This window comes from Coptis chinensis, chromosome 6 (assembly GCF_015680905.1).
Source record: "Coptis chinensis isolate HL-2020 chromosome 6, ASM1568090v1, whole genome shotgun sequence".
Classification (NCBI taxonomy): domain Eukaryota; kingdom Viridiplantae; phylum Streptophyta; class Magnoliopsida; order Ranunculales; family Ranunculaceae; genus Coptis; species Coptis chinensis.
Genome location: NC_141461.1, coordinates 41,658,725 through 41,802,903, shown reverse-complemented (window position 1 = coordinate 41,802,903; position 144,179 = coordinate 41,658,725).

The following is a 144,179-nucleotide window of genomic DNA, read 5'->3' as shown; positions in this document are numbered from 1 at the left end:
CAGGGTTAAAACTACAGTTTTGGGCTCTTATCAAAATACCCCCAAACAGCATTTTGCTTGTCCTCAAGCAAAGATGAGAAATTAGAATAAGTGACCAAAAATGGAGTTTTATCTACTCTCGTTTCGCTGAGTGCTATTGCATTGACCATATGCAACAAGGCCTTAAACCACTAGGAATTCCCTAGTGGATGAGTTATAGCCTCGTGAGAGTTTTCCAGTGAAGGTACTCACAAACTTCAACTATACTACATAACTACAACGACTAAGAAATAAAACTATTGTTTCCTTATTCATGTCCCAACTATCTATACATCTCACTAGCAACTGAATAAGAATAACTAAGTCAAAACCCTAAGCTAATACATGCATAATAATCAATCATCTATGATACAAATATAAATACTACGAGTAATACTATGAAATGCCTAGCGTGTTAGTTTTTGAAACTTCGAATAAGCGCCCTTAAGTAGGTCCTCACATAAATGTCAAGACAAAAACCACTCTGATTTTTCCGCTCAAGTTTTGCTACTCCAGTGTGCAGTGGGCACACTTTACCTTACAATCTCAATGACAAACAAGGAAGCCGGAGTCGATCAAACACATCTGCCACTTACTATCACACTAACCTAATCCTAATTGAGCTAGAGGTCTTTATTAGGTGTTGCGGGGATTAGGAAATGGTTTAAGAAGGAAGGAAATGGATATTCAAAAGGACAAGTCTGAGATAATAGAGTCTTCATATTATGTAACTTAGAGAAAATCTTGTTATTTTCTTTTGCTTCTATACTTTGTTTCCATCCTTAGCCATATTTTTCTTTTTCTTTTCTTTGGCTTTTGACTCCCTTTTATTCTATTTTTTGGAGTTTTGATTTATTTCTATTTTTTTTAATTTTTTTTTTCTTTTCCTTGGATGGAAACTTCTTTTCTTTTTCTGAAGCAACTACTAATTTCTGTTTACACAGGTTTTTCTCTTCTTCTTTCTTCACTCATTCTATTCTCAGACTTATTCTATATTGGGTAAGTTGAATTTTTTATTTTGTTTTGTTTTGTAATAGGGTAAGGATTTGTGGGTTATGAAAGGCTAAAGAAAGGCTCAGAGGGGCGACTAGCGAAAATAATTCATAGGTTTGAATTTCTGGCTATATCGATCCAAAGAGGGCCTAAATTCTCGCTTAGGATATGCCATAGTGATCAAGCAAGTGGACGTGTGATTTCTTTATCCGGATTTTACTTCTCCCTTGTGTCATTTCTCAAATGTTTTGCTCATATAAGGCTTTAGGCTATATTCTCACAGGATTTGTAGAATAAGTACTCTAGCCTAGATTTCAGAAACTTACTGCTAACAATCATAGATATTCATGTAATATATTTATAGATAGCTGCAAAGATTATTACCTACATATTAACCTAAGTTTCTAACAATTATTCTGATGCAAAAGCTACATTGAGACTTCTAGATTGTTAAGAGCATAGAGAAAGAAAACAATACCAATATTCCTAAGTGTATAGCATAAACTTATTTATTTATATTTTTGAAATTTTTGAAACTTTAACTAGAAAACAAATGCATATTATACATATCTATATCCTAACAGATGCCTTAATTACACATGTTTCTATTCCCCCAAAAAACAAGAATCATGCTTTGTCCTCAAAGTATTGTAAATAAAGAGGGTAGGAAAAATACCATTGAAACGTGTGAAATTCAGAACATCCGCAAAAACAAAGTTTAGAACGTACTAATATAGGAAATAAAAACGCGACGAACTCTATAAAGAGTTCCACCCATTATGGGGTTAACCGAATTAAATTGCTTGGGACATAAGCGCACACTAACAAAACTAAAAACTTACCTTATATCCGGCAAGCATCCTCTTCCTCGTTAGTGAGGCGAGGTTCCTTCTTCGCGATCCCCGCCAAATCCATTGTAATTTGCCAAGCTTGCCGCCAGTTATCATCTACTAATGCTAACCTGTTAAGTGTTATCATGTCTGATGGGATGTACGGGGCAACCAAATGAGGATGTACCTGCCATCCCGGCCAAGTCATTATTCACAACGAGCGAACCACCCGATTGGTGGGTCTCATGACTTCAACCCTTTTCCAATCTGTGAATTGTGCACGTATCACAGGTAAACAACTCCGCGTGATGCGTCTTTTACTAACACAGGCATAAGAAGATACTTACGCCTCATGGTTTGGGCTCTCTTAAGACTAGTGACTAATACTCGGGAATGTCATATCGGGCGACGCCCCCCACCTAAAGCGAGGAAAATGTCACCGCCCGCATACTATTTGCAGAAATGAACTACCATTCCCCCAAAATATTTATCAGGATGAATAACATGGTGGTGCCTACATTTAGGGAAAGGCTACCAAGGGCAATGCTATATCGCCCCTGGTCCATTACTCAAAATACCCCTCCCCCAGAATACTCATGGAAATATGTATAATCATAAAGATATGCATTATCGGTCATATATGCCCATGTGTGAACAGGATCAGGTATTGGTAATCTTGAAACTAAAGCGACCACATTTTTATCGAATTGATGTGCCGTGTCTTTGACTACGACGGAGAATTCTTGTTCTCCATCCTGATTACAATAGAATTTAACATGGTCGTAGAAATAAGCAGTAAGCTGTGGTGAATATGAATCGTCATCACTTACCAGTAGATGACGCCATCCTAACTGCAGGATCCTATGTCGGAACCAATGTCCATAGGTCTCGGTGCCCAACACATCTTCGAAAGACTGTTCAGGTATGACTATAGGAGATGTCATCTTAACTACTCTTTGAACAGTTCCAAAAATCCTCGGATGACCCTCGAAAATTGGAATTTCCCGCGTTAGCGTAAGGCGGGCGCGCTGGCTCACATAAGGAGCCGCCAAGCTCGTGTGTTAATGCTTTTATAGTGTTTTGGGCGCGGGTCGCGCTCTGACAAAATTTCGTGAAAATGTAGAGGGCACAGGCGCGCTCGTAAGTGCTGAAACCGGGGTTTAGAGCAAAAAGAAAGAAAAACTTGGAGTGGAAGGTGCGGGATGATGGTGGGGTGTAGTGTGGTTTGTTAGTGTAGAAAGAAAGGAGTTTAAATAGGTTCTGAGCTACCAAAACGAATCGGGAAGTTCCCAAATTGTTTGAAGGCAATTTCCAGAAATAGAAAAATTCCAAACCCGAAAACGGAAACAAACCATTTCCATGATTTTCTATAAATCCTGGTATCTTTCATACTTGATTTAGAATAGTAACTTCTAAACTCTCCTAGATTTTATGCTACCACCACACAAATCATAGATATGCCGATATCGGCCAAATTATCAACCTTTCCTCCAATACAACTTTACAGCAGATGATCATATAACGACTTATGCTCGGTATAAATATTTCCACCCCCAAACAAGTTCCGGAAGGTGGGATTAATGATAAAACAAGCAGTACTCGAAAATAACCAATTATATTAAAAAATAAAATTTAAATCCAAACAACATTAAATAAACACATTACTATTTAAATTTAACTACTAAATTAAAATCCAACTAATAAAACAAAATTATGAAATAACAAATAACACAACCCGATGGTGAACACCTAGTTACGTGATGATGATGGGCCCCGGATGGAGATTGGCTTGAACCATCGTCGCTGGCGGCGACGCTCATGCACTGTCGGACTCGGCTGAAACAGAGTCCTCCACGGGGTGGCATGCGTCGTAGCACCTCTATTCGAACAAGTGTTGGGCTTCCATCTCGCATCGAAAATCGCGATCTTCGGGTTTGTTGATCTTTGGTGGATAGTCTCCATGTTAGACAAGATATCGTCCGTAAAACCTTCGAGCATTTCAAATCTCCTCCGAAGGTTCCCTTGCTTCTTTGAACTACAATCTATCTATCTCGGATATTTCCACAAATACCATAAACGCACCGCAAGGCAGTTTGAAACACTTGCATCGTTCTAAATTAGAATTACAATTATCTAATGCATCTTCATCCGGACATGTTATATCTTCCCTTTCATCCTCGACTCAACCATTTTTTTTCTTCATGACAACGCCAAGTCTCTTGGATGCAATCCAGATAGATACTTGCATTAGAATGCAATTTGATCTTAATAGGAGCAGATCTTGCGACAGACTCTAAAGGAGAGCATGATCTTAGTGATCAATACGGAAGAGGCGCTAAGCTCTTCCCCACTCCTCGAATCACATTAAACATTAAATCAAGGATGCAGAAATTATACTTATTTGTTTGCAAAATCCAGAGAACGTCACATACATTGCAAGGGCCGATATCAATCGACTTTGTCTTTCCCGGGCGTTCCTACCAATCCAATCGAGCTACAGACCGGTTGATTGGTTCTCGAGATGGATGGCGGACGAATGAGATGTCGGATTGTATTCACCCTCGGGGCGGTATCCTTCATCAAAGCGGGAACTCCGGATAATTGATTTCCTGAATTGTCGCTACCGAGGTTGCTTTCAAAGCGTAATTCCTAACAGTTCGGCCAACAACTGTCACCGTTATTTCCTCCTCGTTCCTCCTAACTTTATGAAAATCCTATCCCTTCCAATTCTCGCTTTTATAAAACTGTTCTACCAAATCATAGTGATAGAACTCCTCGGTCGAAAGTACCACAGTCCGTTCAATGCCTCTTAATCATCTCCGCGTCGTAAAATGGCGCTAAACTGGAAAGCAAACGCGTGCTCGGCAAAATTCTCGTCGTAAGCGCCATTGAAGTTTCTTAGACAAGTAATGGTTTTGTAGGCGTGGGGGATCTGCGAAAGTGTGAAGAAAAACTACTAAAAACACGGTGGTGGCGGTGGTTACTTGAACTGGTGGCTGTTTTTTCAGAGTTGGGGTGGTTGTGGTAATGGTTTAGAGAAGATTTAAGTGGGCTTTGATTATCTTGGTGTGGGTGTAGTTAGGTTTCCTTCTCTCTCTTTTTTTTTTTTTTTTTTTTTTTTATTTTGGTTTTCAAAGTTTGATTTAACTTGTAACCGGCGGGATTGAAAGGGAAACACTGTGCGTGTGGTTTGGGAAGGAAGGAGACGCACAGTCGTGCGTGCGGTTTGGGCCCAAGCCCAATTTGAATTCCGAAATTTTCCGATTTTTTGCGCAATTTCAAATTTAATTTGCCGCTTCGTTACTGGCCCGATTTTGGCGAATGAGTTATGGAAATGATCAGTAGAGAATTTCCAATCCAATGATCCATAAAACACTCAATTCCAACCATGGGTGATGTATAAGAGGGTGGAAGAACGCCTCGTAGTGCGTGTGTGACGTAAGTTATGCGAACGAAGGAATTCTAGGTTTAGATTACGTCAACCCAATTGAACTACAAGTAATGGGCCTAAGCAACACCAATGGAAAGTTCGAGCAATCCCGATGGAAAGATCGACTGCCCACCCCCAAACAAATTTTTAAACACAAAATTTGTTTAAAACGTGGGTCGTTTAAAGTCAGATTCCCAAGACTTGTTGGATTGCTATTTCTATGATTTTAGAATTTTTATTTTTATTTTTTTTTATTTTTATTTTTTATTAGTTTATTATAAGAAACACGAAAAACAATAAATACATAATTCACCTCATAGAGGAACATGACTAAAAAACCGAGAAAACATGCAAAAGTGGAAAACGTGAATTATGTTAACCGTAGACTTAGGATCCGGTACTTACAGCCACACACTCCATAGGGAGGGCCCGGTTACCTGAATGGTGCACTTACCACTATATGGGAGTGAAAGGAAGTACACCAAATGACAAGGTCAGTCCTCATAGACAGGGTCCTGTAAAAGGACTTCCTCTACATCGAGGACGTAAGTTAAGTGAAAATGTTTTAACCGTTGACCATTAACTTGAAAGGTACTGTTGTCATTTGGATTTACCAAGGTGATTGCCCGTAAGGGGTGACTTCAAGAAACGAAAGGGGCGGACCAACGGGTTTTAGTTTTCTTGGGAAAATATGTAGGCGGGAGTTGTAAAGCAAGACCTTTTGACCGACCACAAACTCTTTTGGCCATCGATATGCTTATCATGAACATGTTTCATGTTAGCTTTATAATCCTTCGAGATCGTATGAATCGCCACGGTTTCTTCAAGCTCATTCAATTGCAACTTGCGTTTGACACCTGCCTCATCAATATTGAAGTTAAGGCTTTTATAGCCTACGAGAGCACGGTGCTCTAATTCAACGGGCAAATGACATGGTTTCCCAAATACAAGTCTAAAGGGAGACATACCTATAGGAGTTTTGAAAGCAGTTCTATAATGCATAAGGCATCCGATAGGCGCTTTGACCCGATCTTTCCTATCGGGGTTTCACAGTTGTTTCTAAAATCTTTTTGATTTCCCTATTAGAAACTTCTACTTGTCCGCTAGTTTGTGGATGATAAAGAGTTGCTACTTTGTGTGTAACTCCATACTTTTTCACTAGGGATGCAACAACTCTCATTGCAAAAAATGTGTTCCACCATCACTAATGATGGCTTTGAATGCCAAACCGATAGAAAATATATTCTTTAATAAAAATACAACGGTCTTATGGTCATTGCTACGGCAAGCTAGGGCCTCTATCCATTTAGACCGTAGTCCACGGCAACTAGAATATAAATGAAACCGTGGGAAACCGGGAAAGGACCCATGAAATCAATGCCCCAAACGTCAAAAATTTATACTATCAAGATTGGATTTAATGGCATCATATTACGCCGTGATTAAGCCCAAGTTGTTGTAAATCGAATACACGCCTTGCAATGCACTTGGGCATCCTTAAAAGGGTAGGCCAATAAAATCCACATTGAAGAACTTTAGCGGCTGTTTTCATCCCACTAAAATGGCCACCACACTCTCTCGTCATGGCGAGCGATAGAACTTCATTGTATTCCCACCGGGAATACAACGGCGAAATAATCGATCCGCACAATACTTAAAAAGATAGGGCTCATCCCAAAGAGTATAACTTAACTCGCCAAGAACTTCTTACGTTCATTTCTTGACCAATTATAAGGCATAACATCAGCCGCTAAATAATTTACAATGTCGGATACCATGGCTGAAAAATGGCATCTGGATGCTCATCGGGAAAAGAGTCCGGTATGGACTCGAGAATCGATCGATCGTCGTTTGTGAGTTTAGATAGGTGGTCGGCAACTACGTTTTCGACCCTCTTTTGTCCTTTTTATTTCTAATGTGAACTCTTGCGGGAGAAGGATCCATCGGATTAATCTCGCTTAGCATCCTTCTTCGCAAGAAGGTACTTAAAAGAAGTGCATGGTGCCGTGTAAACTAAGGTTTTAGAACCAACCAAATAAGGATGAAACTTATCTAAAGCATAAATGACGGCTAAGAATTCTTTTTCGGTAGTTGAATAATTCCGTTGAGCATCGTTTAATGTTTTACTAGCATAATAAATAACAGTGGACTTATTATCTAGTTTTTGTCCCAAGACTGCACCAACTGCATAGTCACTAGCATCACACATGAGTTCGAAAGGTTTAGACCAATCGGGAGGCTATATAATTGGTGCAGAGGTTAGGGCGGCTTTTAAAGTTTCAAAAGCCTGCTTACAGTTAAAATTAAAATCAAAGATTGCATCTTTCAAAAGCAGATTAGTTAAAGGCCTAGCTATTTTCAAGAAGTCTTTAATAAATCGCCTATAAAAACCTGCATGGCCTAGAAAGGCTCTAATATCACGGACAGTCCGTGGTTTAGGTAGAGTCGCTATCTTATCTAGTTTGGCCTTATCTACTTTGATGCCATCACTAGATACAATGTGACCTAGTACTATGCCCTTTTTCATCATGAAATGACACTTTTCCCAATTTAAAACGAGGCTCTTTTCTTCACACCGTGTCAAAACTTTAGACAGGTTAGACAAACAGTCTGTGAAGGAATCTCCATAGATAGAAAAATCATCCATGAAAACTTCCATAAAGCGCTCTACCATGTCACTAAATATATGAAGCATACACCGTTGGAAGGTTCGGGGAGCATTACAAAGGCCAAAAGGCATTCGTTTATAGGCATACGTTCCAAAGGACATGTGAAGGTAGTCTTTTCTTGGTCATCAATATCAATAATAATCTGAAAATAGCCCGACGAGTAGCCATCCGTAAAACAATAAAAAGCATGACCAGCTAGGCGCTCGAGCATTTGATCTATAAAAGGTAAGGGGAAAGTGATCCTTTCGTGTCATAGCATTTAACCATCTCAGAATCAATACGATCCTCCATTTCATAGGACCTTGTGTGACAACATAGTCACCCTTCCCATTTCGTACCATGGTAACTCCCGATTTCTTATGAACTACATGAATGGGGCTTACCCATTCGCTATCAGAGATTGGGTATATGATACCCGCATCGAGTAATCGTAAGACTTCTTCCCTAACCACCTCTTTCATGGCAGGGTTCAAGTGGCGAGGGTTCGCGAGAAGTCTTCGCGTTATCCTCAAATGGATCGATGAGTGCAAACATTAGGGTCAATTCCCTTAATGTCGGCTAGGGACCAACCAATCGCAGACCGATGTTCCCTAATCCCCCGGATTAAACGTGTCTCTTCATTCTTAGATAACAGAGAAGATATAATTACCGGATGACTACCATCCGGATCAAGTTGAATATATTTTAACTCTGGTGGAAGGGGTTTAAACACTGGGGTGGAAGGAAAATCAATAGATGTTTCATCGGGGTCCTCATTTTGCATAATGAATACTTGCTTAGGTAGCAAGTCTTCATACTCAATATAATGGAGCAACCCGAAGTGTCTACAATTGGTGTGGACTCAAGGATGGTGTTGACTTCCTCTAAGTAGGAGTCATTTACAAAATCTGAAGTTCCAAAAGAAAGGAATTTGTACATATTGTTTTCAGGAAACGTGTTGTTAAAATAATTTTGAGCTAAGCTCTCGATCATGCTAACCTCCCCATCTATAGAATTTAATCGGTAATTGTTTCATCATTTTAAAACATTTACCTCAACCGTAAGATGGCCAAAAGATAAGGACATCTTACCATCGCGGCAATTTATAAGTGCGTTGGCGGTTGCTAAGAAGAAAATACCCTAAGATGATCGGTACAGAGTCGTTGGCGACTTACATATCGAGGATAACAAAATCACCGGGATAGTAAAAATCACGAACCTTAACAAACCACGTTTTCCACTACACCCTTAGGATACTTAATTGACTCGGTCCGCTAATTGCAACGTTATTTTTGTAGGTTGCATTTCCTGTAGACCTATTTGTTTATACAAGTAATACGGAGTAAATTAACACTTCGCCCCGTGTCTAATAAAGCGGTCGTCGTGTGGGAATCTCCTAAGGTGCATTTTACGATGGGGCGACTAGGGTCCTTGTAATTAACGATTCCATTATTTTTCGGATAAAGTTGGGAATTGTTGGTTAAAAAGGCGTCTTTAGGTATGTTGGTCTTACGCCTAGTAGTGCCTGACTCTTTAAGAAACTTAAGCGTGGTTAGGGAGCTTTTTAATAGCTTCGAGAAAAGGAAGGTTTATCGTTAGATTCTTGAAAATGTTCCTAATCTCCTCAAAGTTTGTATCCCCTGGTTAGCATGGCTAACCGAGGGAATGGTGGTTTTGCTCTATATTTAGCGTATGGCTCGACTTGATGTGTTACCTTGGCTTTCTGTTTCTTAGTTTGTTGTTTAACCGGGTACCTCTACGGTGGTAGGGTCTTGATTTCTACTTGATATCTAGTTCGATATCCGGTGTAGGAGTATCTTGATGGGGTAACTATAGGCATAGTTACTTTGTATCAACCACTCTTCCGAGGCCGGAGAGTGGTGATGGCATTTAGGTCACCTACTATTGTCGTTTCCGTACTAGTATTACCGTTTACCTCAAAGGCTGTGTTTGTTGTTTTAGGGTTGGGTATGGCTTGTCCTGGAAACACGCCTTTTGGTTGGGCTTTCTCTTGGGCTAACTGTTGTATGCCCTGATTTAAAGGCGTCGATACGATCCGGTTGTGTAGGTGTAGTAGTCACAGGTGGTGCGACTGGAACTATCTCACGTTGATTATTAATGGGTGGGTTGTGATAGTTACTATTGTTAACCGGAACGATACCTCTATTGGTATTATAACTATTATAATTATTCTGACCTTGTGCTACACCTTGTTGTGGTTGGGCTTGGTTGTTATAATTATTATAATTTCCTTGACCTTGTCCCTGTCCTTGCCTAGGTGGAGGTTGATTATAGTTGTTTGCTTGCCTAACATTTTGGTTATTAAACCCTGGAGGTGTAACTTGTTGATTGTTTCGCCAACTAAAGTTGGGATGTTGTCTCCATGGGGCATTAGGAATAGGATAGTTATTAATAGAGCAAACTTTATCTTGCTCTAATTGTTTGTTGTTCATAGGCTTAGGACAATAGAGTCGGGGTGCTTTCGGGGACTCAAACAGAAATTACATGGGTTGGAGTTTACATTCATGACGGGATAGGCTTTTGTTGAATAGAAATAGCCTCTACCTTTTAGTTAGAGATTCGATTAAATTTTTAAGTTACGGATCGGGTTTCATCTCAAACATACCGTGCCTTAATGTTGAAGAAGAACTAGCAGAGGCGGGGGATATCATCACTCCCCCAATTGTTATTAGCGTTTAGTTTGTTCTTCTAAAAATTTGTAAGCCTCCGAGGCTCCTTTACTTAGGAAACTACCCCCATTCATTATGTCAAGGACTTATGGTGATGTTGAAGTCCTTTGAAAAAGGCACGAACTAACGTATCTTTTGCTAGATTATGGTGTGGACACTCTATAAGCAGATCGGTGAAACGATTCCAAGCCTCAGAAAATGATTCATGAGGGTTATGTCGGAAGAAATGAATCTTGGAAAGCATCTCATCCGTCTTTAGGGGTGGTTAAAAATGTTCCATAAATAGCTGAACAAGTTTAGCCCACGAGTCCACAGAGTTAGGCGCTTGGGAAGTTAACCAAGAGGCTGCCTTATCGGCTAAGGTGAAGGGAAATACCCTCAGTTTAATTTGTTCCGCACCAACCGTAGGATGATGGAATATTGTAAGGACTTGTTCAATCCCCACGCGATGTGTTGGTAAGGTTTTCATGGCCTAAACCATGGAAAACGGGTAACAAATTAAATATGTTTGGGGATTCAAAATCCCCATCGGTCTGCTAGAAACGATGCAAGATTTAGGGCTATCGCTCGAGACTTTGTAAAAGTCGGAGAGAGGAGTCTCTCTTTCTTCACCATTGTGTCGGGTGTGGTTGGTGGAATAGTAGTTAGAGGTGTAGTGATTGGTATACTCAATAGATTTGTTTGTTGACGTTGGCGGTTAATTACGTTCGGGTGTTTTCCTCCACCCGGACCTTAATCTCATGCAAGTCTAAGTCTAAACACGACAACAATCCAAACAATCTTGATATATTAGTATGAACCTCTAACGGAGATCGAGGTATGGAAGAAAGGAATACGATAAGCGTCCTTGCTTCGCTTATGAATAAGCGTCTTGTTTATCGTGTTCAGGTGTAAATAACAAGTTAGAACACTGAAAAACTTAAAAATCGAAGTTTGAAACAAACTGTTGAAATCCCGGATTTTTGGCTTAGAGGCGTAAGATGCTCACATAGAAGCGCTCGCTCCTTTGTTCCAGTGACTTAGCGCGTGGAGTGGGTATGATGGCGGTCGCTTCGTGGTCCCATGAATCGATAACTTAGCCGGTCGGCGCTCGGTCCGAGGGCGGTCAGGTCGCTGTGTTCCGACTATAGAGTATGAGTGCGCTCTTATAAGCGCTCGTGGTCGCTTCCGAGTGTAATTTTGTCGCGGAATTTTTTTGACGCTGAAACGGATAACCACAGTATGAATCAAACAAGGGTGGGTGGGTTTAATGAGACTTAAAAAAGGACTAATTCTATTATGAAAACAATGCTAAAGTGCAACTAAGATGGCAGCGGCGCCATTTGATAAAGATAAAATTGAATAGCTTACCTACGAAATAAACGATGAAACTCAAAACGTAAGTAAACTAAAACTATTTATGATCCTATATGCTTATCAAAGATTTCTACTCTCAATCCAATGAGATATAGTGGAGTAGAGTGTTCGTTCCACTCCTAGTGCTCTAGCATGGAATTGTTTTCTAATCTAATTAGTCGTTTTTAAGTCTAATGAGAGCTTTACGAAGGTGTGTTATACTACGATACCTATATGAAATTGATTATGTTGAATCTAACTACGAATGCTATGGAAATATGATTATTTTGAATCTAGATAAAGGATTAGAGGGGAATTGAATCCACCTCGAATCCAACTTAATAGCCTAGCATAGATTCTTGTATCTCGATTCTTACGTTCTTACGGCAAGAAATTCGAGTTCTAATCCCTAGTGTTCATGACATTTCTACCGAGTACTAACTAGCATGTGAGGTCGTCCACCCATTCTCATGGCGAATCACGACCTTCTAGATTGGAATAGATTCTACAATGCTTCTACACTATACCACTAAGTTTTCATCAAGGCTTCATCAACCCCTCTAATGGAGGTTTTAGCCTTGAATCATTCCGCAATCATTCCCATATGAATCTAAACTAAACATATTATCAAGATTCGAAATTTACTAATCTAAACTAAACGATAATTAAATTCTATATAACAACTAAGAAATGGTAACCAACAATAATTAAAACTAGATCTAATAGATTGAAATAACACAATTCGAAATTGATAAAATAACTATTTTATTTATCTAATCAATCAAGAACAATGATTCAAGGACTTAATCTAAAACAAGAATTGAAAATGGAACTAAAACTTAATTTAATTAAATAAACTAGAACTAGAATTATCTATATTGTTTTAGGTCTAACTAGCTACCATTAACAAAGAGCTAAGCTTTGGTTTTTATATGTCCAGATCCAAAAATCGTGCATGGGCTTGGAGCCATGTTTTGGGCCAGAGAATCAGGCCCAAAACCCAATATTTTCAGTCCAAAAAGGCCTCTTCAGCTGCATTTGGCTTCAATAGACTTTTCGTGCACTTTTGCTCCTCTGATTGGGTCAAGGCTTGGACCATTGGAAAGCTCTTTCCGAGCCGGTTGTTTTGACATAAGGTAGGCCCCATTCGGAGGTCTGAGTCCAAAGATACGGCCATCGGAAGTTCTGTGACTTGTGTCTTTGTTTTACGCCCGTGTTGACTTTTCAGCTTTTGACCGGGCTTTAGGAAGGCTTTGTCTTCTTGAATCTAGGCCTTTAATCACGGAACTCCTTAGTAACCGAGCTTTGCTCTTTTATCTCGCTAAAGTGGCACATTTCTGCACATAATGGACTTTGAAACCTGAAATGCAATAAAACACGTAATCAGTGTTAACTCTTAATTATTACTCACATAATTGGTCTAAAAGTATGACTGTTACAGGGTTAAAACTACAGTTTTGGGCTCTTATCAAACCAACTCTTAATTATTACTCACATAATTGGTCTAAAAGTATGTGTCATTCTGAGGTTAAAACTACAGTTTTGGGCTCTTATCAAACCCACCCCAAAAACAAAGATTTTGCTTGTCCTCAAGCAAAGATGAGAAATTAGAATAAGTGACCAAAAATGGAGTTCTAACTACTCTCGTTTACTGAGTGCGATTGCATTGACCATATGCAACAAGGCGCTTAAACCACTAGGAATTCCCTAGTGGACGAAGTTATAGCCTCGTGAGAGTTTTCCAGTGAAGGTACTCACAAACTTCATCTATACTACAACGACTAAGAAATAAAACTATTGTTTCCTTATTCATGCTCCAAATTATCTATACCTCTCATTAGCAATGTATATAGAGTAATCAAGTTGAAACCTAAGCTAATATATGCATAATAATCAATCATCTACAATAAACATATATGCAAAACCTTGTTATTTTCTTTTGCTTCTATACTTTGTTTCCATCCTTAGCCATATTTTTTTCCTTTTTCTTTACTTTGGCTTTTGACTCTCTTTTATTATTTTTTTTTTTTGGAGTTGTTATTTTATTTCTATTTCTATTTTTCTTTTCTTTGGATGGAAACTTCTTTTCTTTATTTTCTGAAGCAATTAACTAACTTTTGTTTTACCACGGGGTTTTTCTTCTTCTTTCTTTCTTCCTCATTATTCTCGGACTTATCTTAATTGGGTAGGTTGAATATTATTTTTTATTTTTTATTTTGTAACAGGGTAAAGGATTTGTGGTTTATGAAAGGCTAAAGAAAGGCTCGTGAGGGGCTTAACTAGCGGAAAATAATTCATAGGTTTGAATTTCTGGCTATATCGATCCAAAGGGGCCTAAATTCTCGCTTAGGATATGGTTTAGTGATCAAGCAAGTGGGACGTGTGATATCTCTATCCGGTTTTACTTCTCCCTTTGTGTTATTTCTCAAATGTTTATTCATATAAGGCTTTTAGGCTATATTCTCACAGGATTTGTAGAATAAGTACTCTAGCCTAGATTTTAGAAACTTACTACTAATAATCATCGATACTCATGTAATATATTTATAAATAGATGCAAAGATTATTACCTACATATTAACCTATGTTTCTAAAAATTATTACGATGCAAAAAGCTCATTGAGATTTCTAGATTGTTAAGAGCATAGAAGGAAAAACAATACCACTATTCCTAAGTGTATAGCATGAACTTATTTATTTATATTTTTGAATTTTTAAAATTTTAACTAGAAAACAAATGCATATTAACTCTATCTATATTCTAACAGATGCCTTAATTACACGTGTTTCTATGCCCCCCCCAAACAAGAAGCATGCGTTGTCCTCAAAGCATTTAAATAAAGAGGGTAGGAAAAATACCATTGAAACGCGTGAAATTAAGGGATATCTGCAAAACAAACTTAGAACGTACTAATATAGGAAATAAAAACTGACGCAACTCTATACGAGTTCTACCCATTATGGGGTTAACAAGAATGAAATTGCTTGGGACATAAGCAGACACTAACTAGAATGACCAGGCATCCCGCCATTTATCATCTATTATTGCTAACCTATTTAGAGCCACTTGGTCTGATGGGGTGTAGGGTTCAACCTGATGAGGTTGTATCCTCCACCCTTGGCAAGTCATTGCACGGAAGGATCAAATAATACTATTGGTGGGTCGCGTCAGGTGTGCGACCGTAATCCAATCCGTGAAACGTGTACAAAAAAGCAGGAAAGAAACATAGCATAATCGGAAACTAGAACGGGCATAAGAAGGAACTTATGCCTCATGCTATGGGATCGAGCTAAACTAGACATCAAGGTTCGGGAAGGTCATGACACATCGTCCGAGTGGCTAAAGCAAGGAAAAACGCGCAAGTGGCATCATTCACAGAGGAAAACGCCATTCCCCCTAAAATGTTTAGCATGATCCAAAACATAACAGTTCCTATGTTCATGGACGAGGCTACCAAAAGCGACGTTATAGTCCCCTTGGTCCTCGATCACGGAAAATGCCTGCGCCGTTTAACTCATGCAAGAACTTCGCAAGTGTAGACATACATATTATCTACCCAATAGCACCATGGGTCTTGTATTTCAGCGGGCATAGCAAGTCCAAGAACAAATGCTAGCAAGAACACGGTAATTTCCATTGGTTCATTATCAATGTTGATGGAGAACACTTGTTCTCCATCCGGTCTTTCAAAGAAAATGCGGTTATCATAAAAATAAGATGCTAGTGTTGGAGAATAAAGTGCATCGGTCTTACCATAAAGCGGCTCCAGGCCAACGTATGTGATCGCCTCTCAAAAAACCAAGCACCATAAGTAGTGGTTTGGAACAAATCTTGAAAAGACTATTCGGTATCAATGTTGGAGATGTCATCTCAAACTTACGCCTGGAATAGGCTGCGAATGATCCGGATACTTCCCGCAGAAAACCTGGAAATTTTTACGTCCACGGAAGTCGGTAGCGAGGGCTCTAAATAGTTAAAGAATTTCCATTGTTTTGGCGCTGGTCGCGCTCGGCTTAAAAGCGAGTCGCTTTCGACAAAAATTCAGAAAAAATATCACGGCGCCGAGTCGCGCTGTAGAAGCGAAAAGGCTCGGAGTTAGTGAAACTTCGGAAAATGAGCGAAACGTGGGGAATCGTGGAGAGTGAAAGGTGAGTGATGGAGTTTAGGTGTAGTGTGAGTTGTGAGTGTAGAATGTATGAAGTTTATATAGGTTTTAAGTTGCTAAAACGGATCGGAAGTTGCCAAAACTAATTCGGCGCAGTTTTTCGAATCCTAAAATTTCCAAACCCGAAAACGGAAACAACTCATTATCTTGATTCTAATTCAAACCTAGTATCTTTTAGGTTGAATTTATGATAGAATCTACCTATTTAATCTAGATTTCATCCTACCCTTATACTTATTCTGGATATGCCTAATCGGCCATATTTTCACCTTGACTCATAATAAATTCTAACACGAGGGTTATATAAAAATCATCTTTGGAATAGATAAAACCACCCCAAAACAATTTGGGAAGGTGGGATCAATATGAGACAACCACGATAATAAAATAACCGCATTATATTAAAATTTTCATTCGAGTACATTTCACTACAAAATTCAAATTACGGAAATAAAACTTACATTAAAATAAATAACAATAATGAAACAGCAAATAAACATAAAAACATCAAACGATGCTATCCCTAACTACTTTGGTACTGGTAGCGGAGGGCACACGGTCCGGAGATCGCTCACTGGGCTCTGATGGGCGGCACCATTAGATCGCCGGCGACGACGCTCGTGCCTCGATGGTGTGTCCTCAGAAGGAGAGTCCCCGTGAGGTGGGAATCGTGTAAGCATCTCTTCCCAAAACTGGCGCTGAGCTTCTAGCTCGGCCCTCATCTATTCCCACCTCTCATCCTCTCTCGTATGCGGATCTCGGTTATGATGCATCGTTGCACGCGAGTCCGAGGTCTTCGCAGATGGTGTTGAGCGAACGCATGCCACGATGAATCACAGCCATGCGTTCTGCGTCTGACCAACACCTCTCCAAGGCATCCGCATCAAAACAAGTCAAATCCTCCTCATCCTCCGAGGCATTCTGATTTCCCCCAGCCTCCTCGGCATTCTGATCTCCACCATCCTCTTCTTCTTCTTCTCTATCCTCAGCCAACCTCCAAACTCGTTGGACACACTCCTTATAGATGCGAGGGTTACGGTGTAGGGTGATGTAAGTCCTATCAGTCGCCTGAGCTGCTCTCAACTTCAACATGATCTTGGTTATCAACACAGGGAGAGGGGCAACAGACTTCCCTACTCCCCTAATCATGCTAAGTAAAAACTCCAAGATCTGCAAACTCATACTTCTGCTCTGGAGTATCCATAAGATGTGGAGGCAGTCGGCCGATGTCGCGACCTTCCTTCCTTCCCTAGGGCGTTCCGACCCGATCCATTTTTCTGCGGCCGGCTCGTTGGTCCTAAGGGAAGCCTGACAAACACAATGCGACCTCGCATTGTAGTTCCCTTCAGTAACTATCTCGTTCATCAATGGCTCTACCCCATTATGTTGGGACTCCTGCAACGTGACATCCAAATGGATTCTAGGCGGGATGCCTAGAATCTCAGCCAACAACCGGTCGTCACTTCCTTCCTCCTCTTCGCCACCACAACAAAAATCCTCGTCCCTTCCAACTCCCTCGTATTGTAGAACAGTCGGACTAAGTCCTCATGGTAATAGGCTTCAGTCGAGGACCACAAGCTATTCCAGTCTCGACTGATCATTTTAAATCACCGTAAAAGCGGTCGCGAAGTGGTCGCTGTAAAAGCTTGCTCGGCAAAATTCGGCGTTGTTGAGCCATTGGTGTTTGGAATGTAGTGGGGTTTTAAATGGGATGTGGTGGTGGGTTGTTAATCGACCAACCCAGCAAACAAACGGTGGTGGTGGTGGAGTGGTGGTGCGGCAACAACAAAATTTGGAATTTCGGTGGTTTTGCTTATTTAATTTGGTGGAGGTGGTGGTAGGTAGGCTTTTTTATCGATTTGGGTTGGGTATTGATTGTGGGCTGGGTTAATTTTTAGTTTTTTATTTTTTTTATTTTTATTTTTTATTTTTGTTTTAAGCTTTGGGTGTTAATGGCGGATTGTGGAGATGATCGCTAATTTGTTGGTGAAAGGTAAGGGCGCTGGTGGCTATTCGGTGGTAGCGGGTTGGGCTGAAGCCAAATCGAAATTTGTGATTTTTTTCGATTTTTCACGAAACTTCAAATCAAAATTGCCGCTTCGTTACCGATCTGATTTTTGCGAATGAGTTATGGAAATGATCAGGAGAGAATTTCCAATCCAATGATCCATAAAACACTCTATTCCGACCATGGATGACATATAAGATAGTGGAAAATGCCTCGAAGTGCGTGCATGACGTACGTTATGTGAACAATTGGACTCTAAAATCATGGATTATGTCAACCCGAATCGTAATACAATTAAACGGCCTAAGCAACTGTAATGGGACATAAACATTCTAGGACGGAAACACGAACACCCCACCCCCAAACAAATTTTTTACAACGGAGCTTAGAAAATTTGTTTTTAGCAGTGGGTCTTTTAAAGTCAGATTCCCGAGACTTCCTATATTACTATGTTTATTCTTTAATATATATATATATATATATATATATATATATATATATATATATATTATTTTTAATTTTAAAAAAAAAAATAATAAACAAGAAGGACATAATTCACCCCATAGAGAAACATGACTCAAAAATCCGAGAAAACATGCAAGAGTGGAAAACGTGAATTATGTTTAAATGTGGACTTAGGATCCGGTACTTACAGCCACACACTCCGTAGGAGGGGCCCGTTACCTTAATGGTGCACTCACCAATATATGGAAATGAAAGGAAATGCACCAAACACAAAAGTTGAGTGGTTTATAGTCGGATACTCGAGACTTATCTAAACATATGTATGAACATGCAATTTATCATATATCAACAACCCGAAATAGTTGTGGATCATTCCATAAATAAATATCACAGAAAACATATCCAAAACAATCAAGCACCAAGATTTCCTATGGCCTTGAACCTAGTAAAATGAAAGCGAAGTCGGATAACCCTATTACTTAACCTAGCATGCACCTTTTTTCATTTTTTGAACGAGAGGGTGTCCTAGTGAATAAGTGTGGAAGAGTGAATGGTTGTGGAGAATATGGTGGATATGGGTAAGTTGTAAAAGGAAAGCATGGAAAAAATGAGGATGTGGGTTTAGCACAAAACTCATTCATAGTGTAGGTAGGGAATTTCTCAAAGTCTGAAAATGAAGGTGTCACACACTTTTTTGTCTTACAAGTATTTGTTTACTAGGTAGATTTAAAAAATTATGAAGCACAGAAGAAACAACAGGATCGAGTGCAAACTCGAGATTCCTTTGAAAGGGTGGAAGGAGGGGAGATGAGGTGGATGTTGTGGAAAGTAGTTCTTGATAGGGTGAATTATCACCTCTAAGAAACTCATCGTGAATTGCTCATCTAGATTGGTCATATCCTAGTTACTATGATAGTCCTCTACATCTTTGAGAAAGTCATCTATCTCATCCTCATCCGTAATATGTGTATCGACTAGTGTAGGGATGGAAATGTTGGAGTCTGAACTTCCAAAGGAAAGAAATTTAGGCATATGATTATCCGGGGAGCGTGTTGTTGAAATAATCTCGAGCAAAGCTCGATCATGCTAACCTCTCCATCCATAGGCGAATCGGGTAACTGTGTCTTTGTTTTAAAACATTGACTTCAACACAAGATGGTCCAAAAGACATGGACATTGAACCATCAGCGGCAATTAATGAGCGCGTTGGTAGTTGCCGAGGAAAGGGCGCCCTAAGATGATCGGAGACCAGTCGTTAACGACTTCGTAATGAGGATGACAAAATCAGCGGATAGTAAAATCCTGAATTTTTACGAGAACATTTTCGGCGACACCCTTAGGATACTTAATAGACCGATCGGCTAATTACAGCGTCATTTTAGTGGGTTGCATCTCGTCTAGACCTATTTGTCTATACAAATAAAAGCGGGGAGTAAGTTAACGTTAGCCCCCAAGTCTAATAACGCTGATGCGTTATAATAAGAATCTCCTAAGGTGTTTATTGCGCATGGGGCGACCGAGGTCCTTGTACTTAATAATTCCATTATGTTCAGATAAAGTTGGGAATTGTTCTATTAAAAAGGCGTCTTTTGGTATATTGGTCTTACGCCTAGTAGTACACAATTCCTTAAGAAACTTAGCATGGTGTGGTAGCTTTTTATAGCTTCGAGGAAGGGAAGGTTTATAGTTAGATTCTTGAAAACATCCCTAATCTCCTCATAATTTGTATCCCTAGTTAACCACGGCTAATTTTTGTGGAAACGCGGCGGTTTCTGTTTATATTTAGCAATGGTATCACTGGATGCTTAACCGTGGCTTCTACGTTTCTTAGGTTGTGTTGTAATCTGGTACCTCTACTGGGTAGTAGGCTCTTTAGTTTCTATTTGGTATCTAGTAAAATAGCGGGTAAATGTAGGGTAACTATAGGCATAGTTACTTTGTTATCAACCACTCTCCCGGAGCAGTGGTGATGGCCTTTAGCTCACCTACATTTTCATATTCATTACTAGTATTATCGGTTACCTCAAAGGCTGTATTTGTTGTTTTAGTATTAGGTATTGCGTGACACGGAAACACACCTTTAGGTTGGGCTTTATCTTGAGCCAAGCTGTTGGGTTAAATTATTAACGGATTGTAGAAGTTGTTGGTTAGATTGAGCCATGGTTTGGAAAAGTTTTAGCTCACTTGTATGAAGGTGTCAAGGCGATCCGATTGTGTGGGTGTAGTAGTCCGCGGGTGGTGTGATTGGAACTATTTCAATTGAATTATTTATGGGTGGATTTTGATAGTTATTATTTACGGGAGCGATACCTCTATTAGCATTATAATTATTATAACTACCTTGACTTTGTGCTTGACCTTGTCGAGGTTGCACTTGGTTGTTATAATTATTGAAATTCCCCGACCACATCCTTGTGTCGTAGTGGGGCTTGGTTAAAAGGCGTGTGTAGGCCTAACATATTGATTATTGTACCCTTGAGGTGTGGCGTGTTGGTTATTTCTCCAACCGAAGTTGGGATTTTGTCTCAAGGGCGTTAGGTTCACTATTAATAGAACAAGCCTGTTCATAGGCTATAGGACGATTAAAGTCGGGATGCTTTCGGGGCTCCAACAGAAACTACATGGATTTGAATTTACATTCATGATGGGGATAGGCTTTTGTTGAGCAGAAATGGCCTCTACCTTTTAGTGAGTGATTGATTAGAGTTTTAAGCTCGGGATCGTGTTTAATTTCAAACATACCGGCCTTAATAATCTGTATTAGAAGAACTAGCGGAGGCGATGGATATCATCACTACCCCAGTTGTTATTTAAGCTTAGTTTGATCCTCTAAAATTTATAAGCCTCCAGAGGCTCTTTTGTTAAGAAACTATCCCCATTCATTATGTCTAGGACTTCTTTATGGTGGTGTAGAAATCCTTTGAAAAGGCCGCGAACTAACGTGTCTTTTGCTAAGTTATGATGTGGACACTCTATAAGGAGATCGGTGAAAAGCGATTCGAGCCTCACGAAAATGATTCATGAGGATTTTGTCGAAAAGAAATGAATCTTGGAAAGCATCTCTCGTCCGTCTTTAGGGGTGGGTAAAAATGTTCCATAAACAATTTGAACAAGTTTAGCCCATGAGTCCACGAAATTAGAGCGTTTGGGGCGAATTAACCAAAGGCAGCCCTTATCGGGCTAAGGTGAAAGGAAATACCACGAGTTTAATTTGTTCCGCACCAACCGTAGGATGGTGGAATGTTGTTAGGACTTGTTCAATCCTACGCGTGTGCTGATAAGGTTTTTCATGGTCTAATCCATGAAAAATGGGTAACAAATTAAAATATTTGGGGGATTCGAAATCCCCATTTGGGTCTACTAGAGCGATGCAAGATTTGGGGCTATCGCTCAAGGCTTTGTAGAAGTCGAGAGAGAGTCTCTTCTTCGTCGGGCATTGTGTCGGTGATGATGTGTGTGAAATAGTAGCTAGAGGTGTAGTGGGTGGTATACTAGATAGACTTGTTTGTTGGCGTTGTTGTGTAATTACGTTACGTGTTTTTGTTCGGCCCGGACCTTAATCTCATACAAGGCTAAAACCAAACTTAGCTAAACACATCAACACTCCAAACAATTCGATATACTAGTATAAAACTCTAACAGGAGATCGCGAGGTGTGGAAGAAAGGAATACCTGATTCGTCCTTGCTTCGCTTATGAATAACGTCTTGTTTACGCGTGTTCAAGTGTATATAATGAGGTTAGAACAACTAAAAAATTTGAAAAAATCAAAGTTCGAGTCAAAAGCTGTAGAATTCGGAAAAATTAACAAAGGCGCTGGTGCGCTTTCATAGAAGCGTGGCGATGCGCTCGGGTAATTTTCAAATTACAGTGTTTTTTAGAGTCGGTCGCTCCACATAGGGGCGGTCGCTCAACGTTCAGTTATAGAGCGCGTGTCGCTCATACGCCGCGCTGGCGCTGGTGTAATTTCTCGCTGAAATTTTTCAACGATGAAAAGGAATGCCACAGTGTGAATCAAACACGGGTGGGTGGGTGAAATGGGACTTTTAAGAAAAGTACTTACACTACGAAAACAATGCGAAAGTGCAACTAAGATGGCGGCGTTTTGATAGTAGTATAGTGGTGAGTATTCCCTTTGTCATCTGGACCGGGTTCGATCCGGCGAATGGCGCCATTTGATAAAGATAAAATTGAATAGCTTACCTACGAAATGAACGATGAAACTCAAAACGTAAGTAAACTAAAACTATATATTTATGATCCTATATGCTTATCAAAGATTTTTCTACTCTCAATCCAATGAGATATAGTGGAGTAGAGTGTTCGTTCCACTCCTAGTGCTCTAGCATGGAATTGTTTTCTAATCTAATTAGTCGTTTTAAGTCTAATGAGAGCTTTTACTGAAGGTGTGTTATACTTCACGATACCTATATGAAATTGATTATGTTGAATCTAACTTCTGAATCTATGGAAATATGATTGTTTTGAATCTAGATAAAGGATTAGAGGGAATTGAATCCACCTCGAATCCAACTTAATAGCCTAGCATAGATTCTTGTATCTCGATTCTTACGTTCTTCACGGCAAGAAATTCGAGTTCTAATCCCTAGTGTTCATGGCATTTCTACCGAGTACTAACTAGCATGTGAGGTCGTCCACCCATTCTCATGGCGAATCCATCGACCTTCTAGATTGGAATAGATTCTACAATGCTTCTACACTATACCACTAAGTTTTCATCAAGGCTTCATCAACCCCTCTAATGGAGGTTTTAGCCTTGAATCATTCCGCCAAGAAATCATTCCCATATGAATCTAAACTAAACATATTATCAAGATTAAAATTTACTAATCTAAACTAAACGATAATTAAATTCTAATTAACAACTAAGAAATGGTAACCAACAATAATTAAAACTAGATCTAATAGATTGAAATAACACACATTCAAATTGATAAAATAACTATTTTATTTATCTAATCAATCAAGAACAATGATTCAAGGACTTAATCTAAAACAAGAATTGAAAATGGAACTAAAACTTAATTTAATTAATTAAACTAGATCTAGAATTATCTATATTGTTTTAGGTCTAACTAGCTACCATTAACAAAGAGCTAAGCTTTGGTTTTATATGTCCGGATCCAAAAATCGTGCATGGGCTTGGATCCATGTTTTGGGGCGAGAATCGGGCCCCAAACCCAATATTTTCATCGAAAAAAGGCCTCTTGACTGCAGTTGGCTTCAACAGACTTTTCGTCCATTTTTGCTCCTCTGATTGGGTCAAGGCTTGGACCATTGGAAATCTCTTTCGAGCGGTTGTTTTGACATAAGGTAGGCCCCATTCCGAGGTCCGAGTCCAAAGATACGACCATCGAAGTTCTCACGACTTGTTATTATTTACGCCCGTGTTGACTTTTCAGCTTTTGACCGGGCTTTAGGAAGGCTTTGTCTTCTTGAATCTAGGCCTTTAATCACGGAACTCCTTAGTAACCGAGCTTTGCTATTTTATCTCACTAAAGTGGCACATTTATGCACATAATGGACTTTGAAACCTGAAATGTAATAAAACACGTAATCAGTGTTAACTCTTAATTATTACTCACATAATTGGTCTAAAAGTATGACTGTTACAGGGTTAAAACTACAGTTTTGGGCTCTTATCAAGTACAAAGCTCCCCCGTGGGACTTTACTTTCATAGGACCACATAAGTCAGTGTGAACTAGCTCAAGGACATTGTCTTTCCTGTGAGACGGGAATCTTTGGAAAGACACCCTGTGTTGCTTTCCTACCAAATAGTGAGTACATCTATTTAAATGCGTACCTTTTATGTTTGGCAAGACCTTTTGCTTAGCAAGAAATTCCATGCCTTTTTCTCCCATATGGCATAGTCTCTTATGCCATAGCTCGGAGGAAGCTTCTTCTTCTGCCGTACTTACTTCTGCTTTACACAAACTAGCCTGTGTCTTGTAAAGAGAGCAAGTTTTCTTCCCTTTGGCTGCTACAATAGAACCTCTGCTTAGTTTCCATACCCTGTTACCAAACGAGTTTAGAAAGCCATCATCATCTAACTTCCTAGTGGAAATTAGGTTTAGCCGAATGTCAAGGACATGTCTTATATCCTTGAGTGTCAAGGTGTAGCCGACATTGGTTTCTACATGAACATCCCCAATGCTTACAATCTTCGAGACGCCACTGTTACCCATTTTTACCTCACCAAATTCACCACAGCTGTAGGTAGTGAAGAATCCCTTGTGCGGTGTGACGTGATATGATGCTCCTGTATCTATCACCCACTCTATATCTTGGTATGAGGTACTAAGGCAACACACACTACATTCTGACATAATTCCCACTAGACCATCATCAATTAGTGCGGTAGTATCTCTGCTTGTGTTTCTATTCCTCTTTACCATGTCTTCATGTACACCGTTATTCTTCTCATCTCTCTTTAGTGTTCTGCACTCATACCTGAAGTGACCCTTGGTGGTACAATAGTAACATTGTCTCTCTGCCTTAGGAGTTCTAGTTTCACCCTTAGATTTGCTTCTGTCATCACCTCTGGAATGAGATGGTTTTATGCTCTTATCTCTCCCCCGTTTCTCTGTGACAAGGATATCTGAGTGAGAGGAGCTGCTTCTTGAACCCTTTCTTATCTCCTCATTCAACAATGCCCCAGTAGCCATTTCCATGGAAATAACTCCATACTTAGCGGCTCCGTTAAGAGAAATTGCTAACGTCTCTCAATTGTCGGGTAGAGAGTTTAATAGGAACAAAGCCTCAACTTCGTCTCCCATATCAGTCTTCATCAAGTGCAACTGATTGATGGTATTCTGTACTTCATTAAGATGCTCAGACATTGAAGAACCTTCTTTGTACTTCGTGTTAGCAAACTTCTTAATGAGCAATACTTTGTTTCCGGCCGACTTCCTCTCATAGAGGTCTTCGAGTTTCTTCCATAACCCAAAAGCGGTAGTCTCTTGGGATACATGGTGGAAGACACTATCGTCAGTCCACTGTCAAATGTACCTAATTGCTTTTCTGTCAAGCTTGCTCCACTTAGCCACAGCAATCGCTTCCGGTTTTTCTCCTTCATTTTCAATGGGTTGTGCCAAGTCCTTGCAATAGAGCAAGTCTTCCATCTTTGCTTTCCAAATATTGTAGTTAGCTCTATTCAGACTAGTCATGAGAGTGTATATAGAATGGTCCATCTCTACAAGCTATTTCAACTCAAACCTCCTCTCGGGAATTTTATCAAACGCCTTCCGGGCAAGGTTTGGATAACAACCTAGGTTAATCTAACCTAGCTCTGATATCACTTGTTGGGGACAACAATATCAATCGATCCCCACTACACAGATAACTTGTGATATGAACACACTACTACTCCAGACAAAATCTAAACTTTCACTACAACTAACCTAGCAAGCTCAACTCTCTAAACAACCACAAACAAGTAATAATAATGCAAAGAAAATAAAGCATACCACAACACAAGATGTAATGTGGTTCGGCCAATGATGCCTACTTCCACAAGAGCTAATCCTTTTATAAGTGTGGAAAGGAAGATTACAATCACTCCTCTCAAGTCTCTCCACCTTACTAGATCACTCCTCTATCCTTACAAGATTTTTTGGATGCAAGGGTTCTCTCTCAATTTTGATCTTTTTCAAAATTGGGTTTCTATTTCGTGACCTCGGTTTTCCAAAACCTTACTTCTTGTTTTTATAGTAACCCACAATTTTGCGGTTATTGTAGAAATATAAGTTTGCAAATATAGACACGAACGCGCTCTCGGCAAGGCAAAATCGAGCGCGCGCGCCCTTTGATTTTTCCTCAAACCAAAAGTCTAGTAATTGCACGAGGAGTACCAAAACGAGAAAATATATTATATTTTAAAAAGTTAACTACGACTTTATGATCATTCGTTTTACATGGCACCGCCTCAACCCACTTAGAAACATAGTCTACGGCAACAAGGATGTAAAGATAACCAAAGGAAGGAGGGAAAGGACCCATGAAGTCTATACCCCATACATCAAAAAGCTCCACAACTAAAATAGGGGAAAGAGGCATCATGTTCCTATGGGAAATATTACTGTGACGGCGGCGTATCCACAATTCAAACAAAACTCATGTGCATCCCTAAATAGAGTAGGCCAATAAAAACCACACTGCAAAACCTTCGCAGCCGTCTTTTTAGGACCAAAGTGACCACCACATGCATGGTCATGGCAAAAAGAGAGAATACTATGAAACTCACTCTCAGAGACACATCTCCTAACAATCTGGTCAGGGCATGACTTAAACAAGTATGGATCATCCCAGAAAAAATTCCTAACCTCAGCAAGAAACTTAGATTTATCCTGTTGTCTCCAATGAGAGGGAAATTGTTTCGTTACAAGATAATTAACAATATCCGCATACCAAGGCGATTGTGATATAACAAAAAGTTGCTCATCAGGAAAAGATTCATTTACAGGCAAAATATCAGTAGAAGATTCTACTATAAGTCTAGACAAGTGGTCAACCGCACGTTCTCCGCACCCTTCTTATCCCTAATCTCTATATCAAACTCTTGCAACAAGAGTACCCAAATAATCAAACGCTTTTAGCGTCCTTCTTAGTAAGGAGATATTTCAAAGCCGAATGATCGGTAAAAACACGACAACCTTAGACCCATGAGGTAAGACCTAAATTTGTCTAAAGCAAACACAACAGCTAACAACTCTTTCTCAGTTGTAGTGTAGTTCATCTGTGCATCATTAAGGGTTCGACTAGCATAATAAATAACATGGGGCAACTTGTCAAACCGTTGACCTAAAACAGCCCCAACTGCATAGTCAGACGCATCACACATTAACTCAAAAGGCTCACCTCCAATCGGAGGTCAGATGATAGAGGTAGTCAATAAATGCTTAAGCTTCTCAAAAGCTTTCAAACAATCGTCATCAAAGACAAAAGCGACGTCCTTACCAAGTAAATTGCATAAGGGACGAGAAATCTTGCTAAAGTCTTTAATGAAACGCCTATAAAAACCAGCATGACCTAAGAATGACCTAATATCTTTCACAGTCTTAGGTGGTGGAAGGCCATAAATGACATCAACCTTGGCCTTATCGACCTCAATTCCTTTACTAGAAACAATATGACCAAGAACAATACCCTGTTGAACCATAAAATGACACTTCTCCCAATTCAACACAAGATTCTTCTCCTTGCACCTAATTAACACTAATTCTAAACGTGCAAACCTTCATCAAAAAGAATCCCCAAACACGTAGAAGTCATCCATAAACACCTCAAGAAACCTTTCTACCATATCAGAAAAAATACTAAGCATGCATCGCTGGAAGGTACCAGGTGCATTACATAATCCAAAAGGCATACGACGATAGGCAAAAGTTCCAAAAGGACAAGTAAAAGTAGTCTTTTCTTGATCCTCAGGGATAATACATATTTGGTAATAACCGGAATAACCATCAAGAAAACAATAGTATTTATGACCGGCTAACCTCTCGAGCATCTGGTCAATAAACGGAAGAGGAAAGTGATCTTTCCTAGTGGCCAAATTCAACTTCACGATAGTCAATGCAAAAACGCCATCCAAAGAGTCATGCGGGTGGGCACTAACTTCGCCGCCGCGATTCTTAACTACGTAAGCCCGGACTTTTAGGGACAACCTGAACAGGACTCACCCATTTACTATCGGAAATGGGATAAATGATACCCGCATCTAACAACTTGAGAACCTCGGCTCTCACTACCTCTTTCATGTTAGGATTAAGCCGTCTCTGAAACTCACGGGTTGGTTTAGCATCCTTCTCAAGATGAATATGATGCATACAATCGGTTGGGCTTATACCATTAATATCGACAATATTCCACCCTAAAGTCGCTCTATGCTCTTTAAGAACCCTAATCAATTTACCTTCTTGTTCATTATCTAGATTAGAAGCAATAATAACCGCAAAGAATCATCGGTCCCAAAAAACATACTTAAGAGTATCGGGTAATGGTTTCAACTCTAGCTTAGGAGGACTCTCTATAGAAGAGACCGGGTAGACTTCGGATGGAGTCGGATGCTCTATTGTGGGCTCTCCACTTATCGGTTTTAAAATTGGGGTTGCATCCAAAGAACGATTAACTTCTAAAATTACATCATCCACATCACAACCACTACCAAAATTAGTTAAACAAGACTCAAGAGGGTCATTAGAATAACTCTCCAAGAAAGTCTCGTGAACTATACTATCAATAAGATTAACGCGTCCCCAAAATCATCGTTCGGGGAGGTTCTTGACCCACATTAAATACATTAAGTTCTGTAGTCATATTACCAAAAGAAAGTTTTAACACTCCATTCTGACGATTAATGATAGCATTAGAAGTGGCTAAAAGGGACGACCTAAAATGACCGAATATGGTGTTTAGGATCTTGAGCAGGTTGTGTATCCGGAACAACAAAGTCAACGGGGAAATAAAATTTATCAACCTGAATCAAAACATCCTCAACAACACCACGTGGAATCCTAATAGACCTATCCGAATTGAAGAGTAATTGATGTAGGTTTCAACTTACCAAGACCAAGCAGAATAAACCTGAATAAGGCAACAAATTAACGCTAGCTCCTAAATCAAGTAATGCTTTCTCAATCATATGATCACCAATAACACAAGAAATAGTAGGGCATCCCGGATCTCTAAACTTAGGTGGAGTTTGGTTTTGGATAATAGAACTTCACTTGCTTTCGATTTAGGAAAGCTTTCTTGTGCACATTCAACTTACGTTTTGTGTACACAAATCTTTAAGAAACTTGGCATAGGAAGGAACTTGTTTTATAGCATCAAGTAACGGAATATTTATTTGAACTGTTTTAAACATTTCCATTATTTCATTAAGATTAGAACCTTTCTTAGCGGAATCAAACGTTGGGGAAAAGGAGCTTTAGGTATATAAGATGGCAGGTTAGTCTCCACAGCAGTGGGAGGTTCTATACCCTTACTAGAAGTATTATGACTATTAGATTCACTCACCTCACCTTCCTCCTTCTCACACTCTATAGGATCGAGATCGACCTCGGCGTCCTTAGACATCTCAACCTTATTATCAACACGTTTTCCACTCCTAAGAACGGTGATAGCCTTGGCTTGCTCCCCCGAGCCCCGGTTTAAGTTAGAGCTTATTTCCAACCCACTCCTCGGATTAGCTCTTGGTTGACTAGGAAACCTACCCTTGTCTCTCTCATTCAAAGTATTAGCAATTTGACCTATGGTGATTTCAATCTTCCTAATGGCTTGAGCATTATCCCGAGTAGCCGTTTGACCGGCTTTGCATAAACTGCTGATGCGTTGTGTCACGAATTTCATGGTGTTTTGTGTTAATTGAGCAATGGCCTCTTCTATAGGTGAAAGTTTAGGTGGTTGAGGTGCATCTTTTGGTAATCTTGGGTTTGAGTTAACCACGGGGCCTCCCCGATGTATACCTTTAGACCAAGACAAATTGGGATGGTTCGCCATCCGGGGTTATACGTGTTAGAAAAAGGATTATTGCCCGGCTTTTGGTATGAATTAAAAGCATTGACTTGTGCATTTACCCCGGGGCAATTATCTATAACGGATCAAGACTTTCACACAACGTAACACCCGGGGACTTCAACATTGGCTCTTTGGAGCTAGAGACTTTGTCTCTTTTCTAGCCTCGAGAGCTTCAACTCTTCTAATTAAAGCGGCCATCCAAGCGTTAGGTGTCGAATTCCTTGTCAACACACGAACAAACCCTTACGTGTAGTAGTACTACTAGCCACCTTCTTAGGCTCCGACTAGTTTCCCCATTCTTTGGACCTTCTCGAGACTTCTTCTAAAAAGGTCCACGCTTCTTCTGATCTTATCACGAAATCTCCAAGACTCATGGTCTTAATCATAGCCTTAGAATTAATTAAATCGAGACCCTCATAGAGAATCGCACTAGCCTACCGCTCTCTAGGCGTGGTTAGGACACCTTTGCAAAGAGCATGTCCTTAAACCTCTCTATACACTTCCATAATGACTCTCCATCAGTTTGGCAAAAAGATGACAAGTCTTTTCTAAAAGCAGTTGCCTTATGATTAGGGAAAAAGTTCTTTAAAAACACAATGCATAACTTTTCCCATCCCGTTATGGAATTCGATGGGAGAGTGTGAAACCAACTCTTGGCTTTTTCTTTAAGAGAAAATGGGAACAATTTTAATTTTATAGCTTCGTCACTAAATTGTTGAAGCTTAATAGTCCCACAAATATCCTCAAATTCCCTCACATGAAGATATGGGTCTTCCTCTTCCGTTCCCCTAAACTTAGGAAGGAGCCCCAAAGAGATTGGGCTTCAACTCAAAGTGATTAGCATTGGTTGCGGGGGAACGATGCAAGATGGTCGGGTTGTCCTAGTAGGATATATATATTCCTTAATAGATCTAGGTACTTGGGCAACCACGTTATTGTTATTACCACTCCATGTCGGCAAAAATTGGTGTATTGCCAACAAAAGTTTGGTATACCTCTAATTGGGATGCACCTTCTCTAAGGAGAGTCGCGTTCAATCTCGAGGATCAAACGGTGTAACGGTGTGTTATCGGACCGAGTTACTACCATAAACTACTTCTAAAACCTAAGACTCTAATAAAAGATCACGGACAATTCACACAAACAATACCAAACAAAAATTACAACCCGTTGAATTTTAAAACTTGTTTAATATATATTTGCTCCTAAACCCAAATCACACGATTCCCGTTCTTGTGCAAAAGCACCGTCACTCGATCCACGCGTAAAAAGGTTTTCCTAGTGAGCGGGCTAAAACTGTCCCTAATGCAAGATGCCTAAAGCTGGTCAATGATTTAACCTTCCTAAATGCAAGAAACAATAAAACAAGCACGACCCACGAAACAAACAAAATTCAATCCCACGAAGGAAAAAGACGTACCTCCGGCGTGAGCCTTCGAGGGCTACTTGCGACGCCGGGTGATGACAGCAAGCACTTCACAACGTCCACAACAAAGTCACGACTATCCCTTGTAAGAAGAAATCTATGCTTAATTATCTGCAAAAATAACTGAAATTAGATACGTAAACTATGAAATAATATAACTACGACTAAACTTAAACTACGAATCACGATAAATAAAACTTTAAAACTCAATTGTACTACTACAATCCCGGCGTGGCGTAAAAACTTGACAGGAAATTAACCAAAATAAATAAACGGGCTAATTAAACCCTATTTGAATTATACTAATACTCGCAAGCGCACGAGGTCTATCGTAATAGGTGCGCAAGAACGAGGTCGATCCCACAGGGATTGCTATTTAGGAACAATTGAATACTAAAATATTACTTATCCTAATTCGAACTATATTGGTTTATGAAGTATTGATTAACTAATAACTAGTCCTATTTAACTTAATTATGAAAACTATAAAACTTATATTAAATTATCAATGGAGAGACAACTAAGGCATTCGAATCCACCCTAGACCGTTGTAAGTATCCTAATTCAATTAATTCAAAGTTCTCTTTTAATTACAAGTAGCACGAGGGAAAGGAATCCCTAGCTTTCTCGAAGATGTGAACGTTGAGCTCTTATATAAATCTATATATTGGTTTGATCGAATTTCAACAAACGAGAATATAAACTCCTAGCAAAAATCGTCTTCTTACAGTACGACTTCTCACAAGTTTACGTAAACGATAAAAACGATGCTTTGATAAGAACGGAATATGTATCTAACGATTAACTATTCAAGTCATGCAAGATATAATTAATGAAAGTATACCACTAATATCAATACGAAAACGATCAATGAATCTTTAACTTCCGAAAACGAAAATCACTTAAACAAGATAAAACCTACGCCAAGTCTAGGGCTTCCTCTAAGCCCTAGCTTATAGTTTAGCTACACATAATAACTGGAACCATAAAACGGAAGAAATAAAACTCCTTAACAGATCCATAGCCTGCTGTGAAGTCCTCTCTTGTTGCTCCTTGGTTCCAACAAATGCGTGCTTTCGTAGCACCGACCAAGAGCCTCTCAAAACTAGCTTGTGTCGCACCCACTTTCAGCCAAGAGACGCACCCTTTGTTCATTTGCTGTCGCGTTCCTCTCTTTATCCCAGAAGAAAGCCTTCTTTCCCGGTTATGTGGTCTCTCTCTGCTGTTGCCTCTTTCCCAAAGAAAGAAACGCAGAAGCTAGAGACTTTGGTACTCATTTTACACACCGAGCATTTGAATCTTTAATGAAAAAGTACTCTATTACTCATAAGCTTGCTACCCCATATCATCCTCAAACTAGTGGCCAAGTTGAAGTATCTAATAGGAGATTAAGCGAATTTTAGAAAAGACGTGCGACGACCGTAAGGATTGGTCTCAACGCCTTAATGATTCTCTTTGGGCTTATAGAACCGCTTATAAGACTCCTATTGGTATGTCCCCTTATAGGCTTGTGTTTGGAAAGGCATGTCATTTGCCTGTAGAATTGGAACATCGTGCTTTTTGGGCCATTAAAACGTTTAACCGATATGCGTAAGGCTGGTTCACAACGTAAACTTCAGTTGAATGGGTTAGGCGAAGTTAAGGAATGAGGCATATGAGAATGCCAAGATTTACAAAGAGCGGACTAAGATTTTTCATGATAAATCTATTCTTCGAAAGACTTTTGAACCTAATAAAAAAGTCTTGCTATATAATTCTCGTTTGCGTCTTTTTCCTGGTAAGTTACGTTCTAGGTGGACTGGTCCCTTCATTGTTAAAACCTGTTTTTCCTCATGGTGCTTGTTGAGATAGAAGATCCTACGGATGGTCGTGTGTTTAAGGTAAATGGTCAACGTTTGAAACCATACCTTGACGGTTTGGCCGGGCGGGGATGTGGAAGAGGTAAGTCCGCTTGATCCTATTTATCATGACCGAGTATCCTGCTTGGCTGATAAGCCCACATAGCACTTGTCGGTTATTGTGAAGCATTCCTCTGCTAGAGACGTTAATCTGTAAGCGCTTGTGGGGGAGGCAACCCATGTTTTTAGTATTGTAAAAAAAAAACAACTCGAGCGCCATTGCACGTGGGAGCGCGACCGCACCTAGCCTTTGTCGAGAGAATTTTACACCGAAGGCCAGCGCGCGCATGATGACGAAGCGCTTCGACTTCCAACAACCTGGAACCAAGATTACATTGGCGTGCCAGCGCTTCAAATGGAAGCGACCAGCGCTTCAAAACACTCAGAAATCTAAAATCACCGAAGCGCCCAGCGCCCAGTATGGAAGCGACCAGCATACGACCTCCATGGACACGAAATTTTCCAGTTTTCTGAGGACTGGTCAGGTCGAACACCACCGAACTGTTAAGACAACCAAACGAGTTCAAAGGAATGTGGATGGAGCAATGAATATGGCCATAATAGTTGGGAATTTATTTTCCATTTTATTGTTCGCATTTGCTTATTATATATGCATGTTTTATTTTTGAGTCATGTGTACCTTTCGCATACCTCATACATTCCACTTTAGCACCTTTTCTCCGTGTTTTGGAGACGTGTAACTCTATGGAATGAGATATGTGCCACGCAGTTAGTCGTCATAGTAAATTGGTTCCTTTTCTATTTTATCGATATTATATCTTTAGTGAGGTACTAATTTCTACGGTGACTCGAGTTTTATTTTTTCGTTCATGGAGCTATTGGTGACTTCTTTCCTTATTCTTTTACTTGTCCATGTTATTACTTCTTTCCTTATTACTTTTTTGAATTAAGCATATCTCACAACATTGAGGACAATGTCCTAACTAAGTTTGGGGTGGGAACAAAATGTTTTGTTTAGCGAAAAAATAAAACTTAGGTATACTATGCAATGAGGGGGTAGTGGTATTGTTTCCTTTTCTATGATGATTATAGTCTAGAAATCTCGATTAGCATTAGAATTAAAGAGTAGTTATTAAGAAACTTAGTTTAAGATATAGGTAATAGTCTCTGCATCTTTTCATAAATATCTTGCATGAACGTTATATTTGTACTTGGCGGTAGATTTTCGAGACCTAGGTTAGAGTGCTTAATTTTACATATCCGTGAGAATCTAGCCTAAAAGCCTCATATGAGTTGATATCCGAGTCTGATGACACAAGGGAGAAGTTAATTCCGAAAGGTAGAAAACACACGCCCACTTGCTTGATCACCATACCATATCCTAAAAGAGAATTTAGGCAATCTTTGGATCGATATAGCCGTAAATTCAAACCTAAAGAATATTTTTTCCGCTAGTCGCCCCTTCGAGCCTTTTATTAGCCTTTTCATAAACCGCGAATTCCTTACCCTATATATAAAAAAATATATATATAAAAAAAAAAAAAAAAGCCTACCCATTTGATAAGTTTGAGAAATAGGATGAAATGAAGAAAAGAAATGAGAAAGACACTGGAAAATCAATAATTTGTTAGTTGCTTCAAAAGAAAAATAAAGAAAAGAAAGTTTCCATCCAAAGAAAAAGAAAAATAGAAATAAAATAAAAAGTTAGAACTCCAAAATAGAATCAAAGGAGTCAAAAGCCAAAACAAAGGGCTAAGGGATGGAAACAAAGTGTAGAAGCAAAGTAAGAACAAAACTTTCTCTAGTTACTGAATTTGAAGACCTTATTTTTCTCGGACTTGTCTATTTTGTTTATCCATTCCATTTATTCTTAAACTATCACCTAAGCCATACATAACACCTAATAAAGACCTTTAGCTCAATTAGGAATAGGTTGGTGTGATAGTAAGTGGCGACGGGTTTGATCGACCTCGGCTCCTTTGGATGTCATTGAGATTGAGAGGAAAAGTGTGCTCACCGCACACTGGAGTAAGCGAAACCTGAGCGGAAAAATCAGAGTATTTTTGTCTTGACATATTTGTGAGGACCTACTTAGGACGCTTATTCAAGTTTCGAACCGGACACAAATCTTGCATTTCATAGTTTTGTTCATTGCATGTATGTTTATTTGTAGATGATTTGATTATTACACATATGTTAACTTAGGTTTTAAAATGAGTATTCTTTATGCCTTGCTAGTGAGAAATATGAATATCTGAGATAAATTAAGGAAACATTACTATTATTTCTTAGTCATTATAGTATAGATGAAGTTTGGGAGTACCTTCTCTGAAAACTCTCACGAGACTAAACTCGTCCACTAGGGTAAACCTAGGGGTTTAAAAGGCTTGTTGCACATGCTAAGTGTAATCGTGATTCCTACGAAAATGAGTTAGGATTTTTAATTTTTATTATTAATTAGTTTAGATTTAGTTATGCTCGAGGACTAGCAAAATGTAAGTTTGGGGGTATTAAAACTTGACAGGAAATTAACCAGCCTAAATAAACAGGCTAATTAAACCCTATTTGAATTATACTAATACTCGCAAGCGCACGAGGTCTATCGTAATAGGTGCGCAAGAACGAGGTCGATCCCACAGGGATTGCTATTTAGGAACAATTGAATACTAAAATATTACTTATCCTAATTCGAACTATATTGGTTTATGAAGTATTGATTAACTAATAACTAGTCCTATTTAACTTAATTATGAAAACTATAAAACTTATATTAAATTATCAATGGAGAGACAACTAAGGCATTGAATCCACCCTAGACCGCTTTGGTATCCTAATTCAATTAATTCAAAGTTCTCTTTTAATTACAAGTAGCACGAGGGAAAGGAATCCCTAGCTTTCTCGAAGATGTGAACGTTGAGCTCTTATATAAATCTATATATTGGTTTGATCGAATTTCAACAAACGAGAATATAAACTCCTAGCAAAAATCGTCTTCTTACAGTACGACTTCTCACAAGTTTACGTAAACGATAAAAACGATGCTTTGATAAGAACGGAATATGTATCTAACGATTAACTATTCAAGTCATGCAAGATATAATTAATGAAAGTATACCACTAATATCAATACGAAAACGATCAATGAATCTTTAACTTCCGAGAACAGTAAATCACTTAAACAGTATAAACCTACGCAAGTCTAGGGCTTCCTCTAAGCCCTAGCTTATAGTTTAGCTACACATAATAACTGGAACCATAAAACAGAAGAAATAAAACTCCCTTAACAGATCCATAGCCTGCTGTGAAGTCCTCTCTTGTTGCTCCTTGGTTCCAACAGTCGTGCTCGTAGCACCAGCCAAGAGCCTCTCAAAACTGCTGTGTCCGCACCCACTTTCAGCCAAGAGACGCACGCCCTTGTTCACTGCTGTCGCGTTCCTCTCTTTATCCCAGCCAAGAACGCCTTCTTTCCCGCTGTGTGGTCTCTCTCCTGCTGCTGTTGCCTCTTTCCCAGCCAAGAAACGCACCTTCCTGTGCTGTTTTTCTTTGGTGCGTTTTTCTCCTTTAAGCCTCTATTCTCTGGCTTTTGTTCTGCCTTTTTCCTTTCAGCCGAGAGAGCCTTTCACTGCTGTCGCCCCCTCCTTTTATCCGCGAGAATCCTCCTCAAAAAGGAAACTCCTTTGGTTCGGGTCTGGAATCGGCAGTTTTGGTTCTCTTTGGAAAGTTTCTGTTTTTGGGTTTTATCTTTCCTATTCGCCGGAATGAATGGAGAAGGAAACTAAAGATTTTCTCCTTCAGTGGTAGCGATGTGGGCTTTTAATCTCTTGGTTCGAATTTGTAAAGTTTGAATGGAGGGAAAGTTTCTGTGTCTGTTCGTGAGAGATGAAGATGGAAACTAAGGTCTGATTCGGTGCTCTTGGTTGGACATGAACCGGTATGGCCATTAGTTGGTTTTGGGACTTTAGTCTAATACGGGTTGGTTTGCAATTCTTGGGCCTGAACCTAACTTTGGCCCATAAGCTAACAAATATAATCCACGCCTTGGCTCATGATAAATCTTTAAAGTAAGGTTCCACCTTTTGTTGGTCACATGCCCACTGAACTAGATCAACGTACACACACTAATATCTTCGAATCTCGACAGTTTCAACACTTTTAATCAAGTTATTCTAATTCCTGAAAAATCACCGAAAATATACTAACTTAATAAAACAAACAAAATAAACGGACTAACTAATATAAAATTGGCCGTAAATAATGTAACATTTACATGCTTATCATCTAGTAACTTTGTTTTGTGAGAGGCTGAAAAAAAACTATCTTCTTTTTCATGAAAAGGGTGCCGGCGCGCCTTGAGCAAGGCCAATTTGAGCGCGTGCGCGCTCAAATCTCTTCACATGAACAGTACTGCTTTCTCTCCTCTTCCTCATTCTCATGTGAGGGATAACTCCAACACTAAGATGGATTTGGTTAAATGCGTGATTACTCATTAACTTGAATTTAGCACTAACAGATAGGATTGTGAAACTTATCTCTACACATTGTTTCACCAAACATGATCGTGTTGCAGTACAAAGTTATTTAATAAATTAAAAGAGGAAACACAACTTTACTCTTGGCTGACAATCTCACATTCAGATGGGATAGTGTCATATTTCTTCTATTTGTTTCAAACATATGATAATTAGGATCAATCATATTCCAGTACGTAGAAACTGCACATTACAAACATCTTGGTTCATTTCAGAATCTTCTATGGAGTTGGGAAACAATCTCTATAAGAAGCCCAATAGAGCTTTAACATGTATTAGTTTGATTCAATGGAACATCCAGTTTTTTCCAATAAAGAAAATCTCTAGAGCTCTTAATATGGTTCCACAGATATTGCCTATAAGACTATAACCATACCTACTCTATTTAGTTAGCTAGATTAGCCTACATTATTAATTATGATTTATTATTTTGACTAATAGTATTCCAAGGTCGGATTAAAAAATTATTAATTTGTCAATATCTAAGACGCCAATTGCTCCATATCATCATTTATATAAACACACATGCCACACCATATAATCAAATTGACATTCATTCACAGATGATCAAAAACTAAGAATCCATGAAAATAACAATGAAGAATCCAGTAGATTAATTAATTTTCAAGTAGAGTAACCATAATGAGAATACAATCTGCTGCTGAACCATCAAGGGGCGCACGCCCTCCTCACATGCTAGACTAACAGAGTCGGTTTCCTATTTCCTTGTATTAGAAGTCTCCTATTCTAACCATGTCCGGTTACCGATTTGGGAACTCTAACCCTAGATGTAATCTCTATATATATCAATGATAATTCATCGTCTTCTCTCAATTCAGAGAACACACACCCAAACTCAATAACCTAGCCTCTTTAATTTCACATGGTATCGGAGCGAACTCAAGATCCGTAAACAATGTCTTCATCTCCTTCTATTGAATCAAACACTAGTACTTCATCCAAAACTCTCCAATACCAACTTCAATCGTTCTCTCTTTTCATCAACAGTTGGCGTCTTGACCAACCCAATGAATACTGTTGTGCACAAATGCAGAAGCTAACAACAACAAGAAGATCAACCACAAAGGTGTGATCTCTCTTCTAAGACAAAGTTTCAACAAATACTCAAGCAACAACCCAATCATTACACAAGCATAAACAAGTATAAACTAGTGTAGTGAATATGTAAAGAACACTCACACATAAGACGAGGATATATCGTGGTTCGGCAAAGTGCCCCCGTCCACATGGCGTTTTCAATGATTTATTAGATAAAACAAGATAGAGGATTACAAAGAGGAGCTCTCACTTTTTCACTAAGAATCAACTCTCACACTCACAAAGAATGTTCTCTCTCAAATCTCTCTTTTAGTTCTAGGTTAAGTTTTCTCAACTTTCTCACAAAGAAAAAAATTGGTTAAGTCAAAATCCAAACTCATTTTCTTTTATAGTGGTCCAAAATTTTAGTGTAAAATCAAAATCTTGATTTACTAGAGAAATTTCAGAACCAGTTGTGTAGAGGCAAGAGCGCATGCGCCCTTTGGGCAAGGCATATTGGAGCTAGCGCGCGCCCTTTTCTTAACCAACTTCCAGTACTGTTGTTTCACGAAAAGAGAAAAAGAAACTAAATTATTTTCTTAGGCAAGGGGGCATGCACCCCTTGGGCAAGATATATTGGAGCGCGTGCGCACCTTCTCTTCTTCACACAAACAATACTAAAATAGCCAAAACAACAAATACAATGGAACCGCAAACTAATCATCCTCATACATCCACCATTCAGACAATCTTACAGTTGTTTTGGTGACTCCTCTTCTTGATGGCGACAACTATGGAACATGAATTAGAGCCATGACCATGATGCTAAGAGCCAAGAATAAACTAGGTTTTGTTGATGGCACTATAGAGCAACCTATGGATCCATAAGAATTTCAGCAATGGGTAAGATGTAATGACCTTGTTAGCTCCTAGATCATTAACTCCATCAAGAACTACCTTTGTGGTAGTATACTTTATGCACTCAATGCAAGAGAGATTTGGCTAGATTTAAAGGAGCGTTTTACTCAAACAAACGCCCCGAAGATTTTTCAACTCAAATAGTCGGTTGCTTTAAAACAAGAAGATATGTCTATCTCTACATATTTCACGAAGTTGAAGACTATTTGGGATGAATTAAGTTCTCTTAGAAATATCCCAACTTGCACATGCGGACATGGTGATCTTAACACTTTTCAGTGTTTTTAGAAATTTACTTACTACGTGCTAAAACTCAATAATTCCTTACTCACTGTTTTTCTTTTAGAATGCCAATCTAGTTCGAGTAGGGATTTCGTTCCAACTTCTAAGACAAGAATCTAAATGATCACAACTGAAATCTACACCTTCACTACAACAGAAAGGCTCAATTGCAACGCCATCTGGTGTCACTACAAGTACGAAAAAGCGCTGCCAATGATCAATGGCAACGCCAATGTGGGCGTCACAAAGGCGCTGCAAAAAATTGGGTCACAAAAGCTAAATGAAGACGCAACAATTGGCGTCGCAAAAGCTTGAAGGTTATTGCAACGCCTTATCCCATTGCTATTACTTTATTAGCGTTGCTAAAGTATTTTGCCAAACTAAAATGATTTTTAAAATATTTAAACTATTTGCAGCGATTGGCGTTGCAAAATGTTCTTTTTAGTTTTGCTAAGCGTTGCAAAAGGGTTACTTTTAGTTGCACCCTCGGCGTCACAAAAGAAGCAAAGCATTAGCTACGGTGTCTTTTTGTCACAAAAGGTTTAAACCATTAGTTTGCTGCGGGCGTTTCAAAAGTGTGTTTTTAGTTGCCCCCTAGGTCTTTGTCGCAAAAAGGTTTAAACCATTAATTTTGCGCCAAAGGCGTTGCCAAAAGTGTGTTTTTAGCTACCCTCGCTAGTGGTTTTAGCCGCACCAAATGTATGTGTTGGTAATTGTGTAAACACATTTGCAAAGACCCTAATTCTTTTACAACGAGCTTCGGCATTGCAAATGGGTTTACTCATATATATAATAGGTATTACGATTATTTTGAATCATTTCAATTTATATAAACCTTCTTAATACAATTTATGATTAAACTAAAAACACCGATCAGATGTATTCATTCACAATAAATTATAGCAAAATATATTTTATTAATTAAGATCATCCAAAATCATTATTTGAGCATCCATACAATTAGTCTCTTCCAATATACTGAATTACAAAATCTTCAAAGCCATCAACTAAATAATATTAGTTCTTCAAAAAATAAGATTTTGGCCAAATTTCCATAATCTGCCGATTCGAACAACATCCACCCAAGTTTTCTTTATCAATATACCGCTAACCAATCACCCAATCTCGATAAAAACAACAAATTGGAAAAGAAAAGAGACATTAGTAAGTATAATTATCCAAATTAAAAAGAAGATTGAACCAAAAAATGCAAGTAATCAATGCATGGGAAATATTTTTATGGTCAACAAACATGGGGTCCCATTGGATATAGGACATGCTTGTGAGACATACATTATCAGTTGTACTTTGTTGTTGCTTCCTTCCAAAGCAGCTGCAAGTACTACTTTTAGATATATATATATATGAGAGAAAAAAAAAACCAAAGATCACATAATGGAGCTACCCACTTTGTAATATCTCTTGGCGAAAACCCAAGTTGAATATAATATGGTCCACAAAAAAAAGTGCATTACACTTAAAAAAAAAAGTTAACCCAACATCCTCATAACCTAAAAGGAATAAGTCCCACGTAATCTAGTAAAAATATCCAATACACCTACTGCAATGGAAACAGATGGCAAGGCATTGCATTATGGCCTTGAACAGTAAAAGAAAACGAAAAGATAGGAAAAAAATGGTTTAGTGAATTTTCCATCGAAGAAAAAAATATAAGCTTCAAAGGAAAGCGCCAAAAAACCATTCTCTAAAAATAACTGGGAGAAAAATGGTAAACATGGAAAACCTTCCCAGGCTAGAATACATGAGTGAAACTGTTTCAAGCTACAACTCAAATGACATTAAGCCTTGCTTGTTGCAGTTGCACCTCATAACTAAGAACACTGTGGCCAACAAAGTTGCTTTTTTGCTTTAATGGTGGCAAATAAGGGGTGATTAAGTTCTTAGGGGTATTTTCGTAATTTAACCCAAAATTATGGAAAAACAGAAAAATACACACGATTTTAGAGGTTTTGCAGGAGCAAACCTTAACTCTCCAACTAAGGTTTATGAGGAAGAAGATATTTCATCTGATGAGGATGATATAGAGAATTATGTGAGGCTGAATTATGGGGAAGGATATTTGGAAAAACTCAGAAGACATCATTGTGAAAAGGAAAAGAAGCTAGAAACTCTAGCCTCCAAATCGGGTCTTGTTCATGAAGAAAAACAAATTCGAAATATGGAAGGTGAGGTTTCGTGTGTCAACAGAAGGAACAAGATCATGATATGGACGTGGATTCGAATGAAAACAAGGTCAAGATCCGGAAGTGGTGTCGGATCTACAAAAAGAAGCTAACCAAGTAGGTACTCGAATAAGCGATCTATGGAATTGGATGCTAGCAAGGAAGGACATCGATCGAATATGTCCGAGAAAAACTCTTGGATGTATTAGGAGGGGCAACAATGAAGATATACCGAGGGTTTATCAACAACAAAACTGTGGAAGAGCTAATACAAGCGCAAAAGGACTTGTTGGTGGTCTCCGGGCTACAACCATGAAGGCTTAATGCTATCGCGATGCTTGAAGGATGTGAAGAAACAACGGCCACCGGACTGATGGGCTCCTCGTCATCGATTCAAGCAAAGGCAAAAAGAACAAATAAAGGAGGATGCATCGAATCCGCATATAAAGAAGAGTTCATGGGCTGAGATCATTGGCAATAAAGGCGTGGAGTGGCCGATGAACTCTCATATATTCCTCCCGCGATTGTGAATGGTAAACAAGTAATACACGCGGAACGACTCTCAATTTTCAGAGGTCAATAAAAGGTTTGAAAACCTTGTTGTTGGTTCGTTTGTTGGCAAAAGGTTGAATTTTAACTTCGTCAAGGAAACAGTAAGCCGTACGTGGAGAGTTAAAAACTTTGTGATGAAACCTTATGGAGATAATATGTTCACATTCAAATTTCAGAATGATAATGACAGGAAAGAAGCACTAGATATTGGATCGTTTCATATAGCTAGCCACCTGTTTGTAGTGAGGCCATGGAAGCTCTTTGCGGAGGCAGAAACACGTGAACTCAAAACCATTCCTATCTGGGTTGTAGTAAAAGGGTTGCCAATGGAAATGTGGAACAAAAAAGGTTTCAGCCAAGTAGGAAGTGCTATCGGAGTACCAATGTTCACTGATCGGCTAATAGAGAATATGTCGAGGACATCTTATGCGAGACTTTGTGTAGAGATTGATACCAAGTGCCCGTATCCAGCTGATATACCTGTCATCTTGGACCAGAGGAGAGCGTACAAAGTCTCCTTTGAATACAACTGGAAGCCCCCGAGATGTATGTGTTGTGAAGTCTTTGGCCACACTGATCACAGTTGTCCAAAAAAAAAGGGAGGAAGACAGTACTACAAAGGTATGGATACAGAAACCTCAAACTGAAGCTGAGCAACAAGTTGATTCACGAGAAATACAGACACTAAAAGGAAAGGAAGTGGTCAATGAGGTACATGAAGTTCACAATATTGATGAAACTGGTTGGTAGACACCTAGTAAGAAACATCGATGTAAGAGTCGAAACTCAAGGGTAGATGCGGCACTAGAAGAATGCATGTTTGGTGGGAAAAGAGTTCTGAAATAAAGATCGGAGAGCAATCAACAAGAGGAAGATGATGACACAAAGTGAGTTGCAAAGCGAGGCGATTATAATGGGGAGAACTCAACAAAAGAAAGGAATGGGAGATAAGGAAAGATGATGAGGCGAAAACGAGAAAAAGGAATGAATAGAATGGAAAAAAAGAAAAGCTATCACGGGTTAGAACCAAAAAGAGTACCGTTATTAAACAAGGGCACGAGCCTATGAAGGGAGGGAGTCAAACAATACAACAGGTAAAAATACTGAATGAGAGGAAAGATAAAAGCAAGACTATAGGCAGATGCTCGAGCACTCCTGAAAACGAGTGGGACTTACAAAAAGGAGTGGTAGAAACTGCAGATGACATGAGGCAAAGGGTACTATTGCAGCAAGGGGAAAACAGAGTCAACCTTTCGACTATACCATCATCACAACAAGATGATGGAACAGGAACAAAGAGAGACACAACACAGCCAGTGCATCAAGGAATATCATCAAAAAGTGGGAAGGTTAGTAAAAACAGAAAAGAAACGACCCCAGCCTTCTAGACACTACCTAAATGATAAAGGTTGATTGCTGGATAATGAGGGAACTTCACAAAGCTGGTAAGAAAGCTGATATTAAAGAAAATGAGGAGGAAGCACTACATCAGTGGAACGGACTTGCTAGAGAAAAGAGGCAAACAGGAGTGCTGATGACATGTTCAGCAACAATATTACATGAGTGGTGTCACAAAACGGGAGCCACTACCTGCAAAGGGAGAGCTCGTGGGCTTAGTCGACATAAGTGGCAAAGTGGTGATTTGTCTCGGGTAGTCTGCTGGGAAAAGAGTTAACATCAGAAGAGGGAAACTGCGGAATGTCAATATTTCGAGTTAACATCAGAAGAGGGAAACTGCGGAATGTCAATATTTCACAATTTTTCAATTAGAACTTGTAATTCGGGAACCTAATAAGCTAGCTGATGCTCTAGATGTACAATTGTACACAGCTAGCTACAGAGTTACGTCCCATTTCTTTTATGAGAGTGAGAATGTAACAAACTATAATCTATTTTAATTTTAATAAAAGGGGTAGGGGACCTCTATAAAAACCTCGCTTACCAACCAAAAAAAAAAAAAAAAGAACACTGTGGCCCTATCTTCCATAGGGATGATATCGACCACTACCACCACCTCCATAGCCCCCTCTATTGCCATAAAATGAGCTTCCTAAGGTGCGCCACCATAGCCACTACCAAGACCGGTGTCATAGCTGCTACCATAACCACCCGGCGACACCACTACCATATCCTCTATAACCTTCGGCTCCCTCCACCATAAGCACTCCCTAAATCGTAACCTCTACCATAGCTTCCGCCATAGCGACTTGAGTATCCTAGAGAAGTCTCTCCCCTATTGTAACCTCTGAACTGCTACCACCATATCCTCCATATATGCACTACCTAATTCACCACTCGGAACGGATCCGTCGCACCAAGAAAGACACCACGGGTAGCAAGCCCTCCATCTTTCTTTCCACCCAGAGTAGAGTATCCTACTCCCACCCATAATGGTCCCCAATGTCATGATCTGGCCTGGTCGACCCAATCATGATAGTCCGTTTCTCCCGTATGAAGCGTGATCGAGCGTAAGACCTGCTCCGCTCTCGAGGCAAGGTCGGGGTAGATTAGCCCAAAGAGGTAAGCACGAACATGAACGTCACTCACATTCTTTCCGGTCCTCTTTTTTGTAGAATTCCCATCCCCATCGACATACTTGACATGGGCGGAATTCTACTTTGAAGTTTTACCAACATCATGTCCGGTGTGGTCTCCCCTACTCCTAGAAATAGCTAGCCCGCGGAGCTTGGATACGGGCTCCCTAGGTATTCAAGGTACATCACAAGCAAGAGCTAAGTCTAGTCCGTGTCTAGCCAAGCTCTAGGCGGGATAGACATTCACGAAAGTACGAAAGGAACTAACACTCATTAGTACAGGCCTAACAAGAAAAAGGGGCGGTTGAAGGACTGGCGGATCCGTAAACCGCCCGATTTGCTCCTTTTGAGGGACTCTAGAACTCTCCCGTAAAAAAAAAAAGGATAAAATAGTAAGCCGAGCCAAGACCCGAAAAGAAAAGCGTCTGCGGACATATGTCTTCCTCCTAGAAGAATTAGTTTAAAAAAAAATAGTGTAGTACCTTTTTCGGTCCAAATGACTAAGGGTTTTGGTATTAAAACTCTCCCAAGGAGACAATCCATCTGAATTACGCTAACCTGCCTAGCCCCCCTATGTCGACTTTAAAGCATCTTGTAGTTGGCCGTGCGCCATCAACAGGTTCCAACATGGACAAGGACTGCGGTTCCCACCAAGGATAAACTTCAACTAAGCCCTATATAGATCAAGGCCGAAAGCTACTAGTCTCCTTCTTGCGGACCACTAAAACGTTCCCAGGCAGTAAAGATAGTGAACTTGACTGGCCTTCCTCGTTAGACAAATTAGTTAACTATTGAGCTATCAAAATAGAAAAGTATAGATCATACTCTTAGATGTTACGCTCCTCCCTTTTCCAGGGAGGAACTTCGCTTCACTGGTAGTTATGCCCGTCTATAGAGTATGCAAAGCATCCTTAATAGGACTAAGAGGATAGTTAAGTAAGTACTCTAACAATAAGCCTCTCTTTCTCTACTAAGCTCTGCCCCTAGGTACCCAATCTAATACATTCATACCCGGTATAATCTATTCTTACCTTACAGGGGACCAACAAAGAAGATATAATGAAATCTATCTTGTTATAAGAATACAGTAGATAGTATAGGACTTCCTTGAAATGCTTAACACGGGCAAGTCCCTCGGCAATTAGAAAGAGGCGACTTCTAAGGCAGATCTAATTGGCTCTAGCTTGTTAAAAAAAAGAAGAGGTTTAAATAAATCTCCTTCTTTTGACGACAATCGTAGATATTGAGATAGCAATATTTTCTTCATTAAGCATAGCAACACAAGGGACCTATCTTAACTAATTAGAATACTAAAACAAAGACAATCTTAGACATATAAACCATATACTATACTAGATCATGTCTTCTACTGCTTCTATAGAGGAAAATAGGAATTAGCGTAGAGTGATGACTCACCGATGAGTAGAGTGAGTATTGACCGAGGAGTGAGCCAAAGATCCGTAGCTAACTCCGACAACACATCAACTATAGGGGCTTAGAGGACACTGCCCTTAGAGAAATAACAGTGTAATTAAGCAAGTGAAGATAACATACTCAAAGAAGGAAGTGATATATAGAAGTAATAGGCTCTAATTCCATATTTAGGGATAGAACCCTACAAGTAGCAAACTTCTTATCCTCAAGATAAAATCTCTTTGCATTAAGCTATCCTACTTCCAACCAATAGGCGATATGCCCCGGTCCTTACTAGCTACAAAGAAATCTATTTTCTCTAATCCGCTCAACCTCCCATTCCTCAAACTTCGTGAACACGAAACACATTGTACATATGTACCTAAACTAGAACAAGAAGAGGTATCTCACTCTTACTATTCCCTAACGTACATATGTACATTCCTCCTTTGTCCACCCTTCAACTCACGAGTCGAATAGTATGATTCATATAATCAAGTCTTTGCCAAAGGAGATCTTGGGAGTAGTAAGCGGCAATGGGATCGAATCCTAATCTAATCATAAAGTAAAGCTGCACTGAAGCGAAGTTCTCAGTACCTCAAGTCAGCTAAAAAAGTTTCATCAAAATTAGGCATTGTGAACTACCTTATGGGCCTTTTACGTTGGGTAGGCCTATGAATTCTGAAAACTAGCTAATATTTGTTATTAGTTCGAGAACTCTACTCGAGCCATGCCTCTCGACTTTTAGCGACTGCATATTTTGTAGGGAGTAAAGAGTCTCATAACCATCATCACATGCGAAACTAGGCTTTACTCTCTTTAGAGCAGCTAGACCTATAAGCACTTCATAAAGAGTCACCATCTCTCGATACTGCCTATGCCAGAGGACTGCTCACATGTATCATGTATGAAGAAGTATTCTTTTATGTAGGGAACCAATGACAGCACACTCTTAATAGCATTGACAATAGAGTTGCTACTTAAGTTTGATTGGCACGAGTGAGATAAATTTAACTAGTAAAAGCAGATCCAACTAAAACAAATGAGCATGTAATTTGGCCCTTTATCCTATTGATAAGTACATTATTAAAACAACTTACCAAGTACTAAGAGCTAGATTGATGGACTGACATTGTCTAGAATGAACTTACAATACCAAGACATCCCCCCTTATCTCATTTTCTTGTTTATTTTTCATTTTCTTGTCAGTATCCTCCTCACCCTCTCTTCACTGCCTGGTAGTCCCTATCTCTCCCACTAACCAAGGCTTGTTAGTAAGTAGGTGGTGTCAAGTTATTTCTGGTGAATAGAAGACATATTATGAGGTAATATAGAAAAAGTTCGAGGAAAAAGGATACACATACAGTTCTCGCAGACAAGTATAAATCACACTCAAGATATGTCCAACTTCCCCTCTTCCCCATAAATCTATAAAGGACATTATTTGGGTCTGGAAATACTCATAGAAATAAAGCAATCATGTAACCAGCAAATCCAACAATATAACCCAGGCACTTGAAACTGTAATAACTTACCAAAGTTGTGACAACTAACACAAAACATCTCAAAAGGAGTTACTCTATTAGGCATGCAACCAATCAATTTAATACAAACAGTTCATATGTACCATGAAGAACCAGCATTGACTTGCAACATCCAAGCCTCAAACCTAGCTTGACGAACCGCCATCTCCTCTATTTTACTTCTTTGAGATATCATTTCAGCAAAGACCTCCTCGTTAAGCTTTTTTCAACTTCCTCGACCCTCCTCTTTTGCACTTCCTCCTCGTCCCTCCTCCTTTTGCACTTCCTCCTCTAAATGAAGGGATGCCAGCCTTCTAGATGACTTTGGCAGGACCCCATGCCCAAGGCCATGGGAGTATCCAGACCTTACACCCAATACTATAATAAAAATTTCATCCTCAGTCTTTGGCTCAGCGCCTTCTACTTCAGACTCGGCTTTAAGTTGTCGCATTCGGTCCTATAAGTTTAAATTGGCCATAAATATATCGAACTATAAGTACACCATGGTAAAGCTAGGTACAAATAAATTTACTTACATAGTTTTGTTCAGCAATGACACTAGTCCATCCCTTACTACTGCTAAAGTGGGTTCGACGATAGAATTGGATCTTTCCAATAGGTTCCTGAGTCTCAGAGTCACGTTGTAAAGATTTGAAAACATATCCCTTTATAATTTACTTCAAATAATATCAAACTGCGAAAAAGCAACCCAATGTATGTAAATAAAGAAAGTTACAGATTCCTCCAAGTATCCTAGGAATGACTTTGAACCACCACAATGGTTTGTTTCGAGCTTTTGCCGATTATTTGAATTTTGCTCGCTAATTTTCTGCAATAAAATGAATACAATATCAAAAACAATTCCAACAAAAACATTAAATTGAACTCATTCAAAATCCAATAAATTAAGTACTCTCTACATCATCCAAATAGAAAAAACAGGACCAAGCTAAAACATAAAATTACAGCGAGTATGTAGTTTTTCTTTAAGAAGTCAACACAACCCTTAAGTATAATTCAATACATAGCGGTTTCTATAATTAGCACAATAAAGTATATTACCTTGAAATCTTCTCTTCTAAACCAATCACAACATGCATTCCATTTTTCTTGTGCCAAGCCACTATAAAGGGTGTGATCGATGCGACTCCATCATTTCTGAAACTCCTATAATGCTTGTGAAGATTACACCTAAATCCTCTTAAACGTGCCCCTAATATTGCGTCCACATCGTACTTCACATGTGGAAGGTGCATATCCACATCCAATTTTTCCTAACAAGAAATGTAGTTTAAAGTTACATAAAATAATTATGGTATATCATATAGCTAAAACATAAAACTCCATTACGAGGATCACGGTCCGCGTAATGGTTTTCTCACTTCCTCTCCCACTTTACTCCAATCATGGCCAGTAAGAGGACCGTGTCGACGCGCAACTAGGCCAATCTCCCTGACAAATTGAGCACTCCACTTCCCCACAGGTCTAGTATTACCTGGTTGAATTTCTATCCTCGGTTTCTGACCAGTAACGTCTTTGTAGTCTATGACTTTCTGATTCACAGCCTTGCCTCTTTTCTTCTTAAATGGAGCTGTTAAATAAAAAAAGTATGAGCTTCCACGACATTTTATTTGAACTAACCAACGAATTACACAAAACCATTAATTATAATCTTACCGACACTCGAACCATTCACCTCGTTAACCACAGACTGAGGTTGTGAAATAGATTGTGCCCTCGAGGGTCGATTTAGACCAGGTACCATAACTATAGAAACAGATATAGCATGAATATGAAAGAAAGAATTCATGAATGATAAAAATCAGGTTTAATATAGTATGCAACATATCCAAAAATGAAACACATGCTAGAAAAATCAGGTTTGATATAGTAATTCTACTCAATGGAAAAACAAGATAAAATCTAAGATAAAGCTCTCCATTCAATAACAAAATGGATAATGAAGTTACTAAAAAATATTCAATCTACGCGTGTCATCATCACTTTCGATATGATGACTTCTTCCTCTCGACAATAATCCATTAATGTATCATCATCCTCTTCATCGGTTTCCTCATCAACAATGGTATTGTCATGAAGGCAACTTTCCATAGCAATCACGACCTCACTGGCATCAACTTCATTTGGGTCCATATCGTCTCTAATTAGTTGTATGGGTGTTATAGGTTCATTTTGGATTCCGCTGCTACTAGCTTCATGTGTTTCATCATATTGGACATTATCCAAATCCATCCCTCAGATGCTCCTCCTGTTGATATGCCTCATCAGTGCCTCCTGCTTCAATCTCTTCTTCCCTCTCTGGAACATTAAACACATTTCTAGGCTTTGTCTTTTGCACAACTTGCCAACTACTACCCAATTTGGCATCATCAACGTAAAAAACTTGACATGCTTGTGTGGCTAAGACAAACTGGTCATCTTTATACCACGTCTTAGAGGTATTAATACTAGTGAAAAAACCATCCGTTTGTATCCCCTCCTTCTATTACCAACATCATACCAATCACATCTGAAAAGATAAACTCTCTTCCGAATAGATAACCGACTTCAAAACATCGGTCAAAATACCGTAAAAGTCGATCTCTTTTCCTTGGTGTTCTCCTTTTACAGTAACACCACTATTTTGGGTTCGAAGATTTTTCTCTCGATCTTTGGTGTGAAACCTAATCCCATTAACAATGCAACCACTATAACGTTTCACCGCGTGTATCGAGGTCCACATGCCAATGAATACAATTCATCGGTAGCTTCAGGAGAGTTCTCATTGCGTAATATTTGCATCTATTCATAAAAATGTACACCAAATTAGTAAAGCATAATTAACATATTATTCCGGTTCATAACAATAACATTAAAATAAACAATACAAACACTTACACGTTTTTCAAACCAACTAGGAAACAACATTTCTTGTCTCTCAGGCAAGTTGCGTGAGCTTTCCATTTGAAGCTCTGTCATGTGTTGACTACATGCATATCAAACACATAAACTTAACAACTTAAAGTGGCTTTAAATGTATAAAACATAATTGATAAGTTAAATGCAGTAGAACTTACTCTAAATAAGTTGATAACTCCTCTGTATTATTCAACACATAGTAATGAGCCTTGTCTCTCGATCCTTTGGTTCGAGAATGATATTTGTATAAGTTCCAAATGGTCGAACATTCTCGTGGTGAAAACATCAAATCCTGTCTTTTGATTCTCATTACCACCATCATAATTTCTTTCTTCCACGATTGAACCGAGTTTCAATTCCTTGAAGATACATGGAGCAAAACGTGAGACATTCATTGTCAACATATGCTTCAAAGAATTGAACCTTCGGGCGAGCCTTATTTGACGTATTGTTTTAGCGTGTGTAGATACCTGTTTACAAATCACACATGTATGATTAATGTATAATAAAACTTTTAACTTTAAAATGCTAATTTCACATTAAATGAATTGCAAGTCATATGCCTTACCTTTCAATAGGATACATCCACCTATACTGCACCGGTCCCTCCAAGTATCGCCTCACGCAAAGTGGACGACCAAATGAACCATTACATCGAAAAATGCGGGGAGGAAATATTTGCTCGAGCTTACAAAGTATAACTGCAATGTCTTTTTCCATCTTCTCAAGCACTTCCAATTTTAGCGTCTTGCAACATAACTTCGTTGAAGAAACAGGCCCAACTCAACCAATGCAATGGCTACATCCTTCCACAAGAAACCACGTATTGCAATCGGGAGAAGTTGTTGCAAAAGCACATGATAGTCATGACTTTTCATTCCTGTTATCTTACCATCTTTAGCATTTGCACATTGAGAAATGTTAGACGATAGCCATCGGAAACTTCACCGACTTCACCACTTTCGCCAAAGATTTTTTTCTCTCGAAGATGACAATGTGTAACATGCCGGGGCATTACAAACTTATCACCTCTTGGGATTAAATGCAACTCTTTTCTTATACCCAATGCGCGCCAAATCTAATCGAAGCTTTTACTGAATCTTTTGTTTTGCTATCTAGGTCAAGCAATGTCCCCACAACATTGTCACAAATGTTCTTCTCAACATGCATAACATCAAGGTTGTTAATCGCAGCTTAAGAGTGTCCCAATACGGTAACTCAAAAAATATGCTCTTTCTTTGTCGGTTCAACTCCATCTCCGATGCGCTTTTTTTTTTTTAGGCTTTCCAAATTTCTGAAGGGTTCTACATAGTTCACTTGTGATAACAATTCATCCCTAGACAACTCTTTAGGTGGCAACCTGCTCTCCCCTATTTCCATCAAATAATTGTTTGCCACGAGTTCTCCAAGCATGCCTTAACGGTAGAAAGCGACGATTTGCCATATAACATAACTTTCGTCCATTCTTCAAATACATGGAAACTGTATCCTTGTTACAATTAGGGCAAGCTAGTTTGCCCTTGGTACTCCAACCAGATAAATTACCGTATGCGGGAAAATCATTTATAGTCCATAACACTGCAGCATGCAACCGAAATGTTTTCTTTGTCACTGCATCATAAGTCTCTACCCCATCTTTCCACAACTCTTTAAGTTCATCAATCAAAGGTCTCAAATAAACATCGATATCATTCCTAGGTGATGAAGGTCCTGGAATAAGTAACGTCATGAAGGTGAACGGTTCTTTCATACACTTCCACGGTGGTAAATTATATGGTATCACCATTACAGGCCATATACTGTATTGGCTACTCAATGGGTTAAATCCATCAGTTGCAAGACCCAAGCGAACATTGCGAGGATCATTGGCAAACCACTCATGTTCCTTATCAAAATCGCCCCAAGCTTGAGAATCTGCTGGGTGCCTGAGTACATTCTCCTCCCGATCATGTTTTTCTTTGTGCCATCTCATATTTGCAGCAGTAACCCTCGACATAAACAACCTCTTGAGCCTTGGTTTAAGTGGAAATAACGCAACACTTTTGTGGTATTTTTTTAGTCTTGCCTTCACAAACTTTATACCTTGGCTCCCCACATTCGAGACAATTTTGAAGACTGTCATTTTCTTTCCAAAACAACATGCAATCATTCTTGCATGCATGTATTGAGATATAACCAAGTCCCAAGTTACGCATTAATGTCTTCGCCTCGTAATGAGACTTTGGCAGTGTCTCACCTTCAGGCAATCCAATTTTAATCAACTGGAGAACCATAGTAAACGATTTGTTACTCCAGCGATTGATTATCTTTAAGTGAAGCAATTTCACAAGATAATCTAACTTAGAAATCTTACAACCTGGATACAAAGGTTGGCGTGCTTCCCCTCAAAAGGTCATCATATGGATCTACATTTCCTCCATTGTTGTTAAAGCCACCTTCACCTTCTCTTGCATTCAATGCATCATCATCTCCGGATTCCCCATGTTCCACGTGAGGCTCCAAATTATCAACATGTGTTGAAGCTTGTAAATCTTCAATCATGTCATCTAACCCATCAAAATTTACCATTTGAACACCATTGCCATCATCATCGTCGTCATCATCATCATCACTTAATTCCTCATATTCTTCTCCATGAAACACCCAACGAGTGTACTTCTTGTCCATGCCTAACCTCTCTAGATCATCATTTACCTCATTGATGTGCTTGTAATTCCTATTTTTGCACTCTTTGCATGGACACCTAGTCCTGCCCGCACTGTCTACATGACCACGAGCAATATCAATAAAATCCCGAATTCCTTTTTTTATCGCCCAAAACCTATTTGGCAATTGTATCCAACTCTTATCCATTTCCGTGTTTCCTACTACAAGATAATAATTATACAATCAGTTTTGACATCACAAACTAAAAATAGTACACATGCCACACCAACTTATCAGTTTGTTTATGAGAACTTAAACTTTCCTTATATAACAACTAATAAACTTTCAAACCCTTAAACTTAAAGTGAAAGTCACTTAATGAAAGGTACTTTTGAGATTCACTTCAAGAAAAGACAAACCGCAATATAAGACATCTCACTTTTAACTTTTCAACTTTACCCCTAATCTTACTGCATAGTTTAGGTACTTTATCTCCTCGAAAAGAGCATAGTTGTTACTTTTTTTTTCAAATTAAATTGGTTACAAACGGTTTACTTGATTTATTCTTTTATCACTATAATTGTCTAATGTAGTCATTGTATGTTAATAACTTAATATATTAATATTTTTCGATAAAATCGAATTATCTATGCTAAATATTTTAAAGGATCTCATTGTTAAAATTTTGTTATTGGTATAATTAAGTATGATGTTGCATTAGTAAATGAGATATTTTGTCGTTAGAAATAACAACACTTTTGTCAATGTTATGCGAGGAGAAAGTGGCGTCCACAGAAAAACCTATAGATCACTTTGTTACCTTTAATTAGCTACCAACAACTAATAAACTTTCAAGGTTGTATTACATTGTCTTTGCTAGTTGTACTCCCCGTTCTACTAGACAAGTTCTTACTTATAACCCTAAGATTTGGTGCGTTAATTAGTAGGTTTATGTTTTTGGTCTTATTGAATGTCTTTTATTTACTAAATTTGGTTTATTGAACTGTTCAACTAATGCTCAATGGACAGAGAGATGCTTTCGAATGACATTGATATTGAATACTTTTACATTGTCTGCTGTTTTACACCCTATAATCGATGTGTGATAAGCTAGTGTGCATTTTTCGCAAAGAAAAAAATAATAGCAATGCAAAATCATGAGGAGCGAAGTCTGTTATGAATAAGCAAGACCTATATATTCTTGTGGTGAGACAAAAACTATCACGGTCCAAGCACTAGTTCATTTTTAACCGATACAATGAAATCTGAAACAACATACTAATCCAAGTATAAAACCATATCTAGGCAAGGTAAAACAAACTCCTCTAAACAAAAGAAACAAACATTCAATCCATGCACGTATATAATATCATAAAGGCTTGTATATAGTGCTCATTAAGCCTGCAAAACAAATAAAAAAAACCAAATTCTACCAATCCAAATAAGTCTCAAGAGACAAAACATCATGCAACTAATTATAAGTTTTCTCTTAAGTTTAGAAACTTAGTTTTGTAATATAAGCTAAAGAAAAGGCTACCACAAGCCTCCACCAGCCTCGAATGTTCAAAAAAAGCTTTAATGGCCATGAAAATTTTCATTGTTTGAACCTTGAGTAGAATTCTTCAATTTGGATTCGGTGGCTTTCCCTTGTAAAGACCAACAGTTTCACCGTGAATATTATACTTTTTGTGCTTCAAAAATTTGCTAAAGTTTCAATGCATTTACAGTCCACTTTATGAAATTAAGTTCTTAGGATGTGATAGTTAATTTCTTAAATTTATTTATTAGGGGCAGATTTATCTAGAGTACCACTCTTTATTATTTAAATTTTAAACTGAGAATAGCTCAAAAGTTCTTGAATTTTATAACACTACATTACAAATAAAAGGGCTACACACATGGTCTATACTACAAATTGCACATGGTAAATTAGACCTACTAAGCACATGCACATTCTAACTTCTGGGATGGTTATTCTCTACCTTGCTACTCTTTTTTCTTTTTCTTTTTCTATTTTTTTTGTTTCTATATATTGGATTTTTTCTTTGGCACAACATGTATGTTATGAACTTGGTTTCCTAGCTTAAGGTGCTTTTGTGGGCAAGTGTTGACTTGGTTTTTCTTGTAATAGAATATAGAGAGGTGCAATGGGTTTGCTAGTTATAAGTCAAGGAACTTTTCTTTAGCTAATTTTTTTTTTGTTCTGTATTGCCTTTGTTAGTTACAATAGATGCTAAATGGAAACTTTAGAATGCTTTATTCAATGTTATATCTAAAGCACCTCTTCTTAGTTAAAGCTTATTTGTGTGCTTTTATATTTAGTAGTTACTTTTGTGTTGACTTCCACTTGCTGGAGTTAGACTTGCTCATTTGAGTAAGTCTTGCTATAGTCGGACTTGCTAGAGTGAAATCGAGGGGAAGTAGTGAGCTTCTTTATTGCACCAGTTTTTTATCGTTGTTTCACATAACCAAAAGTGGCAATAATGGAAGCTTACAAGGATATCAAGTACTTACTCTTCTATTAACAGACTCAAATCGGGTGACATCTACCTAAGCATTAGTTAATAGCTATGAGTGTATGTTTGGATCACTAAATGTAAGAAGAAAGGTAATATTTGGATCACTAAATATGTTTTTGGATCACTAAATGTAAGAAGAAAGGTAATATTTGGATCAATTTGTTTGTCTTTTATTTATTTTTTAAGTTGGGAGAGTTAGAATCATTTCCAACTTCAAACTCACCGTTTGATTGTAAACCATGTATAAAATATTACTTTTATACTTTGGTCATTTATGTTAAAAAAATGGTTTAGTGGTAAAAATAGCTAAGGAAAGGAACTGTGTTGAGATTCCACTGAGAATAAAGAAGAAAATAGATGTGGCGATAGAGTTAAAGCGAGGGATGGATGAAATGACTCACCCCAAATCTCAAAGTTCTATTGTAGAGAGTGATGAGACTAGAAAAAGCCCCACAACATAGTCCGTGGGGTTTTATGACTTGGGGTTTTGGTTCTAATTTGAAGCATTGTTTGTTTGTTAGATTATTCAGTGGTGGGTGTTTATGAAAATGAGGAAAAGGGTTAAACTTGGTTAGAAAAAGATTAATAATAATAATGAGGAGAGAAATAATGATATCACGATTGAATGCGAGCACCCACCACCGTATGCATCTCTGAATGATGAAGAGCGACCAATAGCATTAGCAGCAAGAATTAGTGAGTCAATCAATCTCAATGCAATTTACAAGACTTCGACAAGATCTTGAATTAGGAACAAGCGGTGTTCCTAAGATACATTCGAATCGTTACAGTGATCTAAACTATGGATGATTAAGAAATTATGTTTTATTTTTGAGAATGTGATTCAATGGTGTTATGTGATGTCTTTTTTGTTTAGGACTGTGATTCTTTGCATCATGTGATTATCAAGCCTTTTTCCAATCATAGCTAACTTCCAATGAAGTTTATGTAACAACTCAATTTGCTAGTGCTCTTAAGAGTTAATACAATTTAAGAGATGGAATAGATATTGTCTTGAGAAAAACTTTGTAAGCTTGCCAAATTCTACGTTCTTATGCGTTTACGGACTTACGCATTATCACCGAAGTACATGGAATACAGGTTGAATGACTGATATAGTATGTATACATTTTCATAAGTTTAGATTGGCTCGTCTGATTCATTCCTTTTAATTTTTGTTAGGGTTGTCGAGTTATATTCTTCATGGCGTATGTTGATTATAAGTGGTTTCTTGACTATTTTCTAACAAGTATGTGCTCTTGATTCCTTAGGATGTTGAGTTTCTTTCTTTTTTTTCTGTTCTCACGGATGTTGTGGCGGTATTTAGAGCGATCATTTTTTTTTTTTCGATTATTCAATTTGAGTTTATAAGACTTGATTCTAGTGATCGATATAGGCAGGTGTTTTTGTACTTTCGCCTAGAATTTGATTTCGCGATTGACGAGTCTCTTTGGCCTTTCTCTTTGTGCTAGGAAAGTCACTTCCTATCTAATTTCACCCTTTACACCAATAAAATATACCCAACCATTTTTCTTTATAGGTCTATGGTATTAGTTTGATTTAAATTGTTTTATTGTTAACTTGTAAGTGGCATGTAAATTCGATTACTGTATTGTAGACCGGATTAGAGATGAATTCCATTGCATTAGAAATTAGAAAGGAGCTAGACATGAAACCTTCTTAACTGTGTGAATAAATAGGAATATTGATTTTGATGATGGAACCCTCTAATATGTAACTGCTCACTTAATGAATGTTTGGGCTCAAGGGTAAACCTTTCATCAATATCAACATTTCATTTTGAAGATATAAGAGGTTTACATTGCTTTAACTTAACTTATGGGATTCGGTCTTCAGGATGTGTAGATGAGTATCATATAAACCATTTTTTTAGAGAGACCAAAGATAAGCTTCCTTAAAAGGTCTATGTGATGTAATGTTTTCTTTCTTCCGTTAATTTTAGAAGCTAAAAGCATTTGGAATGTTTAAAGTAGATGGTGTATCTAACATAGCGGTAAAGGAGTCTACCCAATCTCATCTTACTTGGTTAAGAAAAAAGGAAAAGAACCATGAAGTTTCATAATACCGAACGAAGTGAGCTTTTACGCTTGCATTGCAATTCGTAGGCTCAACCCATCCATGACTGGTGCTAGTCATATAATATCACTGCAAAGATCCGAGTTTTTATTTCTTTGTGGGTTTAAATGTACTGTATAGGTGTAGTAGTTTGTTTCGTTGTGCTTTCATTTATATAGGTGTGCATTAAGTTGAACAATTCATATCAGAAATTACATTTATTTGGCCTGTACAAAGACACCTATCTTTGAAGACACATTTTTGGAATATAACTTGGGTTTTGTTTTCCTTAGGCTTGCTTTCAATATTTTGACCCCCCTTCAATTTTTATCAGCTTATATTATTGAAGCCTCACTTGTTTTATTGGCTTGTGAATTAGATGATGGGGCAAGTTAATCGAGAGAGGCTAGCAGAATACCTTGGCGAGCTGCAGAGGAAAAGGGAAACACTGACTAGAAAGCCTTATGATAGAATTCAACCAATCCTAAAGAGGATGTCAAAGAAAAACCAATTCCTAAAGAGGATGTCAAAGAAGCTAATTCCTAAAGAGGATGTCAAAGAAGTTGTAAAAAGAACAGAAAAACCAATTCTTTCTATGGATGCAATATCCTCAACTTTTTTAGAACTTAGTACCATTTAATGACTAAATGTTTTTGTTGATTTTATAGCGTTTTATTCACAAATGCTATTATACAAAGGATAGCATGTTGATTCATAAGCGTTTGCATAAATGCTATTGAATTGATTTCATAAGCGTTTTTGAGTGCTATCTATTGACTTTTTCTAGTAGTGTACTAGAGAAATATATCGAGACCTTGCCTTTAGTTAATCTACAACTACAAAAAAAAAAAAAAACTTCGAGGCCTTTCTTAAATATAGCTATCAATTGTTCAAAAGTTCAATTCTAAAATATAGCTATCAATTGTTCAAAACTACTAAAGTTGCATTACAGCAAACAAAAATTCAATTTTAATCTAAAAATATACAAGCTAGAGAACATGAAAAGGCTACGAAAGAAGTTTATGACTTCAACCTATTTTCCTTGTTGCAAGTGCTTAAGTTGAGGACTGAACCAAGTTTTCAAACACTCTATTACATTACCGTCACTCTATTACATTAAGATGCAAAGATCGAGGAATCAAGATAATTAGCCAAAATAAAAAAAACAAAAACTACCATGTTTTAGGAGTATAAACACTTGTATGCACACTTGCAAACTCATATATAATCCTTGAGAGTCAAAGGTGCAGCATCATTATTTCTTGAATACACTTCATCTTTCTTAAGGACTTTTGAAGTTTTGAGTAGAGATGGGGTAATGTTAGAATTTTCCAATAATGTTATCTTTACAAATTCAACAAGTTTCTTTTACAAAACTTAGCTAGAGTTGAATCTCGTTACATCTTGAGGCGAGACCATGCATTTATTATTTTCGAGGAAAATCTAGGGGAAACCATTTGTGACTTTAAATATAGGAATAAATATATGATAGCATACTAATGGGTACATCGGACTGATGTCCCCAAATGAAAACAACCCGATCCATTTGACCAATTTCTAACCATATATACATGCTTCACCACATGACCGAGTTGGAAGGTTAGCCATCAAGAGAAAATTTATGTAATGTATATTGTTTATGGCCCAGTATCACTTGATTTGGTCAACTTTTTATCTTCACATATTTTTTAGGTGGAGAGTTAATTAAGTTCTATCTATAATATGATGAGCATCAATGCTCTTCTTCCAATGCAAATGCAAAATATGAGATTACACTCTTTTAATGTTCTTCCTAATCTTTTTATACCAATGGAGGTAATGGTATACCACAATCCATCGACTTCATGAAAAATAATTTATTATTTAGACTCTTGTCCCATATGCACGAGGAGGAAGTGAGTTTTGTTTTTAGATTGTTTGTACTTTTATTATATCTTTTTCATGCTAAACCACCTATCATTTTGTGTACTTAACTGAATCTAGGATCGGTACTTTGAGGAGAAAACCGAAGTTAAATGAAATGGTCATGATCATCTCATCATCTTTGAATTTATTGAGAATCCCATTCTAATGTGAAAGTCACTTTCCCGATGAAAGAGTGTATAAATTGCTTAACCAAAAAAATCAATTTCACAAGTTGTATTGTACAAGTATTGAGGATTCAAATAAAAATAAAAAAGAGATGTGTCTTGACTCTTGAGGTTTCATAAGCTAGATACCTAGTAAAGTTCCCCGATTTCTAGCTTGCTCATCTACTCTGCATGCACTCTGGACTCCAATGACTAACCGAACATGAAACTTCGCAAGTCATACATACATTGCATTCTCCCCATCCATACTTCCCATGGACTTAAATTTTTTTTGAAAACCTTGGTATTTCTTGTTCTTTTCGTGTATTTAGTATTTGAATCACAAGATTAACTAATGAGTAGGTGAAGAAAAAAAATACGTTGGAACTCTACTAAGACGGAGATGGAAAGGTGGGCCATAAGCCTGACTTCTGATAAGAGCCCAAAACTGTAGTTTTAACCCCTTAATAATCATCTTGTTAGACCAATTATGTGAATAATAAGTAAGAGTTAATACACGATTCACGTGTTTTATGCATTCGGGCTTCAAAGTCCATTATGTGCGAAAATGCCACTTTGATGAGATAAGGAGCAATGGTTGGTTACTAAGGAGTTCGGTGATTAAAGGCCAAGATTCAAGAAGACGAAGCCTTTGTAAAGCCTGGTCAAAAGATGAAAAGTCAAAGTCCACGCAGCGCCGAACTGATCGCACAAAGTCAACGGAAACTTCCGAAGACCATATCTTTAGACTCGGACCTCAGAATTGGGCCTACCTTATGTCAAAACGACCGGCTCGGAAAGAGCTTTCCAATGGACCAAGCCTTGACCCAATCAGAGGAGCAGAAGTGGACGAAACATCTGTCGAAGCCAACTGCAATTTGAGGAGCCCATTTTGGACTAAAGAAATTGGGTTTTGGGCCCGATTTTCCCAAAACATGGCTCCAAGCCCATGCACGATTTTGGATCTGGAAGTATAAAAACAAAAGCTTGACTCTTTGTTAATGGCAGTTAGGTTAGGAAGCTAATGTTAATGGAGTTTAGGGTTAGAAAAAGATAGATCTAGATTAGTTTTAGATCTAGATCTAGTTTTGAATCTCCATTTTATTAGTTTTCATTTCCTTTTATTTTAATTTAAAAGTATTAAAATATTGTTATTGCTTCATTAGATAAATCAAGTAGTTTATTATTGATCAAATTCGATTTTGTCATTTATCAATTGCTTAGATCTAATTTCATTTCTTGGTTGTTAGTCATTTAAGTAGTTATTGATGTTAGATTTTAATTATTGTTTTGTTAAATTTCATAAAGTTAGAATCTTTAGATTTAGTTGTCTTAAATTTATAATTAGTTTTAGTTTAAACACCAAACACATCACTCTCACTGTTCCTTGTGTTTGAATAATTGAATTCTATTAAGTCTTGAGGGTTTAAGAGTGGAGCGAAATCCTTACTCGTTGTATTGCATGATTATGTTTTGAGAGTAAGAAGAATTGATCTAAACGTAAAACGGTAGGATTTCATATTAGTGTTGTTAACATAATATTTAGAATTTTACTGTTTTTAGGGGTTATCAAATGGCACGCTTGTCTTAATCTCGTTCAAGACAAGAATTCAATTGCTTGAATCCAAGGGGCAATCCCCATTCTCTACCCACCCACCCACCCTTTTAATTTTTCATTCTTGTTTCTTGAATTTTCGAACCGTTCACTTTGTTTCAGGGCATAGGGGCTGCGGATTCACAGAGAAAAACACTGCGGTGAAGGTATTTCTAAATTTTCGAAAATTCTGAAAATTTTCATACATATTATTTAATGTGTTGTTGATTTACTGGAATATTTTCAGATTTTTTCAAAGTTGTTTTACCTTGTGAAAAAATACGATCTTTACAGTGCTGCATTTCAGTTTTCACAATCATTATGTTCTTGAAAAACAGACGAGTAACGTTATTAGGGAGTTCTAAAAATTCTATAATTTTTACAGGAGTATCTATCCTAACTAAGGAGTTTTTAGTAAAAATTTGATGAGTTTTTGATTTGTTTTGACCTCCTAAATAGTAGAGTGTTTCCAGTGTGTTTCTGCAGTGTTGCAAACACATAATATCTGAAACACCAGCCAATAAGGAGAGGTTGTAGAACTCCAATTGCTCTAAATTTTTTACAGAAACAAGTAGGATCTGTCAGGAGTCTCCAGTAAAAATTTGGCAATTTTTGGATTTGTTTTGATGGGTTAACCATTCGGTTGTTTGTATTGTGTCCGAAAACCGTTACGCAAACTTTGAAGGGCTGTAGAGGGACTTTCACAACTCCGATCGATCTGAAATTTTACAGGCTACTTGATAGACGTCTTAGAAAATTACTGTAAAAATTTCAGATTTTTTGGAGTACGATAAAAGGCCTAAAACTTGAAAACCCTGGAGCGCGACCCGCGCCAAACCGAAAGCGACCCGCGCCCAAACACCGGACATTCGACAAAACAGAGGGCACTCGCGCCCAACTCGCGCCCACTCGCGCCCTCAAGGGAAAATTCAGTGTGAACAGCCCAATTTTCACAGAAAAATGCAAATTTTTATTCCTTAAAGTTATTTAGTGTTTCTAACTTGTTAAATACATTTGAAATCGGCGTATACAAGACGCTATTCAAACGTGCAAAGGGAGACATTCGGGTACTCCTTCTTCCACTCCTTCTTACGTGAGGAGGGTTTTAATTCTAGTATAATCAGCTTGTTTTTCGTAGAAATAAATATAACACGCTGTATCTAGAATTTCACACACTACACTTGCATCAATGGCTAAAGAACAAGAGACTCCTCTCTCGATTTTTATAAAGCCCTAAACGATGGCCCTAAGTCGCATTGCGTTCTGTAGACCTAATGGGGGATTTTCAAATCCCCAAATATATTTAACTTGTTACCGGTTTTCATGGTTTAGACCACGAGAAGCCTTACCAAAGATCGCGTAGGATAGACCAAGTTCTCCATTACATTCCATCATCCTGGCGTAAAGTCCAGATCAAGTTAAACTTAGGGTGTTTCCTTTCACCAAATGACAAGGCGTCTTGGTTAACTGCCCAACGCGCCAAACTCTGGCGGGACTCATGGGCTCAACTTGTTCAATTGTTCATGGAACAATTTTACCCACCACTAAAGACAAATGAAATGCTTTAAAAGATTCATTTCTTCCGAATCCTCATGAATCCTTTTTAGGAGGCACGGAATCATTTCACTGATCTTCCCATTGAATGCCCGCATCATAATCTTGCGAAAGACACGCTTTTGTTCGCTTTTCTTCAAAGGGGCTTTCACATTATCATAAGGAGGTTCTAGATATCATGTCCGGGGTAGTTTTCTTAGTAAAGGGAGCCTTGAGGCTTATACATTCTTAGAAGATCAATCTAAGAGGAACAAACAATTGGGGAGGTAACGATTCCTCCCGTCCTCTCCTTCTTCTTGAGGTTAAACATGATCCCGAGCTTAAAACTCTTATCGATGCCTCACTAAAAGGTAGATGCCATCTCCGCTCAACAACAACCCACTCCACCTCCTTGAACATTAACTCTACTTTCGTTGTAATGTTGCATTTGTAGTCTTGAGCATTCCGACTTCTATTGTCCTCTTGTCTATGCACAAACACCACTACAACCATCACACTTCAACCAGCTTAACTCAACATCAAGGACAAGGGAACTTAGGTGACCAGATAGAGGTTTAGTACCCATAACCCCGAACTATCAACATCAAGACATGAACGCCAACAAGCTTTTTAATTCCAATACAACCATCTACGACAAAGTAGTAGTGACCTTTGTTGGAGAAACAAAATCAAATTATGCAACAAAACTCCAACTTGATGAAAGATCGGCATGATCAAAACTCTAATATGATGAAACAAACGATGCAAATGATGCAGTCTTTTGTGCCAAAAGGTTATTGACATGTCTTCTAACCAAAATAATAACCAAACCGGCGTGTTTCCAAGTCAAGCGATGCCTAATCCTAAGTCGACAAACACCGCTTTTGAAATAAAAGCGGTTTCTGGTAATGGTAATATAAACCAAGGGACTTACAGTGAAATACTACCGCCCGTTCGTATGAGTAGTTGATAACCAAGTGACTATGCCTAAAGATTACCCCAAAACTAAAAATAATGCCATACCAAATACTATAATAGAAAGCAAGAGACCACAACCTGTAGAAGTACCGGTTAAACCACAACCAAAGGGATGACATTACAAGACCCAATAATAGAAAGTGAAGACCCTACACTGTAGAGGTTCCAAGATGGACACCTAGTTGGAAAACGGCTAGAGATAAAGCAAAACTAATAAAACTTTTATCCCTTCGCTAAAAATAGTGATAAAGCACCATATCCCCAAAGACTAGTTGTGTTTAAAAGGGCCGAGAATTTTTGATGAGATTAGGAAGTGTTTAAAAATTTGACTATAAACCTACCTTTTCTAGAAGCTATAAAAAGTCTACCTGGACACTTAAGTTTCTAAAAGAGTTGTGCACCAAGAAGAGGAAAACCAACATACCCCCACGAAGCATTCTTAACTCAACAATATCCCTCTTTATCCGAATAACATAGCGGAATTGTTAAAGTACAAGGACCCCCGTTAGTCTCCCTCTTGTACAATGCATAAGTGATACCTTCATAACAAGCTGCTTTATTAGACACGGGGCGAAAAGTTAACTTACTCCCTTTTTATTTATATAAACAATTAGGTCTAACAAAACTTGATTGACGAAATGACTTTTCGGTTATTAGCCCGGTCGTTAGGAAGTGACTTTGTTATTCTTGACCACGAGAACTTGAATGGTGCACTCACCCAATATATGGAAATGAAAGGAAATGCACCAAACACAAAAATTGAGTCGCTTATAGTCAGATACTTAGACTTTATCTAAACATACGATGAACATGCATTATCATATATCAACAACCTAAATAGTTGCGGGATCATTCCATAAATAAATATCACAAAAACATATTCCAAACACAATCAAGCACCAAGATTTCCTATGACAATAACTTAGTGAAATGAAAGCGAAGTCGGATAGACCTATAACGTGAATCCTAGCATGCACCTTCTTTTTCATCTTTGAACGAGGGTGTCCTAGTGAATAAGTGGAAAAGTGAATGGTTGTGGAAGATATGGTGGATATGGATAAGTTGTAGAAGGAAAGAATGGAAAATGAGGATGTGGGTTTAACACAAAAACTCATTCATGGTGTAGGTAGGACTGCCCTAATTTTGAAAATGAAGGTGTCAAATGGTTTGTCCTTCAAGTATTTGTTTGTTGTGAGGATTTAAAATTATGAAGCACGGTGAGAAACAAAAGGATCGAAAAACTCGAGATTCCTTTGAAAGGGTGGAAGGAGGGGAGTCGAAGTGGATGTTGTGCAAAAGTAGTGTTCTTTTGATAGGGTGACTCATCAACCGCTCTAAGAAACTCATCGACTCTCATCTAGCTTGGTCATATCCACCTTTACTATGGTATTCCTTATATCTTTGAGAAAGTCATCTATCTCGCCCTCATCTATAATACGTGTATCGACTAGTGCAGTGGATGAAAATGTCGAGAACTTTCAAAGGAAAGAAATTTGGGCATCCGACATCGAACGTGGTTATTGAAATAATCTCGTTTAAGCTCTCGATCATGCTAACCTCTCCATCCATAGACAAATCGGGTAACGTGGTCTTTGTTTTAAAAACATTTATTTCAACAAAAAGATGGCCAAAAGACATGGACACGGAACCATCATGCGCAATTTATGAGTGCATTGGCAAATTTGCTGTGAAAGGATTCCTAAGATGATCGACAGAAGTCGTTAGCAACTTTGTATCGAGGATGACTAAATCAGCCTGGATAAGTAGAAATCCTAAACCTTTAATAAAGATCGCTTTCAACCACCTCCCCTTAGGATACTTAATAGACCGATTAGCTAATTGCAACGCTATTTTAGTGGGTTGCATCTCCTCTAGACCTATTTGTCTATACAAATAAAATGGGAGTAAGTTAACACTAGCCCCCGTGTCTAATAACGCCGTCGTCGATAGAATCTCCTAAGGTGCATTCTACAAAGAGGATTTAATTGTGGTCCTTGTACTTAACAATCTGCTATGTTCAGATAGAGTTGGGAATCGTTCTGTTAAAAAAGGCATCTTTGGTATATTGGTCTTAGCGCCTAGTAGTACACAACCCTTAAGAAACTTAGCATAGTATGGTAGCTTTTAATAGCTTCGGAGGAAGGGAAGGTTTATAGTTAGATTCTTGAAAACGCCCCTAATCTCCTCATAATTTGTATCCCTAGTTAAACATGGCTAATTTTTGTGGAAACGGTGGTTTCTCTCTATATTTATCATATGTATCACCCGGATGTTTAACCTTTGCTTTCTCTTTTAGGTTGTGGTTCAGAACCGTACCCTACGCTGGTAGGCTCTTCAGCTTTATTTCAGATCTAGTAAAGTAATAGGTGTAGGGTTACTAGTGGGGTAACTATAGGCATAGTTACTTTGTTATCAACCACTCGCCAGAATGGAGAGTGGTGATGGCATTTAGCTCACCTATTGCCATTTTCATTACTAGTATTACCGGTTACTTCAAAGGTGTGTTTTGTTGTTTTAGGATTAGGTATCGCGTGACTGGAAACACACCTTTGGGTCATTTATCTTGGCCTAATTGTTGGCTTAAATTATTAACGGATTGTAGAATCTGTTGGTTAGATTGAGCCATGGTTTGGAAGAGTTGTTGGCTCACTTGTATGAAGGTGTCAAGACAACCGTCAAAGGGTGTAGTGGTCAATGGTGGTGTGATCGAACTATCTCGCTGATTATTTATGGGCTGATTGTGATAGTTATTATTTACCTAAATGATAATCTATTAGCATTATAATTATTATAACTACCTTGACCTTGTGCTTGACCTTGTCGAGGTTGGGCGCTTTGGTTGTTATAATTATTATAATTACCCCGACCCTCGCCCTTGTCGTGGTGGAGCTTGGTTATAACCGCTGGCCTAACATATTAATTATTGTATTTGGAGGTGTGACTTGTTGGTTATTTCTCCAACCGGTGGGGATTTTGTCTCCAAGGGTTTTAGGTTCACTATTAATGGAACAAGCATGTTCATAGGCTATAGGATGTGGGAGCCTGGATGCTTAGGACTCCAAATGTAAACTACATGGATTGGAATTTACATTCATGACGGGATATGCTTTTGTTGTATAGAAATGGCCTCTACCTTTTAGTGAAAGTGATTCAATTAGAGTTTTAAGCTCGAGATCGTGGTTTTATCTCAAACATACCCGCGGCCTTAATCAGATTAGAAGAACTAGCGAGCTGTGGATATCGCCACTACCCCCTTGTTGTTATTTCGCTTTAGTTTGATCCTCTAAAATTTATAAGCCTCCAGGCTCCTTTTTATTTAGAAACTACCCCCATTAATTATGTCAAGGACTTTCTTTATGGTGGTGTAGAAGTTCTTTGAAAAGGCATTTAACTAACGGTCTCTTCGCTAGGTTATGATGTGGACACTCTATAAGGAGATCGTGAAACGATTCCAAGCCTAAAAAATGATTCATGAGGATTTTGTCGAAAGAAATGAATCTTGGAAAGCATCTCATCCGCCTTAGGGGGTGGGTAAAATGCTCCATAAACAAGCTGAACAAGTTTAGCCCACTTAGTCCACGTAATTAGGGGCCATGTTGATAAACATAAAATGATAGTTTACCTACTTAAAATGAACGATAAAACTCAAAACGTAAGTAAACTAAAACTTTTACGAGCCTAAGTTTATCATGTTTTCTACTCTCAATTCTATTGAAATAGAGTGGAGTAACAAATTGCTCCACTCCTAGTTCTTTTAGCATGGAATGATTTCATAGTTAACTAATCGGTCTTAAGTCTAGTGAGAGGTTTACGAGGGAATTCTATACTATGAGGTGAATTCAATTAACAAGTTATTAATAACGAATGAGAGAATGCTAAGGCTTCATAAAGGCTTGTGTCCTTGAATCTTGGCCTTTAATCACAGAACTCCTTAGCAAACCAACCATTGCTCCTTTATCTCATCGAAGTTGGCACATTTCTCGAGCACATAATTGACTTTGAAGCCTCGAAATGCATAAAATCAATGTGAATCAAGATTAACTCTTACTTATTATTCACATAATTGGTCTAAAAGTATAATTGTTAAGGGGTTAAAACTACAGTTTTGGCTCTTATCAAACCACCCCCAAACAACATTTTGCTTGTCCCTCAAGCAAATATGAGAAATTAGAATAAGTGACCAAAATGGAGTTCTAACTACTCTCGCTTTCACTGAGCGATTGCATCAATTTTCATATGCAATAAGGCCTTAAACCACTAGGAATTTCTAGTGGACGAAGTTATACCTGTGTGAGAGTTTTCCAGTGAAGGTACTCACAAACTTCATCTATACTACAACGACTAAGAAATAAAACTATTGTTTCCTCATTCATGTCTCAACTACCTATACATCTCACTTAGCAAATGAATAAGAATAACCAAGTCAAAAACCTAAGTTTAATATATGCATAATAATCAATCATCTATGATACAAATATAAATACTATGAGTAATACTATGAAATGCCTAGCGTGTTCGTTTCAAAACTCGAATAAGGCCCTTAAGTAGGGTCCTCACATAAATGTCAAGACAAAACCACTCCTTGATTTTTTTCCGCTCAAGTTTCATGGCATTCAAAGGTATTAATCGGGTAACACTTTACCTTTACAATCTCAATGACAAACAAGGATGCCAGAGTCGATCAAACACATCTGCCACTCAGCATCACACTAACCTATTCCTAATTCAGCTAGAGGTCTTTATTAGGTGTTGCGGGGATTAGGAGTTAAATTTTTATTTTGTTTTTGTTTTGTAACAGTGGTAAAGGAATTGGGTTTATGGAAGGCTAAAAGAAAGGCTGAGTTTTACTAGCTGAAAATAATTCATAGGTTTGAATATCTAGCTATATCGATCCAAAGAGGCCTAAAAATTCGCTTAAGATATGGCATAGTGATCAAGCAAGTGGACGGTGATTTCTTATCCGATTTTACTTCTCCCTTGTGTCATTTCTCAAATGTTTCGCTTTATATAAGGCTTTAGGCTATATTCTCACAGGATTTGTAGAATAAGTACTCTAGCCTAGATTTCAGAAACTTACCGCTAACAATCATAGATACTCATGTAATATATTTATAGATAGATGCAAAGATTATTACCTACATATTAACCTAAGTTTCTATCAATTATTCTCGATGCAAAAGCTATTGGAGACTTCTAGATTGTTAAGAGCATAGAGAAAGAAAAAACAATACCAATATTCCTAAGTGTATAGCATAACTTATTTATTTATATTTTGAATTTTGAAATTTTAACTAGAAAACAAGTGCACATTATACCAATCTATATCCTAACAGATTTTAATTACACGCGGTTTCTATGCCCCCTTAAACAAGAAGCATGCTTTGTCCTCAAAGCATTTAAATAAAGAGGGTAGAAAAAAAATACCATGCAAATGTTTGAAATTCTAGAACATCCGCAATACAAGGTTAGAACATACTAATATAGGAAATTAAAAAACCGACGAACTCTATAAGAGTTCCACCCATTATGGGGTTAATGTAATTAAATTGCTTGGGGACATAAGCATACACTAACTCAAACTAAAAACTTACCTCCACTCCAACGCTTACTGGCCATCCTTCTTCTATAATACCCTCCCCCATAATACTCATAGAAATATGTATAATCATAAAGGTATGCATTATCGGGTCATATATCCCCATGTGTGAACAGGATCGTATTGGTAATCCCTCAAACTAAAGCTTACCACATTTTTATTGAATTCTAGTGTCGCGGTCATCGACTACGACGGGAGAATCTTTTGTTCTCCATCCCGATTACAATAGAATCTAACGCGTGGTGAAAAATAAGCGAAGAAGTCGCTGAATATGAATCGCTATCACTTACCGACGATGGCGCCATCCTAATCAGTAGATCCTATTTCGAACCAATGTCCATAGGTCTCGGTTCCCAACATCGCTTCGAAAGATCGTTCAGGTATGACCATAGGAGATGTCATCTGAACTACTCTTTGAACAGCTCTAAAAATCCTAGAACAACCCCTCGTAAAATTGGAAATTTTCGTTTACGAGTGGGGTGGGGCAGTGCGCGCTTCCATTTGGGCCCAGTGGCCGGGTGTTTTGGAGTTATAAGTGTTTAAGGCGTGTCGCCAGGTGTTTAGGAGTTACAGTGTTTGGGCACGAGTCGTGCTCAACTTGGGCGCGAGTCGCGCTCAGGTGTTTTAGGAGTTACAGTGTTTGGGAGCGAGTCACGCTCAACTTGGGCGCGGGTGCGCTCAGAGTAAAATTTCTGACAGTGTCTAGGGCGCAGGTGCGCTCGTAAGTGCTGAAACAGAAGTTTACAAAGAAAAAGAAGGAAAAGCTTGGAGTGAGAGGTGAGAGATGATGGTGGGGTGTAGTGTGGGTTGTGAGTGTAGAATGAAGGAAGTTTAAATAGGTTATGAGCTTCCAAAACGAATCGGCAAGTTGCTAAATTGTTTAAGGCAATTTCCGAAAATAGAAAATTTCCAAACCCGAAAACGGAAACAAACCATATTTTTGATTTTATAACAACCCCTGGTATCTTTTATAATCGGATTTAGAATAGTAACTTCTAAACTCTCCGGATTTCATGCTACCACCACACATAATCATAGATATGCCGATCTCGCCAAATTCTCAACCTTTACTCCAAGACAACTTTACGTAAGATGATTATATAACTAATTATGCTCAAGATAAATATTACCACCCCCAAACAACCGAAGGTGGGATTAATGATAAAACACGCATAATTCGAAAAATAACCAATTATATGAAAAAATTTAAATCCAAACAACATAAAACAAATACATTAATATTTAAATTTAACAACTGAATTAAAATCTAACTAATAAAACAATAAAACAATGAAATAACAAATAACACAAACCGATGGTGAAGACCTAGCCATGTGATGAAGATGGACCCCGAGATGGAGATTGGTCCTGGATGAAGAATGGCTTGAGCCATCTCCTTCTTCGTGACGACGCCATGCCTCTCGACTCGGCTGAAACAGTAATCCTCCACGGGTGGCATGCGTTGTAGCATCTCTTATTCGAACAAGTGCCGTGGCTTCCATCTCACCCGAAGTATCGATGATAATTGGGCTTTGGTGATGCGGGTGGATAGTCTCCATGTTAGACAAGATATCTTCCCGACCCCTTCGAAAGCATTTCAACTCTTGTTTGAAGGTTCGCTTTGTTTATTTTGAACTATAATCTATCTATCTCGATATCTTCACAAATACCATAAACGCTAACGCAAGCCAGTTTTGTAAGACTTGCATGCTCTAAATTAGAACTACAACTATCTAATGCATCGCCATCCAGACATGTCATATCCTCCCTTTCATCCTCCGACTCAACCACATTTCCTTCGTGACAACGGCCAAGTCTCTTTAATGCAATCCAGATAAATACTTGCATTAGAATGCAATTTGATCTTAATAGGAGCAGATTTTGCAACAACTCTAAATGAGAGCATGATCTTAGTGATCAATACGGGAAGAGGGCTTCATGCTCTTTCCCACTCCTCTAATCACATTAAAAATTAAATCGATGATGCAGAAATTATACTTATTCGCTTGCAAAATCCGCAGAACGCGCATATTGCGCAATCGATGTCGCCGACTTTGTCTTTCCCGAGGACGTTCCTACCAATCCACCGAAGCCTGAGCCCGTTGATTGGTTCTCGGTTGCTGGCGAACACAATGAGAACTCGTGATTGTATTCACCCTCCACGACAAGATATCTTTCATCAAAGCAGAACTCCAAAGATACCGATTCCTGAATGGTCGCTTCTAGGTTGCTTTCTGGGCATAATTCCTAACAGCTCACCCAACAAGCCTCTGCTATTTCCCTCCTCCTCGTTCTCGCATTTTTAATGAAAATCCTATCCCCTCAAATTCTCGCTTTATAAAACTGTTCTACCAAATCGTAGTGATAGAATTCCTCACCGAAAGTACCACAGTCCATTCCAATTTCTCCTAATCATCTCCTCGTGTGCCGTAAAATGGCGCCGGGCAAGAGGGTCGCAAACGATAAGCGTTCTAAGACAATTCTTCGTCAGAGAGCCATTGAAGTTTTTGAAACAACCAATGGTTTTGTAGACGGTGGAGGAAGTGAGTTTGATGAAAACACCTAAAAACAACGGTGGTGGGGATGGGGGGGTGGCAGGTTGAAGCTTGAATTGGTGGCTATTTTCAAGTTTTAAAATTGTTGGGTTGGTGGTGGTAATGGTTTGGAGAAGATTTCAGTTTGATTTAAATGCTTGGCGCTGGGTGTAGTTAGGTTTTCTTTTTCTTTTTCTTTTTTTTTTTTTTTTTTTTATTTTTTTTTTATTTTTTTTATTTTGGTGTTTAAGGTTTGTTTTAAACTTTGGTAATCAAGGGATGGAAAAAGGAAACAACCGTGTGTGTTTTAGGGAAGGAAGGAGACAACAGACGCGACGCAAGGCGGTTTGGGCCCAAGCCCCATCCAATTCGAACTTTTCCGATATTTCGCGACAATTTCAAATTCAATTTGTTTAATGAGTTATGGAAATGATCAGAGAGAATTTCCAATCCAATGATCCATAAAACACTCAATTCCAACCATGGGTGAATAATAAGAAGGTGGAAAAATGCCTCAAAGTGCGGTGGTGACGTAAGTTACGCTTAACGAAGGAAATCTAAGTTTTAAATAACGCCAACCCCAAATGAACTATAACTAATGGCCTAAGCAACACAAATGGAAAGTTTGATAATCCGGATGGAAAGACCGATCACTTTGAAATTCAGAAAACAAATTTTAAACACAAAATTTGTTTTAAACGTCGGTTCGCTTTAAAGTCGATTCCCAAGACTTGATTGCTATTTCAATGATTTTAGAATTTTTATTATATATATATATATATATATATATATATATATATATATATATATATATATATATATATATTTTATTAGTTTATTATAAGAAACACTAAAAAAACAATAAATACATAATTCACCCCATGTAGGAACATGACTCAAAACCGAAAACATGCAAAAGTGGAAAACGCGGAATTATGTGAAACGCGTGGACTTAGGATCTGGTACTTTACAGCCACACACTCCATAGGGAGGGTCGGTGCCCTGAATGGTGCACTTACCACACTATATGGAAGTGAAAGGAAGTACACCAAATGACAAAGGTCAATCCTCATAGACAGTGGTCCCAGAAAAGGACTTCCTCTACATCGGGACGGAAGTTCGGGAAAATGTTTTAACCGGCTGACCATTAACTTGAAAGGTATTGTTGTCCTTGGGATTTACCAAGGTGATTGCCCTGCAGGGGTGACTTCAAGAACAGAAAAGGACTGCACCAACGGTTTTTAGTTACCCCGGGAAAATATGTAGACGGAGTTATAAAGCAAAACCTTTTGACCAACCACAAACTCTTTGGCGCTAAGATTTGCTTATCATGAACACGCTTCATGTTAGCTTTATAATCGCCGGCGAGGAGATCGTGAAGAATCGCTTACAGATTTCTTCAAGCTTATTCAATTGTAACTTGGCGTTTTGACACCCGGCCATCAATATTGAAGTTAAGGCTTTTTATAGCCCACATGAGCACGGTGCTCTAATTCAACGGCAAAATGACATGGTTTCCCAAATACATGTCTAAAGGGAGACATACCTATAGGAGTTTTGAAAGCCGGCCCTATACCCCATAAGGCATCCGATAGACGCCGACCGGGCCTTTCCTATCGATTTATGCTTGTTTCTAAAATCTTTTGATTTCCCTATTAGAAACTTCTACTTGTCCGCTAGTTTGTGGATGATAAGGAGTTGCTACTTTGTGTGTAACTCCATACTTTTCACTAGGGATGCAACAACTCTATTGCAAAATGTGTTCCACCATCACTAATGATGGCTTTAGGAATGCCAAACCCGACAGAAAAATATACTCCTTAATAAAAAAATACAACTGCCTTTATGGTCATTGCTACGCAAGCCATGGCCTCTATCCATTTAGACACGAGTCCACGGTAACTAGAATATAAATGAAACCATGGGAAACAGGGAAGGGACCCATGAAATCAATACCCCAAACATCAAAATTTCTACTATCAAGATTGGATTTAATGGCATCATATTACGATTGCGGATTCGGGCCCCCAAGTTGTTGCAACGAATACACGCCTTTGCAATGCACTTGGGCATCCTTAAAAGGGTAGGCCAATAAAATCCACATTGAAGAACTTTAGCAGCTATTTTCATTCCACTAAAATGGCCACCACACTCTTTGTCATGGCGAACGATAGAACTTCATTATATTCCTACCGGGAATGCAACGCATTTAATAATCTGATCCGCACAATACTAAAAAGGTAGGGCTCATCCTAGTAGTATAACTTAACTCTCGCCAAGAACTTTTACGCTCATTTCTTGACCAATTATAAGGCATAACATTAGCCGCTAAATAATTTACAATGTCAAGATACCATGGTGTGAAAAAATAGCATACGATGCTCATCGTGAAAAGGAGTCCGGTATGGACTCGTAATCACTATTATCGCCGTTTCAGAAAGTCTAGATAAGTGGTCGGGCAACTACCTTTTCACCCCCTCTTTGTCCTTTATTTTTAATGTGAACTCTTGCAGAGAAGGATCCATCGATTAATCTCTGCTAGCATCCTTCTTTGCAAGAAGCGTACTTAAGGGCTGCATGGTCCGTAAACTAAAGTTTTAGAACCAACCAAATAAGGACAAAACTTATCTAAAGCATAAATGACAACTAAGAATCTTTTTCGTAGTTGAATAATTCCGCTGAGCATCGCTTAAGGTTTTACTAGCATAATAAATAACAGTGGACTTATTATCTAGTTTCTGTCCTAAGACAAAGACCAACCGTGATAATCACTAGGATCACACATGAGTTCGAAAGGTTTAGACCAATCGGAGGTCAGATAATTGGTGCAGAGGGTTGGCGGCTTTTAAAGTTCAAAAAGCCCGCTTACGCTTAAAATTAAAATCAAAGATTGATCCTTCAAAAGCAGATTAGTTAAAGGCCTAGCTATTTTCGAGAAATCTTTAATAAAACGCCTATAAAACCCGCGATGGCCTAGAAAGGTTTCTAATATCACGGACAGTCCGCGGGTTTAGGTAGAGTTGCTATCTTATCTAGTTTGGCCTTATCTACTTCGATGCCATCACTAGATACAATGTGACCTAGTACTATGCCTTTTTCACCATGAAATGACACTTTTCCCAGCTTTAAAACGAGGCTCTTTTCTTCACATCGGTCAAAACCTTAGTGAAAGTTAGACAAGCAGTCTGCGGAAGGAGTCTCCATAGATAGAAAAATCATCCATGAAAACTTTCATAAAGCTTTACCATGTCACTAAATATATGAAGCATACAACCGCTAGAAGGTACCGGACCATTACAAATATTAGGGTCAATTCTTTAATGTCGGCTAGTGGACCAACCAATCACAGACCGATGTTCCTAATCACCGGATTAAACGCGGTCTCTTCACCCTTAGTTAATCGAGAAGATATAATTGCCGATGACTACCATCCGGATCAAGTTGAATATATTTTAACTCCGGGAAGAGGTTTAAGCACCGGGTGGAAGGAATGTCAATAGATGTTTCATCGTGGTCCCTATTTTGCATAATGAATACTTCTGCTTAGGTAGCAAGTCTTCATACTCACTATATGGAGCAACCAGCTGGTTTACAATTGGTGTGGACTCAAGGATGGTGTTGACTTCCTCTAAGTAGAGTCATTTACAAAATCTGGAAGTTCCAAAAAGAAAGGAATTTGTACATATTGTTTTCGAAAAGTGTTGTTAAAATAATCTTGAGCTAAGCTCTCGATCATGCTAACCTCCCCATCTATAGACGACATTCGGATAATCGCTTTCATCATTTTAAAACATTTACCCTCAACAGTAAAGATGGCCAAAAGATAAGGACATCTTACCATCAAGGCAATTTATAAGCATTGGCAGTTGCCAAGAAGGCGCCTTAAGATGATCGCGGACAGAAGTCGTTAGCTACTTCTGTATCGAGGATAACAAAATCTGCAGGATAGTAGAAATCCTAAATCTTAATAAGCACGTTTTCCACTACACCCTTAGGATACTTTATAGACCTGTCTACTAACTGCAACGTTATTCTTGTAGGTTGCATTTCCGTAGACCCATTTGTTTATACAAATAATACGGGAGTAAGTTAACACTCGCCTCGTGTCTAATAAAGCTGTCAGTCGCCGTGGGAATCTCCTAAGGTGCATTTTACAAAGAGGATCTAATTGTGGTCCTTGTACTTAATAATTCCATTATTTTCGGATAAAGTTAGAACCGCTCCAGTTAGAAAGGCGTCTTTAGGTATGTTGGTCTTCGCCTAGTAGTACACAACTCCTTAAGAAACTTAGTGTGGTTAGGTAGCTTTTAATAGCTTCGAGAAAAGGAAGGTTTATCGTTAGATTTTGAAAACGCTCCTAATCTCCTCAAAGTTTGTATCCCCGGGTTAGCATGGCTAATTTATGAAGGAACGGTGGTTTCGCTCTATATTTAGCGTATGGCCCGACTTGATGTGTAACCTTGGCTTTCTCGTTTCTTAAGTTGTGGTTTAACTAGTACCTCTACGATTGGTAGGCTCTTGGAGTTTCTATTTCGTATCTAGTTTGACATCCGTGTAGGGAGTAATCATGGGGTAACCATAGGCATAGTTATGTGTTATCAACCACTCGGCCCGAGAAAGGAGAGTGGTGATGGCATTTAGGTAACCGATTGTAGTTTCCGTACTAGTATTACCGTTTACCTCAAAGGTTGTGGTGGTTTGCTATTTTAGGGTTTGGTATCGCTTGTCCCGGAAACACGCCTTTGGTTGGGCTTTCTCTTGGGCTAACCGTTGTATGCCCCGATTTATAGATTGTAAGATCCGTTGGTTTGATTGAGTCGTTGTTTGGAAAAGTTGTTGGGTAACCTCGTATAAAAAGGCCGATACAATCTGGTTGTGTAGGTGTAGTAGTCCGCGTAAAAGCGACCGAACTATCTCACGTTGATTATTTATGGGTGGGTTGTGATAGTTACTAATTGTTAACCTCCATTGGTATTATAACGATTACCTACTCCCATTGGTATTATAACTATTATAATTATTATAACCGACCTTAGACCTTGTCTAGGTGGAGCTTGGTTATAATTGTTTGCTTGCCTAACATTTTGGTTATTAAACCCTGGAGGTGTAACTTGTTGATTGTTTTGCCAACTAAAGTTGGGATGTTGTCTCTATGGTGCATTAGAAATAGGATAGCTATTAATGGAGCAAACATTATCTTGCTCTAATTGTTGTTGTTCATAGGCGAGAGGACAATAGGAGTCAGGGTGCTCAGGACTAAAACAGAAATTACATGGGTTGGAGTTGACATTCATGACGGGGATAGGCTTTTGTTGAACAGAAATAGCCTCTACCTTTTTAGTTAGAGATTCGATTAAATTCTTAAGTTCGGATCGGGTTTCATCTCAAACATACCGCTGCCTTAACGTTGAAGAAGAACTAGCGAGCGGGGGGATATCATCACTACCCCCATTATTATTGGCGCTTAGTTTGATCTTCTAAAATTTGTAAGCCTCCGAGGCTCCTTTACTTAGGAAACTACCCCATTCATTATGTCAAGGACTTCTTTATGGTGGTGTAGAAGTCTTTTGAAAAGGCACTAACTAACGTGTCTTTGCTAGGTTATGGTGTGGACACTCTATAAGCGGATCGGTGAACGATTCCAAGCCCTTTAAAATAATTCATGAGGATTAAAAAAAAAATGAATCTTGGAAAGCATCTTATCCGTCTTTAGGGGTGGGTAAAATGTTCCATAAACAGGTGAACAAGTTTAGCCCACGTGTCCCGAAATTAGCTTTTGGGCGCTTAACCAAGACGCCCTTTATCGGCTAAGGTGAAAGGGAATACCCTCGGTTTAATTTGTTCCGCACCAACCATAGGATGGTGGAATGTTGTTAGGACTTGTTCAATCTTACGATGTATGTGATAAGGTTTTTCATGGTCTAAACCATGAAAAACGGGTAACAAATTAAAAATATTTGGGGGGATTCGAAATCCCCAATCGGTCTCCGCTAGAACGATGCAAGATTTAGGGCTATCGCTCAAGGCTTTGTAAAAGTCGGAGAGAGGAGTCTCTCTTTCTTCAGCCATTATGTCAGGTGTGGTGGGTGGGATAATAGCTAGAGGTGTATTGATTGGTATACTCGATAGACTTGTTTGTTGACGTTGACGGTTAATTACGTTCGGTGTTTTTCTCCGACTAGACCTTAATCTTATGCAAGTCTAAGTCTAAACATTCCACAACACTCCAAACAATCTTGATATATTAGTATAAACCTCTAACGGAGATGCGAGGTATGGAAGAAAGGAATACCGACAAGGCCCTTGCTTCGCGCTTATGAATAGCGCGTCTTGTTTTGGCGTGTTAGGTGTATATAACAAGTTAAAAACTTAAAACTCGAAGTTCAAAACAAACCTATGGAAATCCGGCAAAATTCAGCTGGCGCGCTGGGCGCTCACTTTGAATAGGCGCCCGTGTAACTTCAAGTTACAGTGTTTTAGGGCTGGTCGCTCAAGGTTCGGTGTTTTGGCAGGTGCACTCCGTTTGGTAGTCAGTATTTCGATGTAATTTTTCGGAACTTTTCAATCTTTGAAATGGACAACCACGGTATGAATCAAACAAGGGTGGGTGGGTTTAATGGGACTTAAAAATGACTAATTATACTATGAAAACAATGCTAAAGGTAACTAAGATGGCGCCATTTGATAAACATAAAATGATAGTTTACCTAATTTAAATGAACGATAAAATTCAAAACGTAAGTAAACTAAAACTTTTACGAGCCTAGGTTTATCAAGTTTTCTACTCTGAATTCTATTGAAATAGAGTGGAGTAACAAATTGTTCCACTCCTAGTTCTTTAGCATGGAATGATTTCATAGTTAACTAATCGGTCTTAAGTCTAGTGAGAGGTTTCAGAGGGAATTCTATACTATGAGGTGAATCAATTAACAAGTTACTTAATAACGAAATGAGAGAATGCTAAGGGGTTTGAATCTAGATAAAGAATTAAAGGGAATTGAATCTACCTTAACTCGACTTAATCCTACTAACAAGGACTCATCGTGATCCAAATTGAATGCTTTGCATATCAAAATAGTAATTATAATCCCTAATTATACATGGCATTTCTACCAATTCATAACTAGCATGTGAGTGATTAAACCCATTCTCATGGTGAATTAATCGTTTCTAGAGTGGAATAATTATTACGACGATTTCTAAGTTTAACAAAGATCAAGCGTCATCAAGGCTTCTTCAACCTCTCTAATGGAGGTTTAGCCTTGATTCATACTACTATCATTTCCCATTGATTTAAAACTAGACATCATATAAAAATTCTATCTTTATGCAATTTATCTAAACAATGATTGAAATCTCAGGTAATAACTAGGAAATGAATAACAAGTAATGAGGGAATTTAGATCTAAACAATTGTAAATGGCAAAATTGAAATGAATAAGAATCTACTAATTTATGTATCTAATCAATGAAGATCAATGATTTAAGAGTTTAATCTAAAACAAGAATTGAATTTAAACTAAACTTAATTTTATTTAATGAAAACTAGATCTAGAATTATCTATATTTTTAGGTCTAACTAGCTACCATTCACAAAGAGCTAAGCTTTTGTTTTTATATGTTCAGATCCAAAAATCGTGCATGGGCTTAGAGCCATGTTTTGGGCCAGAGAATCAGGCCCAAAACCCAATACTTTCAGTCCAAAAAGGCCTCTTCAGCTGCAGTTGGCTTCAACAGACTTTTCGTCCACTTTTGCTCCTCTGATTGGGTTAAGGCTTGGACCATTGGAAAGCTCTTTTCGAGCCGGTCGTTTTGACATAAGGTAGGCCCAATTACAAGGTCTGAGTCCAAAGATATCTGACCTTGAAGTTCTCACTGACTTTGTGTCTTTGTTCTCGCCCACGTTGACTTTGACTTTTCAGCTTTTGACGGGCTTTAGAAAGGCTTTGTCTTCTTGAATCTTGGCCTTTAATCACAGAACTCCTTAGCAACCAACCATTGCTCCTTTATCTCATCGAAGTGGCACATTTCTGCACATAATTGACTTTGAAGCCTGAATCGCGCATAAAACACGAATTAGTATTAACTCTTACTTATTATTCACATAATTGGTCTAAAAGTACAATTGTTAAGGGGTTAAAACTACAGTTTTGGGCTCTTTAGGCAGTTAACCAAGACCCGCCTTTATCGGCTAAAGTGAAGGGAAATACCGAGTTTAATTTGTTCAAGACTCCACCGTAGGATGGTGGAATGTTTAAGAACTTGTTCAATCCTATGCATGTGCTAATAAGGTTTTTTCATGGTCTAAACCATGAAAAGCGGGTAACAAATTAAAATATTTGGGGGATTCGAAAATCCCTTTAATCGGGTCTACTAGAACGATGCAAGATTTGGGGCTATCGCCAAGGCTTTATAAAAGTCAAAGAGAGGAGTCTCTCCTTCTTCGAGGCATTATGTCGGGGTAGAGTATGTGGAATAGTAGCTAGAGGTGCAAATGAGTGGTATACTAGATAGGTGTGCTTGTTGATGTTGCCGTGTAATTACGTTAGGTGTTTTGTTCGACTGGACCTTAATCTCATACAAGGCTAAGACCAAACTTAACTAAACACAACAACACTCGAACCAATCCTAATATACTAGTATAAACCTCTAACAGAAGATGCGAGGTGTGGAAGAAAGGAATACCTGATTGCGTCCTTGCTTCGCTTATGAATAGCGTCTTGTTTATGCGTGTTCAGTGTATATAACAAGTTAGAACACTGAAAAACTTGAAAAATCGGGTTCAAAACAAACTGTGGGAATCTGAAGCCAAAATTCACCGAAATGGGCGCTCTCCAGCAAGTCGCTCAATGTAAACTTCAAGTTCTAGTGATTTGAGCGCAGGTCGCGATTGGTTTGGGCATGGGTGGCTTTCGGGGCTCAGGTGGGCAGGTCGCAGGGGCTCTTTGGGAGTAAAAGTTCCGTGTAGTTTTTCCGAGGAACTTTCAATTGCTAAAACGGACGACCACAGTTAGAATCAAACAAGGGTGGGTGGGTGAAATGGGACTTTAAGAAGAGTACTTATAGTACGAAAACAATTTTTTAAAGTGAACTAAGGCGGCAACGCCATTTTATAAACGTAAAAATAAATAATTCTACTAATGAATAAAGCGATGAAACTTTAAACGAAAGTAAAACTAAAACCGATTTATTACTAGATTTATCAAAGATTTCTACTCTCAATCCTATTGAGATATAGTGGAGTGGATGATTCGTTTCCACTCCTAGTTCGCTCACATGTAATGTTTTCTAAGTCTAATCAATCTTAACTAAAGTCTAATGAGAGATTTATTTAATTATAAACTCTGATGCAACTACCCACAAGATACGACTAATTAACTACTGGAATCTTTGCGTTGATTCTATGATAAGGAATTAGGGAGGATTGATTCAACCTTAACTCAACTTAACTTTACTAACGAATTTAATCGTCGTAATCGAATTTAACTGCTATGCGAGAACAATTGGTTCTTCCTAATCCCTAATTACACATGGCACTTCTACCAATTCATAACTAGCATGTGAGCGATTAAACCCATTCTCATGGTGAATTAATCGTTTCTAGAGTGGAATAAAAATTACGACGACTCTACAATAATTGGAATCAAGCTTTCATCAAGGCTTCTCAACCCCCCTCTAATGGAGGTCTAGCCGAGAATCATTCCGCAATCATTTCCATATGAATCTAAACTAAACATAATATCAAGATTCTAACTTTACTAATTTAACAAACAATAATTGAAATCTAATTAATAATTAAGAAATGATATCAACAAGAATTTAAACTAGATCTATAAATGTAATGAAAAAAAAAAGGAATTGAATAATAATAAACTATTTTATTAATCTAATCAATTGAATAACATTATTTTAAAGGTTTAATCTAAAACAAGGAATGAAATGAAACTAAACTTAATTAAAAACCATTAAAACTAGATCTAGAAGCTATTCTAATGGCTACTTTCTATCCTAAGCTCCCAGATATCTTAAGAGTTAAGTCTTCTTTCTTGATAAGGAGGAAATCAGATCCAAAAATCGTGCATAGGCTTGGAGCCATGTTTTGGGCCGGAAAATCGGGCCCAAAACCCAATTTCTTCAGTCCAAAAAGGGCTCTTCAGCTGGATTCGGCTTCAACAGACTTTTAGTCCACTTCTGCTTCTCTGATTAGGCCAAAGCTTGGACCATTGGAAAGCTCTTCCCGAGCCGGTCGTTTTGATATAAGGTAGGCCCAATTCCAAGGTCTAAGTAGGCTTTACAAAGGCTTTGTCTTCTCGAATCTTGACATTTAATCACAGAACTCCTTAGCAACCAACCATTGCTCCTTTATCTCATCAATGTGGCACATTTCTGCACATAAGTGACTTTGAAGCCTGAAACACATAAAAACACATAATCAGTATTAACTCTTAATTATTACACACATAATTGGTCTAAAAGTATGATTGTTAAGGGGTTAAAACTACAGTTTTGGGCTCTTATCAGCAACATTTCAACAATCATCACAAAATTATATAATAAATTTTGGATCATATAAAAAACCATGCTAAAAGAAATAATATCACCCCCAAACAATTCGGGAAGGTGGGATTGACACTAAAATCAATGCATAATTTGAAAAGAACTAAATTATATTAAAATTCAAATTCAAATACAATTAACTACCGAATTCAAATTTAACTACTGAATTCAAAATTAACATCCGAACTAATAAAAACAATAAAAACAAACAAAACAACATCAATCCATAAATTCCCTAAGCCACTCGCTACTAGTTTTGTTTTGAAGAAGGGGACGCACGTGCGTGGCGTGTGCGTGCGAGATTTGGGCCCAAACCCAATTCAGTTTCCGAAATTTTTTGATTTTTTCGCGCAACTTCAAACTAAAATTCCCGATTCGTTACCGGTCCAATTTTTTACGAATGATATATGGAAACGATCAGGAGAGAATTTCCAATCCAATGATCTATAAAACACTCTATTCTAATCGTGGGTGACATATAAGAAGATGGAAAATGCCTTGAAGTGCGTGCGTGATATAAATTGTGCGAACGAATGAAATCTAAATTCATAGATAAAGTCAACCCGAATCGAAATACGAATAAACGGCATAACCAACACAAATTGAAAGTTTAGTAATCATGGATGGAAAATCCAACACCCCACCCCCAAACAAATTTTTGGCAACGAAGTTTGAAAATTTGTTTTAAAACGTGGGTCTTTTAAAGTCAGATTCCCGAGACTTCCTAGATTACTATTTTTATGGTTTTGGTATTTTTTACTTTTTCTGAATAAGATTTAATATAAAAAAATGAAAAGTAATAAAGACATAATTCACACCATTGAGAAACATGACTCAAAAACCGAGAAAACATGCTAGAGTGGAATACGTGAATTATGTTAAACGTGGACTTAGGATCCGGTACTTACAACCACACACTCCATAGGGAGGGCCCGGTTACCTTAATGGTGCACTTACCAATATATGAAAGTGGAATGTAGCACGCCAAAGAATAAAATGAGTCTTTTATAGTCGGATACTCAAAACTTTATCTAACACATATGTATATAATGAACATGTAGTTTACCATATATCAATAACTGAAATAGTTGTGGATCGTTCCATAAATAATGATCACAGGAAACACACCCAAACAAAATCAAGCACCATGATTGCCTAAAACGTGGGCTAGTGGGATGAGAGTGAATACTGATGAATCTAGAACCTAACCTAGCATGCAAAGTCTTCTTTTCCTCCAAATTAAAAGCGGTGGCCAAGTGAAATGAGTGTGAAAAAAGTGGATGGTTGTCGAAGATATGGTGGATATGGATGAATTTTAGAAGTAAGGAATTGAAAAAATGAGAATATGGGTTTAGCATAAAACTCATTTGTGGCATGGGTTGGTATTATCACACAACTGAAAATGAAAGTGTCAGGTGGCTCTTTAGGTAGTATTTTCTTAATAGGAGAGTTTAGAAAATCATGAAGCATAGGAGAAACAAGAGAATCAAGTGCAAACTCTAGGTTCCTTTGAAAGGGTGGAAGGAGGGGAATCGTGGCTGATGGTACGCAAGGTAGTTCTTGATCGGGTGATTCATCACCTGCTCTAAGAAACTCATCAAATTCCTCATCTAGCTTGGTCACATCCACATTACTATGGTATTCCTTTGTATCTTTGAGAAAGTCATCAATCTTGTCCTCATCCATAAGATGGGTATCGACTAGTGTAGGGATGAAAACGTCGGAGTCTGAACTTCCAAAGAAAAGAAATTTGGGCATCTGATTATCAGGAAATGTGTTGTCGAAATAATCTCTAGAGAAGCTCTTGATCATGCTAACCTCTCTATCGATAGTTGTATCTGGGTACTGTTCAATCATCTTAAAAACATTTACCTCAACAGAAAGATGGCCAAAGGATAAGGACATCGAACCATCGCGGCAGTTTATGAGCGCGTTGGCAGTAGCCAAGAAGGGACGCCCTCAAATAATAGGAACAGAGTCGTTAGCGACTTCTGTGTCGAGGATAACAAAGTCGGCTGGGTAGTAAAAATTTTGAACTTTAACTAGCACGTTTTCAACCACACCCTTAGGATATTTAATAGAACGATCTGCTAATTGCAACGTCATTTTTGTTGGTTGCTTCTCTTGTAGACCGATTTGTTTATATAAATAATAAGGGAGAAAGTTAACACTCGCCCCCAAGTCTAATAGGGCAGTTATCATGTGATTATCCCCCAAGGTGCATTGTACAGTAGGATGACCATGGTCTTTGTACTTAACAATTCCATTATTTTCAGATAGAGTTGGGAACTGTTCAGTTAAAAAGGCGTCTTTAGGAATATTTGTCTTGCACCTAGTAGTGCATAACTCTTTAAGAAACTTAGCATGGTGAGGTAACTTTTTTATTGCTTCAAGAAAAGGAAGGTTTATCGTTAGATTTTTTAAAACTTCCCTAATTTCATCGAAATTCGTATCCTTGGTTAACATTGCTAATCTCTGGGGAATCGGTGGTTCTCTCTATATTTAGCATAAGGGTCAACAGGATGTTTAACCTTGGCTTTTTGTTTCTTAGGTTGTTGTTTAACTGGTACCTCTATAGGGGTAGGATCTTCAGTTTCCAGTTCGGTATCTAGTAGAATATCAGGTGTAGGGACCCTTTGGTGGGTAACCATTGAGGCATTTTACGACATTATCAACCACTCGCCTGCGAGCGGAGAGAGTGGTGATAGCATTTAACTCACCTACGTTTCCATTTTCATTACTAGTATTACCGATTACCTCAAAGGCTGTGTTTGGTGTTTTAGGATTAGGTAACGCTTGACCTGGAAACACGCCTTTTGGTTGGGCTTTCTCTTGGGCTAACTATTAGGTTAAATGATTAATGGATTGTAAAACCTGTTGGTTAGATTGAGCCATGGATTGGAAAAATTGTTGGCTAACTTGTATGAAGGCATCAAAATGATCCGGCTGTGTAGGTGTAGTGGTCACAAGTGGTGTGATTGGAACTATCTCACGTTGATTAATAACATGTGGGTTGTGATAGTTATTATTAACCGGAACGATATAATTATTATAATTACCTTGTCCTTTGATAAGCGTAAAATGATTAGTTTACCTCTGAAATAAGCGATGAATTCAAAGCGTGAAGTAAACTAAACTTGTGATTGATGCTATATAGTTTATCAAATCTTTCTACTCTCAATCCTATGAGATATAGTGGAGTAGATAAGTTAGTTCCACTCCTAGTGCTCTAGCATGGATGTTTTCTAATCTAACTAGTGGGTTTTAAGTCTATGAGAGTTTCACGAAGGGAATTATACTACGATGCAACTACCCACAAGATCAACTAAGATCGATTATCTAAATAATTATGGGAATGCTACGTTGATTCTATGATAAGGAGTTAGAGGGGATTGATTCCACCTTAACTCAACTTAATCCACTAACGACGAATCGTAAGTAATCGAATGAAGCGCTGCGAAACAATTTGGTTATTCCTAATCCCTAATTATACATGGCATTTCTACCAATTCATAACTAGCATGTGAACAATTAAACCCATTCTCATGGTGAACTAATCATTTCTAGAGTGGAATAGAAAATACGGCGACTTTCACGATGTCGGAATCAAGCTTTCATCAAGGCTTCACAACCCCCTCTAATGGAGGTTTAGCCTTGAATCATTCCGCAATCATTTCCATTTAGATTAAAACTAAACATAATATAAAGCATTGAAATTTATTTAATTAAACAATAATGAAATCTAATTTAATGACTAAATTGAACTAAGGACATGAATTGAAATTAGATCTAGAATTGGAATTGACAAAATCGAAATGGATAAAGAATACTACTTTATTGATCTAATCAAATGAAGAACAAGATTCAAAGGTTTAATCTAATAAGGGATTTAAATGGAACTAAAACTTAATTTAATTAATAAAACTAGATCTATAATTCTATATCTTAATTTAGGTCTAACTAGCTACCATTAACAAAGAGCTAAGCTTTTGTTTTTATACATCCAGATCCAAAATTCGTGCATGGGCTTGGAGCCATGGGTTGGGCCAGAGAATCAGGCCCAAAACCCAATTCTTTCAGTCCAAAAAGGCCTCTTCAGCTGCAGTTGGCTTCCACAGACTTTTCGTCCACTTCTGCTCCTCTGATTGGGTCAAGGCTTGGACCATTACAAAGCTCTTTCCGAGCCGGTCGTTTTGACATAAGGTATGCCCAATTCGAGTGCGAGTCAAAGATAACGGCTTTCGAGGAAGTTCTGGCGACTTTGCTCCTCGTATCTCGCTAAAGTGGTACATTTCGCACATAATGGACTTTGAAGCCACGAAATGCATAAAAGCGCGTGTCGGTGTTAACTCTTACTTATTATTCACATAATTGGTCTAACATTATGATTATTAAGGGGTTAAAACAACAGTTTTGGGCTCTTATCAAACCACCCCAAACGACATTTTGCTTGTCCTCAAGCAAAGATGAAATTAGAATAAGTGACCAAAAATGGAGTTCTAACTACTCTCGTTTATTTGAGTGCGATTGCATTGACCATATGCAACATGGCCTTAAACCACTAGGAATTCCCTAGTGGGCCGAGTTATAACCTCGTGAGAGTTTTCGATTGAAGGTACTCACAAACTTCATCTATCTTCTGGCGACTAAGAAAATAAAACTATTGTTTCCTTATTCATGCTCAACTATCTATACATCTCTCTAGCAATTACATAAGAATAACCCGGTCAAAGCCCTAAGTTAATATATGCATAATAATCAATCATCTACAATAAACATATATACAATGAGTAGTACTATCAAATGTTTAGCGAGGTTTGTTTTAGAGAACTTCGAATAAGCGTCCTTAAGTAGGTTCTCACAATAATAGTCAAGAAACAACACTCGATTTTTGCACTCAAGTTTAGCTACTCCGATTAATGCAGTGGGCACACTTTACCTTACAATCTCCATGACAACAAAGGAAGCGGGGGTCAATCAAACACATCGCCACTTACTATCACACTAACCTATTCCTAATTGAGCTAGAGGTCTTTATTAGGTGTTACGGGGATTAGGAGATGGTTTAAGAAGGAAGGAAATGGATATTCAAAAGGACAAGTCTGAGATAATAGAGTCTTCGTATTATGTAACTTAGAGAAAACCTTGTTATTTTCTTTTGCTTCTACACTTTGTTTCCATCCCTTTTTTTATATTTTTTTTTTTTCTTTTCCTTGGCTTTTGACTCCTTTTTATTCTATTTTTTTTGGAGTTTTTATTTTATTTCTATTTTTCTTTTCTTTGGATGGAAACTTCTTTTCTTTATTTTCTGAAGCAAGTAACAATTTTTGTTTACACAGGGTTTTCTCTTCTTCTTTCTTCACTCATTCTATTCTCGGACTTATTCTAAATTGGGTAGGTTGATTTATTTCTTTTTTTTTTTTTTTATTTTGTTTTTGTTTTGTAACGGGGTAAAGGAATTGTGGTTTATGGAAGGGCTAATGAAAGGCTCGAGTTAGTGACGACTAGCGGAAAATAATTCATAGGTTTGAATTTCTGGCTATATCGATCCAAAGCGGCCTAAATTCTCACTTAGGATATGGTTTAGTGATCAAAGCAAGTGGGCGTGTGATTTCTCTATCCGGTTTTACTTCTCCCTTGTGTCATTTCTCAAATGTTTGGCTCATATAAGGCTTTAGGCTATATTCTCCACAGGATTTGTAGAATAAGTACTCTAGCCTAGATTTCAGAAACTTCTTGCTAACAATCATAGATACTCATGTAATATATTTATAGATAGATGCAAAGATTATTACCTACGTATTAACCTAAGTTTCTAACAATTATTACGATGCAACAACTATGTGAGACTTCTAGATTGTTAAGAGCATGGAGAAAAAGAAAACAATACCAATATTCCTAAGTGTATAGCATAAACTTATTTATTTATATTTTTTTAAATTTTTGAAATTTTAACTAGAAAACAAATGCATATTATATATATCTATATCCTAACGGATGTCTTAATTACCGTGATTCTATGCCCCCAAACAAGAAGCATGCTTTGTCCTCAAAGCATTGTAAAAAAAGAGGGTAAGAAAAATACCATTGAAGGCGTGAAATCACGAGAAACATCCGCAAAACAATGTTAGAGCGTACTAATATAGGAAATAAAACCGACGCAACTCTATAAGAGTTCCACCCATTATGGGGTTAACCTAATTAAATTGCTTGGGACATAGCGGACACTAACAGAAACTAAAACTTACCTCCACTCCGTTGTTATTAAGTCATCTTCGTCATCCTCTACTTCTATAAAGAAGTGAGGTTCCTTAGCGATCTGCCATGCTATGATAATTTGCCGGGCTTCACGCCATTTATCATCTATGGTTGCTAACCTATTAAGTGCCACTTGGTCGATGGGGTGTAGGGTGCAACTGGTGAGGTTGTATCCGCCACCCATGCCAAGTCATTTACGGAAAGATCGAATAATACTATTGGTGGGTCGCGACCGTGTCTACCTTAATCCAATCCGTGAAGCGTGTACAAAAACAGGAAAGAAACATAGCATAATATTGAAATAAAAGCAGGCATAAGAAGGTACTTATGCCTCATGGTATAGGCTCGTGCTAAACTAGACATCAAAGTCACGGGAAGGTCATAGAACCCGGCGTCCATTGGCTAAAAGCAATGAAAACGCTGCAAGTGGCGTCATTCACGAGGAAGAAAAACGCCATTCCCCTAAAATGTTTAGCATTATCCAAAACATACTTGGTTCCTATGTTCATGGACGGGCTACCCAAGGGCAGCGTTATAGTCCCCTTGGTCCTCAATCTGAGGAAAATGCACGCCCCATAAGCCCGTGCAAAGACTCATAGGTGTAGACATGCATATTATCGACCCCAATAGCACCATGGGTCTTGTATCTCAGCGGGCATAGCAAGTCAAGAACAAATGCTAGCAAGAACACGGTAATCTCCATTGGTTCATCGTCAATGTTGATGGAGAACACTTGTTCTCCATCCGGTCTCTCAAAGAAAATGCAGTTATTATAAAAATAATATGCAAGTCTTTGGAGAATAAAGTTCACCCGGTCTTACCATAAGAGGTTCCCAGCCAACATATGTGATCACCTCATGAAACCAAGCACCGTAAGTAGTGCTTTGGAACAAATCTTGAAAGACTGTTCGGTATCAATATTGGAGATGTCATCTCAAAATTACGCTTTGGAATAGCTGCGAATGATCCGGATACTACTTGAAAAAACCGGAAAAATTCTGGTCGAGAGAGTCGGTGGCTCAACTTAGAAGCTGGCGGCTTTTTTATATTTTGGAATTCCATTAACTTAAGCGAATTCGCTTGACTAGAAGCGTAGTGGTATTTCGACCAAATTTTTTCGACAGAATTTTAGAGTAGGAGCCTTCAACTAGAAGCGCTGGCGCCGAGGGGAGTTCAGAATTGCGAAAATGAAGTCGAAGCGTGGGAATCGCGGGTTTGAAGGGTGAGTGATGGAGTTTAGGTGTAGTGTGAGTTGTGAGGATAGATTGTATCAAGTTTATATAGGCTTAAAGTTGCTAGAATGGATGGGAAAGTTGCCAAAACTAATTTCGGGGTTCAGGAAATCCTAAAATTTCCAAACTTCGAAAAGCGGAAACAACTCATATCACGGATTCTAATTCAAACCCAATTATCTCTTATTTGGATATTATGGTGAATGTACCTATTTAATCTAGATTTCATCCTACAATGATTCTCAATCATAGATATGCCTATCTACCATATTTTCACCTTACTCCATGATAGAAATTCTAACACTAGGGTTTTATAAAAATACTGACTTGAAATAATCAAACCACCCCCAAACAAGTTTGGAAGGTGTGGTCGATATGAAACAAGCACTCAAAGTGAAAATAAACCACGATATTAAAATGTCATTCGAGATTATCACTACAAGATTCACATTCTTGAAATAAAAATTACATTACAATAAAGACAACAAAAGTAAATAAAACGACAACTACTAAAACATAAATAACTGGGACTATCACTCCTCATCCTCTCTAAACACCTCGCTTGGTGGTGGCGGAGGCCTGAACTTCAGTGGTGGCTCACGGGCTCGAAGGTCCGGCAGGGCGTCGTCCTTCCGTCGGCGGCGCGCTCATGCCTAGTAGTTTGTGTCATCGAGGCGAGTGCGTATGAGGTGGGAAGCGTGCTAGCATATCCACTCTAAACTATTTGGGCTTCTATCTCAGCCGATACCGCTGCTCCCATCTCTCATCCTCCCTCACGGGTGCGGATCACCGAAGTTGTGGTGAATGGTGGCTGTCGAGTCCGGAGGTGCGAGAGAGTGTTGAGTGAAGCATGCCCCTATGTAGCATAGCCATGCGCTCGACATCGGACCAACACCTCACGGAAGGCATCCGTATCAAAGCAGGTGCCATCCTCCTCATCCTCCTCCGACTCATCCTCATCTACCCTCTGCTCCTCCTCCTCGGCTGTTCCCTATCCTCGGGCAATTTCGGACTTGTTGGACACACTCCTATAGATCACGCGGGTTCCCGTGCGGGGTAATGTAAATCCTCTCGAAGCGGAGTTGCCTTCATCTTCAACATGATCTTAGTGATAAGCCACGGGAAGAGGTGCCAGCGACCGTCCGAACCTCGATCATGTTCAGCCAAAAACTCCGGGATACAGAAATCGTACTTCGCTCTGGAGTATCCATAGGGCGATGGAAGGCGAGTCGGACCGATATCAGCGACCTTGTCCTTGCCTAGGACATTCCGACCAATCCACCGGGCTGTAGCCCGGTTGGTTGGTCCTCGAGAAACTTTGGCGCACCACAATGGGAGTTTGGATTGTAGCTCCCATTGATGGCGATGCGCCCATCAAAGGCTCAAACCCGTCAAGCTGGGGATCTGTAAAAGCGGCATCAGATTGATTCTAGGCGGAATGCCTAGAATCTCGCCAACGATCCGTAGTCAACTCCCTCCTCTTCTTCCTCACCAACACAAAAATCTTACTCCCCTCCAACTCCCTGGTGTTATAGAACCGTCTGACCAAGTCTTCGTGATAGAAGTCCTCGGTCGAGTACCACAGACTACTCCAGTCTCTACTAGCCATTTCGTCACCGTAAAACGGCGCGAAATGGTCGGCAGTGAACACTTGCTCCGGAATAATTCGGCGTTGTTGAGCCATCTAGTGTTTGGAATAAGAATTGGGGTTTAAATAAGATGTGGTGGTGGTGGTTTTACTTGACCGACTTGAAGAACAGTGGAGGTGGTGGAGTGGTGGCGGCAGCACCAATTGGTTTGATTTTTCGGTGGTTTTTCGAGTTTTAAATTGGTGGAGTTTGTTTTGATTGGTGTTTGCAAACAAAAATGGGTTGGGATATGATTTTGGGCGTGGGTTTATGGTATTTCTTTTTAATAATTTTTTTTTTTTTTAGGTTTTGGAGCTTTGGCAATGGCGAATGGAGTTGAAGAACGATGAACTGTTCGCGTGAGAAGGTAAGGCCTTGGTAGCTCTCCATGGGTGGTGGCACGAAGTTGGACTGAAAGCCCAAAATCGAAATTTTGATTTTTTCGATTTTTTCGAATTTCAAATCAAAATTCCGCCGTTACATGTCCGATTTTTGCGAATGAGATATGGAAATGATCAGGAGAGAATTTCCTATCAATGATCCATAAAACACTCTATTCCGACTTCGGATGACATACGAGATAGTGGAAAACGCCTCGAAGTGCGTGCATGGCGTAAGTTATCGCGAGCGAATGAAATCTAAATGAATAGATCATGTCAATCCGAATCGTAATACAATAAAACGGCCTAAGCAACTCTAATGGGACATAAAACATTTTTAGTATGCGAAACACGAACACCCACCCCAAACAAATTTTTTACAACGAAGCTTAGAAAATTTGTTTTTAGAATGGAGTCTTTTAAAGTCGATTCGAGACTTCATAGATTACTATGTTTATTTTATTTTTTTTTTTTTTATTTTAGTTTTAGAAGGAAAAACAATAAGCAATAAAGACATAATTCACACCATAGAGAAACATGACTCAAAAATCCGAGAAAAACATGCAAGAGTGGAAAAGCGTGAACTATGTGAACCGTGGACTTAGGATCGGTACTTACAGCCACACACTCCATCGGGAGGGCCGGTTACCTTAATGGTGCACTCACCAATATATTGGAATGAAAGGAAATGCACCAACACAGAAATTTGAGTGGTTTATAGTCGGATACTCAAGACTTTATCTAAAACATATGTATGAACATGCACGGTTGATCATATATCAACAACGAAATAGTTGTGAATCATTCCATAAATAAATATCAGAGGAAACATATCCAAACACAATGAAACACCAAGATTTCCCTACGACCTGACCCTAGTGGAATCCAAGCGAAGTCGGATAACCCTATTGTGTAACCTATCATGCACCTTATTTTTCATTTTTGAATGAGTGGGTGTTCTAGTAAATAAGTGTGGAAAAGTGAATGGTTGTGGAGAATATGGTAGATATGGATAAGTTTTAGAAAGACAGCTTGTACACAATGAGGATGTGGTTTTAGCATCGAACTCATTCATTGTGTGTGTAGGACTTATCTCAATTCTGAAAATGAAGGTGTCACAAAGTTTGTCCTTTCGAAGTATCTGTTTGCTAGGAGGATTTAAAAAATTATAGAGCACAGAAGAAACAACAGGATCGAGTGCAAACTCGGGGTTCCTTTGAAAGGGTGGAAGGAGGGGCATCGAGGTGGTTGTTGTGCAAGTTAGTTCTTGATAGGGTGAATTGTCACCTACTCGAAGAAACTCATCGAATTCCCCATCTAGATTGGTCATATCCACATTACTATGGTAGTCCTCTACGTCTTTGAGAAAGTCATCTATCCCATCCTCGTCAATAACATGTGTATCGACTAGTGTAGGAATGAAAATATTGGAGTCTGACTTTCCAAAGGAAAGAATTTTGGGCATATGACTATCAGGGAACGTGTTGTTGAAATAATCTCGAGCAAAGCTCTCGATCATGCTAACCTCTCCATCCATAGGCGAATCGGGATAAGCTGTGTCCTTGTTTTAAAACATTGACTTCAATGACAAGATGGCCAAAAGACATGGACATTGAACCATCCACGCAATTAATGGCGCATTGGCGGTTGCCAAGAAAGGGCGCCCTAAAATGATCGGGACAGAGTCGTTAGCGACTTATGTATCGAGGACTACAAAATCAGCCCGATAGTAGAAATCTGCACTTTTACAAGCACATTTTCGACTACACCCCTTAGGATCTTAATAGACCGATCAGCTAATTGCAGCGTCATTTTAGTGGGTTGCATTTTGTCTAGACCTATTTGTCTATACAAATAAAATGGGAGTAAGTTAACACTAGCCCCCAGGTCTAATAAAGCGGTCGTCGTATAGGAATCTCCTAAGGTGCATTATCTGATAGGGCGACCGGGGTCCTTGTACTTAACAATTCCATTATGTTGAGATAAGGTTGGGAATTGTTACGTTAAAAAGCGTCTTTTGGTATATTTGTCTTACGCCTAGTAGTACACAATTCCTTAAGAAACTTAGCATGATGTGGTAGCTTTTTAATAGCCGAGGAAAGGAAGGTTTATAGTTAGATTATTGAAAACATCCCTAATCTCCTCGTAATTTGTATCTCTAGTTAACATGGCTAATTTTTGTGGAAAGCGGTGGTTTACGTCGATATTTAGCAATGGTATCACTGGATGTTTAACCGTGGCTTTTTGTTTCTTAAGTTGTGTTATGCTGGGACCTCTACGGTGGTAGGCTCTTCAGTTTCTATTTAGATTATCTAGTAATATAGCGAGGGTGTAGGGGACTCTTGGTGGGGTAACTATAGGCATAGTTACTTTGTTATCAACCACTCTGCCCGAGCGGAGAGTGGTGATGGCATTTATCTCACCTACATTTTCATATTCATTACTAGTATTATCCGTTACCTCAAAGGCTGTGTTTGTTGTTTTAGGATTAGGTATTGCGTTACACGGAAACACACCTTTGGTTTTGGGCTTTATCTTGAGCCAATTTGTTGGGTTAAATTATTTACGGATTTTAGAAGGCTGTTGGTTGGATTGAGCCATGGTTTGGAAAAGTTTTTGGCTCACTTGTATAAAGGTGTCAAAGGCGATCCGGGTTTGTGTGGGTGTAGTAGTCACGGGTGGTGTATTCTTGGAACTATTTCCCGTGAATTATTTATTGGTGGATTTTGATAGTTATTATTTACAGGACGATACCTCTATTAGCATTATAATTATTATAATTACCTTGACCTTGTGCTTGACCTTGTCGGGTTGCACTTGGTTGTTATAATTATTAAAATTACCACGACCCATCCTTGTCGTAGTGGAGCTTGGTTAAAGCTCTGCGTTGGCCTAACATATTGATGATTGTACCCTTGAGGTGTGGCGTTTTGGTTATTTCTCCAACCGAAATTGGGATTTTGTCTCAAAGGGGCGTTAGGTTCACTATTAATGGAACAAGCCTGTTCATAGGCTATAGGACGATGGGATTAGGGATGCTTTCGGGACTCAACAGAAACTACATGGATTTGAATTTACATTCATAGCGGGGGATTGGCTTTTGTTGTACTGAAATGGCATCTACCTTTTTGTGAGGGATTCAATTAGAGTTTTAATCTCGGGGATCTGATTTAACCTCAAACATCTTGGTAGCCTTAAGCGTGGAAGAAGAACTAGCGGGCCGGGAATAATCGTCACTACCCCCAATTATTATTGCAGCTTAGTTTGGTCCTCTAAAATTTATAAGCCCTCGAGGCTCCTTTGTTTAAGAAACTACCCCGTTCATTATGTCAAGGACTTCTTTATGGTGATGTTGAAGTCCTTTGAAAAAAAACACGAACTAACGTGTCTTTCGCTAAGTTATGATGTGGACACTCTATAAGCGGATCGGTGAAGCGATTCCAAGCCTCTGAAAATGTTTCATGAGGATTTTGTCGAAAAGAAATGAATCTTAGAAAGCATCTCATCCTTCTTTAGGGGTGGGTAAAAATGTTCCATAAACGGTGATTTGAACAAGTTTAGCCCACGAGTCCACGAATTAAGTGACTTGGGCAGTTAACCAAGGCGCAGCCTTATAAACTAAGGTGAAAGGGAATACCCTTAATTTAATTTGTTCGAACCAACCGTAGTAGGATGGTGGAATGTTGTTAGGACTTGTTCAATCCTACGCGTGTCTTTGGTAAGGTTTTCATGGTCTAAACCATGAAAAGCGGGTAACAAATTAAAATATTTGGAGGGATTTAGAAATCCCATTTGGGTTTGCTAGAAGCGATGCAAGATTTGGGGCTATCGCTCAAGGCTTTGTAGAAGTCGAGAGAGGAGTCTCTCTTTCTTCCCCATTATATCGGTATGGTGTGTGTGGAATAGTAGCTAGAGGTGTAGTGTGTGGTATACTAGATAGACTTGATTGTTGATGTTGTTGTGTATTTCGTTCGGTGTTTTATGCGACCGGACCTTAATCTCATGCAAGACTAAGTCGAGCTTAACTACACATGCAACACTCCAAACAATTACGATATACTAGTATAAACCTCTAACGAGGAGATGCGAGGTGTGGAAGAAAGGAATGCGATTGCGTCCTTGCTTAAGCTTATGAATAGCGTCTTGTTCTGGCGTGTTGAGTGTATATAAGAGAATAGAACACTGAAAAACTTGACAACTTCGAAGTTCAAATCAAACCGTGGAAATCCACGGAAATTGAGGAGAAGGTATCTATCTATCTATCTTTTCAAAGCTCAAGGCAAAGTCGAGCTCGGTAAGATAAGATTGGTCGCTCTCTTTGAAGCGTGGCTGGCTTCGGTGTATAAGCGAAGTCGAGTAAGATAGCGGTCGCTCTCTCTTTGAAGGCTTTGAAGGTCGTCGTTTTCGTGAATTTTTCCAAAACTGAAGCGGCAACCACGGTATGAATCAAACAAGGGTGGGTGGGTGAAATGGGACTTAAAAATTACTAATTCTATTATGAAAACAATGCTAAAGTGCAACTAAGATGGCAGCGGCGCCATTTGATAAACGTAAAATGATTAGTTTACCTACGAAATAAACGATGAATTCAAAACGTAAGTAAACTAAACTGTGATTGATGCTATATAGTTTATCAAATCTTTCTACTCTCAATCCTATGAGATATAGTGGAGTAGATAAGTTCGTTCCACTCCTAGTGCTCTAGCATGGATGTTTTCTAATCTAACTAGTCGGTTTTAAGTCTATGAGAGTTTTACGAAGGGAATTATACTACGATGCAACTACCCACAAGATGCAACTAAGATCGATTATCTAAATAATTATGGGAATGCTACGTTGATTCTATGATAAGGAGTTAGAGGGGGATTGATTCCACCTTAACTCAACTTAATCCACTAACGACGAATCGTAAGTAATCGAATTGAGCTGCCAGCGAGAACAATTTGGTTATTCCTAATCCCTAATTATACATGGCATTTCTACCAATTCATAACTAGCATGTGAACAATTAAACCCATTCTCATGGTGAACTAATCATTTCTAGAGTGGAATAGAAAATACGACGACTTTACGATAATCGGAATCAAGCTTTCATCAAGGCTTCACAACCCCCTCTAATGGAGGTTTAGCCTTGAATCATTCCGCAATCATTTCCATTTAGATTAAAACTAAACATAATATAAAGCATTGAAATTTATTTAATTAAACAATAATGAAATCTAATTTAATGACTAAATTGAACTAAGGACATGAATTGAAATTAGATCTAGAATTGGAATTGACAAAATCGAAATGGATAAAGAATACTACTTTATTGATCTAATCAAATGAAGAACAAGATTCAAAGGTTTAATCTAATAAGGGATTTAAATGGAACTAAAACTTAATTTAATTAATAAAACTAGATCTATAATTCTATATCTTAATTTAGGTCTAACTAGCTACCATTAACAAAGAGCTAAGCTTTTGTTTTATACATCAGATCAAAATTCGTGCATGGGCTTGGAGCCATGGGTTGGGCGAGAGAATCGGGGCCCAAAACCCAGTCTTTCGATCAAAAGGCCTCTTCAGCTGCAGTTGGCTTCCACAGACTTTTCGTCCACTTCTGCTCCTCTGATTGGGTCAAGGCTTGGACCATTACAAAGCTCTTTCGAGCGGTCGTTTTGACATAAGGTATGCCCAATTCGAGGTCTGAGTCCAAAGATACGGCTTTTCGGAAGTTCTGCTGACTTTTGCTCACGTATCTCGCTAAAGTGGTACATTTACGCACATAATGGACTTTGAAGCCTGAAATGCATAAAAACGCGTAATCAGTGTTAACTCTTACTTATTATTCACATAATTGGTCTAACAGTATGATTATTAAGGGGTTAAAACTACAGTTTTGGGCTCTTATCATCCTTGTCCTTGTCTCTAGGGAGCTTGGTTGTAATTGGGTGCTGGCCTAACATTTTGATTATTATACTCTGGAGGTGCAACTTGTTGATTATTTCGCCAATCGAAATTGGGGTTTTGTCATCAAGGTGTGTTAGGTTCGCTATTAATGGAATAAACATTGTCCGGATGTGTGGATGGATGTTCATAGACTAGAGGACAATAGGAGTCGGGATGCCCAGGACTCAAACATAAATTATAGGGAATAGAGTTGACATTCATGATCGGGGTAGGCTTTTGATGAACAGAAATAGCTTCTACCTTTTTAGTGAGGGATTCAATTAGAGCTTTAAGCTCAAGATCATATTTAACCTCAAACATACTGGTAGCCTTAACTGTTGAAGAAGAACTAGTTGAACGGGGGATATTGTCACTATTATTATTATTATGCTTTGTTTGATCTTTTAAAAATTTATAAGCCTCTGATGTTCCCTTACTGAGGAAACTACCCCCATTTATTATGTCAAGCACCTCTTTGTGGTGGTGCAACAGTCCCTTGGAAAAGGCACAAACTAACGTGTCTTTCGCGAGGTTACGGTGTGGACACTCTATAAGAAGATCGGTGAAACGATTCCAAGCCTCTGAAAATTCCATAAATAGTTGAACAAGTTTGCCCTATGAGTCCACAGAATTAGGGGCTTGGGCCGTTAACCAAGATGTCGCCTTATCGGCTAAAGTGAAAGGAAACACCCTCAGTTTAATTTGTTCAGCAATAACCATACGATGGTGGAATGTAGTAAGGACTTGGTCAATCCTATGCATGTGCTGATAAGGTTTTTCATGGTCTAACCCATGAAAAACGAGTAATAAATTAAATATATTTGGGGGGATTTTGAAATCCCTCACTGGGTCTGATAGAACGATGTAAGATTTTGGGCTATCGTTCAAGGCTTTTTAAAAGTCAGGGAGAGGAGACTCTCTTTCTTCAGCCATTATATCAGGTGTGGTGTGTGGTATGCTAGCTAGAGGTGTAGTGAGTGGTATACTAGAAAGACGTGTTTGTTGACGTTGCCGGTTGATTACGTTAGGCATTTTTCTTCAGCCTGACCTTAATCTCATGCAAGGCTAAGACCAATCTTAACTAAACACGACAACACTCAAAACAATCCTGATATGCTAGTATAAACCTCTAACAGGAGATGCAAGGAGTGGAAGAAAGAAGTACCTGAATGCCTCCTTGCTTCACTTATGAATAGCGTCTTGTATATGCGAGCTCAGTGTGTGTAACAAGTTAGAACACTGAATAACTTGAAGAAATGGTACTTTGAACTAACCTGTGGAAATCGGGCAGTTTAGAAGAGGGTGCGGGGTGTCCTCTGGTTCAACCTTGTGAATGGTGGCTCATGTCAAACTTCGAAGTTCTAGCATTTCGTGCGGTATTTCGAACTTTGCCTTGGTAGGGTGCAGGGCACACTCAACCTTGTCTGATGTCCAGTGTTTTAGGCACGTGTCGCGCTCAAACTTTGCCTACCAAGGGCACGGTCGCGCTCCGTGTATTCCTGCGAAGTAAAACTCAGTTCTGAAACCAACAACGGGCGCGCTCAACCTTGGCTGATGTCTAGTGTTTTAGGCGCGTGTCGCGCTTGAACTTTGCCTACCAAGGGCGCGGTCGCGCTCCGTGAATTCCTGCAAAGTAAAACTCAGTTTTGAAACCAACAACCACAGTTAGAATCAAACAAGGGTGGGTGGGTTTAATGGGACTTTTGGAAGACTAACAATACTAACGAAAACAATTTTAAAGGGAACTAAGATGGCAGTGGCACCATTTGATAAACGTAAAATGATAGTTTTACTCACGAATAAATGATGAAACTTAAACGCAAGTAAAACTAAAACTATTTTGTGTGCTAATTATCAAAGTTTTTCTACTCTCGAATGCTATCGTAATAGAGTTGGAGTAGAAGATTCGTTCCACTCATAGTTTTTTAGAATTAGCATTTACTAAGATTATCAATCTATCCAAAGTCAAAGAGAGTATGATGGGATTTATACTACGATGCAAATTATGCTAACAAGATACGATAATTCAACTACGAAATGCTAAATTGACACTATGATAAGGAATTAGGGGGGATTGATTCCACCTTAACTCGACTTAATTAACTAGAGAAGATTCGTCGTAATCCAGATTGCAATACTTTCACATAGCAATTGGTTCTTCCTAATCCCTAGTTCTTCATGGTAATCTCTACCAACTAACATCTAGCATGTGAAGCAATCAAACTCATTCTCATGGTGAACTAATTACTTTCTAGATTGGAATGAAAAATTACGACTATTCTACACTAACGACAATCAAGCTTTCATCAAGGCTTCTTCAACCCCTAATGGAGGTTAGCCTAGAATCATTACACTATCATTTCTATATGAATTTAAACAAGACATGATATAAAGATTCTAAATTTGCTTATTTCAATTCAAATGGAAATCTAATCATGCAAGATTTAATTGAAACTAATAATGATAAATAACTAAATCTATGAATTGAAACTACAATGATTTAATGAAAATGAAACTAGATTATGAATAACTAATTAACTTTATTGATCTAATGAATAGCAATAACAATAATTCAATAACTGAATTTAAAACAAGACAAAACAAACTAATTAATTAATTGAGTCAAAATCTAGATCTAGAATCTACTTGCTTAAGAGTTACGTCTTGTGTGTTGAAATGGAGGAGACAAGATCCATATTTTCGTGCATGGGCTGAGGAGCCATGTTTTGGGCCGGAAAATCGAGCCCAAAACCCAATCTCTTCAGTCCACAGAGCCCTTTTTAGCTAGATTTGACTTCAGTAGACTTTTCATCCACTTCTGCTCCTCTGATGGGGTCAAGGCTTAGACCATTGTAAAACGATTTCCGAGCCGGTCGTTTTGACATAAGGTAGGTCCAATGATAAGAGCCCAAAACTGTAGTTTTAACCTTGTAACAGTCATACTTTTAGACCAATTATGTGAGTAATAATTAAGAGTTAACACTGATTACGTGTTTTTATGCATTTCAGGCTTCAAAGTCTATTATGTGCATAAATGTGCCACTTTAGCGAGATAAAGGAGCAAAGGTAGGTTACTAAGAAGTTCCGTGATTAAAGGCCAAGATTCAAGAAGACAAAGCCTTTCTAAAGCCCGGTCAAAAGCTGAAAAGTCGTTTGGCGAAAACAAAACACAACAACTTCGAAAAAATTTTTCATTTGTATCTTTGGACTCAGACCTCAGAATGGGGCCTACCTTATGTAAAAATTACCGGCTCGGAAAGAGCTTTCCAATGGTCTAAGCCTTGATCCAATCAGAGGAGCAAAAGTGGACAAAAAGTCTATTGAAGCCAACTCCAGCTGAAGAGGCCTTTTTGGACTGAAAGAATTGGGTTTTGGGCCTGATTCTCTGGCCCAAAACATGGCTCCAAGCCCATGCACGATTTTTGGATCTAAAAATATAAAAACCAAAGTTTAACTCTTTGTTAATGGTAGCTGGTTAGACCTAAAACTATAGATAATTCTAGATCTAGTTTTCATTTAATAAAATTAAGTTTAGTTTAATTTCAATTATTGTTTTAGATTAATCTTTAGAATCATTGTTCTTCATTAGTTTGATAAATAAAATAGCTAGTTTGTCAATTTCGATTCTTGTCATTTACAATTGTATAAATCTAAATTCCCTTATTACGTAGATAGCTAGACCTAAATTAGTTAGATTATTAATTTAGTATTTGAATCATTGTTTTATTATTCATTAGATTAATAAAATAGTGTTCTCCATAATCTAGTTTTATTTCCATTAATTGTTTAGTTTCAATTCGTAGATTCAATTATTTGTCATTATTAGTTAATTTAATTATTACATTAGTAGTTTTGAATTGAGTTTAAACAAGCAAAGTTTCAATCTTTATATCATGTCTTGTTTGAATTCCATTAGGAATGATAGCGTGATGATTCTCGGCTAAACCCCCATTAGAAGGGGTTGAGAAGCCTTGATGAAAGCTTGATTCCAATTATTGTAGAGTCGTCGTAATTTCCTTTCCACTCTAGAAATGATTAGTTCACCATGAGAATGGGTGTAATCGTTCACATGCTAGTTATGAATTGGTAGAAATGCCATGTGTAATTAGGGATTAGGAGTAACCAGATTGTTCTGCGAAGTAGTTCAATTCGGATTACGACGATTCATCGTTAGTAGGATTAAGTCGAGTTAAGGTGGAATCAATCCCCCTCTAACTCCTTATCATAGAATCGACGTAGAATTCCCATAGTTGTTCTAATAGTCGACTAGTTGCATCTTGTGGGTAGTTGCATCGTAGACTAGTTGCCTTTTCGTAAATCTCTCATTAAACTTAGAGTAGAGTAATTAGACTAGAAAACACAGCATGCGGAAGGACTAGGAGTGAAACGAATCATCTACTCCACTATATCTCCATAGGATTGAGAGTAGAAATCTTTGATAAAATATAAGGCACTTAAGATAGTTTTAGTTTACTTACGTTTTGAGTTTCATCGTTCATTTCGTAGGTAAACTATTTTATTTTATGTTTTATCAAATGGCGCCGCTGCCATCTTAGTTTCACTTTCGCATTGTTTTCATAGTATAACAACTCTTCTTAAAGTCCCATTTCACCCACCCACCCTTGTTTGATTCATACTGTGGTTGTCCGTTTCAGCATTGAAAACTTCCGAGAAAAAAATTGCACGGGGCTGCGACTTCAAGTGGAGCGCGACTCGCTTCAAGTTTCGAAGCCGAGCGCCGACCAGCCCAAGCTGAGCTGGCCCAGCTCCAAACACTGTAACTTGAACTTACACTGAGCCCAAAGTGAGTGCACCCACGCCCTGAGCTGACTTTTTCCGGATTTCCACAGGTTTGATTCGAACTTTGATTTTTCAAGTTTTTCAGTGTTCTAACTAGTTATATACGAACACGCCAAAACAAGACGCTATTCATAAGCGAAGCAAGGACGCAATCAGGTATTCCTTTCTTCCACACCTCGCATCTCCTGTTAGAGGTTTATACTAGTATATCAGGATTGTTTGGAGTGTTGACGTAATTAGCTAAGTTTGGTCTTAGCCTTGTATGAGATTAAGGTCTGGTCGAACAAAACACCGAGCATAATTACACAGCAACATCAACAAGCACGCCTATCTAGTATACCACTCATTGCACCTCTAGCTACTATTCCACATACTCTACCTGACACAATGCCCGACGAAGGATAGACTCCTCTCTCGAACTTTTATAAAGCCTTGAGCAATAGCCCCAAATCTTGCATCGTTCTAGCAGACCTAGTGGGGGATTTCCGAATCCCCCCAAATATTTTTAATTTGTTACCCGTTTTTCATGGTTTCTCAGCACATGCGTAGGATTGAACAAGTCCTAACAACATTCCACCATCCTACGGTTGGTGCGGAACAAATTAAACTTAGGGTATTCCCTTTCACCTTAGCCGGTAAGGCGGCGTCTTGGTTAACTGCCCAAACGCCTAATTCTGTGGACTCGTGGGCTAAACTTGTTTAGCTGTTTATGGAACATTTTTACCCACCCCTAAAGACGGATGAGATGCTTTCCAAGATTCATTTCTTTCGACAAAATCCTCATGAATCATTTTCAGAGGCTTGGAATCGTTTCACCGATCTCCTTATAGAGTGTCCACATCATAACTTAGCGAAATACACGTTAGTTCGTGCCTTTATCAAAGGACTTCTACACCACCATAAAGAAGTCTTAGACATAATGAATGGGGGTAGTTTCTTAAGCAAAGGAGCCTCGGAGGCTTACAAATTTTTAGAGGATCAAACTAAGAAAAATAACAACTGGGGGGGTAGTGACGATATCCACCGCTCCGCTAGTTCTTCAAATACAGTTAAGGCCACCGGTATGTTTGAAATTAAACACGATCCCGAGCTTAAAACTCTAATCGAATCACTCACTAAAAGGTAGAGGCCATTTTTCTCGTTCAACAAAAGCCTATCCCGTCATGAATGTAAATTCAAATCCATGTAGTTTTCATTTGGAGCCCTAAGCATCCCGACTTCCATGTCTCTATAGCCTATGAACAGGCTTGTTCCATTAATAGTGAACCTAACTCCCCTTGGAGAAAAAAATCCCAACTTCGGTTAGAGAAATAACCAACACGTCACACCTCCGTGGTACAATAATCAATATGTTAGGGCCAGCGGCGGTTTTAACCAAGCTCCACCACGACAAGGGCGAGTGGTCGGGTCATTTTAATAATTATAACAACCAAGTTCAACCTCGACAAGGTCAAGCACAAGGTCAAGGTAGTTATAATAATTATAATGCTAATAGAGGTATCGTTAGGTAAATAATAATTATCAAAATCCACCCATAAACAATTCACGCCAAAATAGTTCAGTCCACACCACCCGTGACTACTACACCCACACAACCGGATCGTCTTGACACCTTCATACAAGTGAGCCAAAACTTTTCCAAACCATGGCTCAATCTAACCAACGGCTTCTACAATCCGTTAATAATTTAAGCCAATAGTTGGCCCAAGATAAAGCCCAACCCAAAGGTGTGTTTCGTGTCATGCAATACCTAATCCTAAAACAACAAACACGATCTTTTGAGGTAAACCGATAATATTAGTAATGAATATGAAAATGTAGGTGAGCTAAAGGCCATCACCACTCTCCGGATTCCGCAGAGTGGTTAATAACAAAGTAACTATGCCTATAGTTACCCCACCAATAAGTCCCTACACACCGCTACTTTACTAGATACCGAAATAGAAACCAAGAGCCTACCACTTTGTAGAGGTACCGGTTACAACACAACCTAAGAAACAGAAAGCCCGGGTTAAACATCCGGTGATACAATTGCTAAATATAGAGAGAAACCACCGTTTCCACAAAAATTAGCCATGTTAACTAGGGATACTAATTATGAGGAGATTAGGGGCGTTTTCAAGAATCTAACTATAAACCTTCCCTTCCTCGAAGCTATTAAAAGCTACCACACAAGTTTCTTAAGGAGTTGTGTACTAGGGCGTAAGACCAATATACCAAAAGGCGCCTTTTTACGAACAATTCCCAACTCTATCGGAACATAATGGAATTGTTAAGTATAAGGACTCGTCGGTAGTCCCCCTCTTGTCAATGCACCTTAGGAGATTCTTATCTGACGACGGCGTTATTAGACACGGGGGCTAGTGTTAACTTACTCCCCGTTTTATTTGTATAGACAAATAGGTCTAGGCGAGATGCAACCCACTAAAATGACGTTGCAATTAGTTGATCGGGTCTATTAAGTATCCTAAGGGTGTGGTCGAAAATGTCTTGGTAAAAGTTCAGGATTTCTACTATCCGGCTGATTTTGTCATCCTCGTCTAAGTCGCTAACGACTCTGTCCCGATCATCTTAGGGCCCTTCCTTCCGGTAACCGCCAATGCGCTCATTAATTACCGCGATGGTTCGATGTCCATGTCTTTTGGCCATCTTGCTGTTGAAGTAAATATTTTTAAAACAAAGACACATTTACCCGATTCGTCTATGGATGGAGAGGTTAGCATGATCGAGAGCTTCACTCGAGATTATTTCAACAACACGTTCCCTGATAATCATATGCCCAAATTTCTTTCCTTTGGAAGTTCAGACTCCAATATTTTCATCCCTACACTAGTCGATACACATATTATGGATGAGGACGAGATAGATGACTTTCTCAAAGATATAGAGGACAACCATAGTAATGTGGATATGACCAATCTAGATGAAGAATTCGATGAGTTTCTTAGAGCAGGTGATGATTCACCCTATCAAGAACTACTTTGCACAACATCCACCTCGACTCCCCTCCTTCCACCCTTTCAAAGGAATCTTGAGTTTGCACTCGATCCTTTTGTTTCTTCTGTGATTCATAATTTTTTAAATCCACCTAGTAAACAAATACTTCAGAAGAACCAAGCATTTGACACCTTCATTTTCAGACTTGAAACAGTCCCTACCTACACCATGAATGAGTTTTGTGCTAAACCCACATCCTCATTGTTTACATTCTTTCCTTCTATAACTTATCCATATCCACCATATCTTCCACAACCATTCACTTTTCCACACTTATTCACTAGGACACCCTCTCGCTCAAAGATGAAAAAGAAGGTGCATGCTAGCTTACGTTATAGGTTTATCCGACTTCGCTGTCAGTTCACTAGGTTGCGTCATAGGAAATCTTGGTGCTTGATTGTGTTTGGATATGTTTTCTGTGATATTTATTTATGGAATAATCCACAACTATTTCGGTTGTTGATATATGATAACCTGCATGTTCAGACATATGTTTAGATAAAGTCTCAAGTATCTGACTATAAACGACTCAACTTTTGTGTTTGGTGCATTTTCTTTCATTTCCATATATTGGTGAGTGCACCATTAAGGTAACCGGGCCCTCCCTATGGAGTGTGTGGCTGTAAGTACCGGATCCTAAGTCCACGTTTAACATAATTCACGTTTTCCACTCTTGCTTGTTTTCTCGAATTTTTGAGTCATGTTTCTCTATGGGGTGAATTATGTCCTTATTGCTTATTGTTTTTCTATATATTAATCGGTATTTATAAAAATAAAAAAATAAAAAAAAATATGTATACATATTAAATAATAAACATAGTAATCTAAGAAGTTTCGGAAATCTGACTTTAAAAGACCCACTTAAAAAAAACAAATTTTCTAAACTCTATTGTAAAAAAATTTGTTTGGGGGTGGGGTGTTTGTGTTTCTGTCCTAGAATATTTTATGTCCCATTAGTGCTGTTTAGGCCGTTTAATTGTAATTCGATTTGGATTGACATATTCTATGAATTTATAGTTCATTCCTTCGCATAACGTATGTCATGCACGCACTTCGAGGCACTTTCCACTATCTTATATGTCATCCACGGTCAGAATAAAGTGTTTTATTGATCATTGGATTGGAAATTCTCTCCTGATCATTTCCATATCTCATTCGCAAAAATCGGACCGGTAACGAAGCGGCAATTTTAGTTTGAAGTTGCGCGAAAAATCGAAAAATTCAAAAATTTCGAATTGGGCTTGGGCCCAACCCGTGCGCACCGGCAGGGCACCCGCGCCCTTACCTTTGCACCAACAGTCGCGTTCTTCACTTCCAAGCCTCCATTAACGACCACCAAAGCTTCAAAACCTAAAAAAAAATAATAATAAGAAACCTAAACTAACCCACGCCAACCATAAAAAATCCACTTCAAATCTTCTCTAAATCCTTTCACTACCACCTCCACCAAGTTAAAAAACCAAAAACTACTGAAAATTTCAAATTGTGAACTGTCGCGCCACCACCGCGCCACCACCACTAGTTGTGTCATTCGGTCGACTCAAATTCCAACACGACATCCCATTTACACCCCCACAAAATTCCTAACACTTCAATGGCTCAACAACGTCGAATCTTGCCAGAGCAAGCATTTACTGGCGACCACTTCGGCCATTTTACGGTGATGAAATGATCAGTAGAGACTGGAATAGCTTGTGGTACTCGACTGAAGCCTTTTACCACGAAGACTTAGTCCGATGGTTTTACAACACGAAGGAAGTGGAGGGGACTAGAATTTTTGTTATGGTGGCGAAGAGGAGGAAGGAAGTAACTACTGGGTTGTTGGCTGAGATTCTAGGCATTCCGCCTAGAATCCATCCGATGTCACGCTTTGAGGAGTCCCAATATAATGGGGTAGAGCTGTTGATGAACGTGATAGTTACCGAAGGGAACTACAATGCGAGGTCGCATTGTGTTTCGCTAGGCATCCTCGAGAACCAACCGGTGGCTGACTCGGTGGATTAGTTGGAACGCGATCTGGGGAAGGAGAAGGTCGGCGACATCGGTCCGAACTGCCTCCACATTTTATGGATACTCGGGAGAGCGTATAACGAAGTTCGTATCTTGGAGTTTTGCTTAGCATGATTAGGGGAGTAGGGAAGTCTGTTGCACCTCTCCCGTGTTGATAACCAAGATCATCTTTGAAGTTGAGGCGACTCCGTCGTCGATGGGTCGACATCACCCTACACCGAAATCCTCGCATCTATAAGGATTGTGTCCAACGAGTTTGGAGGTTGCCTGAGGATAGGGTAGAGGACGAGGAGGATGGTGGAAATGAGAATGACGAGGAGGATGGGGGAAATGAGAATGCCTCGGAGGATGAGGAAGACTTGACTTGTTTTGATGCGGATGCCTTGGAGAGGTGTTGGTCAGATGCAGAACGCATGGCTGTGATTCATCGTGGCATGCCTTCACTCAACACTATCTACGAAGACCTCCAGACTCAACAGGCAACTATCCACCATAACTTCGAGATCCGTACCCAGAGGGAGGACGAGCGGTGGTAACAGATGAGGGCCGAGCTAGAAGCTCAGCGCTAGTTCCGGGCTGACATGCTTGCACGATTCCCACCTCACGAGGATTCTCCTTCTGAGGACACACCATCGAGGCACGAGCGTCGTCGCCGAAAGACGAATGGTGCTGGCCTATTGGGAGCTCAAGAGGCATCTCCTGAGCGTGTGCCCTCCGCTACCAGAACCGAAGTGGTTAGGGATAGTATCGTTTGATGTTTTTTTTTTTTTTTTTATTTGTAGTTTCATTATTGTTATTTATTTTAATGTAAGTTTAATTCCGTAATTTAAATTTTGTAGTGAAATGTACTTCGAATGAAAATTTTAATATAATGCGGTTATTTTCATTGTGCGTGGTTGTTTCATATTGATCCCACCTTCCCAAATTGTTTGGGGGTGATGTTATCTATTCCAGCATGATTTTTATATGACCCTCGTTTTAGAATTTATTGGGGAGTCAAGGTGAAAATATAGCCGATTAGGCATATCTATGAATAAGTATCATGGTAGAATGAAATCTCGATAAAATAGGTAGATTCTATCCTAAATTCAACCTAAAAGATACTAGGTTTGTTTTAGAATCAAGAATATGAGTTGTTTCCGTTTTCGGGGTTGGAAATTTTAGTATTTCCGGAAACTGCCGTAAAACTTTTTGGCCACTTCCCGATCCGTTTTGGCAACTTAAAACCTATATAAACTTCATTCATTCTACACTCACAACCCACACTACACCTAACTTCCATCACTCACCTTTCAATCCCACGTTTCGCCTCATTTTTCGCTCTTTAGCACCTCGGGCGCAGCGCTTCTGAGGAGCCTTTTCAGCGCTCTACACTTTTATCGAATTTTGTGCAGAGACTTCGCGCTCAAACACTGGAATTCAAAATCTTGAGCGCTCGGCATACCGACTTCCGTGGACCAGAAAAATTCCAGTTTTCTGCGGGTTGTTCCTGGATCATTCGCAGCTATTCCAGAGCGTAATTTTGAGATGACATCTCCTACATTGATTCCAGAACAATCTTTCGAAGATTTGTTCCAAAGCACTACTTATGGTGCTTGGTTTCGCGAGGCGATCACATACGTTGGATGGGAACCGCTTTTGGTAAGACCCAATGCACTTTATTCTCCAACACTAGCATCTTATTTTTATGATAACTGCATTTTCTTTGAGAGACCAGATGGAGAACAAGTGTTCTCCATCAACATTGATGATGAACTAATGGAAATTACCAGGTTCTTGCTAGCATTTGTTCTTGGACTTGTTATGCCCGCTGAAATACAAGACCCATGGTGCTATTGGGTAGATAATATGTATGTCTACACTTATGAGTTTTTGCATGAGTCCTATGGGGCGGGGCATTTTTCATTATCAAGGACCAAGGGAATATAACGTCGCCTTTGGTAGCTGTCCATGAACATAGGAACTGTTATGTTTTGGATCATGCTAAATATTTTAGGGGAATGGTGTTTTTCTTCTGTGAATGATGCCACTTGCAGCGTCTTCCTTGCTTTAGCCACGGGACGTATGTGTCATGACCTTCCCCGAACCTTGATGTCTAGTTTAGCTCAATCCCATAGCATGAGGCATAAGTACCTTCTTATGCCTGTTCTAATTTCCTGTATTATGCTATGTTTCTTTCCTGCTTTTTGTACACGTTTCGCGGATTGGATTACGATGCGATTAGCATGCGACCCACCAATAGTATTATTCGATTTTTCCGTGCAATGACTTGGCAAGGGTGGAGGATACAACCTCATCAGGTTGCACCCTACACCCCGTCAGACCAAGTGGTTCTTAATAGGTTAGCAATAATAGATGATAATTGGCGGGAAGCCTGGCAAATTATCATGGCATGGCAGGACGCGAAGGAACCTCACTTCTTTATAGAAGAAGAGGATGAGTAAGATGATGAATAAAGCGGGAGATAAGGTAAGTTTTAATTCTAGTTAGTGTCTGCTTATGTCCCAAGCAATTTCATTCTTGTTAACCTCAAATGGGTAGAACTTGTATAGAGTTGCGTCAGTTTTTATTTCCTATATTAGTACGTTCTAACTTTGTTTTGCAGATGTTCCTGAATTTCACGCGTTTCAATGGTATTTTTCCTACCCTCTTTATTTAAAATACTTTGAGGACAAAGCATGCTTCTTGTTTGGGGGCATAGAAACACGTGTAATTAAGGCATCTGTTAGGATATAAATATGTATAATATGCATTTGTTTTCTAGTTAAAATTTCAAAAATTCAAAAATATAAATAAATAAGTTCATGCTATACACTTAGGAATATTGGTATTGTTTTCCTTCTCTATGCTCTTAATAATCTAGAAGTCTCACGTAGATTTTGCATTAGAATAATTTTTAGAAACTTAGGTTAATATATAGGTAATAATCTTTGCATCTATCTATAAATATATTACATGAGTATCGATGATTATTAGCAGTAAGTTTATGAAATCTAGGCTAGAGTACTTATTCTACAAATCCTGTGAGAATATAGTCTAAAGCCTTATATGAGCGAAACATTTGAGAAATGACACAAGGGAGAAGTAAAATCCAGATAGAGATATCACACGTCCACTTGCTTGATCACTAAACCATAACGTAAGCGAGAATTTAGGCCATCTTTGGATCGATATAGCCAAAAATTCAAACCTATGAATTATTTTCCGCTAGTCGCCCCCCTGAGCCTTTCTTTTGCCTTTCATAAACCACAAATCCTTTACCCTATTACAAAACAAAACAAAATAAAAAATTCAACCTACCCAATTTAGATAAGTCTGAGAATAGAATGAGGAAGAAAGAAGAAGAGAAAAACCTGTGTAAACAAAAGTTAGTTAATTGCTTCAAAAAAAAAAAAAAGTTTCCATCCAAAGAAAAGAAAAATAAAAATAGAAATAAAATAAAAACTCCAAAAAAATAGAATAAAAGGAGTCAAAAGCCAAAGAAAGAGAAAAAAAAATATGGCTAAGGATGGAAACAAAGTGTAAAAGCAAAAGTAAATAACAAGGTTTTCTCTAGTTACATAGTATGAAGACTCTATTATCTTAGACTTGTCCTTTTTGAATATCAATTTCCTTCCTTCTTAAACCATCTCCTAATCCCCGCAACACCTAATAAAGACCTCTAGCTCAATTAGGAATAGGTTAGTGTGATAGTAAGTGGCAGATGTGTTTGATCGACTCAGGCTTCCTTGTTGTCATTGAGATTGTAAGGTAAAGTGTGCCCACCGCGACACCGAGTGTGAAACTTGAGTGGAAAAATCGAGTGTTGTATCTTGACTATTATTGTGAGAACCTACTTAAGGACGCTATTCCGAGTTTCAGAAACGAACCTGCTAGGCATTTCATAGTATTACTCATTGTATATAAGTTTATTGTAGATGATTGATTATTATGCATATATTAGTTTAGGTTTCGACTTGATTACTCTATATGCATTGCTAGTGAGAGGTATAGTTAATTTAGAGCATGAATAAGAAAACAATAGTTTTATTTCTTAGTTGTTGTAGTATAGATGAAGTTTGTGAGTACCTTCACTGGAAAACTCTCATGAGACTATAACTCGTCCACTAGGGAATTCCTAGTGGTTTAAGGCATTGTTGCATATGGTCAATGCAATCGACTTTCAAATAAACGAGTAGATAAAACTCCATTTTGGTCACTTATTCTGATTTCTCATCTTTGCTTGAGGACAAGCAAAATGCTATTTGGGGTGGTTTGATAAGAGCCCAAAACTGTAGTTTTAACCCCTGTAACAGTCATACTTTTAGACCAATTATGTGAGTAATAATTAGGAGTTAACGATTCACGTGTTTTATGCATTTAGGGCTTCAAATTCCATTGTGCAGAAAGAAATATGCCACTTTAGCGAGATAAAGGAGCAAAGGTCGGTTACTAAGGAGTTTCGTGATTAAAGGCCAAGATTCAAGAAGACAAAGCCTTTCTAAAGCCCGGTCAAAAGCTGAAAAGTCGACGCTGGGCGTAAACAAAGACACAAGCACACAGAACTTCGAGAGGGTCAGATCTTTGGACTCAGACCTCGGAATGGGGCCTACCTTATGTCAAAACGACCGGCTCGGAAAGAGCTTTCCAATAGTTTAAGCCTTGATCCAATCAGAGGAGCAGAAGTGGACAAAAAGTCTATTATAGCCAACTGCAGCTGAAGAGGCCTTTTTGGACTGAAAGAATTGGGTTTTGGGCCTGATTCTCTGGCCCAAAACATGGCTACAAGCCCATGCACGATTTTTGGATCTAAAAGTATAAAAACCAAAGCTTAACTCTTTGTTAATGGTAGCTAGTTAGACCTAAAACTATAGATAATTCTAGATCTAGTTTTCAATTATTGTTTTAGATTAATCTTTAGAATAATTGTTCTTCATTAGTTTGATAAATAAAATAGCTAGTTTGTCAATTTCGATTCTTGTCATTTACAATTGTTTAGATCTAAATTCCCTTATTACGTAGATAGCTAGACCTAGATTAGTTAGATTATAAATTTAGTATTTGAATCATTGTTTTATTATTCATTAGATTAATAAAATAGTGTTCTCCATAATCTAGTTTTATTTCCATTAATTGTTTATTTTCAATTCGTAGATTCAATTATTTGTCATTATTAGTTAATTCAATTATTACATTAGTAGTTTTGAATTGAGTTTAAACAAGCAAAGTTTCAATCTTTATATCATGTCTTGTTTGAATTGCATTGGGAATGATAGCGTGATGATTCTCGGCTAAACCCCCATTAGAGGGGGTTCAAAAGCCTTGATGAAAGCTTGATTCCAATTATTGTAGAGTCGTCATAATTTCCTTTCCACTCTAGAAATGATTAGTTCACCATGAGAATGGGTGTAATCATTCACATGCTAGTTATGAATTGGTAGAAATGCCATGTGTAATTAGGGATTAGGAGTAACAGTTGTTGCAGGCGATTCAATTGGATTCTGACGATTCATCGTTAGTAGGATTAAGTCGAGTTAAGGTGGAATCAATCCCCCTCTAACTCCTTATCATAAAATCGACGTAGCATTCCCATAGTTGTTCTAATAGTCGACTAGTTGCATCTTGTGGGTAGTTGCATCGTAGACTAGTTGCCTTTTCGTAAATCTCTCATTAGACTTAGAGTAGAGTAATTAGACTAGAAAACACAGCATGCGGAAAGACTAGGAGTGGAACGAATCATCTACTCCACTATATCTCCATAGGATTGAGAGTAGAAATCTTTGATAAAATATAAGGCACTTAAGATAGTTTTAGTTTACTTACGTTTTGAGTTTCATCGTTCATTTCGTAGGTAAACTATTCAATTTTATGTTTTATCATCCAATTCCGAGGTCTGAGTCCAAAAATAGGGTCTTTGGAAGTTCTGCTGACTTTTGCGCACTATTTCTGCCTGCGTTGACTTTGACTTTTCAGCTTTGACCGGGCTTTAAAAAGGCTTTTTCTCCTTGAATCTTGGCCTTTAATCACAGAACTTCTTAGCAACCAACCCTTGCTCCTTTATCTCACCAAAGTGACACATTTCTACACATAATTGACTCTAATGCCTGAAATACATAAAAACACGTAATCAGCATTAACTCTTATTTATTACTCTCACAATTGGTCTAAAAGTATTATTGTTAGGTGGTTAAAACTACAGTTTTGGGCTCTTATCAGGAAGACAACTTATAAATCTGCGAGACTTTTCCTGATGAACAATTGTTTAGTATACAGAAGTACCATGGTACGGCCATATCGCAAATTATCTTGTGATCGAAAAGGTACCATCGCATTGGAGCAAGCAAGAAAAAGATTTATTCTACTCAAAGGCCAGATATTATTTTTGGGATGATCCAAACTTATTCAAGAAGTGTTCGTATCAGATTATTCGAAGATGCATCCCAAAATCAGAACAGGAATCCATTCTTTCATTCTGTCACGATCAGCCTTGCGGAGGACACTTTGGCCCGTAACGTACTATAGACAAGGTATTACAAGCTGGATTCTATTGGCCTACTCTTTTTAAAGATGCAAATGTTTATTACAAAGCATATCTGAGATGCCAATTTTTGGGTAAGACCTCGGAAAGATTCGAGTGGCCTTAACAACCGATCCTTATCTCAGAAATCTTTGATGTATGGAGTATAGATTTCATGGGACCATTTCCTGCCTTCTTTTGGTTACACCTACATTCTACTGGCTGTGGACTATGTTTCAAAGTGGATTGAAGTAGTTCCTACAAAGACCGCCGATCATAAAGTCATCGTGGACTTTCTGAAGAAGAACATTCTACCAAGATTTAGAGCACCGAGAGCCATCATTAGTGATAACGATTCTCACTTCTGTAATCGTATATTTGGGAATCTTATGGCAAAGTATGGAGTAATTCATAAGCTAGTTTTACCATATCATCCTCAGACTAATGGTCAAGCAGAAGTTTCGAATAGGGAAATCAAAAGTTTTCTAGAGAAGACAGTTCATCCTTATATGAAAGACTGGTCTCTTAGACTCCAAGATGCACTATGGGCATACAGAACAACATTCAAAACACCCATAGGGATGTCATCCTATCGCTTGGTATATGGAAAGACGTGTCATCTACCTATTGAGTTAGAACATAAAGCCTACTGGGCAGTGAAAAAGATGAATTTCAGCCTATATCAAGCAGGAGAAAGGAGGAAGCTTTAGATCAGTGAATTAGAGGAATTGAGAAGTGATGCTTATGATAAGTCAAGGATTTACAAGGATAAGACTAAAACATTAAATAACAGAAGAATTCTGAAGAGAGAATTTGAACTTGGACAGAAGGTTCTGGTCTACAACTCTCGTCTAGAAATTTTCCCTGTAAAGTTGAGATCTAGATGGACGGGACCGTTTGTAGTAATACATGTCACACCTTTCGAAGTTATTGAAGTATAAGACATAAAGAGAAGGACTCGTTTCAAAGTCAACGCTCATCAACTGAAGTCTTTTTGGAGTTACCTACTGGAGACGTGGATGCAGTTTTTCTCAAGGATCTGGTTTATCAGACCACTGTTGAAGTGGAAAATTGGGGTAAGTTACCTACACACCTTAAAGATTACATTCTATGTCTTGATGAACCTGTTAATTTTTTGCATGAGGAAGCCAAGCGTCGTAAGCTTGACTCCTTAGGATCTCATTAGTATAAGTGCCACTGATAGCCGGGCCCTTATATTTTCATAACTTTATCCTTTACTAAGAGGAGTTGCAAGCACCGGAGTCAAAGTCTCATAACTCTAGTAGACCGAGTTTAAAATGTCTACAGGAAGTAAGCATGTTGTTCAGAGATCAGTTTTGAGATGGAAAGCTAAGTGTTCACCACCTGTTAGTTTGTGGGATTTACTCCCCGTTGACCTTCAAAGGAAGATTATTTCTATCGCTCGTGTAGGGTTCGATAAAAGTTCATTTGCACGTAAGAGGAGAGTGCGTAAGCTAGGTTAGTGTAAGAATTGTCATTCTGAAACTTGTCGTGGGTTACAGCCATTAAGAGAAAATTGTTGGTACAAGGTATACTTTTGTCAATCACCTGCTGAGAGAGATCAGAAGAATTCCTACAAAGTGAAACCTAGTGGGTGGGAATATTAGTCTTAAGGATCTGACTATAAAGGACTCAAAAGTCTTGAGAATCTGACTTTAAAAGACTCACATTACATCTTGGGGATCTGACGTAAAAAGACCTAAAAATATTTGTTTTGTTTCTTCAACTAATTATGATATTCGGCATCAATGGTAATATTCTACCTTTTTCTCATCCATTTCATTTACTTCTTTATACATTGAGGTCAATGCATGCATAAGTAGGGGGAGGGTGTACTTGAGAAATGAATTTCGAAAATTAGTTTTCAAAAACAAAAATATTTTTGTTTCTATATCAGTAGCATGAGAAAAATGAATTTTAATGATGAGTCTGGGATATAGATTCTATACTGCTTAGTGTTGAGTTTGATAGATAGTTGATATTATTGATTTCATTACCGCTTAGACTATTTATTATGCTCGAACATAGTTCTTGTTGATAGAATTCTTTATCAAGGCACCACCATAGTACTTGGTCAGTTTTGTGTACTTTTGCTAGAAGAGAGATTTAAACCCCTAGTAAACTGGAAGCAGAATTTTTAGACTTATCCCGTGAGACTTGAGCTTTATACCAATTCTTTGGAGAGTTCTTATGAAAAATCCGAGTCTTAGTGACTCAACATCTTTCAGTTTTTTATGTCGTTGTAATATAGTCTCATTAATTGTTGATTTGGTTAATCACGAAGTGACATCAACTGGGGAGATAGTCATTTGGTTTTGTAGTCTATTCGAAACAGAGTATCATACTGATAAGTCAAGTAGTGAACCCATTCAGCCTTTATCCCACCTACTAAGACCATCATGTTAATCCCTTTTGAGCCTTACATCAAGCCATTTCTTCCAAAACTATTTATCCTTTACCCAACTCTAAACAAGGAGTATAGCGAAAAACCTTTATCAGCCATACCCATATGTTTCTGAGTATACGAGGGGCACATGGAGGAAGAAAGAGCACAAAAGGAAGATTACAAGGAAATATAAGAGAGATAAAATGAAGACCATCATTCTGTTCTAAGTGAAAGACGCTTGTGGAAAAAAAGCATATCCAATACTAATCAAGGATATACCCCTGAGTTAAAAAAAAATAATGAACAGAATGGATGGAAAATCTAAGACAAAGGAAAACCCTTAGTGTTTTCAGAAACAACATTTGAATCCTTTTTACCTTTCCTTCATAAACTAATACCCAAGCCAAGTTACAACCCATGACTTATCACTACAGTATGGTACGAAGTCTAGAATAGGTGAGAGGATGCTAAAGTGAAGGACCCGACACTTCATATGTGATTGACATTCTTTCCATGAGACTGCTATCATCTAGAAGTCTGTTTTTCAAGGTAGTATGTGGAATGTTCGTATTCATTATTCTTTTCCCCACCTACATGAGGTAAAATAGTATACCATCTTCTGAGAGATTCTTTTCTGAGAGTATGACCGGTGAGGATTAAAAGTCGAGATTATCTGTCTAAAAGTAAACTAGGGATTTCGTTTCTTGGATAGGAGAGTATAGGAGATTGACTAAGTACACACATAAGCCTTGATTGAGAATTTTGACAATTTTTACTATCTCCCATCATAATCTATAAGTTTTTGCAGTAATATAGTTAGCAATGGAGACCGTCTATTGGAGTAAGCACTAAGTGGGTAAGGAATTTCTCTCTCTGAAAAATACTATCATTCTTGAACATGTTATTGATTGATTTTGTGGGCATATCACCTGAAAACCCTCACGAGACTATAACTCGTCCTTTTTGAGGAACTTAAAGGTTTAAAGCCTTGTTGCATATGGTAAATGCAATCCCGATGGCTGTGAAAGTGAGTTAAGATTTTATTAGGATGTGATTTTGATCACTTATCTATTTTTTTATCTTATTTCCTAAGAGATTAGCAAAAGTCTAGTTGGGAGTTGTGATAAGTGCTCAAAAAGTGGAATTTAACCCTCGATTATGCCTCTTGTTTACCCATCTTAGTGGACTAATAGTGTTTGTAAGTTATGTTTTATGATTCTACAGGTGAAAAAGAGAGTTTTGTGGAATATTAGAGAAAAATGGGTAAAACGGAGCAATTTAGAGCATTAAATATCACATGAGAAGCTCGTGGATAATCATGGAGAAGGCCAAGGAATTGAAGTTATTAAAGATGTGACTTAGACCTATTTTAAATCCTATTTAGAAGCCCAAGGCCAAAGGATTCGTTGCTTGGACCAAAGCCTGCAAAAGAGGATAAAAGGATAGAGCAAGAAAGAGAAAATAGACTTCCGCATCTTGGACGCATGGATCGTGCATCCAGACACATTGCTCGCATCTGAGATGCATGGATCGTGCATCTAGACACATGAAACGATACTGTAGCCTCTTCCATCTCAGTTTTGGAAACGAAGTTGGACTCTGAAAGAAGTTGATTTGTATTAGGAAACAAATGGCGGTTTGGAATGCTTCTAGAACTCATTGTAACCCCTATAAATAGAGGACCTGAGTGCCTCATATAATTTGCCAATTTACTTATATTCTTGTCTCCAGAACTTGTGGCAAAGAGAGATTAATAATAAAAGATTCGGTTTTAACTAGCTGAGTCTTAATAAGTTAGTCTTTCTAGTCTTATGGTCTTCGACTCTTCTTCTTCTCGTTCTTCGTGTTCTTCCTTCTTTATGGAAGGCTAATCTTCTCCTTCAAGGGAGGAGATGAAGCCAATGCTTAAGGTTTAATGATTCTTCTAGTTCATGGTGTTCTTTAATTAGGTTAGTTCTTTATGCTTTTAGTTATTAGTTTCATTGCCCACACCACGGGATGGAAGTATAGAATAGGGTTTATGTTTTGCAATATTAATATCATGCTAGTGTTCTTTAGTTTTCTTCTAGTAGTATAATTTTTTAGAGTTAGAGAAGTATTTTTTGTGTTGCCTTAGAAGGGGTAGCTTAGGGAGTGGCTGCCTAGGGGAAGTATTCTTTGTGTTTGCCTTAAATGGTGATTCGTTGAATGGCTGCCCGAGCTTACATAAAAGGAAAGAAGATATTAATAGCATAAACATAGGAACAACCTTAAGTAGAGTTAATTGTTAACGATGTTTCATCCAAGAAGGCATCGGCACTCGCTCGATTGCCTAATTGTAGTCTACTTGTAAGAACAACCATGAAGCAGAAGGTCATAGATAAAAAGTATTGGTGGATTCTAATATCTTGAATTCCCTCTCTTATAAATTCTCAATAGTTTAGTTAGTTTAGTTTAGTTTAGCATTAGAATCTAAAATCTCTACAATCATAGTTTTTAATCGCTCAAACCCCCTTTCCAGTCCTGTCCTTCACATAACATACACTTAAAAGTGGAACGATACCCTACTCATCATTTACTTATTGAGGGATAATTAGGTTTTGATACGCTTCTATTTGTTCAACGACCATCATCCATCTACATCATCCATATACCATACACACACAAAAGGAGCGCGTGTCAGTAGTAGCTCTAGGTATTAGGTTGTTTGAGCTGGCATAGGGCGTAATGATGGTAAGAGCACTATAATGATGGTAAACGACTATAATGATTTGGGTATTATGGCAGGTGGAGGCCTAATGCGCACTAATGATAGCAATGATGAAGGTAGTAAGTGATGATGTCATGAGATGAAGTCAAGTGACGAGTTATTGATGTTGGCCTGATCTAGACGAGTGAGTGACTGCTCATGCTTTTGGAGTGGAGTTGGTGGAGTCGTTGTGTGTGGATTGTGTGCACATCACATGCTTGATATGATGTCCCTTACAGACATTAAAGGCGCTTAAGTAGGCTTAACACCTTTTTGTGATTTTAATAAATGAACTCTAGTTGGAGAAACCAATTCAAGTTGTGATTGTGACCTTAAATGAATTGTGTTATGTGATATTTTCCATCTTCTCCAATCTTGATCTCAAGTATAGCTGGACAACCAGTTCTTGACACTGCTTTCTCTTTTTTTAACTCGGTTTGCCTTCAAATGAACAATAGAATTATCTTCGAATCAACTTGCCATTAGGAAGTTTGTAGAACTTGTGTCGCCTTATACTGAAACAAACGTCGTGCGTGTACAAGTTGTAAAAGTCGTAGGCATCTTCTTCTTATTGGAAAATTGTTCCCAATTGAATACTAACATCGTCTCCCATTTTGTCTTCCACATTCTCGTCAAGACCACCTTTGTCTACAAAATTCACCTGACTCAATACCATTTTCATCAAACATATGCTCCTCGTTAAGATTATATTATGATTCGTTATCGATTTGTTCCATCATGTAATAGATTTGGAGAAAATATATAGATTCTCTTAGAGAGCCTTTTTTTGTTTGTTTGTTGTTTTTTCGGGGAAGAAGAAAATTTCACGCCAATATTCGGGTGAGAATCCTCTTTTCATTCGTTGTCTCTTAGTTGAGTTTGTTTTTTTCTCCTCAAATGCTTAATTCGCTAGTATAGTTTCCTTTGGGACAGCAAAACTAGACTCCACCACAACCCACGTGCAAATCATGGATAAGGCTAGCAATGGGTTGGATTGGTCCAAATGTGTACAACTCCAATACCGTTCCACTTTTAACAATATCCAGATTTAGAATCGGACTGACCCGATTGGATACTTGAGTTAGAGAACCAAAAACTTTTTCTTGATTCCAGATCCGATCTGTTCCGAACCAATAATCTTAATCAAGAAATAATCCAAAAGGGTCACTTTCCAATTTTAATCATAGTCTAGGACAACTGAGTTTTGAAACCATTGATAAAGACATTTTTTGGCTTATAACTACTAGAAAAACAAGATTTTACGTTTTAATTATTAATAAGGATAGACTTGAATTTTATTATTATTATTTTTTTTTACTATTTCCAATTTTACCTTTCTATGTTTAGTATGCACAGACGTCTGTGCATACTTCGCAAACCAAGAGGTGGTATGCACTAACACTTGTACATACCATTTTCTTTGTGATGCTTGGTATGCACATACTTCTGTGCATACCTCGCATACCAAGAGGTGGTATGCACTGACACTTGTGCATACCATTTTCTTTGTGATGCTTGGTATGCACATACGTCTGTGCATACCTCGCATACCAAGATATGGTATGCACTGACACTTGTGCATACCATTTTCTTTATGATGCTTGGTATGTATAGACGTCTGTGCATGCCTAAGGTGGTATGCACCGACACCTATGCATACCAGGGTACTATTGTCTTTTTCGGACAAAAGTCAACTATTGTCCTTGAGAGTATTTTTGAAATTAGGGTGGGTTTTTTGGTAAGTTATTTCATAATTTTGTCCTTATCAGTTTTGTCCCCAATCTTTGGACCGGATCTCTTGTAATTGAATCATAATTTGTGTTACATAAACATTGATTTTTTTTTTTAATTTTTTTGGGTGATAATAAACTCACTATTTCCACATATGGAGGGAACCTACAATCAAATTTATGTGAATTACCTACATTTAGAACAGCAGAAAACTTAGAAGTTAATTGAAAAATTATAGGCCTATTTAGCTTTTGGGTCATTTTTTAATTGGATGATTTGCAGTTGGTCACCAATTGATCGTTTATTTGCATTTGGGCCAAAATTGACGGTTGCCCATCCATATTTTATATATTGACACATTTACCCTATGACCAAACCTTAATTTACAATTAAAGTTTGGGGCCAAACCCTAATTTTGAGATAAGACTTGAGCATTTAATAAAGGGCATAAATTTGTTATAATTCCAATTGTATGCTTTAATTATGATGCATCTTTCATGTAATTGGTAGTTGACCATAAATACAATAACCAACTCTAAATTGACATAAAATTAGCCGCTAATTGGGGTGTACAATTTTATGTTCTTGGTACTATTAAACAATAACTTCATAGTGCTAATATTCTCTCCTTGTTACGTCTATAAACTCACGATTAACAAATTATATTATTTATTATACCACTCTATTCTTCCACCTCCCCCATTAGCACAAGCTCACCACTACCTCCTTGAAAATTAAAAGTCTCTAATTTGATAAACTGACCACTCAAATATTCACTATCTTTTACAAACGTTTATTATATTATAATTTATACCTAATGATAGCAATCGAATCAACAATAAATTGTTCAACCCCATGACTAACACTGGTAATAAATCGTACGAGGTGTTCTGCAATCAGTCATCTTTATATAGATGTAATGATCTTGTTCAAATTTAGACTTGAGATAGTCCAATTTGAACAATACCTCACAATTATTTTAGTATAAAAGCTAATGAAAAACAAACACCTTCTAACCTCTAAGTATAGCAATTGAATTCTCACAACCCCAAACGTGTTCATAATAATATTCATGAAGTTTTGTTTTGCTCCTACCACAAAAAAATCTATGTAATGATCGAGACTATTTAATTTGTACAATTATGCAAAAATTAATAATATGCATTTTGTTTTATTTCCACCCATCACTTTTGGGTCTTATTTGTGTGTGTATGTTAATTAACTTGGTTTAGGTGCAAGATGTAAGTTGGTTAAGCTATGGTCGCAAAAAGATTCTTATATGGTCACTTAATCAAATCTTAGATCTTGTCAAGTGTCTGACTATTATTTGGAATTTTTAGCATTTGGTCATACTGTTAATAGTAATATTTATGTTTGGTCCACAAGTAAGTCACGTGTATGGCATGTGTGGGACACTTTAGCCATTTCTAGAAAATTATGGATAGAACAAGACGGTCAACTCAAAGTCAACGCAGCCAACCGTCAATTTTGGCCCAAACACAAATAAACTATCAATTGGTGACCAACTACAAATTATCCAATTAAAAAGTGGCTCAAAAGCTAAGTAGCCCAAAATTATATTTACACGATAACCTAATTTACATGGATGTTTAAATAAAAACATAACAATCCAAACTAAAAAAATGGAAAATATTTAAGCCGTTGGAAAAGGGACGAAATATATATAACCATGATGAAATTAGGGAAAAAAACTTAGATAGATGAAAATGAAACTAAAATACCATCAATCATTCTAAGAGTCTTGATGAATAGAAAGATAATTAATTGCGATTTTTAATTATAACAAGTGTTAGTTGATTTTGGCAGTGTAGTTGAGGCTTTACTGACGTTGGTGTTGGTGTTGGTGTTGGTGGTAATGGTGTTAGTGGTGGTGAAAGGGTATAATGGGTATTATATTATCTATGGGTGAGATTATGTTCTTTTTTTTTTTTTTTTTAAGGTTATGGTTATGGCCGACCTCAACCTGTATTAAGATAATCTCTGAAGTACATAGTTCCTTTCCTGTCCTTTTCTACAATAGAGTATAACTTAAAGTCCAGAGGAGGGGAGAAGGAAATAACCTGATCAATTGATGATCTATACAACTTCGAAAGGTAATCAACTGCCTGATTAACCTCTCTATACACATGCTTAAAAATACAATCCACAAAAGAACTTTTAAGGGATATTATCTGGGCCACTATATTGGAGCAATACCATGGACTTCGAGCAAGGCCATTGATGATGCTAATAGCACCTAGAGAGTCAGAATTTATTTCCAGTTTTGCTATACTTAAGGATTGGGCTTGTTTAAGGCCTACCGCAATAACAAATAGTTCTTCGAAGATGACATTCCCCTGAGAGTTTATGATAGTACCTCCATTTCCATTACCTGATTGCTGCACTAATCCATCGGTGTTGAGCATATAATACTCTTCATCTTGGCTCCTCCATGTGCAACCGATTTGCTTTTGAACAGTGTAGTTAAGTTCTAATTCCAGTCTAGCAAGCAGAGCTCTATTCGCTGGTGAGTCATTCACCTCTGACCCTGTTGTTCTGTGAGCGTCAAATTCTTTTTCTTCCTTCTATTTCTTTTGCACCAAAGCTCATGCACCATGGCTCTAACAAAAGCTTTGTAATTCTCCACAGCTGAAGAAGTATGCCTACAAATCTGAAAGATGTTATACCATTCTTCCGAGGAGTTCTTTACAATACTAGAAATATTACCACCATTTGTTAAGTTATAGATGCGTTGGGGGGAGAATATTACCACCATTTGTTTTTTACACAACATAAACAAGGCACAAATCCAAAAGGTTGTATTAACTCCTGTTAATTATTTTTTGACAATGCACGCCACAAAAGTCTAAGAGCAAGTCCAATGGGGGCTATATGGGCTGCTTAAGGCAAATATAGCACCCCAAACACAAAAATGTCATTCCAATGGGGCTGCTAAAAGGGTCTTAAATTTGGAAGGAGTTAAAAACCCAGCCAAAGTTAAGACCTTCACTAGCAGCTACCATAATAAGTTCTGGGAGACGGACGACATAGTTTCTGCTGTCTGTTGGTTATTTATGTATAGATGGCAGAAACTATGCCGTCCGTATCCTGTTTTAATTAAATGGACAGATGGCAGAAACTGTACCTGCCAGACATAAAAACTGACAAATCTCATTCTTCTTTTCATATACAAACTCATTCCACTTCATTCCATTAACTTCATTTTATTCCAATCCATTTCGTTCATGCAATAGACAACAATCCACACATTCATTCAACTAAACAAAATTCATTCAATAAACAAATATGATTCAATTCATTCAACTAAACAAAATCCATAGAAGGAAATCAAAACACACATAAAAACAACTTCTAAACTAATTTCCGCTCGAACCCTCGTTAGCTTGCCTCTTCTTTGATTTACTCGCTCGCCATGATTCTCGCAATGTAAGTTCTAGCACCTGCGCTTCTAACTCTGCGACTTTATCATGTATCTGTTTTTTTCTCTTCTCGCTTGGCTACCAAATAATGATAGCATTCGTTGGTTGTAGTCATTAACGAATCGCGCATCCCATGCATCATTAGCTGCAACTCGACATATCACGCTCTAAGTGTAGCTTACAAAAAAAAATCAATAACTTTAAGAAAAATCATCACTATAAACCAAATATAATTCAAGTTTCAAAATATAAACCAAATACTAACCTCATCTAGAGTGTCAAAATCCGGGACAAGCTTCGGAAGATAACTTTGATCAACATGAGGTATAGGTATGGTGACATGCATTCCTTGAGATGTAACTATTGATAATCGTAAAAAGATAGTCTTACTGATAAATAAAGCGATGAAACTCAAAACGAAAGTAAAACTATAAACTGAACTGTTACTTATCAAAATATTTGTTTTCTACTCTCGAATCTATTGACGTAGAGTTGGAATAGAAGATTCGTTCTACTCCTAGTCCTTTAGCATTCAAGTCTTCTACAATTGATGGTCTATCCAAAGTCAATGAGATATTTATGAGGGAATTTATACTACAATGTGAATTCAAATAACAAGTTACGAATAACGAAATGACAAATTGCTAAGAGTTGAATCTAGATAGAGAATTAGGGGAATTTGATTCCACCTTTACTCCAACTTAATAAACTAGCGTAGATTTGTTGTAAACCAATTCTTACGTTCTCACAGTAAGAATTGGTCGTTCTAATCCCTAATTATACATGGCATTTCTACCAATTCATAACTAGCATGTGAGGTCGTCCACCCATTCTCATGGCGAATCAACGACCTTCTAGAGTGGAATAGATTCTTACAATGATTCTATACTACACTATCAAGTTTTCATCAAGGCTTCATCAAACCCCTCTAATAGAAGTTTAGCCTTGATTCATCAAATTATCATTTCCCATTGAATTAAAACTAGACATAATATAAAGATTTGAACTTTACTAATTTTAACTAACAATACTTCAAATCTAATTAATACTAAGAATGAATAACAACAATAATTGAAATTAGATCTACAAATTTAAATGACAAATTCAAAATGAACAAGAGTAAACTATTTTATTTATCTAATCAATGAAGAACAATGATTCAAAGAATTAATTTAAAACAAGGAATGAAACTAATTAATTTAACTAATTGAATTCAAAAACTAGATCTATAAGCTATTTTAATGGCTACTTTCTATTCTAATCTATCTAATTATATCTTTCTTAAAAGCTAAGTTTTGTTTTATGTAAAGAAGGAGACCAGATCCACAATTTCGTGCATGGGCTGAGGTCTCATGTTTTGGGCCGGAAAATCGACCCCAAAGCCCAATTTCTTCAGTCCACAGAGCCCGTTTTAGCTAGCTTTGACTTCAACAGGCTTTTCGTCCACTTTTGATCATCTAATTGGGTTAAGGCTTGTACAATTGGAAAGCTCTTTCTGAGCCGGTCGTTTTGATGTAAGGTAGGCCCAAATCTGAGGCCTAAGTCCAAAGATATGGTCTTCGGAAGTTCTACTGACTTGTGCACTATTTCTGCCCATGTTGACTTTTCAGCTTCTAACCGGGCTTCATAAAGGCTTGTCTCCTTGAATTTTGGCCTTTATCACAGAACTTCTTAGCAACCATCCCTTTGCTCCTTTATATCGCCAAAGTGGCACATTTCTGCACATAATTGAGTTCCATGCCTGAATTACATAAAAGCACGTAATTAGCATTAACTCTTATTTATTACTCGCATAATTAGTCTAAAAGTAGTATTATTAAGGGGTTAAAACTATAGTTTTGGGCTCTTATCAAACCACCCCCAAACAGTATTTTGCTTGTCCTCAAGCAAATATGAGAAATTAGCATAAGTGACCAAAAATGGAGTTCTAAGTAATCTCGTTTCGCCGAGTGCGATTGCATTGACCATATGCAACAAGGCCTTAAACCACTAGGAATTCCCTAGTGGACGAGTTATAGCCTCGTGAGAGTTTTCCAGTGAAGGTACTCATAAACTTCATCTATACTACAACGACTCAAAAATAAAACTATTGTTTCCTTATCTATGTCTCAATTATCTATACATCTCACTTAGCAAATGAATACAGAATAATCAAGTCAAAACCTAAGCTAATATATGCATAATAATCTATCATTTATGAATAAACATATTTACAATGAGTAATACTATGAGATGAACTAGCAGGTCCGATTTTGAAAACTTGGAATAGCGTCCTTAAGTAGGTCCTCATATAAATGTCAAAACAAAAACCACTCTGATTTTTCCGCTCAAGTTTCACTACTCCAGTGTGCAGTGAGCACACTTTACCTTATAAACTCAATGACACACAAGGAAGCCGGAGTCGATCAAACACATCTGCCACTTACTATCACACTAACCTATTCCTAATTGAGCTAGAAGTCTTTATTAGGTGTTGTGGAGATTAGGAGATGGTTTAAGAAGGAAGGAAATGGATATTCAAAGAGAACAAGTCTGAGATAATAAAGTCTTCATATTATGTAACTAGAGAAAACCTTATTATTTACTTTTTTTCAAGACTTTGTTTCCATCCTTATATATATATATATATATATATATATATATATATATATATATATTTTTTTGGCTTTTAACTCCTTGATTCTATTTTGGAGTTCTAACACTTTATTATTATTATTTTTATTTTATTTTTATTTTTTATTTGGATGGAAACTTACTTTTCCTCTTCTGAAGCGACTAACGAATTCTTGATTTCAAAGGTTATTCTCTTTTCTATTCTTCATCTCTATTCTCAAACTTATTCAAAGAATTGGGTAGGTTGATTTTTTATTTTGTTTTGTTTTCTAACAGGGTAAAGGATTTGTGGTTTATGAAAGGCTAAAGAAAGGCTCAAAGGGGCGACTAGCAGAAAATAATTCATATGTTGGAATTTCTGGCTATATCAATCCAAAGAGGGGCTAAATTCTCGCTTAGGATATGGTATAGTGATCTAACAAGTGGACGTGTGATTTCTCTATTCGGATTTTACTTATCCCTTGTGTCATTTCTCAAATATGTCAGTCATATAAGGCTTTAGGCTATATTCTCACAGGATTTGTAGAATAAGTACTCTAGCCTAGATTTCAGAAACTTACTGCCAACAATCATAGATACTCATATAACATATTTATAGATAGGTGCAAGGATTATTACCTACATATTAGCCTAAGTTTCTAAAAACTATTCTAATGCAAAAGCTATGTGAGATTTCTAGATTATTGAGAGCATAGAGAAAGAAAACAATACCAATATTCCTAAGTGTATAGCATACTTTTTATTTATATTTTTTTTAAATTTTTGAATTTTTTAGCTAGAAAACAAGTGCATATTATACATATCTATATCCTAACAGATGTCTTAATTACACGTGTTTCTATGCCCCCCCCCCCAAACAAGAAGCATGCTTTGTCCTCAAAGTATTTTAAATAAAGAAGGTAGGAAAATACCATTGAAATACGTGAAATTCCAGAACATCTGCAAAACAAGGTTATAACATACTAATATAGAAAACAAAACTGACGCAACTCTATAAAAGTTCCACCCTTATGGGGTTAATGAGAAAAAGATTGCTTGGGACATAAGCAGACACTAACTGAAACTAACACTTACCTGCACTCCCGTTTAAACATTGTCCTCCTCATTTCCCTCTTCAATGAGATAAGGTTCTTTCGCAGCCTGCCATGCCATGATAACTTGCCAAGCCTGCCACCATGTGTCATCAACTTGTGCTAACCTGTCTAGTGTTACTATGTCTGATGGGGTGTAAGGAGCAACCAAATGAGGTTGCACCTGCCATCCCAGCCAAGTCATTACTCGAAATGAGCGAACCACCCAATTGGTGGGTCTCATGACTTCAACCCTTTTCTAATCCGTGAACTAGGTACATAATTTAGGTAGACAACTGAGCATGATGCGGCAAACCAAAACAGGCATAAGAAGATACTTATGTCGCATGCTTTGGGCTCTCTTAAGACTAGCCACTAATACTCGGAGAATGTCATATCGGTGACGTCCCTCAGCTAAAGCAAGGAAAACATCACCAGCGGTACTATTTGCAGAAGTAAACTACCACTCCCCTAGAATATTTATGAGGATGAATAACATGGTGGTGCCTACATTTAGGGATAGGCTACCAATGTCTATGTTGTAACGCCCTTGGTCCATTATATGAAATACCCCTCCCCCATAATACTCATGGAAATATGTATAGTCATAGAGGTATGAATTATCGGTCATATATCCCCACGTGTGAATAGGATCAGGTATTGGTATTCCTGAAACTAATGCTACCACATACTTATTGAATTCTAGGGGTGTGTCATCAACCGTGACGGAGAATTCTTGTTCTCCATCCTGGTTACAATAGAACTTAACATTATTGTAGAAAAATTCAGTAAGCTTAGGTGAATACGAGTTGTCTTCACTTACCAGAAGATGCCTCCATCCGAACTGCATGATCCTCTCGCGGAACCAATGTCCATAGGACTCGCTCCCCAACAAGTGTTTGAAAGACTGCTCCGGTATTACTATAGGAGAATTCATCACAAAACTACTCTCTAGAACAGCTGCAACTATCCCAGAACAACTTTCGGAAAACTTAAAAATTTTGGTGCCCACAGGGATCAGGGCGCAGGTGCGCTCAAGGTATGCTTGGGATGGGCGCGGGGGCGCTTTGTTGAGTTTTGAATTCCAGGCACTTGGGCGCAGGGTACGCTCACCTTTAGCCTGGGATGGGCGCGGGGTGCGCTCAGGATGAAAACTGGAATTCCAGTGTTTTGGGCGCAGGTAGCGCTGGAGAGGGCGCAGGTCACGCTCAGGGTAGAATTCCTCTAACAGTGCTTAGGGCACAGGTGCGCTCGGGCCAAAGTGCAGAGGAAAAATAAGGTAAAGTGGGAGTGAAACATGAGAGTTGAATGTGAGATGTAGTTGGGGTTGTAAGTGTAGAATGAATGCAGTTTTTATAGGATTTCAGTTGCTAAAACGAATCGGGAAGTTACCCAAAAAGTTTTAAGGCAATTGCCAGAAATAAAAAAAATTCCAAAATTGAAAACGGAAACAACCAATATTCTCTATTCCAAAACAAACTTAATATCTTTTTGGTTGAATTTAGGTTAGATACTGCCTAATTTATCGAGATTTCATCCTAACACAATATCTATTTATAGCGATGCCCATATCGGCAATATTCTCAACCCTCACTCCAGAAAAACTTCTTAAAATAGATGATCATATAACGAATTATGCTAGGCTAAATAATACCACCCCCAAACAATTCGGGAAGGTGGGATTAATGATAAAAACAACGCCCAATTCGAAAATAAACAAATTATATTAAAATTGAATTCCAAATAACATACGACAACCAAATTCAAATTTAATTGCTGAACTAATCTTTTTACATCAGTACTAAATAAAAACAAATACAATAAAAGAAATCAACTCATTAGATCCCTAAACCACTCGCTGCTAGTAGTGGAATGCGCTCGAAAAGCAGATGGCCCTTGGGCTTCCAATGGGCCAGAGCCATCCGTCTTGCGGTGACGATGCTCGTGCCTCACGGACTACTCCTCCGAAGAAGAACCCCTCTGGGGTGGTAAGCGTGCAAGCATGTCGTCTCAGAACTGGCGCTGAGCTTCCATCTCGGCCCTCGTCTGTTCCCACCGCTCATCCTCACGTCGGACACGAGTCTAGAAGCTATGATGCATGGTAGCCTACCGAGTTCGAAGGTCTTCACAAATAGTATTGAGAGAACGCATGCCACGGTGAATCACAGCCATGCGTTCTGCATCCGACCTACACCTCGTCAAGGCATCGGCATCAAAACATGTCGTGTCATCCTCATCCTCCGAGTCAGACTCCATGACTACCCTCTCTTCAGGAAACCTCCAAACTCTCTGGATACACTCCGTATAAATATGATGATTTCGGTACTCTTTCAGGCAAATCCTATCAGACCTCGGAGTCGCTCTCAAGGTTATCATGATCTTCGTTATCAAAGCAGGGAGAGGTGCAATACTCTTTCCAACTCCCATAATCATGTTACGTAAAAACTCCAAAATACAGAACTTATACTTCTGCTCCTGGAGTATCCATAGAACGTGAAGGCAGTTCAGACCGATATCACTGACTTTCTCCTTCCTTATGACATTCCTACCAATCCACTGAGCTACAGCCAGCTGGTTGGTTCGGAGAGACAACTAGCGAACATAATGCGAGCTCGCATTGTAGTTCCCTTCCGCAACAGTCGCGTTCATCAAAGGTTCTACAGCAGTAAACTGGGAATCCTGTAATGTGGCATCGAGATGGTGTCTAGGTGGAATGCCTATAATCTCAGCCAACAACCCAGTAGTAACCTCTTTCCTCCTCCCAGCCACCTTAACAAAAATTCGATCCCCATTCAACTCCCTCGTCCTATAAAACTCTCAGACCAAATCTTCGTGGTAAAAATCATCTGTCGAGTACCACAAACCACTCCAGTCTCTCCTAAGCATCTCGTCATCGTAAAATGGCGCGAAGTGGTTGGCAGTAAAAGCGTGCTCTGGCAATATCCGACGTCTTTGAGCCATTGGAGTTTTTATAAGATGTGCGGGTTTGAATAAGGTAGGGGACTTGTTTTGAAACACCCTAACAAAAAATAATGGCAGGAGTTACGGTGGTGGTGGTGGCAGTCGAAATTTTTGAATTTTTGGTGGTGTTTGGTTGTTTAAGTTGGTGGAGGTGGTGGTGGTTGTAGTTAGGAGGAGATTTGGGGTGGGTTTTAACTTTGGGCATGGGTGTATTTAGGTTTCTTATTTATTTTTTATTTTGGTTAAGTTTTTGAAGCTTTGATATTTGGTAATGGCGGTTTGGAGAATGGAATCGCGACCGTTGGTGTGAAGGAAAGAGACGCACGTGCGCGCGAAGTTGGGCCCAAGCCCACTTGATTTTCGGATTTCGATTTTTCGATATTTCGCCCAACTTCAAACTTAAATTGCCGCTTCGTTACTGGGCCGATTTTTGCGAATGAGGTATGGAAATGATCAGGAGAGAATTTTCAATCCAATGATCCATAAAACACTCTAGTCCGACCGTTAGTGACATGTAAGAAGATGGAAAATGCCTCGAAGTGCGTACATGACTTAAGTTATGCGAACGAATGAAATCTAATTTCATAGATAATGACAACCCGGATCGGAATACGATTAAATGGCCTAAACAACACCAATGGACAGTTGAACAATCTAGGATGGAAATCGGACACCCCACCCCCAAACAAATTTTTGACAACAGAGTTAGAAAATTTGTTTTTAAAAGTGGGTCTTTTAAAGTCAGATTCCCGAGACTTCCTAACTTACTATTTTATGATTTTAGCAATTTTTTATTTTTTATTTTTTTATGAATAAAATTTAATATAAGAAAACAAGAAAGCATTAAATGCATAATTCACGCCATAGAGGAACATGACTCAAAAACTGAGAAAACATGCAAGAGTGGAAAAGGTGAATTATATTAACCGTGGACTTAGGATCCGGTACTTACAGAGACACACTCCATAGGGAGGGCCCAGTTACCTGAGTGGTGCACTTACCAATATATGAAAATGAAAGGAAGTACACCAATGAAAAAGGTCAGTCCTCATAGGCGAGGTCTGTAAAAGGAGGACTTCCTCTACATCAGGGGACAATAGCTCGTGAAAATGTTTCAACCGTTGGCCATTAACTTGAAAGGTACTGTTATCCTTGGGATTTACCAAGGTGATTGCCCCATAAGGGATGACTTCAGTAACCAGAAAAGAACCAGACCAACGGGTTTTTAATTTCCCTGGAAAAATATGTAGACGGGAATTATACAGTAAGACCTTTTGACCTACCACAAACTCTTTGCGCAAGATTTGATTATCATGAACATGTTTCATGTTAGCTTTATAATCCTTTGCAAGATCATAAGAGTCGCTACTGATTTCTTCAAGCTCATTCAATTGCAACTTGCGCTTGACACCCGCCTCATCAAAATTAAAGTTAAGGCTTTTTATAGCCCACATAGCACGGTGCACCAATTCAACGGGCAAATGACAAGGCTTCCCAAATACAAGTCTAAAGGGAGACATACCTATAGGAGTTTTGAAAGCAGTCCTATACGCCCATAAGGTATCAGATAGACGCTTCGACCAGTCTTTCCTATCAGGATTTACAGTTGTTTCCAAGATCTTTTTGATTTCCCTATTAGAAACTTCTACTTGTCTGCTAGTTTGTGGATGATACGGAGTTGCTACCTTATGTGTAACTCCATACTTCTTTACTAGTGATGCAACAACTCTATTGCAAAAATGTGTTCCTCCATCACTAATGATGGCCTTGGGAATGCCAAATCGACAGAAAATATAGTCTTTTATGAAAAACACAACTGTCTTATGGTCATTGCTACGGCAAGCCATGGCCTCTATCCACTTAGACACGTAGTCCACGGCAACTAGAATATAAATGAAACCGTGGGAAACTGGAAAAGGACCCATGAAATCAATGCCCCATACGTCAAAAATTTCTACCACCATGATTGGGTTCAATGGCATCATATTATGCTTCGTGATTCGCCCAAGTTGTTGGCAACGAATGCACACCTTGCAATGCACTTGGGCATCTTTAAAGAGAGTAGGCCAATAAAACCCACATTGTAGAATTTTAGCAGCTATTTTCATACCACTGAAATGGCCACCACACTCTTTTTCATGGCAGAATGAGAGTACCTCATTGTATTCCCACTGGGGAATATAATGATGAATAATCTAATCCGTACAATACTTAAAAAGGTAGGGCTCATCCCAGTAGTATAGCTTAACTCTGGCCAAAAACTTCTTACGTTCATTTCTTGGCTAGTCATAAGGAATAATATCAGACGTTAAATAATTCACGATGTCAGCAGAAAATATAGCATACAGATGCTCATCCGGAAAAGAGTCCGGTATGGAGTCAGAATCACTTTCATCGTCGTTTGTAAGTTTAGATAAGTGGTCGAAAACGCCTCCTTTGTCCTTTATTTCTAATGTGAATTCTTGCAGGAGAAGAATCCATCGGATCAACCTCTGCTTAGCATCCTTCTTTGCGACAAGGTACCTAAGGGCTGCATGGTCCGTGTAAACTAGTCTTAGAACCAACCAAATAAGGACGAAACTTATCTAAAGCATAAACGACAGCTAAGAATTCTTTTTCAGTAATTGTATAATTCCTTTGAGCATCATTTAGAGTTTTACTAGCATAATAAATAACGGTGGATTTATTATCTAGTTTCTGTCCCAAGACGGCACCAACTGCATAATCACTAGGATCACACATGAGTTCGAAAGGTTTAGACCAATCGGGAGGTTGTATAATGGGTAAAGCATGACCAGCTAGATCAATATCAATAATAATTTGGAAATAGCCAGAGTAGCCATCCAGAAAGTAATAAAAAGCATGACCAGCTAGACGTTCAAGCATCTGAACTATAAAGGGTAAAGGAAAATGATCCTTTCGTGTCATGGCATTTAAGCATCTGTAATCAATACAGATCCTCCATTTCATAGGACCATGCGTGGCAACATATTCACCCTTGGCATTACGGACCATGGTAATCCCTGATTTCTTTGGAACTACATGAATGGGACTGACCCATTCGCTATCAGAGATTGGGTATATGATACCCGCGTCAAGTAATCGTAAGACTTCTTCCCTGACCACTTCTTTCATGGCAGGGTCTAAACGTCACTGAGGTTCGCGAGAAGTCTTTGCATTATCCTCTAAATGGATACGATGAGTGCACATATTAGGGTCAATTCCCTTAATGTCGGCTAGGGACCAACCAAATGCAGAACGACGTTCCCTAATCACCCTGATCAACCGTGTCTCTTCCTCCTTAGATAACAGAGAAGATATAATTACCAGATGACTACCATCCGGATCAAGTTGAATATACTTTAACTCAGGAGGAAGAGGTTTAAGCACTGGGGTGGGAAGAATATCGATAAATGCTTCTGGAGGGTCCTCATCTTGAGTAATGAATACTTGCTTAAGCAACAGGTCTTCAAACTCTGTATATGGAGCAACCGAAGGGTCTACGATTTGTGTAAACTTGAAGATGGTGTTGACTTCCTCTATGTAGGAGTCATCGACAAAATCTGAACTTCCAAAAGATAGGAATTTAGGCATATGGCTTTCTGGAAACATGTTATTAAAGTAATCTTGAGCTAAACTCTCGATCATGTTAACCTCTCCATCTATAGACGAATCTGGTAACTATTTCATTAGTTTAAAAACATTTACCTCAACCGAAAAATGGCCAAAACACAAGGACATCGACCCATCGCGGCAGTTTTTAAGCGCGTTGGCAGTCGCCAAGAAGGGATGCCCTAAAATGATCGAAATAGAGTCGTTAGCGACTTCTGTATCGAGGATAACAAAATCAGCAGAATAGTAGAAATCCTAGACCATTAACAAGCACATTTTCAACCACACCCTTAGGGTACTTAATTGATCGATCAGCTAATTACAACGTCATTTTAGTAGGTTGCATTTCTTGTAGACCTATTTGTTTGTATAGATAATACGGGAGTAAGTTAACACTCGCCTCTAGGTCTAGTAAAGCGGTCGTCGTGTGGGAATCTCCTAAGGTGCATTGTACAGTAGGACGACTAGGGTCCTTGTACTTAACGATTCCATTGTGTTCCATTAAAGTTGGAAATTGTTCAGTTAAAAAGGTATCTTTGGAAATATTTGTCTTACGCCTAGTAGTGCACAACTCCTTAAGAAACTTAGCACGCTGATGTAATTTTTTTATCACTTCAAGAAAAGGAAGGTTTATCGTTAGATTTTTGAAAACCTCCCTAATCTCATCGAAATTTGTATCCTTAGTTAACATTGCTAATCTCTGGGGAAACGGTGGTTTCTCTCTATATTTAGCATAATGATCAACAGGATGTTTAACCTTGCCTTTTTGTTTCTTAGGTTGTGGTTTAACTGGTACCTCTATAGGGGTAGGCTCTTCAGTTTCTATTACAAGATTATCTAGTACATCGTGGTGTAGGGATTAATCTGGTGGGGTAACTATAGGCATAGTTACTTTGTTATCAACCACTCTCCCAGAACGGAGAGTGGAGATGGCATTTAGCTCACCTATGTTTTCATTTCCCGTACTAGTATTATCATTTACCTCAAAGGCGGTGTTTGTTGTTTTAGGATTAGCTATTGCTTGTCCTAGAAACACACCTTTGGGTTGCACTTTCTCTTGAGCTAACTGCTATAAGGAAAGTTGGATGGCTTGTAAAATCTGTTGTTGAGATTGCATAAAGGTATCGAAACGATCCGGTTATGGAAGAGTGTTAGCTTTAGGTTGTGTGACAGGAACTATGTCACGTTGATTATTAATGGGTGGATTTTGGTAGTTATTATTTACCATAACGATACCTCTATTAGCATTACAATTATTATTGTTATAATTATTATAATTACCCTGACCTTGTGCTTGACCTTGTCGTGGTTGCGCTTGGTTGTTATAATTATAATTACCCTGACCTTGTCCTTGTCGTGGTTGAGCTTGGTTATAATTGTTTGTTTGCCTAACATTTTGATTATTAAACCCTGGAGGTGTTACTTGTTGATTATTTCTCCAACTGAAGTTGGGATGTTGTCTCCAAGAGGCGTTAGGAATAGGAAAACTATTAATCGAGCAAACATTATCTTGTTGTGACTGTTATTGCTCATAAGCGAAAGGACAATAGGAGTCGGGATGCTCTGGACTCAAACAGAAATTACATGGATTAGAGTTGACATTCATGACTGGGATAGGTGTTTGTTGAACATAAATAGCCTCTACCTTTTTAGTTAGAGATTCGATTAAATTTTTAAGTTTACGATCGGGTCTCATCTCAAACATACCGGCGGCCTTTACTGTTGTAGAAGAACTAGCATTGCGGGAGATATCGTCACTACCCCCCCCCCCCAGTTATTATTACGCTTAGTCTGATCTTCTAAAAATTTATAAGCCTCTGAGGCTCCTTTACTTAAGACACTACCCCCATTCATTATGCCAAGGACTTCTTTATGGTGGTGTAGAAGTCCCTTGGAAAAGGCACGAACTAACGTGTCTTTCGCGAGGTTATGATGTGGACACTATATAAGTAGATAGGTGAAACGATTCCAAGTCTCTGAAAATGATTCATGAGGATTCTGTCGAAAGAAATGAATCTTGGAAAGCATTTCATTGGTCTTCAGTGGTGGGTAAAAATGTTCCATGAATAGTTGAACAAGTTTAGCCCACGAGTCCACAGAATTAGGTGCTTGGGCAGTTAACCAAGACGCCGCCTTATCGGCTAAAGTGAAGGAAAATACATTTAGTTTAATTTGTTCAGCACCTACCGTAGGATGGTGGAATGTAGTAAGGACTTGGTCAATCCTACGCATGTGCTGGTAAGGCTTTTCATTATCTAACCCCATGAAAAACGGGTAACAAATTAAATATATTTGGGGGGATTCGGAAATCCCCCATTGGGTCTGATACAACGATGCAAGATTTAGGGCTATCGTTCAAGGCTTTGTAAAAGTCAGAGAGAGGAGACTCTCTTTCTTCAGCCATTACTTCAGGTGGTGTGTGTGGTATGCTAGCTTGAGGTGTAGTGAGTGGTATACTAGAAAGACTTGTTTGTTGCCGTTGTCAGTTAATTACGTTAGGTGTTTTTCTTCGGCCCGACCTTAATCTCATGCAAGGTTAAGACCAATCTTAATGAAACACAACAACATTCCAAACAATCCTGATATGCTAGTATGAACCTCTAATAGAAGATGCGAGGTGTGGAAGAAAAGAGTACCTGAAAGCCTCCTTGCTTCGCTTATAAATAGCGTCTTGTTTACGCGAGCTCAGTGTATATAATAAGTTAGAACACTGAAAACTTTGAAGAAATGGAAGTTCGAAACAAACCTGTGGAAATCGGGCAGTTTCAGCAGAGGCGTGGTGCGCTTTCGAATATGCCTAGGCAGGGCGCAGTCGCTTCGTGCAAAAGTTAGGATTCCAGCGTGGGCAGGTGGCGCCCAAGTTGGGCCTTGGTAGGAGGCGTGTGGCTTCCACCAAAAGTTGGAATTCAGCGTGTGAGCGCGCAGGTGGCTTCCAAGTTGGCCTTGGTAGGCAGGTGGCTCGGACAAAAGGTGGAGTTCCAGCGTTTGAAGCAAGTCGCGCTCCACTTTTGCTTGCCTGTAGCAAAAGCGCTCCGAAAGTAATTTTTCGTGGAAATTTGCAAAGCTGAAACAGAAAACCACAGTGAGAATCCAAACAAGGGTGGGTGGGTTATGGGACTTTGAAAACTATCAATTATAAAGAAAACAATACTAAAGAGTACTAAGATGGCAGCGGCGCCATTTAATAACCGTAAAAAGATAGTCTTACTGATGAATAAAGTGATGAAACTCTGAACGAAAGTAAAACTATAAACTGAACTGTTACTTATCAAAATATTTGTTTTCTACTCTCGAAGCTATTAACGTAAAGTTGGAATAGAAGATTCGTTACACTCCTAGTCCTTTAGCATTCAAGTCTTCTACAATTGATGGTCTATCCAAAGTTAATGAGAGATTTACGAGGGAATTTATACTACAATGTGAATTCAAATAACAAGCTACGAATAACGAAATGACAAATTGCTAAGAGTTGAATCTAGATAGAGAATTAGGGGAATTTGATTCCACCTTTACTCCAACTTAATAAACTAGTGTAGATTTGTTGTAAACCAATTCTTACGTTCTCACAGTAAGAATTGGTCATTCTAATCCCTAATTATACATGGCATTTCTACCAATTCATAACTAGCATGTGAGGTCGTCCACCCATTCTCATGGCGAATCAACGACCTTCTAGAGTGGAATAGATTTTTACAACGATTCTATACTACACTATCAAGTTTTCATCAAGGCTTCATCAAACCCCTCTAATGGAGGTTTAGCCTTGATTCATCAAAGTATCATTTTCCATTGAATTAAAACTAGACATAATATAAAGATTTGAACTTTACTAATTTTAACTAACAATACTTCAAATCTAGTTAATACTAAGAATGAATAACAACAATAATTGAAATTAGATCTACAAATTTAAATGACAAATTCGAAATGAACAAGAATAAACTATTTTATTTATCTAATCAATGAAGAACAATGATTCAAAGAATTAATCTAAAACAAGGAATGAAACTAATTAATTTAACTAATTGAATTCAAAAACTAGATCTACAAGCTATTTTAATGGTTACTTTCTATTCTAACTATCTAACTATATCTTTCTTAAGAGCTAAGTTTTGTTTTATGTAAAGAAGGAGACCAGATCCACAATTTCGTGCATGGGCTGAGGTCTCATGTTTTGCCGGAAAATCGAGCCCAAAGCCCAATTTCTTCAGTCCACAGAGCCCGTTGCAGCTGGCTTTGACTTCAGTAGGCTTTTCATCTACTTTTACTCCTCTGATTAGGTTAAGGCTGGGACCATTGGAAAGCTCTTTCTGAGCCGGTCGTTTTGACGTAAGATAGGCCCAAATCCGAGCCCTGAGTCCAAAGATATGGTCTTCGGAAGTTCTGTTGACTTGTGCATGTTTTCTGCCTATGTTGACTTTCCAGCTTCTGACCGAGCTTCATAAAGGCTTGTCTCCTTGAATCTTGGTCTTTATCACAGAACTTCTTAGCAACCAACCATTTGCTCCTTTATATCGCCAAAGTGGCACATTTCTGCACATAATTGAGTTCCATGCCTGAAATACATAAAAGCACGTAATTAGCATTAACTCTTATTTATTACTTGCATAATTGGTCTAAAAGTAGTATTATTAAGGGGTTAAAATTACAGTTTTGGGCTCTTATCAACTATGCCATAGCTCCATGGGTTATCCGGATCGGAGGAGCTGGAACAAAATACTCTTAAGGACCTTGAGATGAAAAGTAAGGCTCAGCAAGGTGTGGGATACACAAATCACTTCTAATAGCTTTATGTCCCACAAAATCCATGTTAACTGCTCTGTACATATTAGCAAGCAATATAGGACCTCTTGAGACGTGATCCCATTAACTATCATAGTCACCATTCACATCTAAATATAGAGAAACTTGTGGCCACAAGTTTTCATGCATTCTAAGATAAGACCTCCATTGACTGGCTCTTCCCAATGGACACATATTCTCTGGAGGAGGGTGTGGGATGAAAAGTGTCCCAACGATTTGGTGCCAACACCTATCGCCTAGGTACCACACGATGATACCTCCAAACTCAAAAATGATTCGGCGCATTGTAAGATTATACGAACGACATACACGGTGAATCGCCTCACGTAACCAAACATCATCCATGGTATCTCCCACCATATCATCAACATTTAATTCCATATATCGAGTATAAAACCATGGTATCCACTATATCGCCAATGCCGACCTAGTCTCGAGTTGGTTACGATCTAAGTGAATGTTGTGGCGTCCTTGACCAGTTTGGCGATCTTTAAAGTCATTCATTCATGCTATAATCCGTGGGACAATATCACGGTCCATGTTCGATCTTAGAAGAGGAGCCATGGTAGGTACGTACTCATGCCACCAATACTATCATAAAAACAAATATCAAAATCAAACTTGTACGTAATTTAAAAATTATAATACTATCATAAAGTTATAATACTAAAAATTTAAAACTTAATTGTAAAAGAGGGGTGAAGCCATCACATTGACCATCCGTAACATTAGCTGTGACTCGGCACGCTTGATACAACGCATAAATCAAAGCTCCAAACATAGCGCCACCCCAATCATCCTGATGCATGTAATCTAACCAAACCAAACACTCTATCCAACCTAATCTCAGTGAACTATCACCCGTAGGGAAGAAACCTTGCCGATTAAGTAAAAATAGAATACTCTTAAATATCTCTCCCGATCTGTACCCATTGGGCACCAACCTTCATCACTCTCTTTTGTTTTCTCCATGAACTCATTCACAAAAAAGGAAGGTTTGATACCCCCTTTAGCCCAATACTCCAGCCTTATATTCGGCCAATTTTGATGTGCATAATCAAAAGTCACGAACCGACCTTCTCCAAACGTAATGACCTTTCCCCTTCCTACGCTCATTCCTGTGAGCATAGTAACATCCATTGGAGTGATGCCTATCTGGCCTTGTGGAAACTGGAAAGTGTGAGTTGTGTCCCACCACCGCTCGATCAAAGCGTATATCAAACCACGGTCGGCGTTTTGATAACCACATCGAAATAATGACCGAAATGGAGATTGTAAAATTTCATTTCTTATGCTTTCAAAACAATCTCTTTTGGCAACCATTATCTTCCACCAATTGTTCACGGATGCCCAACAACACCGCAATTTCATCTCCCCCCCTCCCTAAACATTTATTCAAAATATTTATTCATTAAAATTAAAGAAAATACAAATTATGATGTTAAAAAAATCAAATTTAACGATCAAATGCTTACCATATTTATACAATGAGAGATGTGAGTTTTCGGGTTTCTAGCTAATGTAGCATGTGTTAGTAGATCGACTAGGTCTGAAAATTCAATTACTGGAGGGTTTTGCAAATTATGGACTTCATCGACGTTTTCATCCTCATCGGCATTTAGCACTAACGTCGACTCTTGTGTCAATCTACTAACTGATTTTCGACCGAAAAATCGTTTACCCTTGTTACTCATTTTGCGTGGCACCTGCAATTCAATCAACAATATTCTCTTTATAACTTCAATCAACAATATCCTCTTTAAACAAAACGCACAATTTCAAACTAACATTCATCAATTCCAACATTCTAATTCCGACATTCTAATTCAATCACAATTCAATTCAATTCAATCACAATTCAATTCAATTCAACTCAATTCTAAAATCAACATTCAATTCAATTCTAAAATCAAATTTGCAATTCTAATTCAATCATAATTCAATTCAATTCTAAAATCAACATTCAATTCAATTCTAAAATCGAATTTGCAATTCTAAAATCAACACTCAATTCAATTCTAAAATCAATTCAATCACAATTCAATTCAATTCAATCACAATTAACATTTCTAAACTCAAATTTCAATAAGAGAGACTGAAACTTACGAGTATTGAGGAATTAAGGAGTGAGGAGAGAAGAAAAGTTTCTCGAGTTTGTTTTTGGTAGTAAGGGATTGAGGAATGAATGAGTGAATTGTTTTTGGTTTTGGTTTTTGGGAGTGAGGAGAGAAAAGGAGTGAGGGATTAAAGAATTGAAGAAATGAATTGAGAAGAAGAGTTTCGTGCGTTATAACGTCTAGAGTGTACATGTGGCAGAGTTTATGTCGTCTGTACGATAGACGGCAGAAACTTTACAATCTGTATCCCGAACTTAACAGTTGCTAAGGGTGTGTTTGTTAACTGGCAAACTTCTAGTGGGAAAATATAAGATTTGCCAGTATTTTCCCACTATAGATTTGCCAGGCAAATCTCTAGTGGGAAAATTTCAGTTTGCCAGTGTTTGTTTGCAAAAATTTATAGTGGGAAAATATAAGATTTGTCAGTTTTACCAGTGTTTGTTTACATGGTTTTTCTCTAATGGCAAATGATATTTCAACTTTTTGGAGATAGTTTTTTTTTTGTTTTCAAACTAAATGAAGTATAACAAAAAATAAAATTAAATACAAATTAAATAAAATTAAAGACAATACAACTCAACTTTAATAGTATCCATAAGATGTCTTCTCAAATAACCATAAAATAAAGTGAAAGTGCAATGAACCATAACAAATATTATTATCTGAAGACATATAAAATGTCATTGTGCCTTGGAGAAAACCAGCTTAGCTTGAGCATAATAACTCTTCTCCACCTCGCTAAAATTTACAAAGCCAGATGTTTAGAACCAAATCCTGCAGCCGTTGAAGAATTTGTTTCCACCAATGCTCTTGTTTTTGCTTCCTCAATACCATTTATTATATGCTCAACAATCTACTAGTGAAGTTAGTGGGGGTGCACAGCAGCACTGTCCATGTAATCATTTATATAAAATCTACCCCAGAAGGACTTGATATTTCCTCTCAAACCCCCCTCGCACATTTAGTTTCACCACACTATGTTTAGAGCCTAGAGGACTCCAATCTCAATCTTCTACTATTAGAGCACAATTTAGTTGGGCAGTTATCCCCAATTCCTCAAGGCTACAGGAATTGCATTCGAACTAATGTTGCACCCCTTGCTCAAGATACTTGTATGATGCACCTGCCTTTGAATCAGTGTCCTGCAAAACTAAATGTATTGCCTTCCTTGTTTGAAATAAACCCAATTCCTGTTCTTCCACAATGGTATAATTTGTGGCAACCACGGCTGAACTCCAAAGTTAAATGCATTCTGGGATAGCAATGCTATCATGTTAGCAAAAAGTAATTTCTGATTGTATTTTCAGGATTTGACTTGCTACTAACACATTTTGGGTCACGACACCTTTCCTGTTATGATACCTAGCCTGTTGTGCTAGTGGTAAATTGATTGGAAAGTGTGTACCATCAACCACACCCACAACATCCTAACATAAAAAACTTCATAAATATGTATTGAACTATTAAACATTGAAATCATAATGATCCTATTCATTTTCTAAAAAGTTGGTTGACCTTGAAATAACAATGCCAATGATGTGTGTTGGTACACTCGCGAGGAGA